This window comes from Aethalodelphis obliquidens, unplaced genomic scaffold, assembly GCF_003676395.1.
Source record: "Aethalodelphis obliquidens isolate GAN/ISIS:26980383/991018 unplaced genomic scaffold, ASM367639v1 scaffold92, whole genome shotgun sequence".
In the NCBI taxonomy this organism is placed as follows: Eukaryota; Metazoa; Chordata; class Mammalia; order Artiodactyla; family Delphinidae; genus Aethalodelphis; species Aethalodelphis obliquidens.
Window position 1 is genome coordinate 701,538 of NW_020838036.1, and position 144,179 is coordinate 845,716.

The following is a 144,179-nucleotide window of genomic DNA, read 5'->3' on the forward strand; positions in this document are numbered from 1 at the left end:
TGAGTTTTCACATTCCATAGTATAGACATCACTACAGTCAAAATATGGAATTGTTTCATAACCTAAAACGTTTGCCTTATGCTCTTTTGAAGTCAGCCCATTCCTTCATCCTCTAATAATTCCAATACTGTTTTGTTGAATATATGTATGGGTTTATTTCTACATACCCTGTTCTGTTCCACTGAGCCACGTGTCAGTCATTTTGCTGATACTGCATAATAAGTCTTGAAGTAAACCTTGAAAACAGGTGGTATGAGTGCTCCAGCTTTAACCTTTTTTTTTTCCTCAAATATTCTTGTTTCTTGGTTTTTCTACAACTGCCCTAAAAATCCTCTCTGCTCTGCCAGTTCATACTTCTCTCCCCTTTGGCATCTGGCAACCATTGATGTTTTTACTGTCTCCATGGTTTTGTCTATTCCAGAATCTTAGATATTGGAATCATACAATATGTAGCCTCTTCGTATTAACTTCTTTCACTTAATAATATGCATTTAAGGTTCCTGCTTATCTTTTCATGTATTGATAGCTCATTTCTTTTTAGCACTGAATAAGATTCCATTGTCTTATTCATTCATTCACTTACAAAGGGGCATCTTGGTTGCTTCCAAGTTTTGGCAATTAATGAATAAAACTGCTACAAATATCTGTGTGCAGGTTTTTGTGAGTATAAGTTTTCAACTCCTTTGGGTAAATACCAAGAAATGTGATTGCTGGATCATATTGTAAGAGTATGCTTAGTTTTGTAAAAGTCTACCAAACTGTTTTGCAAAGTGGCTGTATCATTTTGCATTCCCACTAGCAGTGAATGAAAGTTGCTGTTGCTCTACATCCTTGCTAGCATTTGGTGTTATCAGTGTTCTGGATTTTGATCATTCTAATAGGTATATAGTGGTTTTTCATCATTAATTTAATTTGCATTTCCCTAATGACAAATGATGTGGAACGTCTTTTTACATGCTTATTTGCCATCTGTATATCTTTGGTGAGGTGTGTCTGTTCGGGCATTTTGCCCATTTTTTAAATTGGGTTGTTTCCTTATTGTTGAGTTTTAAGCATATTTGTATGTTTTGGATGACAATCTTTTATCATATATGTCTTTTATAAATATTTTCCTTCAGTCTGTATCTTCTTTTTGTGACAGTGTCTTTTGCAGAGCAGAAGTTTTTAATTTTAATGATGTCCAACTTACCAATTATTTTTGCATGAATCTTACCTGTGGTATTGTATCTAGGAGGTCATCACCATACCCAAGATCATCTAGATTCTCTCGTATGTTATCTTCTAAGAATTTCATAGTTTTGTATTTTACATTTATGTCTGTGATCCATTTTGAGTTAATTTTTGTAAAGGGTGTAAAGTCTGTGTCTAGATTCATTTTATTGCATGTGGGTGTCCAATTGTTCCATCACCATTTGTTGATTAAGACTGCCTTTTTTTTTCCCTATTATATTGTCTTTGCTCCTTTGTCAAAGATCAGTTGACTGTATTTATGTGGGTCTGTTTCTGGGCTTATGCTCTGTATTCTGTTCTATTGACCTGTTTGTCTATTCTTTCATCAATAGTACAGTGTCTTGATTACTATAGCTTTATAGTAAGTCTTGAAGTCAGAGAGTATCAGTCCCATGATGTTGTTCTTCAGTATTGTGCTGGCTGTTCTGGATTTTTGCCTCTCCATATAAAACTTAGAATGGGTTTTTTGATATCCACAAAATAATTTGCTGGGATTTTGATTAGGATTGCATTGAGTCTATTGATTGAGTTTGGAAGAACTGACATGTTGACAGTATTTACTCTTCCTCTCCGTAAACATGGAATATATCTCTGCTTATTTAGTTATTTGATTTCTGTCATCAGAGTTTTGTAGTTTTCCTCATATAGATCTTGTACATATTTAGATTTATATCCTCATTTTGGGAGGTGCAAATGTAAATAGTATTATGTTTTTAACTTCAAATTCCACTTGTTTATTGCTGGTATATAGGAAAGCAGTTGACTTTTGTATATTTACCTTGTATCCTGCAACCTTGGTATAATTATTAGTTCCAAGTTTTTTTTGTTTTTGTTTTTGTTTTGGGGGGTCAATTCTTTAGGATTTTCTATAATGGATGGACATGTTATCTCTGAACAGAGACAGTTATATTTCTTCCTTCCCAATCTGTATTCCGTTTACTTCCTTTTCTTTATCTTTTCTTGCATTAACTAGGACTGTCAGTGCATTGTTGAAAAGGAATGGTGAGAGGAGCCATCTTTGCCGCCTTCTTGATCATTGTGTGAATTCTTCTAGTTTCTGACATTAACTATGTTAGTTGTATTCTTTTTGGTAGATGCTCTTTATCAAGTTGAGGAAGTTCCCCTATGTTCCTAGTTTGCTGAGAGTTTTTAGCATGAATGGGTTATTGGATTTTGTCAGATGCTTTTTCTGCATCTATTGATATGATCATGTGATTTTTCTTCTTTAGTTATTGATGCAGTGGTTAACATTTATTGATTTTCTAATGTTGAACTAGCCTTGCATACTTGGAATAAACCCCACTTTGTCATGGTGTATAATTTGTTTCTTATATTGTTGGATTCAGATTGCTAATTTGTTGAGGATTTGTGTATCTACGTTAATGAGAGGTATTGGTGTATAGTTTTCTTGTAATGTCTTTGGTTTTGGTATCAGGGTAATGTTGGCCTCATAGAATTGAGGAAGTACTCCCTCTGCTTCTGTCTTCTGGAAAATATTGTAGAGAATTGTTAAAATATCTTAAATGTTTGCTAGAATTCACTAGTGAACCCATCTGTGCTTGGTGCTTTCTGTTTTGGAAGATTATTAATTATTGATTCCATTTCTTTGATAGCTATAGTTCTAATGAGATTGTCTGTTTCTCCTTGTATGAGTTTTGGTAAATTGTTTCTTTCAAGAAATTGATCTATTTCATCTAGATTATCAAGTTTGTAGGCATAGTTACTCATAGTATTCCTTTATTATCCTTTTAATGTCCATGGAATCTATAGTGCCCCCTCATTCATTTCTGATATTAGTAATTTGTGTCTTCTCTTTGTTTAATTCATAGTTATCCTTGCTAGAGGCTTATTGATTTTATTGCTATTTTGAAAGAATCTGCTTTAGATTTTACTGATTTTGTGTATTTGCTGTTTTTAATTTGACTTCTGCTGTGGTTTTATTATTTACTTTTTTCAGCTTAATTTGGATTTAATTTGCTCTTCTTTTCTAGTTTCCTAAGGTGGAAGCTTAAGTTTTTGATTTTAGACTTTTATTCTCTTCTAATATATGCGTTCAATGTATAAATTTCCCTTTAAGCACTGCTTTCATTGTGTCCTGCAACTTTTGGCAAGTTGTATTTTCATTTAGCTCAAAATTTATTTTAAATTCTCTTGAGATTTCGTCTTTGATCCATGTGCTAGTTAGAAGTGTGTTATTTAAAATGCAAGTATTTCAGAATTTCCCAGTTATCTTTTTGTTGTTGATCTAGTTTAATTCCACTGTAATCTGAGAACATACAGACCTCAGGAGGGCTCTTCTATCTGTCTCTTTCTCTGGTCTCTGGTAAACTTCTAACTGGTGTTCCTTTAGTTTGTTGCTCTCGTGTAGTTACCAGTGTCCTCTTAATTGTTTACCACCAAAATTTCTGTTCTTTTTGGGAGTAGTTTTAGGATTGAACTTTCCCCAGTGTGTTCCAAATTAAGTTGGTTCCCTTGGGGATACCTCTGAGCTCTCTGTTATTACAGCCTACCTCTGCCCCTTGGCAAAACCTCTGCACTGCTGATCTGGAGCTGAGGGTAGAGGAAGTGGCTTGCGTTTCTCAGAGTGACACCGCTTCTTAGTGAGCAGGGTTGCTGACCTAGGGTAGTAGCCTCTGGTTTTCCTAAATGACTATGTCACCCTCAGGTTAAGGCTTCCCTTTGTGCTGTATCTCTGGAGAAGCTCTCTTCCCATTTTATTGTCCCACTCTTATTTGCAAAAATATCTTCTAAAAATCCACAAAAAGAGGTTGCTGAGATTTTGATTGGGATGACTTTGAATCTATAGATGAGATTGGGGAGATTTAATATCTTACTGAATCTTCTGATTCATAGACATGGTATTTTTCCTATTTAGATTTTCTTTGGTTATTTCATTAATATTTTGTTGTTTCTAGCATATAGATGCTGCTTTGTTAGATTTATATATAAGAGCTTAATTTTGGGGGATGTTATTATAAATTGAATTATTTTTATTGTTTAATTTCAAGCTCCAATTATTTGTAACTCTGTATAAGAATATGGTTGACTTTTGTTTATTGACCTTATATTCTGCAACCTTGCTAAACTCACTTTTTAGTTATAAGGGTTTTTTTTTTTTTTTTGGTAGATTGAGATTTTCCAGATGGACAATTATGTTTTCTGCAAATAAAGGCCTTTAAAATTTATTTCTTCCCAACATGTGTGCCTTATAATTTTTTTCTTGCTTTATTGAACTGGTAGGCCTTCCAATACAGTGTTGAGTAGGGTAGAGAGGGAGGGCATACTTTCCTTCTTTCCAGTATCTGTTACCTATAGGTCTTATATAGATGCTCTGTATTAGGTTAAGCACTTCCCATTCTGTTTATAGTTTTGTGAGAGTTTTTACCATGAAAGTATGAATTTTTCAAGTTCCTTTTTCTAAATCTATTGAGATGACTGTGTGGTCTTTCTTATTTAAATTGTTGATATGGAATTTCATTGATTTTTGAATGTGGAACTAACCTTATATTCCTTAGATGAACTTGACTGTAATACAGTTTTTTAAATATTACTGGATTTGATTTGCTAACATTTTGTGACAATTTTTACATCTATTATATTCATTAGATGTATTGATTTGTAATGTTCTGGTAGTGTTTCTCTCTGGATTTGTGAGCAGGATAATACTGGTTTCACATTTGGACCATGTTCACTACTTTTCTTTTTAATGGAATTGATTGTATAGAATTGGTATTATTTCTTCCTTGATTGTTTGGTAGAATTTACCAGTGGAACCATCTAGGCTTGAAGTTTTCAGCTTTAGTAGGTTAGTAACATCCCAATCCAATTTATTTAAAAGATATAGGGCTATTTGGGTTTTCTTGAGCAAGTTTTGGTAGTTAGTCTACGTCTTTTAAATAATTATTCCATTTCATGTAATTTATCAAGTTCATAAGCATAAAGTTGTTTGTAGTATTCCTTCATTTTCCTCTTAAAGTCTTTGGCATTATTTGTGATACTGATGATTTATAGTTTCTTTCTCTTCTGTGGGTTTTTGTTGTTGTTTGTTTGCTTTGGTCAGCCAACTCTAGGCACAGTTGAAAATCCATGTATAACTAACTTATAGACGGGCTGTCTATATCCACAGGTCCTCCGTACCTGTGGATTCAACCAACCGTGGATCATGTAGTATTGTAGTATTTACTATTGAGAAAAAAAAAAAAAAACTTTGTATAAGTGGAGCCATGCAGTTCAAAACTGTGTTGTTCAGTGTTTTCAATGAACCAAGTTTTGGTTTTATTGATTTTCTTGGTATTTTTTTTGTTTTGATCTCTGTTCTAGATCTTCTTATTTCCTTCCTTTTGCTTGCTTTATTTGCTCTTCTTTCTCTAGTTTCTTTAATGCAAGCTTTGGTTACTGATTTTAGGTCTTTATTATTTTCCAGTATAGTTATTTTAGTGCTATAAATTTCCCCATTAGCACTGCTTTAGCTGTATCCCACAGATTTTGATGTATTATATTTTCTTTGTCTTTTAGTTCAGTGTCTTTAATTTTAATTTCCCTTTAGACTTTCTCTTTGATCTCTGTTATTTAGACATTTGTTGTTTAATTTTCAGTTATTTGGGAATTTTCCAGATATCTCTGTTATTGATTTCTAGTTTAATTTTATATTTTAGAGTGCACTTTATATTATTATTATTTAAACTCAGTGAGATTTGTTTTATAGACCAGAACATGATCTATCTTGGTAGTGTTACACATGTGTATTTTAGAAGAATATGTATTTTATTGTTATTGTTTGGTGTGTTCTATAATTATATCAAGTTGGTTGATAGTGTTGTTCATGCCTTCCATATTTGTTCTGGTTTTCTGACTGTATTATTAACTTTTTAGAGAGCAGTGTTGAAATCTCGAACTACTTTTGAATTTGCCTATATATCCTTTCACATCTATGATTTATTTATTTCACATCTATATATCCTTTCACACCTATGATTTATTATTAACTTTTTAGAGAGCAGTGTTGAAATCTCGAACTATTTTTTAATTTGCCTATATGTCTTTTCACATCTATGATTTATTGTCTTCTGTATTTTGAGAATCTGTTGTTAGGTGCATATGCATATGGGATTATTATATCTTTTGGGGGCTGTCACCCCTTTATCTTTTCATAATGTTCCTCTTTATTCTCTGATAATACTTCTTGTTCTGTTGTTTGATTCAAATTAGTATAGATTCTCATCTTTTTTCTTTGGTTAGTATTTCATGCTATGTCTTTCTTCATGTTTTACTTTTAATCTTTTTGTATATGTAAAGTTTGTGTGGGTGTGTGTTTCACAGTAAGTAGGTTGGTGGTTGGGTTTTTAGGTCAGATAATTAGAGTAAATAGATAGGTGGGTTGGCTTGTGTTTTATCCCATATGACAATGTCTGTCTGTCTTCTTTTGGTGGTGTTTAGACCATTCCAATTTTAAAAATCAACTGTTTTTCAGATAAAACTTACATACCGTTTAACTTGCTCATTTAAAGTATACAATTAAATAATTTTTAGTAAATTTAATGAGCTCTGCAACCATTACCATAATCACGTTTTATAACATTTTCACCATTCCAGTAACATCCCTCATAGTAGTTTACATTTAATCTCCGTTTCCACCTTTAACCCCAGGCAAACACTAATCTACTTTTGCTTCTACAGATTTGCCTTTTCTGGGTCTTTCATACAATTGGAATCATATAACTTGTAGTCTTTGTGTTTGATTTCTTTTACATAGGTTAATTATTTTGAAGTATTTCATTCAGTATCTCATTTGTTTGCACATAATGTTCAGTTGTACGAGTATACCAGTTTTTGTTTCTGTATTAAACACTTGAGAGTTTGGGTTGTTTCTGTTTTGTTGGCTATTATAAATTATGCTTCTGTGAACATTCACATGGAAATCTTTGTGTGAGTATCTTTTCATTTCTCTTATGTGTAAATTGTAGGATCATTTGGTAATTTATGTTTAACTTTCTAAGAAATTTCCAAATTCTCTTTCAAAGTAACTTTAGCATACTATATTCCCACCAGCAATGTAGGAGGGTTAATGATTTTTACATTTCTGTCTACATGTTACTGCATTCTATTGGAGTAAAATTGCATCTCATTGTGGTTTCAATTTGCATTTCCTTAATGACTAATGAATTAGGGAATTTTTCCTGTTTTTTTTTTTTTTTTTTTTGGCTGCGCCCTGTGGCTTGCAGGATATTAGTTCCCGGATCAGGGATTGAACCCACACACTCAGCAGTGAAAGCGTGGAGTCCTAACCACTGCACCGCCAGGAAATTCCCTCCATGTTTTTTTATTAGCTTTTCATATATCTGTTTTGATGAAATGTCTATTTAAATATTTTGTCTGATTTTTAAGTGGATGTTTGCCTTCTCATTATTGAGTTATAACAGCTCTTGGTGTATTCTGGACACTAGTCTCTTACCAGATACATGATTGGCAAGTACAGTTGACCCTTAAACAGTGCAAGAGTTAGGAGCACCAATCCTCCAGGCAGTCAAAAATCCACATATTAAATTTTTGACTCCTCAAGAACTTAACCAGAAGATTTACCAATAAAATAAATAGTTGATTAATACATGTCTTATGTGATATATGTATTATATACTGTATTTTTATAATAAAGTAAGCTAGAGAAAAGAAAATGTTACTAGGAAAATCATAAGAAAAATACATTTACAGTACTCTACTGTATTTATCGAGATCATAAGCTTATGTCATCTGTTTACTAGATGTCTATCAGTACCTCCATCAGTATTATATGATACAAAGCATGTAGATGTTATACATATTACTAACACTAGATACCAAAAATGAAAAGATAATGTGAAAAAAGAAATTAACATATAGTTACAGGTGTAATCATTTATGCATTGACAATGAAGAAGCAGCAATATGATTGCTTTATGGTAGCCTAGTGTAATCAATATGATAGCCTATACAATACTGAATGAAGTGTTATAAAAATTTTATGGCATACAGTCATATTCATTATACAGTATTTTTTTCATAATACAGTATTGGAAACATCGTTCCATTAAAAAAAACACCTGTGATGACAAACTGATGCACAGTTTCTCTAATTACGAGAGAGAGGTATTCTGTACGGTGATGTAGTTCTTTAAAAGCAGAGTTAGAAAACAGTAAGAAAAGTAACCCCAAAATCTAGAACTAATAAGCAAGGATAAGAAGGATGCAGGATACATTTAGACTATACAAAAGTCAATTATTTTCTTTTTTCTCTTTATTCCTTTAAATCTTTTTTGTTTTGTTTTTTTAATTCTATTTTTTTAATATATAGCATGTTCTTATTAGTTATTTTATATATATTAGTGTGTATGTGTCAATCCCAAGCTCCCAATTCATCCCACCACCACCATCACCACCCCTGCTTTTCCCCCTTGGTGTCCATACATTTGTTCTCTACATCTGTCTCTCTAGCCTTGTAAACCAGTTGATCTGTACCATTTTTCTAGATTCCATATACATGCATTAATATAAGATATTTGTTTTACTCTTTCTGACTTACTTCACTCTGTATGGCAGTCTCTAGGTCCATCCACTTCTCTACAAATGACCCAATTTTGTTCTTTTTTATGGCTGAGTAATATTCCATTGTATATATATACCACATCTTCTTTATCCATTCATCTGTCAATGGGCATTTAGGTTGCTTCCATGACCTGGCTATTGTAAATAGTGCTGCAGTGAACATTGGGGTGCATGTGTCTTTTTGAATTATGGCTTTCTCTGGGTATATGCCCAGGAGTGGGATTGCTGGGTCATATGGTAATTCTATTTTTAGTTTTTTAAGAAACCTCCATACTGTTCTCCATAGTGGCTGTATCAATTTACATTCCCCCCAACAGTGCAAGAGGGTTCCCTATTCTCCACATGCTCTCCAGCATTTGTTGTTTGTAGATTTTCTGATGATGCCCATTCTAACTGGTGTGAGGTGATACCTCATTGTAGTTTTGATTTGCATTTCTCTAATAATTAGTTATGTTGAGCAGCTTTTCATGTGCCTCTTACAATTATTTTCTTATATACCAGCAATGAACAATTGGAATTTGTAATAAAAAAAAAATACCATTTCCAGTTGCACCAAAGGAAAATGAAGTACTTAGGTGTAAATTTAACAAAATAAGTACAGGGTCTGTTGATGAAAAATATGTACAGGGTCTGTTGAGGTCAAAGAAGATCTAAATAAATGGAGAGATACTTTCTGTTCATGGATTGGAAAGCTCAAGATTGTTAAAATGTCAAATTTTCCTACCTTGAGCTGTAGATTCAATTCAATTTACATAAAAATTCCACCAGAATATTTTGTTGATATTCATAAGCTGATTCTAAACCTTTTATGGAAAGGCAAATTATCTATAACAAGTAACATAGTGCAGAAGAAGCACAGAGTTGGAGGGCTTATACCACTTGGTTTCAAGACTTACTGTAAAGCTATAGTTATGACAACAGCATGCTACTGGTAAAAGGATAGGCATATAGATCAATGGAACAGAATAGAGTTGAGAAACAACCCATACAAATATAGCAAACTAACCTTTGACAAAGGCAGAAAGGCTGTACAATGGTAAAAGGATAGTCTTTTCAACAAATGGTGCTAGAACAATTGTATGTCCACAGGTTAAAAAGTGAACCTATTTTGAGGCCCTCACCCTTCACAAAAATGAACTGAAAGTGGAACACAGACCTAAGTAGAAAATGGAAAACTGTAAGACTTCTAAAAGAAAATACAGGAGAATATGTGAGTTCGGGTTTGGTGATGAGTTTTAGATATGACATCAAAAAAGAAATTGATAAGTAGGACTTTATTAAAATTAAAAATGTTTGCTCTGGAATTCCCTGGTGGTCCAGTGGTTAGGACTTGCACTTCCACTGCAGGGGGCCTGGGTTCGATCCCTGGTCAGGGAACTAAGATCCCATAAGCCGCGCAGCGTGTCCCAAAAATTTAAAAAAATGTTTGCGCTCATAAAACACTGTCAAGAGAATGAAAAGACAAAAACCATAGACTAGGAGAAAATTTTGCAAACCCCATATCTAATAAAGGACTTTAATATACAAAGAGCTCTTAAAACTCAACAATAAGGAAACAAAAAAACCAATTAAAAATTGGCCAGAAGATCTGGACAAACACCTCACCAAAGAAAATACAGATACGGCAAATGAGCAAATGAAAAGATGCTCATTTGCAATTACAGAAATTCAATGAAAAAAAAAGATATCCCTATACCCATAATAGAATGATTAAAAAAATTTTAAACCTATAAATACCAATTGCTGGCAAGAGGAAACTCATTTGTAGTGTATTTTTTAGTTTATTTTAAAATTGTTGCTCAAGAGATTATAATATGCATATTAACTTGAAATCATCTACTTTAGATTAATACTAAGTTATGTCCAACATTGTATGGAATCTTCCAATAATTCTTTTTTTGCACCCTCTCTCCTTTGTGCTGTAGCCATACAAATGAGGCCTTTACATGTTGTAACCCAACAATGCTGTTTTATACTTGTTTTGTATTTGTATCTTTTATGCACTTCTCATTTTTTTTTTAGCATCTTTATTGGAGTATAGTTGCTCCACAATGGTGTGTTAGTTTCTGCTTTATAACAAAGTGAATCAGTTATACATATACATATGTTCCTGTATCTCTTCCCTCTTGTGTCTCCCTCCCTCCCACCCTCCTTATCCCACCCCTCTGGGTGGTCACAAAGCACTGAGCTGATCTCCTTGTATGCATTTCTCTTTTAAATCATTTTAGAAGAAAAGGGTAAAAAATATATTCTATCATTTATATTTACCCATGTAATAAGTTTTCCTGGCCCTGTTTATTTCTTTGTATGGATTTGAGTTAGTCATTTTTTTAAACAGACTTTACCTTTTTAGTGGAGTTTTAGGTTCATAACAAAATTGAAAACAAGGTACAGAGATTTCCCATATACCCCTTCCCCTACACATGCAATGTTGCCCCCATTATCAACATTTCCCACCAAAGTGGTACTTTTGCTACAACTGATAAACCTACATTAACACATCATCATCCAGGGACTTCCCTGGTCACACAGTGGTTAAGAATCTGCCTGCCAACGCAGGAGACACAGGTTCAGGCCCTGGTCTGGGAAGATCCCACGTGCCATGGAGCAACTAAGCCCGTGCACACAACTACTGAGCCTGTGCTCTGGAGTCTGTGAGCCACAACTATTGAGCTTACGTGCCACAAGTACTGAAGCCTGCGCATCTAGGGCCCATGCTCCACAACAAGAGAAACCTCCGCCATGAGAAGCCCGTGCACTGCAATGAAGAGTAGTAGCCCTCACTCGCCACTAGAGAAAGCCCGTGTGCAGCAACGAAGACTGAATGCAGCCAAAAATAAATAAATAATAAATTTATTAGGGAAAAAAACCACATCATCATCCAAATCCATAGTTTACATTGGGGTTCAGTGTACTGTTGTACATTATATGGGTTTGCACAAACTTATAATGACAATACATCCAAGATTAAACTGCTATACAGAATCTCTGCCCTAAAAATCCACTGTACTTTCCCTGTTTATCTCTCCCTCCATCCCCTAACCTCTGGCCACCACTGATCTTTTTACTGTCTCTATAGTTTTGTCTTGAATGATGGTTTTTTTCCCTTAGTTTTTCACCTTACTTTGGAGTTTCTGTCAACCTATGTTCGAGTTTCCTGATTAGTCATTTGTGTTGAGTCTACTTATGAGCCCATTAAAGGCATTCTTTGGGCTTCCCTGGTGGCTCAGTGGTTGAGAGTCCGCCTGCTGATGCAGGGGACATGGGTTTGTGCCCTGGTCCGGGAAGATCCCACATGCCACGGAGTGGCTGGGCCCGTGAGCCATGGCCGCTGAGCCTGCGTGTCCGGAGCCTGTGCGCCACAACGGAAGAGGCCACAACAGTGAGAGGCCCGTGTACCGCAAAAACAAACAAACAAAAACAAATAAGCAAAAGGCATTCTTCATTTCTGCGTTTTAAATTTCTACCATTTTCTGGGCTTCCCTGGTGGCGCAGTGGTTGAGAGTCCGCCTGCCGATGCAGGGGACACGGGTTCGTGCCCCGGTCCGGGAAGATCCCACATGCCGCGGAGCGGTTGGGCCGGTGAGCTATGGCCGCTGAGCCTGCGCGTCCGGAGCCTGTGCGTCCGGAGCCTGTGCTCCGCAACGGGAGAGGCCACAACAGTGAGAGGCCCGCGTACCCCAAAAAAAAAAAAAAAAAAAAAAAAAAATTTCTACCATTTTTATATGATTCCTTCTTATAGTTTCTACCTGTCTTCTGATATTACCTACGTGATCTCGTCTGTTGCCTACGTTTCAAACGTATTATCCTAGTTATTTAAAATTCTCTGTTAGTTCCCACATCTCATATCCGAGTCTGGTTTTGAAGATTGCACTTTTTCAGACTGTTTTTTATCACATTATTTTTGTTTACATTATAATTTTTGTTGATAGACGTTATATAAGATAGTAGATACTGAAGTATATATTTTTTATTCTTTGAGAAAAACATACCTTTCTTTTGTCTAGGCTATTAATGTGGAATTTTGTATCCAATTAGTGAGAATTGGGTTGGTTTTGAAGCTTGTTGCTATGGTTTCCCTCAGTGCACCAGAGATTTTGAACCACGTAATGATACTTTGTTTTCATGTCCCTGCTTGGCTTTGGGTTTCTTTCTTTGCAATGCTTCCCAGAGAGGGTCTGTCTCCTTCAGTTTTCCCCTGTGTATTATTTTAATTTTAAGCCGGCACTGTGATTCTGGGTCTTAGAGTATGGCCTTCACAAGTCTTCTTGCACCTTCATATTTAATGCTGTTCCCAGCTTGTATTCCTGTTCCTCCTCCAGGGCTAAAGCTTTGTTTTTTCTCCCTTACCCAGATGTAGTTGGTTTCCACCACTGGGTTTCCCCACGTTGTGCATTTAGGCTTTTGTTCCTTAGGGGAGATAGGCCTGGTATTAATTTTTGTCTGCCCTCTATTCCTCTACCCAGTTCTTCAGGCCACAAGTTTTAGTGATCTTACTTTGAGATTAAGTACTTTTTCTTTGGTAAGAGAGATAGGAGAGATGCTTCTGGGCAGGATTTCAGCCATAGTTGCTGCTCCCCTTCCCCCGATAGCACAGAGGGAATCTTTCTCTCTGATCTTCCTTGTGGCCATCTGTTGATAAAACTGCAGGCCAGTACAGCCTGACCCTTGTTTTTGAAACCTTGAGGGGCTTCTCCTTCTTGTGGAATCCCATACTTGGCCATTAGCAGTTTATTATAATTTTTAGTTTAATATTCCTACCTGCTTTTATATGACTTTCTGTGGCATTCGTTCCAGTAATCAATTGCTCATTCTATCTTTCCCTGTAGGCACCTTCCTTTCTCTAAATTTCTTTATAATTCTTTGCCACAATGGCTTAACTTCTGAGGTCAAGAAAATCAAGTTGTCAAGCTTTTGTCTTCTCTTAAGGAACATAGTGATGCTTTTTCTAACTTCCTACATGTCTGACCTTTGTTGTCTTTGTTAATTTTGTTTGTTGATGTTTTTCATTTTTTTCTTTTGCATTATTTGACCATTTTTTTTAGTATTGCATTTTAAAGTTCTTTTTTAAACTTTTGGTTGCATCTCTTAAATTTGCTTTGCTGTTGTGGTTGCTGTAGGGATTACACTATACATACCTAGCAATCACCTAACAGTTTGTATAGATTTTATGTTTTACCACTTCAAGTGAAACACAGAAGCCTTAACATTCATATAGATCTCTTTATACCCCCAGTGGTTTTTTTAATAGTTGCCATGTGTCTTACATTTATATATTTTGAAGGCCCACCAGACTGTGTTATGATTCCTTTCATATTTTAGAGTCTTACATATTTTAAAGAATTTAGGAGGAGAAAAATAATCTGTTAGTTATTTACCAGTTCCATTGTTCTTCCTTCATTCCTAAAGATCCTAGCTCCCTCTGGACATTATTTACCTTCAAGAGTAAATAGCTCTCTATCATTTCATCTCAATGCTGCTTGAGATGAATTCTCTTCATTTTCCTGCATCTAAGAATGTGTTCATTTCACCTTCATTCCTAAAGGACGTTTTCACTGGATAAAGAGGTGTTAGATAATGAAACCATTATTTACTTCTTCTTTCAGCACTTTAAATAAAGGTGTTTTTCTACTATGTCCTCCATCGTTTCTGAAGAGAAATTTGCAGTTGTTTGAATCATTGTTTCCCCTTAAGGAATGTGTTGTTTTTTGTAGCTGCTTGCAAATTTTTTCTTTATTTTTTAGCAGTTTGACTAATATTTTTGGGTGTGTTTTTCTTTCGGTTTATCTTGTTTGGGTTTGCTGAGGTGGTTGAATATGTGGATTTATCTTTCATCAAATTTGGGAAGTTTTTGGCTGATATTCCTATGAACATTATTTGCCTGCGCAATATTTATCTCTTTCTGGCATTCTGAAGACTTGTATGCTAGGCATTTTTATAGTGCCCTATAGGTCCTGAGTGTATGTTTTGTTTCAACCTTTTTTGTTGTTGTTCTGTTGCTCAGAACAGTGATTTCTGTTGATCTGTCTTCAAATTCAAATTCAGTGACTTTTTCTTCCTGTCTCTATTCTGCTATTGAGATCTCAAGTGAATTTTTTTTATTGTAGATGATGTATTTTTTAGTTAAAAATTTTCAATTTGGTTCTTTTTAAGCATTATTGAGGTATAATATCATACCATAAAAATTAGTCATTGCATTTACTTATTTTCAGTAAATTTGTATAGTGTGCAGCTGTCACCACAATCCAGCTTTAGGACATTTCACTATTTCAAAAAATTCCCTCAAGCCTGTTTATATTCAGTCCTGTTCCTGTCCTCAGCCCCAGGCTACTACTGATGTGTCTAAAATTAACCTTTTCTGGATATTTCATATAAGTGAAATCGTATAATATTTATTATACTGAGTTTGATCCCCCTTCACTTATTAAAATCTCTCTTCTTTTTTTTTGGCCGCCCTGCACAGCTTGCAAGATCTTAGTTCCCCAACACCAGGGATTGAACCTGGGACCATGACAGTGAAAGTGCCGAGTCCTAACCACTGGACCACCAGGGAGTTCCCAAAATCTTTCTGAGGTTTATCCTTGTGGTAGCATATATCAATATTTTAGTTCTTTTTTAGAGCTGAATATTATTCAATTTTATAAATATACTACATTTTTGTTTTTCCATTTAGCACTTGACAGAAAGTTAAATTGTTTCCCCTTTTTGTTTTTCTTTTGACTATTAATAAATGCTGCTGTGAACATTGATGTACATATTCTTGTATGTTTTCATTTCTCTTGTGTAGATTTTTTGGAGTGGATTACCTGGGTCATAGGGTAAGTATTTATTTAGCTTTTAAAGAAGCTGCCAAATTGTTTTCCACAGTGGCTGTGCTATTTTACATTCCCACCTATAATATATGAGAGTTCACATTTCTCCACATCCTCATCGTCACTTGTTGCTCCCCGTCTTTTTGGTTATAGCCATTTTAGTTTGTGTGAAGTGGTATTTTGTTTGTTTGTGGTTTTATTTTGCATTTCCTTAAACTCTAATGAGCTTGAGCATCTTTTCATTTGCTTATTGCTCATTCATATGTATTTGAAGGAATAACATTTAAATCTTTTCCATTTCTAATGTTTTTCTTATTGCATTGTAAGAGTTCTTTATATCTACAGAGTTTGGACACAAAGTTATCAAAAATATGATTTTCAAATATTTTCTCCCACTGGGTGGCTTGTCTTTTCATTTCCTATAGTGTCTATCTGAAGCACTAAAATTTTTAATTTTGATGAAGTCCAATATATCCGTTATTTTCTGTATCTAACCTTTTATCAGTGTTGTACTGTCTTGATTACTGTAAATTTAAAGTAAGTTTTAAAATCTGGTAATGAAAGACCTAATACTTTTGTTTTTCAAAATTGTTTCTGGTATTCTGCATTTTTTGCCTTTAGGATCATTTGCCATTTTCCACACACACACACACACACACAAAAGCCTGTTGGGATTTTGATATAGATTGCATTGACTTTATAGAGCAGTGTGGTGAGTGTTGTCTTCATAATAATATTGCATGTTCCAATCCATGAATGTAGATTTCCATAAATTTCTTTCCATTTATATATCTCAATTTCTCCAAGAAGTGTTTTGTAGTTTTTAATGTATAAATCTTTTCTTTTGTTAAATGTATTCCTAAATGTTTTATTCTTTTTGATGCTGTTCAGAATGGAGGTCTCTTAATTTCATTTTTGGATGGTTTATTGTAGTGTAGAAATACAATTGATTTTGGGGTTTAAATCCTGTATCTTATTGCTTCCTAAATTTCTTTGTTAGTTGTGTAGTTTTATTATGGATTCCTTAGGATTTTCTACATATAGGATTATTTCACCTGCAAATAAGGGCAGTTTTACTTCTTTCTTTCTAATCTCATCTTCTTTAATTTTTTCCCCTTATTTACTGCCTAGAACTTCCAATACAGTGTTGAATAGAAGTGGTAGGAATGGGCATTCAGTCTTTCACCATTAAGCATGGTAGTAACTATAGGTTTTTGTTTTGTAGATTTCCTTTATTAGGTTAAATCAGTTTCTTTTCATTCTTAGTTTTTTGAGTTTTAAAGTCTTGAATGAGCTTGGAATTTAGTCAAGTGCTATTTTTGTGTTCATTGAGATGATTATGTGGTTTTTCTTTTGGAATTCAGTGTATTTAACTACATTTATTTTTGAATTATGAAACAGGCTTGTATTTCTGGGATAAACCTTACTTTGTCAAGATACATTACTCTGTTTATATGTTGTTAGATAAGATTTGCTAAAATTTTGTTAATTGTTGCATTTACTTTCATGAGGGATATTAGTTTGTAGTTTTCTTATGTCTTTGTGAGGTTTTAGTATCAGCCTGATTGTGGCCTAATTCATTAAACTGAGTTGGAGTGTAATACTTCTTCAGTTTTCTGAAATAATGTTTGAAGAATCCATATTATTTCATCCTTACATGTTTAGTAGAATTCACCAGTGAATTCATCTTAGCCTGATGTTTTCTTTTGGGGAAGATTTTTAACATTTATTGTAATATCTTTAGGTTATATACATATATTTGAGTGAGCTTTGATAGTGTGCATCTTTTAAAGAATATGCCCATTTCACTTCAGTCATTGACTTTATTGACATGAAGTTCATAAAATTCACTTATCATTTTTTTATATCTATGTAACCGGGTGATGTCACCTTTCTCATTTGTGGTAATGCTGTCCTGCCTTCTCTTTTTCTCTCTGTTTTCTCATCAGCCTGGCTAGAGGTTTATCAATTTTATTAATCTTCTCAAAGATCTACATTTTGGTTTCATTTATTTTCTTTATTTTGTTATCAGTTCATTGATTTTTTTTTTTTAGGCTGATTTTTTTTTTCCTGCTTATTACCTCTAGTTTAATTTGCTCTTTTTCTAGTTTCTTAAGGTCAGGTCACTGAGTCAAGACTTTTCTCTCTCACATAGGGATTTTATGCTGTTTTCTCCTATGTACATCTTTGGTGACTTCCCACAAATTTTGATATAGTTTTAATTTTATGTTCAAAATACTTTCTAATTTCCATATTGATTTCTTCTTTGATCCATGAGTGTGCTATTTAGTTTGCATACATTTGGGGGATATTGGGGGATATTCCAGAGATCTTTCTGGATTATTATCTATTTTAATTCTCTTATAGTCAAAGAATATGCTTTATATGATTTGCATTATTTTAAATTTACTTAAGATTGTTTTATGGCCCTGGTTATGATTTATCTTAAAAATGCTCAGTGTGTGCTTAAAAAAGAATGTGTGTCCGCTGTTGGCTGAAGTGTTATATAAACATCAGCCAGGTCAAGTTAGTTGATTGAGTTGTTCAGTCTCTATCTTTACTGATTTTCTGTCCACTTTTTCTACCAATTATGGTGAGAAATATATTGAAATCTTTAAATATAATTGCAGTCAATCTGTTTCTCCTTGAAGTTCTATTAATTTTTGCTGAATTTATTTTGAGGCTCTGCATAGACTTTTGGCATTATGTCTTTCTTAACCCTTTTATCATTACGAGATGAACTTCATCTGTGGTAATATTCTTTGGTCAGAAATCTGCTTTGTCTGTCCCAAAAGGCCTTGGTTTCTAGCAAATTAAGCCATGAAGAAAAAAAAAAACTTGGAGAAAATGAGAATATGATCCAAATGATTGTTGACACTAAACTTGTTCAGGTGAGGTTAAGAGTGCAAGAAGTAGGAGAGTTGATGAAAATGTGAGGACTTTAAATTTTTTAATATCTCTGAAAATTCACTTTTTTTTCACTTGAGAAAATTACAGCCTCCAACTAAGGCAGAAACTTTTGAATTCTTTTTAAAGATAAATTTAAGTTTTAAAATAACTTTTATGGTAAAATACACCACAAACAGAATTTGAAAGAAAACTAATTTGTATTGCACGCAAAAGGTAAAGGGTTTCTATCTCTGCTATTCCAAAGAGTTAGTAAGAAAAATAGTAGATTAATGGATAAAAGATACGAATGGAAATGCCTATCCGAATCAATAATAAGCATAGAAAATATACTGAAGGAAATGCAAGTTATAAGTGCAATATCCTTTCTTATCTGCTAGATTGGTATAAAACTAAATAGACAACTACTATTGGCAGTGATGGGCAAAGGATACTTTTGTATGTTGGTTGTGGAACTGGAGCTGTGAATTGTCACTCTCTTTTTTTGGATCTGTAGGACCTTCCATACAGGAAGCCAAGCTCTTCTACTTTCTGGAGAGCACATTTCTTGCCTAGATATCACAGCAGTGGCTTTGAGTTCTGTCTTTGTTTCTGGTATCTGAGGAATTTCTTCTCTTCTCTTTGATCTTTCTTATGTACTTTTGTCAGTGTGTTCTATTTTATCCAGCATTTCTACTTCGAGTTGGGTGAGGGGAGGTTTCCCATAGCATTCTTAAGTTCACCATAGTGACTGGAATTCATCTAAAAAATTGTCACCAAATTTGTTACCATATCACTCAAAGAGAGAGGTTGTCTTTCAAGTATTAAGGAGACAGGCAGAAATAATTAAATATAAAATTACTCATGGAATTAGCATTCATGAACCTTTCTTGAAAAAGGTATTTAACAGTGAAATATAGTCAACCACGAAGTAAATAAAAATTCATATAAGGCAAGTCAAGGAAAATTTAAAACTAAAGCTTTTTCTCTGCCCTTTGGCCTCTTGTCTCCCCTCTATTGTGCATTGTGTATTTGCATTATGCATCGACCAAACCTCCCTGTTAGCAGAAATACCTGCTCAACCATAAAGAGCAACATTCTCCTAGCACCAACAAGACAACTCCTTAAAAGATAGCATTCCTTCTTAATCTTGTAAGGAGTCACAATGACCCACCATTTTGTACTTGCAGATCTGAATTGTGCAATCTATCTGTGGCATTTAATGTACAGCTTTCTGTCTCAAAAAAACTGCTTTGACCTCTAATGGGTGGAACAGTTCTCAGATCTTTCTGAGAGGCTGTTCCTCGGTTATAATCCTCAATTTGGCTCGAATAAAATTTTCCTTTTCTTTCAATAGATTGACTGTTGATTAATTTTTTGTCAATTACAGGAATAGAATTAACTGTTATAAAAGGGCTGGTGGTAAACATTGAATCCATGGTAAATGTTGAACTAGAGGAAAAACTGAGGGAGTAAGGTTACACAACAAAATGTGTTATAAGCCCTGAAAGTAGAAATACACCAGCCACAGAAATTTGTCATTTTATGAGTTGTAGAAGTAATTATCCTCATTCTTTTATTCTCATTCTTCATTGTATGGTGTCAATACTTTAAAATTAACATGTGGTAAGAATATATATAATGTTTTACATGCTAATGATTTTTCATCCAAAAAAAACATTAGGGTGTCATTTTGTAAGTTATATTTCTTGTGAAATAGCATGTGCAATTCAGCAAGTCCTTCACTGTCATTTTTCTTTCTCTCCTCTTTAAAACAAGTAAAATAAAATTGAACTATTTAAAATAAAAGCTCATATAATCCCATTTTAAAACTTTGAGGTATAGTTCACATATATTAAAATGCATTATCGGGAAGAAAGAAATTTTCCTCTATCCTTACAGGAAGCCTTTCCTCTATCCTTACTAGACCTCTGGCTGGTCTAGTAATTAGATTGACATGATTTACAGGAGATTAACAGAAGAAAAATCAAACAAAAGTTTAATAACATGTATACATGGGGCAGACCCAGGAATGTTGAGTAACTTGCCAAAATGGCTGAAGCCTTCACCTTAAATACCATCTTTAGCTAAAGACAAAAGAGGGTGTTGGGGGTAGTGGTTTGGGACTTCAAAGGGAAGGAAGGCAATTCACATGGAGATGGAAAAGCAAGGGTCTGGTATATAAATGCAGAGACAACCTGACACAGAGTGGACTCTTGATCTCTAGGCCCTGCTAAGTTTCCTCCCACCACAGCTAGTTCATATTATTTGCAGATATCTTTGGTGATAGCTCTATTCCAGGAACAGGCCCTTGATCTAAATTCTTTAGATAGTTTCAGGGTAAGTATAATGACAGTCTTCCAGAGTCTTCTGTTATTTAAAAATAATCAGCCTAAATTAATCCTCATGCCAAAGAGAAACATTTTGGGGTGGCAAATTTTGCACCCCTAAAGCATTGTAACCCTTCTATTTCCATCACCTGTGAAAGTTTCCTTGTGCCCCTTTCCAGTCAGTTCTGTAAGCAACGGCACCAAAAACGGAGGAGAGCTTAAACAAGCTTTATTTAGGAACGCTCCCGGGCGAGGTTCACTGGTCCGAGAGAAAGGGGCCAGAGAAGTCGCGCGCGGGTGCAGGCACGAACAAAATTTATAGGGGTGGACGCAGGGGAGGCGCTTGCTGTGTGAGGCAGCCCTTTTTTGGTAATCTCTCGGGTGTTGTGGCAATGTCAGGTGTCGGTTGCATCAGCCTCAGAGCCGTTGGTTCTGCCCCTTGGGGAGCGGGAAGACCGGGGCCGAGTAGGAAGTCCTGGGCCTGCAATGTCAGGTGTCGTCGGTTGTATCAGCCACTTTGGCGGGGGTTCCGTCTGGCTCCCTGGGCCCTTCCCTGGACCTGCTGGCCTTACAAGTTCACCACTCCTTAGCAGCCACTTTGTGATTTAATCCTAGGTTAATGAAATTGTTGGTAACTATGTTTTTAATCTACTTATATTTTTCTTTTTAATTTTATTTTTTGTACATTTTTATTTTAGTTTTATTGAGATATAATGGACATATAGCACTGTATAAATTTAAGGCATACAACATAATGATTAGACTTAACATGCATCATTAAATGATTACCACAATAAGTTTAGTGAATATCCATATTTCATATAGATGTAAAATTAAAGAAATAGAAAAAAAATTTTTTCTTGTGATGAGGACTCTTAGGATTTACTCTTAACAACTTCTATCCATAACATACATCACTGTTAATTTATCATGTTGTACATTACATCCCTAGTACTTATTTATCTTATAACGAGAAGTTTGTAACTTTTGACTGTCTTCATCCAAACCCCCCCCCCCCCACCCATCTCTCGTAACCACAAATCTGATGCATTTTTCTATGAGTTACTTTGTTTTTGAAGTATAATTGACCCACAGTACTATGTTAGTTCCTGTTGTACAACATACTGATTTGATATTTCTGTATATTTCAAAATGATCTTCACGATAAATCTAGTTACCATCTATCACCATTCAAAGGTATTACATAATTATTGGCTATATTTCCCACACTGTACATTTTATAGCAGTGACTCATTTATCGTGCAACTCTTAATCCCCCTCACTGATTTCTCTCCTCTCACTCCCTCCCCTCTGGCAACCATCTGTTCTCTGTATTTATGTTTCTGTATTACGTTTGTTCATTTGTTTTGGTTTTTAGATTTCACTTAGAATAATACTCTCTAGGTCAAGATTTCATTCTTTTTTTATGGCTAAGTAATATTCCACTGTGTGTGTGTGTGTGTGTGTGTGTGTGTGTGTGTGTGTGTGTATCCCACATCTTCTTTATCCATTCATCTATTGAAGAGCCCAGGGTGTCCCAAACCTGGTGTCAGCCAGCTGGTAAGCAGGCTGGATCCTAGGGCAGCTGACTGAGGGGTCCACAGTGTCTCAGAGCTGGTGTTGGCCTGCTGGTGGGCGGGGCCAGGTCCCAGGAATCCTGGGACTAGTGCCAGTCCATTGGTGGGCAGAGCTGGGTCCCAAGGTTTTTGACTGCAGGGCCCTGGGGAATCCTGGAGCTGATGTTAGCCCCTCTGGTGGATGGGGCTGGGACCTAGGGGGTCCCTGGGTTGACACCAGCCTCCTGGTAGGTGTGGTGGGTCTTGACACTGGTAGACCATGGGTCTGTGGTGGTCCTAGCGCTGGTGTCTGCCCACTGGTGGGCACCACCAGGGTCAAGGGGGTTCCGGGGTTGGTGCCCACCCACTGGTATGTGCAGCCAGGGCCCAGGGTGTCCTGGGGCTAATGCCAGCCTGCTGGTAGGCAGAGCCAGGTCCTGATGTCTCTGGCTGCAGGGCCCTGGGGGTCCCAGAGTTGGTGTCTGCCCACTGGTAGGCGGACTGGGTCTTAATGGCTGGCTGTAGGCCCTCAGAGGTCCCTGGGCTAGTGCTGGTGCATTGGTGGTAGCCCATGTCTGAGGGTGGCTGGTGCTCAAGGGGTCCTAAGGCAGCTGGTCTGCTGGTGGGTGGGTCTGTGTTCCCATGTGAGTAGCTGCTTGACCTAAAGCATCCCAGAACTGATGCCGACAGGCTGGTGGGTGGGGCCAGTTCCATCCCTAATAAGCTAGAGGGAAGATTCCAAAATGGCGTTTTCCAGCACCAGTATCCTCCTGATAGAATGAGCTCCCCAAAATGGCTGCTGCCAGCATCTGTGTCCTCAGGGTGAGCTCCAGTTGCCTCCTGCCTCTCGTAGAGCCTCTCCAAGATCAGCAGGAGGGTCTGATCCAGGCTTCTTTCAAATTACTGCTTCTTCCCAGGGTCTCAGAGTGTGTGAGATTTGGGGTGTGCCCTTTAAGAGTGGAGTCTCTTTTCTATCCTCTGGTTCTCCTGAAAGTAAGTCATCTAAATTTTTTAAATGAAATATTTCAAACGGAATATATTGGCAATGAGAAACTGAGTGCTTGTTACTACTACCCTGCTTTAACAGATCTTAAATGTTATATTTGTTTCAGATTTTTAAAAACTTTAAACAGTACAGTTGAAGCCCCCCTCTTCATCACATGCCACAAGTAAGTCCTATTCTGAAGTTGTATATCCTTACCATGTGTTTTTTTTAATACTTTTACTGCTTAGTTATATAGTAATGGTTTTTCCATGCTATTAAACTTTATTAAAATTCTATCATATTTTATGTATTCTACAGCTTTGGTTTTTTTCACTCATTTTTGAGATACGGGATATTCAGCCACTATGGAGTGGTATAGCCATAGTAGTTATTTACAATGTCTTTTCTGGTTGGTGCCATACTAGTTGTTAAGTATTTTTAATATCTTACCCTGGGATTTATCTATATTGATAAATATATTAATATAGCCAATTCATTTCAATTACTGTACCATAGTCCACTTGGTGAAAATACAATGGATCTGTTAGCCTATTGATGGATGTTTAGGTTGTTTCCAGTTATTTACTATTAAATACAAAGCTGCAGTAAAATCTTTAGAGGACTTCTTACGCACATATGAGAATTTCTTTAGTGTTTTTATTAAAGTGAAATTATGTGTATATAAAGTGAAATATGTGTTACTCTCCAGAGTGATTGTTCCAATTTACGCTCTCACCAAAGAGTATGAGAATATTTGTTTCTCAGTAACATTTTCTTTCCTCTCCTTATCCCTTTTCCCCCCTGCTTATGCTTTTCAGCACTTTTGTTATTATTTCTTTAAAAAATTTGCCAACATGATGGATATGAAATTATATCTTGTGCTTTAATTTGTGTTTCACTAATTATTGGTGATGTTGAAGATCTTTTCATAGGCTTATTAATGATTCTGGTTTCCTTTTCTTAAGTTTCTTTTCACATCATTTACTGTTATCTATTGGGTTGTTTTGTCTTTTAATTTTGTTAATTGATTTGCGACAGTATTGTTTTTAATATTCTGGATAAAAATTTACAGTAGTTTTTAAGAAATGTTATGGATGTCATTCCTTTTTTAAAAATTTTTCATTCAAAAATATTTTTAAACTTATGGAAACTTACCAAAATAATATAAGGAACACATGTATTCTCTTACCAAGATTTGTCTATTGTTTACATTTTCCACTACTAGTTTTACCTTTTGTGCTCCTCCCTCTTCACTCTGTATAAATAGTTTTTTTTTCTAGAACATTTGGCCCTTTCCCCCTAAATACTTCAGTGGATACTTTCTAAGAATAGGGTTGTTTTTGTTTTTTTTTTATAACCATAATACATTTGTCTACCTCATTTGTCTAAACTATCCTTCATATTTCATAACAATGTTCTTTATAGCATTTTTACCCCATGTAGTCCTGGATCCAGCCTAGAGATAAATATTATACTTAGGTGTGCCAGTTTATTTTCCTAGGAAGGGCTTATCCCACGTCACACATCATTTATTAAGATTCCCCCAACGTTGCTGCCACTCATTGATCCCTACCTTGCCTGAACTCTTACAACAGTCAGACTAAAAACTTTGTTTTAACGTTTAACTATACAAGGTAGTGCCATGAAGAAAGCATAGACTTTGCTGACAGCCAAGAGAATGCTGGAGTTCTCTCAGAGTAAATTGACCAGCTGAAGAAATCAGACCAGTATTTACAGTTGGGAATCTCCATTGAAATGACCCAACCATGTCATTCTACCACGAAGAACAAAGATTAACAAGCCCCACCTATATACCTAAAACTTCCAATCAGCTTTTCATTCCAGTCCCTTAGATATGAACAGACAACCATGGATCACTCCACATTTGAAGAAAATCTTTAAGCAGAAAGGCAGAGACCAAAATGAACAAACCAACAGCAAGGAATTAAAGACAAACAAACAATGCAGAGAACAGAAGAAAATGTTTTAATTATAATAAATTCCTTTAGAGAGATGAGAGAAAACTTTGCATCCATGAAACAATAAAATGCCAGGACTTCCAAGGTGGCGCAGTGGTTAAGAATCCACTTTCCCATGCAGGGGACACAGGTTTGATCCCTGGTCCGGGAAAATCCCACATGCCGCAGAGCAACTAAGCCCGTGTGCCGCAACTACTGAAGCCCACGCACTCTAGGGCCCTTGCTCCGCAACAAGCATAGCCACCGCAATGAGAAGCCCGTGCACTGCAACGAAGAGTAGCCCCCGCTCGCTGCAACTAGAGAAAGCGCGCACGCAGCAACAAAGACCCAGCTCAGCCAAAAAAAAAAAGCCATGTAAAGGAATATTTAAAGGACCAAAATGAGCTCTTAGAAATTAAAAACATGATAACATAAATGAAAAAGTCCATAAGTGGATTGAAAGATAAACCAAGGAAATGTCCCAGATAGTAGAACAAAAAGACAAAGCTATGAAAATAAGAGAGAAAAGTTAAGAAAATTAGTGGATTAGAACAGGATATCTAACATCCAAATAAAGGAGAGAGAGCAGAGAATGTGGGGGAAAGGAAAATATTAAAATAATTTTTAAAATTTTCTCAGAAATGTCAGATGTGTGTTTTCAAACTGTATCAGCGCACTAAGTGCCCAGCATAGTGGAAAAGAAAGACCAACAGCAAGGGACATAATTGTGACATTTCAGAACAATGGGAATCAAAAGAAGATCATAATAACTTGCATGGGGGGTGCAGGGGGGAACCATGTTGCATGAAAAGAACAAGAATAAATATATCTTTGAACTTGCCAGTAAAAACACTGGAAGCTGAAGGATAATGAAGTAAACAATTTGAAAATATTTTTAACCTAGAATGTTATACTCAACCAAATAATCAAGTGTGAGAGCAAAACAGCTCATTTTCAGACACACAAGTTCAAAAAAATTGTATCTCTTACACACCCTTTCTCAGAAAGCAAATGGAGGCTGTGTCACACCAAAACAAGGCAGTTAATTACAAGAGAGCAACGTGGAATCTCGAAAACAGGAAACAAACATGGGGGTATAATGCAAAACAGGACATTTCTGTTGGGAATGTGAAATGGTACAGCTACTGTAGAAAACTATATGGCAGTTCCTTAAAAAATTAAGCAGAATTGCCATATGATCCAGCAATTTCACTTCTAGATATAGTTTCAGAATAAGTGAAAGCAGAGACAGGTATTTGCACACCAATATTCATAGCAGCATTATTCACAATAGCCAAAAGGTTGAAACAACCTAAAAATTCATCAACAGGTGAATGGATAAAACAAAATATCATGTATACATACAATGGAATATTAGTCTTAAAAAGGAATGAAATTCTGATACATACTACAACATGGATAAACCTTGAAAATATTATGCTAAGTGAAACGAGCCAGCCACAAAATGGCAAATACTGTATGATTCTACTTATATGTGGTACGTAGAATAGTCAGATTTATAGATACAGAAGGTAGCATAGTGGTCTGGGGGTGGGGGGCTGGTGAGGGAGAATAAGAATCATTGTTTAATTGGTGCAGTGTTTCAGTTTGGGATGATGAGATGGATGGTGGTGATGGTTGGCCAAAAATGTGAATGTACTTAATGTCACTGAATTGTACATTTTTAAATGGCTGAAATAATAAATTTTATGTTATGTTTTTTATACCAAAAAATATATTATACTTAGTTGTCATGTCTTTGTAGCCTTCTTTAATCTGCAGCATTTCCACAACCTTGTAAAACTGTAGTACAGTATGGCAACCAGAATATTCACATTGTTGATGATTCCATCACAGTGTAGTGAGATATTTTGAGATCATGAAAATATCTTGCACCCTATCAAAATATCCCCCTGGACTTAGCCTTTATCCTTGCCCATTCTTTACTGTGAATGTTTTGCAACTCTAGTACTTCCTCCAGATTTACCAGTCAAGCCTCAGCATAATACTATAAGCACAAGACCTACCTTCTCTCTGATTTATTTATTATTATGAGGGATTGAAATTCTTAGCTTTTTTCAATGGTTAATAATTCATTTTGTTTCTTAATTATTTTTTTGCTCAAAATGTTCTAGACATGGCCCATGGGAGCCCCTTAAAACTGTTTCTTATGTGCTTGTAATATGTCCCCAACATTTATTTGAACATTTCCTTACTTTTGTCATCATAAGACTCATACCTATCCTGCCTCATCCTGCAATTGTCTCTTTCTTCTAGGAGCCTTGGCTCCTTTTAGTGGAGGAATAGTATTTACAAACCAAGATCTCGGTGCTTGGTTGCTCATTGCTCCTGAGCTCTTTTCTTGTTAGCCCTTCCTACAGAGCTAGGAAGTACATACATATATATACACAGATACACAGATATATATATACTAAACATATACATATTTTATTTCTTTGTGGGTTCATACTGTACCTTCAGTTCTAATCCATCCCTATAGTGTTCTTTCTTGATTTTCCCCATTCTATAATTATCTCTTCCTTCTATGCACAGTGGGAAAACTGGCTCCCAGTAACATCAAAAATATTTACGCAATTGTGCGGTCTTACAATGTATCTAAAGTATTTTCAAAATTGCTTCACCCAAAAGCCAATAAACAAACCCACTAAGAATAGTTAAGGGTTTATTTTCACTACTGCTCCTCGCCCCCTGACACCCCCGCATCCCCCAAGACTGAGGGTATACTGTCAGATATTGTGTTTATAAGATACTTGAATGCATCCTTTCTTCTTCCCTCCCTCCCTTCTTTCCATTCTTCCCCTTTCCTTGCCTATTTCCCTGCCCCTTCCTCTTTCTCTTTTTCCCATCCCATTTGCTTCCTTTTCTTCTCTCCATATGGTTATGGTGTAAACACAGAATGTAACTATGTTCATTTGTTTAGTTTTAGTTTTCCTTCCATCACGTTCTTACTGATATAATTTTATTTTTTGAATATTTAGAGTAGTAATATGCTTTAATAAGTTAAAAAGTGTACAAAAGATTACACTCAGAGAAGTGTCATTCTCTCCTATATCCGTTCTACCTCATTTGCTTCCCCATACCTTATTGATGACTCAGTTCATTGTTTTCTGGTTTATTCTGCTGACACAGATATATGTTTTCTTATTTTCCCTTCTCACACAATAGGTAGCATGATATATTTGTTCTTTAACATATTGTATTTTGAGTTTTCCTTTTAATACTACTTTTTGGAACCTACTCCATATCAATTCATAATATTCCTTTTTTATTTTTTGAATGTATGAAGCATCTGTAGTGATGTTCCTTATTTAATTCCTGATATTAGAAATTAGTTTTATTCCTTTCTTTATCAATCTATCTAATTTATCAGTTTTGAGATTTTTTTGTTTTCTCTATTTTTCAGTTTTTTATTTCAGTGATTTCTGCTCTTACCTTTATAATTTCCTTTTGCTTGCTTTGAGTTTAACTTGTCTTCCTTTCCTGCTTTCATAAGGTAGAAGTTTAGGTCAGGTGTAGGCAAAGTTTTTGTTAAAGGGCAGCATAGTATTTTAGCTTTATGGACCGTATGGCCTCTCACAATTGCTCAGTGCTGCTGTTGTGGCAGAAGTCGGCCATAGATAATTTAAGTGAATGGATGTGGCTGTGTTCTGGTAAAACATTATTTACAAAGACAACACAGGCCTGGGGGCTGTAAATCAGTGAACCCCCCCCCCCCCACTGGCTTAGGTCATTGATTTGAGACCTTCCTTCTTTTTTTTGGCTGCGTTGGGTCTTCATTGGTACACGTGGGCTTTCTCTAGTTGCAGCGAGTGGGGGTTACTCTTCATTGCAGTACGCTGGCTTCTCTTGTTGCAGAGCACAGGCTCTAGGCATGCAGGCTTTAGTAGTTGCCACATGCGGGCTCAGTAGTTGCCGCACATGGGCTCTAGGGTACGCGGGCATCAGCAGTATGGCACGCAGGCTCAGTAGTGGTGGCTCGTGGGCTTTAGAGCGCAGGCTCAGTAGTTGTGGTGCAATGGCTTAGTTGCTCTGCAGCATGTGGGATATCTTCCCAGACGAGGGATCAAACCCATGTCCCCTACATTGGCAGGCGGATTCTTTTTTTTTTTTTTAACATCTTTATTGGAGTATAATTGCTTTACAATGGGGTGTTAGTTTCTGCTTTATAACAAAGTGAATCAGCTATACATATACATATATCCCCATATCTCTTCCCTCTTGCGTTTCTCTCCCTCTCACCCTCCCTATCCCACCCCTCTAGGTGATCACAAAACACCGAGCTGATCTCCCTGTGCTATGCACCTGCTTCCCACTAGCTATTTTACGTTTGGTAGTGTATATATGTGCATGCCACCCTCTCACTTTGTCACAGCTTACCCTTCCCCTCTCACCGTATCCTCAAGTCCATTCTCTAGTAGGTCTGCGTCTTTATTGCCATCTTGCCCCTAGGCTTTTCATGACCATTTTTTGTTTGTTTTTTAGATTCCATATATATGTGTTAGTATACGGTATTTGTTTTTCTCTTTCTGACTTACTTCACTCTGTATGACAGACTCTAGGTCCATCCACCTCACTACAAATAACTCAATTTCGTTTCTTTTTATGGCTGAGTAATATTCCATTGTATATATGTGCCACATCTTCTTTATCCATTCACCAGTTTATGGACACTTAGGTTGCTTCCATGTCCTGGCTATTGTAAATAGAGCTGCAGTGAACATTGTGGTACATGACTCTTTTTGAATTATGGTTTTCTCAGGGTATATGGCAGGCAGATTCTTAACCACTGCACCACCAGAGAAGTCCCAAGACCTTCCTTCTTTTCTAACATAGACATTTAAAGTCATAAATTTCTCTATTTAGCTGCATCTCACAGATTTAAAACATATTTTCATTATTATTCAGTACAAAATGTCATCTGATCTTTCTTTTTTTGTTAGTAGTTTTTTGACTGAGTCAATGTGCATTTAAAGGAATGTTTAATTTCTAAGTATTTGGGGGCTTCCTAGTTACCTTATGGTTTGTGTTTAATTCTGTTGTGGTTAAAGAACATATTCTTTACAATCTTAATGTTTTAACTTGTTTTTTTTTAATTTAATTAATTTATTTTTGGCTGCATTAGGTCTTTGTTGCTGCACACGCAGGCTTCCTCTTGTTGCAGCGAGTGGGGGATTACTCTTCGTTGTGGTGCGTGGGCTTCTCATTGTGGTGGCTTCTCTTTGTTGCAGAGCATGGGCTCTAGGCCTGTGGGCTTCAGTAGTTGTGGCTTGCGGGCTCCAGAGCACAGGCTCAGTAGCTGTGGTGCACGGGCTTAGTTGCTCCATGGCATGTGGGATCTTCCCAGACCGGGGCTCAAACCCATGTCCCCAGCATTAGCAGGTGGATTCTTAACCACTGTGTCACCAGGGAAGCCAATCTTAATGTTTTTATTTATACTTGTACTGTATTATGGTCCAGCATATTGTCCCTCTTGGTAAACCTACCTTGTGCAATTGAAAATAATGTGTGTTATGTCATTTTTGTTGTATTATCTAACAGTATCAATTGAATCTAGGTGATTGATAACGTTGTTCATATCTTTTATGCATGTATGCATTCCTGAATTTTTTTTTTATGTCTGTGAATTGCTGACAGGTTTAAAATTAGCAACCATGAGTGTAGAATTACCTTTTATTTTGTCAGTCTTTAGTTCATGTATTCTGTTACTGAGTGCAAATACGTTTATGATTATTGTGTATTGTTGAATCAGTACTTTTTTTAGTCTTAGTCCTTCTTGATTTCCAGTAATAAGTTTTGTTTTTAAATCTGTTTTATCTACTATTAATGCAACTATTTTAGTGAACTTATGCTTATCATTTCCTTCTGATATTGTTTTTCCACCCATTTCAGTCTATTTGTGTTTTATATTTAAAGTTCACCTCTGTATTTCATATTTAGTTTATGTTAGTTTTTAAATTGATTTTTAACAGTCTCTGCCTTTTAAGTGGAGCATTTATTCCATTAACATTTATTGGAATTATTGCCGAGTCTCTGCTGGGGTCTGCCATTTTATTTTTTGGCTTTCTATTTGTTTCCTCCATTATTAGTTTCTTTGTTCCTCCTTTCTTGCTTTTCTGGGAGCAGTTGAATTGTTTTAGAATTTCATTTTAGTTTTCCTATTTACTATTTAGCTTATGTTTTGTACATTATTTTTATAGTGGTCTTCCTATGAATTACAATGTTCATTCTTATGAAGAACCGAATTCCAACTCTAAGGTAAACCAAAATTGTAAACTAGCATTTGAGAATTTTAAAGTGGGCATTTTTATTCTCAATGAAGTGAAACAACATATTTTCTTTTTTAAATATTTATTTATTTTTATTGGTGTATAGTTGCTTTACAATGTTGTGCTAGCTCCTGATGCACAGCGAAGTGAACCAGCCATATGTATACACATATCCCCCCCCTTTTGGATTTCCCTCCCATCCAGATTGCTACAGAGCACTGAGTAGATTTCCCTGTGCTATACAGCAGGTCCTTACTAGTTATCTGTTTCATACCTAGCAGCATATGTATGTCAATCCCAGTCTCCCAATTCATCCCAGCCCTCCTTCCCCCTGCCGTGTCCACACGTTGAAACAACATATTTTCAATGCATGAAAATCTCAGTAGAAAAATGGAAACTCTCCACAAGGAGCTCATGAAAAGGAAATAAATGGAAATGCTGGAAAACAACAATGTAATTTCTGAAGTGCAGAGTTCATTGAGGAGATTTAACTTCTGTATGTGTATAGACGTGACAGAAGAAAGAGTAAGTGAGCTTGGAGCCAGATCAATAAAAATTATCTTAGGTGAGGAAACGAGTAAAAAAAAGAATGAGAAAAACTGAACAGAGCCACGGAAACCTGTTAGATCACATCAGTCAAACATATGTGTAATTGGGATATCAGAAGAGATGAAAGAGACAAAGAGGGAAAAACATTTTTTAAATGAAAAATTCTCAAACTCCATTAAATGTAAAAATTTGCAGACAGAAAATGCTAAATATGAAGCATGATAAAGGTAAAGAAGGCCACCTTAGGCACATCATAATTAAAGTGTCTGAAGCCAAACAAAAAGTGTAAGCTTAGCAACACAAAAATGACATATACATGGGCATAATGATCATATTACTTTCTGACTTCTCATCAGAAACCATTTCAGCCAAACTGCATGGAACAGCACCTTTAAAGTTGTGAGCGAAAAAAAAAAAAAGAAACAAACCTGTCAATCCTTAATGTATTTCCAGTGAAAATACTCAAAAATGAAGATGGAATAAAGGCATTTTCAATAAAAGAAAACTAAGAGTATTTGTTACAAATGGATCTGTATTACACCACAAGATAAAGAAGTACTTAAGACAGAAGTAAATGAAACTTCTTGAAAACTTGGATCCTCAGAAAAGAATGAAGGGCATTAGAACTGCTAAATATCTGGGTAAATGCAAAGTTTGTTTTTTTTTTTTGGCCTTTTCTGTCTTCATAGCTTTATAAAGCAAATACCTTATTAAAAATTAAAATTGTAACATCGTTGTATTAGGTCTATAACATACATGTATGTATTATATATAAAAAAGTAAAATAAAGAACGGGACTATGAGCTTATAACATTGCAAGATATTGTGAAGCAATACATTATTAACTGCAAAAGGACTGTGATGTAGTAAGCTTTTACATATAGTTGGGTCTGTTTTCTGGACTTTTCTGTTCCTTTCCATTGACCTCTCTATTCAGGGGCTAGTACCACACTCCTGATTATATAGGCTTTATAGTATATTATAATAACTTGTCAGGTTAGTTCACTCATGGAGCTTTTTTTTTCTTCAGTGTTTTCCTAGAAATTTATGTGGGTTTATTTTTCCAGTTGAACTTCAGGATCAATTTGTGTAGCTCTGTAAAACTAATTTTTGGGGATTTTGGGGGGAGGATTTTATTAAATTTATAAAATTATGTTTATAAAATTTATAAACTTATAAGTGTTGTCTTGAAGATCTTGGGACATCCTAATCCAAAAACAAGGGATGTCTTTTTATTTATTTAAGGCTCTTTTTGAATTTTTAATGTGTATTTTATAGTTATCTTTATATATATTTTAAACAGTTTTTGACCTGCTTATTCATAATATTTTATCCTTTTTGTTGCTGTTGTATTTGGGGCTTTACCATAATGCCCTCTAACACAGGGGTCAGAAAGTTTAAGGACCAAATCGAAGGTGTTTTATGCTTTTCAAGTCCTGGTCTTTCACACTACTTAACTCTGCCATTGTAGCACAGAAGTCACCTTAGACAATTAATAAATGAATGAGTGTGACTGTTTTCCAGTAAAACTTTATTTATAAAAACAGGCACCAGGACTTCTGTTTCAGAAAGTGTGACATAGATACATTTCTCCCTGTTCCTCCACTCTTAAGTACACTGTAATCCCTGGAAATAACTTAAGAGGCAACCCAAGGAGAACTCTGAAAAGTGGAAAGAGGAGCTCTGTTAATATGTTGGTAAGGTATGTGGGGAGAGGAGTAGCATTTATATCCCTGTGATTAAGTCTCAGTCTTTTAGTGAGCCTGTGCCCCTTGTCTGTGACCTTACCAAGTGATTCTTGGGTTTTTCCCACTTGAGGTGAGACAGGAAGGCTAGAAAGGGCTGGATTTGGGTACTTCCCTTTTTTCTGTCAGAGGCTCAAAGGGACTGGAGTTGGGTATTTTCTTTCCTCTATGTCAAAGGCTGTAGGGAACAGAAGTTGGGATTTCCCTTACCCGAGGTCTGTTTGACTGTGATAAAATGTTTCCCTTGACAGTGTGCCTTTTTTAAGGAGAACAGAATGCTCTGGGTGTATTTGAAAATGGTCCGGTTCAGAACTGAAAGAGTAATTCAACATTTGGAAGTCAATCATGTAACTAAAAAAGAAAACATGTTATCTCAATATGTACAAAAAGAAAAAGCATTTGACATAATTTAAAACCTATTCATAACAAAAAAATGCTTAGCAAATTTGGAATAGAAGGCAACCTCATTAATGTGATAAATTGAATCTCCTAAACATTGATAGTAACATCAGTATCAACCATTAAAGACTTAATGGTTTCCCCTTCTATGAACAGGAAGTAGGCAAGTATGTTAGATTTCACCATGACTATTCAGTTTTGCACTGGAAGTTCAACCCAATACCATAAGGCAATAAAAAACAATAAAGGGCATGCATTTCAGTATACTAGCTGTGAATATTTGGAAATCAAAATTTAATTAACAGTACCATTTACAGTGGCACCCCACCCCCCAAAAAATCCCATGAAATATAGGCAAATCTTGCTTTACATAGTATTGTGGGACTGTAAAAATGACTGCTACCTGAAAGCAGTATTAATTAATGGAAAAATTACTGTTGCTCCATTACCTAAAAAGTTTTTTGTCAAAACATTAAAAATTCTTACTGTCAATCACAAATGTATAGGAAATTTAAAGCATTAGTTAAGCTAACAGTTATTTACTATATTTTAATATGAAATGTTAGAAACATTTAAAATTAGAGTGTTTTATTTCATTATAAAAATTATCAATAGTAGATTTAACAGTGCTTACTTTCTTCTCGTATAATTTGTATATTAGGAATGAGCATCTTTTCTATAGTTTGCTGAATTGTCATTCTTCTTTCTAAATATGGATTTCCATCCAGCATTTCATCTTTCATGCTTTCAATGTCATGAAATATTTCTGAAAGTTTCTTTAATATAAAATTTTTTGCTGGTATGTCATTCCCTATTGGACATCTTCATCCTTTTCAGCACAGTCACTGTTCTCATTTGTACTGGTAAGTTACTACAGGTGCATATCTAAACATCTCAAATGATATTGTCAGCATTTCCATGGTCAGCCAATTATGTTATAACTATGTTTACATTAATTTCAAATTTCCCGTCAGTATTAACACTTTTATTACTGCACTTCTATTTTTTTTTCTTGGCCATTTCCTTTTTTGATTATGTATTTTCGAAGATGTTGTATGGGTTCATCCCTGGAAGACAAGGAGGCAACATAACTACATTTTTGCATGTAAACTGAATACCTGATATGCAGTGACTGATCACTAGTAGACTTCAAAAGAAGTGAGGTTTCTAGTTCCACATGTAAGGAGCTTGGAGCCACTCCATCCAAAAGATAAGTAAAAAACTAAACAGACTGAAAAATCACCAGTGCTTCTTGTATCTGTAAAAGAGGAGAGGACACAGGGCAAACTATTGCCCACAAGATTGGAGAGAAGAGACAGGTGAATACAGGGAATCATGGCTTACTGTAGTAGAGGAGCAGAAACCACTGCAGGAACCAGTGCCAGGATAGGAAAACCTGAACTGTAAGTTAAATTGCTGGAGCCTCAGTGTGGACAAGTCTGAGAGGTAAAAACTCCTTGGGAACCCAGTCATAGAGGGATCTCCACAATATTGTGAGATTTACCTCCAGGAGTACATACAGGAGAAAAATACCCTTGTACTTCTGTCAGGGGGAGAGACAGGGGAATCATTTTGAAATAAGCCAGAGTACTCTGTTCTTAAGAAGACCTGACCTCAGAGGCAACTATTTAACCAGAGCCTAACCTGCTGGGGTATTATCATAGCCTAACTTAACCTGGGGAAGGGGAATACCCAACTCCAGCTTACTGTAGCCATCCTGTCCCACCCAAGGCAAGAAGAATAAAACTGAGAAGCTGTTGTGAAGTTACATAGTCCAGAGACTACGGTCACTGAGAGATCGAAATCTAATTATAGGACTGTAGAATGTTTCTCCTTCCCTCACGCTTCACCATCCCATTACTAAAGCCTTGTTATAGCAGTTCCTTTTACATTGTATGTCGTGTCCAGCTATCAAGAAAAAACTACAAGGCATACCTAAAGGCAAAAAAACCCAATTTGAAGATGCAGACCAAGGACCAGAACCAGAGATGGCAGGTATATTGGAGTTATCAGACCTGGAATTTAAAACAACTATGATTAATATTCTAGGGGCTCTAAATGGGTGAAGTAGACAGCATGCCAGAAGAGACGGACAGTGTAAGTAGAGAGATGAAAATCCTAAGAAAGAACCAAAAGAAGTGATAAATATAAAAAACACTGTAACAGAAATGAAGAATGGTTTTGATGGGCCCCTTAGTAGACTAAACAAGGCTGAGGAAAGAATCTCTGAGCTCAAGGATATAGTAATAGAATTCTTGAAAACCAAAAGCAAAGGGAACAAAAGACTGAAGAAAAAAGTAGAATATTGAAGAACTGTGGCACAACCACGAAGTGTAACATACATGTAATGGGAATACAAGAAGAAGAAGTAAAGGAACAGAAGTTATATTTGAAGTAATAGTGACTGAAATTTTCCCCCAAATTAATGTTAGACACCACAGCACAGATCCAGGAAGCTCAGAGAGCACCAAGATAAATGGGCCAAAAACTATACCTAGGAATATCATTTTAAAAAACTACAGAAAATTAAAGCTAAAAAAAAATCCTGAAAGAAGTGAGAGGACTATGTTAAGGACTCTAGTGGGTGACGTAGACAGCATGTAGGAACAGATGGGCAATGTAAGCAGAGAGATGGAAATCCTAAGAACCAAAAGAAATGTTAAATATCAAAAACACTATAAAAGAAATGAGGACACCTTTATAGAGGAATAAAAATAAGAATCACATCTGACTTCTCAGAAATGATAGCAAGAAAAGCATGGAGTGAAATATTTAAAGTGGTTAGAGAAAAAAACCTGGAAACTAGAGTTCTGTACTTTGCAAAGTTATCCTTCATAAGCGAAGAAGAAATAAAGACCTTCTCAGACAAACAAAAATTGAAGGTCCATTTTTTGCCAGTAGACCTTTCAGGAAACGTTAAAAGAAGTGCTTAGAGAGGAGGAAAGTGATAAAGATTAGAAACTCGGATCTACATAAAGTATCGAAGCGCCTTGAAGAAGGAATGAGTGAAGGTGAATAAAAACTTTTTTTCTTATTATTAATTGATCTAACAGGTAATAGTTTGTTAATAATAACACTGTATTCAATCATGTGTACTTTTATATATCATATGCATATATGTTTGTGCTTATGTTTACTTACATATAAGTGAAATTAGTGAAAGCAATGATATAAGGTACAGGAGGGAGGAATTAGGAGTATTTTGTTATTAAAAGGTACTCACACTACCGGGAAGTGATATAATGTTGTTTGAAAGCAGACCTGGATTAATTGTAAATGTATATTGCATTGTGGCAAGCACTAAAAAAAAGTTACAAAAGAAGTATTAGCTGATATGCTAATAAAGGGGAGAAAATGGAATCATATAAAATGCTCAGTTAAAACCACAAAAGGCCAAAAAAATTAAAAGACAAAAATAGGAACAGAGAAAAAGTGCAACAAATAGAAAACAGGAACAAATATAGTGGATATTAATCCAGCTATATCAATAATCACTTTCAACATCAGTGTTCTAATTGCACAAATTTGGGAGTGTTCAGAGTAGGTCAGATAACAAGAGCCAACTATATGCTTCCTAAAAGAAGTGAATTATAAAGACACATACAGATAAAAGTAAATGAGTGGGCTTCCCTTGTGGCACAGTGGTTGAGAGTCCTCCTGCTGATGCAGGGGACATGGGTTCGTGCCACAGTCCGGGAAGATCCCACATGCCGCGGAGCGGCTGGTCCCGTGAGCCATGGCTGCTGAGCCTGTGCGTCCAGAGCCTGTGCTCCACAGCAGGAGAGGCCACAGCAGTGAGAGTCCCGTGTACCGCAAAAAAAAAAAAAAAAAAAGTAAATGGGTGGAAAAGATATATCATGTTAACACTAGTGAAAAGAGAGTAGGAGTACCTCTATTAATTTCAGATGGAGGAGATTTCAAAGAAATTAAAGGTGTCAGGGATAAAGAAGGTCATTACATAACGATAAAGGGGTCAATTCTCCAAAAAGATACAACAGTCCTTCACGTGTATACACTTACCAACAGAACATCAAACTATTTGAGGCAAAACCTATGCAAACTACAAAGAGAAATAGATGAAACCATCTATTAGTTAGAGACTTCAACACCTCTCTTTCAGAAATGGACAAATCCAGCAGGCAGAAAATCAGTAAGGACATAGTTGAACTCAACACCACCATCAATCAGCTGGGTCTAATGAATATCTATAGACTACTTCATTGAACAACACTAAGATTACACATTCTTCTCAAGCTGACATGGAACATTCAGCAAAATGGAAAACATTTTGGGCCATAAAACACACCTTAACAAATTTAAAAGAATAAAATCAATATATGCTCTCAGACTGCAATGGAATAAGATTACAAATCAATAATTTTCCTGATTAGAAATATCTGGAAAATCTCAAATGTGTTGAGATTAAAAACACTTCTAAATAACACATGTGTTAAAGAAGCAGTATCAAGTGAAATTTTTAAATATTTTTAATTAAATGAAAATGAAAACTCTACTTACCAAAATTTGTAGAATGTAATGAAAGCAGTGCTCAGAGAATAATTTATAGCACCGGATATGTATTTATAGAAAACAAGAAACAACTAAACTCAATCTAAATTTCTACCTTAGGAAACTAGAAAAAAGCAAATTAATCTAAAGAAGAAAAATAACAGAGCAGAAATTAATAAAACTGAAAACAAGAAATACAAAAAGTAAATGAATCCAAAAGTTGGTTCTTTCAAAAGATCCATGAAATTCATAAGCCTCTAGACAGACTAAGAAAAATAAAACAGAGGACACAAATTACTCATATCAGAAATGAAAGATGGGACATCACTACAGATCCTGTGGACACTGAAATGATAATAAAGGAATACTATAAACAATTCTGTGCCCACATATTTGATAATCTAAATGAAATGGACCAATTCCTCAAAAGACACAGTTTACCAAAACTTACACAATAAAAATAGACAATCTCAGGAATTCCCTGGTGGTCCAGTGGTTGGGACTTGGTTCTCTCACTGCCAGGGGCCCAGGATCAATCCCTTGTCAGGGAACTAAGAACCTGCAAGGTGTGTGGTGCAGCCAAAAAAAGAAAAAAGATGAGTATAGAAAAAGTTACATTTAAAAAAGTAGACAAGCTCCTTAGTCCTATATCTATGAAGGAAATTGAATCAATATTTAATAACCTTTCAAAACAGAAAGCACCAGGCCCAGATGGGTTCACTAGTAAATTCTGTAAGACATTTAAGGAAGGAATCATCCCAGTACTCTACAATCGTTTTCAGAGGATAGAGGCAGAGAAAATGTTTCCTAACTTATTCTGTGAGGCCAACGTTACCCTAATAGGAAAATCAGACAAAGGCATTACAAGAAAACTGCAGACCAGTATCTTTCATGAACATAGATAAAAGTTCTCAACAAAATATTAGCAAATCAAATACAACAATGTATAAAGAATTATGCATCATGAATAAATGGAATATATAATTGGTATGCAAGGTTGTTTCAGCATTTGAAAATTAATTAATGGTCAGATGCCAGTCCCTGCCCCTGCTGTCCTGGGAGTGTGCACAGGCCACCAGACCTGCACACCCCATATCAAGGGGATAATGGCTAGCACACACTGAGGAAAGAGGCAGCAATCATCCAAACTAAAAGCAGCCCCTCCATTCTGGACAAGATGGCAGAGTAGAAGGACTTGTGCTCACCTCCTGTCATGAAAACACCAAAATCATGACTAACTGCTGAACAGCCATCAATAAAAAAGGCTGGAACCTATGAAAAAATATATTTTACATCCAGAGACAAAGAAGAATCCACAATGAGATGGTAGGAGGGGCACTTTCATGATATAATCAAATCCCATACCTGCCAGGTGGGCAACCCACAAACTGGAAAATATATCAGGTTCTCCCACAGGAGTGAGAGTTCTGAGCCCTACGTCAGGCTCCCCCAGCCTGAGGGTTTGACATTGGGAGGAGAAGCCCCCAGAGCATTTGGCTTTGAAGGCTAGCAGGGCATGAGTGCAGGAGCTGCATAGCAGTGGGGGAAACAGACTCCACTCTTAGAGGGCACACACAAGGCTTCATGTGCCCTGGGACTCAGCACAAAGCAGTGACTCCATAGGAACCTGGGCTAGACCTACTGGCGGGTCTTGGAGGGTCTCCTGGGGAGGCAGGTGTCGGCTGTGGCTCACTGTGGGGGCAAGGACATTGGTGGCAGAAGCCCCAGGAAATATTAATTGGTGTGAGCTCTCATGGAGGTCACCATTTTGGCACTGAGACATGGCCCCACCCAATGGCCTGCAGGCTCCAGTGCTGGGATGCCTCAGGCCAATCAACCAGCAGGCTGGGAACACAGCTCCACCCATCAGCAGACAGGCTGCCTAAAGTTGTACTGAGCTCACAGCCACCTCTAAACCCACCCCTTGAAATGGCAGGTACCAGTCCCTTCCACCAGGAAGACTGCACAAGCCCCTGGACCAACTTTACCCACCCGGGTGGCAGACACCAGAAGCAAGAGGAACTATGACCCTGCAGCCTGTGGAAAGGACATCACAAACACAGAAGGTTAGGACTTCCCTGGTGGTACAGTGGTTAAGAATCTCCTGCCAAGGCAGGGGACACAGGTTTGATCCCTGGTCTGGGAAGATCCCACATGCCACAGAACAGCTAAGTCTGTGTGCCACAACTACTGAGCCTGCACTCTAGAGCCCATGAGCCACAACTACTGAGCCCAAGTGCCACAATCACTGAAGCTGTGCACCTAGAGCCTGTGCTCCGCAGCAAGAGAAGCCATTGCAATGAGAAGCCCGCTCACAGTAGTGAAGAGTAGCCCCAGCTTGCCACAACTAGAGAAAACCTGCACACAGCAACGAAGACCCAATGCAGCCCCAAATAAAATTTTAAATAAATTTATATAAAAACACATGAGAAAAACCCACAGAAGGTTGGACAAAATGAGACGGTAGAGAAATGTAGTCCAGATGAAGGAACAAGATAAAACCCCAGAAGAACAGCTAAGTGAAGTGGAGATAGGCAATCTACCTGAAAAATAATTCATAGTAATGATAGTAAAGGTGATCCAGGATCTTGGAAAAAGAATGGAGGCACAGACCGAGAAGATGTAAGAAATGTTTAACAAAGATTTTTGTTTTGTTTTCAAATTTGCTTTATTATTATTTTTTAACATCCTTATTGGAATACAATTGCTTTACAATATTGTGTTAGTTTCTGCTATACAGCAAAGTGAATCAGCTTTATGTATATTTACATCCCCATATCCCCTCCCTCTAGAGCCTCCCTCCCACCCTCCCTATCCCACTCCTCTAGGTCATCACAAAGCATCGAGCTGATCTCCCTGGAGGTAGAGATTTAAAGAACAAACTGTTAAACAGAGATGAACAATACAGTAGCTGAAATGAAAAACACACTAGAAGGAATTAATGGCAGAATAAATGAGGCAGAACAGATAAGTGAGCTGGAAGACAGTGGTGGGAATCAGTGCCACAGGACAGAATAAAGAAAACGGAATGAAAAGAAATGAGGACAGTGTAAGAGACCTCTGGGACAACATTAAATGCACCAATATTCACATTGTAGGGGTCCCAGAAGGAGAAGGGAGAGAGAAAGGGCATGAGAACATATTTGAAGAGAAAATTAATTAATGTAAACTCTTATATCAACAGGCTAAAAAAAGAAAAATCACATGATCATAGCAATAGATGCAGGAAAAGCATTTGACAAAATCCAACACCCATTTGTGATTTAAAAAAACAAAAACCTTGCAATAAACTAGGAATGCAGGGGGAACTAACTCAGCCTGATAAAGATGATCTATCTACATAAAACCTACAGCTTGATACCTAATGGTGAGAAGCTAGCAGCTTTCACACCAAGATCAGATAAAAGGCAAAGATGTCCCCTGTCACCACTCCTTTTTTTTTTTTTTAACATCTTTATTGGGGTATAATTGCTTTACAATGGTGTGTTAGTTTCTGCTTTATAACAAAGTGAATCAGTCATACATAAACATATGTTCCCATATGTCTTCCCTCTTGCGTCTCCCTCCCTCCCACCCTCCCTATCCCACCCCTCCAGGCTGTCACAAAGCATCGGGCCAATATCCCTGTGCCATGCGGCTGCTTCCCACTAGCTATCTACCTTACTACGTTTGTTAGTGTGTATATGTCCATGACTCTCTCTCGCCCTGTCACAGCTCACCCTTCCCCCTCCCCATAACCTCAAGTCCATTCTCTAGGAGGTCTGCGTCTTTATTCCTGCCTTACCCCTAGGTTCTTCATGACATTTTTTTCCCTTAAATTCCATATATATGTGTTAGCATACGGTATTTGTCTTTTTCTTTCTGACTTACTTCACTCTGTATGACAGACTCTAAGTCTATCCATCTCATTACAAATAGCTCAGTTTCGTTTCTTTTTATGGCTGAGTAATATTCCATTGTATATATATGTGCCACCACTCCTTTTTAACATTGTACTGGATTCTAGCTAAAGCAAAGACAAGGAAATTAAAGGAATACATTTTGGATAGGAAAAAATATAACTGACTTTGGTTGGAAATGACATGTTTGTCTATGTAGAAAATATGAATTGACAAAACTAAAACCAAAAATACCTTCCCAGAACTGAAAAAATTATAGAAAGGATTCAGGATACAAGGTTTTTCAGTCACTTTCTTAGACAGCAGCAACAAGCAAGTGGAATTTGAAGTTAAAAACACAGGTCTGTTCACATTCATACTCTCCAAAATGAAACTGGTATAAATCTAACAAAATATGTACAAGATATATATGAGGAAAACTGTAAAATTCTGATAATAGAAATTACCTGATTTAATGGAGATAGTATCAATACATGTTCATGGATAAAGAAGACTCAATATATTCAAGATGTATGTTTTTCCCAATTTGATGAATAGCTTCAAGGTAGTCCTAATAAAAATTCCAGTAAGTTATTTTGTGGATATCAACAAACTGATTATAAAGTTTATATGGAGAGACAAAATACCCTGCATTACCAACATGTTATTTGAGAAGAGCAAAGTTGAAAGATTCACACTACTCTACTTCAAGACTTATTTTAAAGCTACAGACAGTAATCAAGATAGTGTTGTATTATTCCCCCCAATAGACAAATAGATTAATGAAACAGAATAGGTAGCCCAGAAATAGACCCAAGTGAAAATTGATATATATGACAAAAGAGCATATATATGATATATATGCCAGTATGGTACTGGCACAAAAACAGAAATATAGATCAATGGAACAGGATAGAAAGCCCAGAGATAAACCCACGCACATATGGTCACTTTATCTTTGACAAAGGAGGCAAGAAGATACAATGCAGAAAAGACAGCCTCTTTAGTAAGTGTGCTGGGAAAACTGGACAGCTAAATGTAAAAGAAGGAAATTAGCACACTCTCTAACATCATACACAAAAATAAACTCAGTGTTGATTAAAGACCTAAATGTAAGGCTGAATACTATAAAACTCTTAGAGAAATATATAGCAGAACACTCTTTGACATAAGTCACAGCAACATCTTTTTTGACCCACTGCCTAGAGTAATGAAAATAAAAACAAAAATAATGGGACCTAATTAAACTTAAAAGCTTTAGCGCAGCAAAGGAAACCATAAACAAAATGAAAAGACAACCCTCAGAATGGGAGAAAATATTTGCAAATGAAGCGACCCACAAGGGATTAATTTCCAAAATATGCAAACAGCTCATGCAGCTCAATATCAAAATAAAAAACAACAAACCCAATCATAAATGGGCAGATGATCTAAATAGACATATCTCCAAAGAAGACATACCGATGGCCATGAGACACATGAAAAGATGCTCAACATCACTAATTATTAGAGAAATGCTATCAAAATTACAATGAGGTATCACCTCACACCAGTCAGAATGGCCATCATCAAAAAATCTACAAACAGCAAATGCTGGAGAGAGTGTGGAGAAAAGGGAACCCTCTTGCACTGTTGGTGGGGATGTAAATTGGTACAGCCACTATGGAGAACAGTATGGAGGTTCCTTAAAAAACTAAAAATAGAGCTGCCATTTGATCTAGCAATCGCACTCCTGGGCGTATATCTGGAGAATACCATAATTTGAAAAGATACATGCACCCAATGTTCATTGCAGCACTATTTACAATAGCCAAGACATGGAAGCAACCTAAATGTCCATTGATGGATGAATGGATAAAGGTGTGGCACATGTATACAATGGAATATTACTCAGCCATAAAAAAGTACAAAATAATGCCATTTGCAGCAACATGGATGGACCTAGAGATTGTCATACTGAGTGAAGTAAGTGAAACAGACAAGTATCATATGATATTGCTTATATGTGGAATCTGTAAAAAAGGTTACAGATGAACTCATTTACAAAACAGAAGTAGAGTCACTGATGTAGAAAACAAACTTACAGTTACCAGGGGATAAAGGGGGGGAGGGATAAATTGGGAGATACACACTACTATATATAAAATAGATAACTAATTAGAACCTGCTGTATAGCACAGGGAACTCTGTACTCTGTAATGGCCTATATGGGAAAAGAATATAAGAAAAAAAGGAGTGGATATATGCATATGTATAACTCATTCACTTTGCTGTACACCTGAAACTAACACAACATTGTATTAATAAAAATAATTTTTAAATAATAAATAATAAAAAATTTTAAAAAACAACCCAATTTAAATAAATGGGTCAAAGATGTTAATAGACCCCTCACCAAAGAAAATATACAGATCAAAATAAACATATGATAAGACTTAATGTAAAAAATAAATGGAAATTTAACCATCACTGTGATACCTCTGCACACCTATTAGAATGGCCAACTTCTGAAACACTGACCATACCATATTTTGGCAAGGATGTGGGGCAACAGTAACTCTCCTTCATCGCTGGTGGGGATTCAAAATGTTGTAGCCACTTTAGAAGACAGTTGGCAATTTCTTAAAAAGTAAACATACTCTTACCATAAAATCCAGCAGTTGTGCACTTTGACATTTACCAGAAGAGTTGAAAACTTAAGTTCACACAGAAATCTGCACATGGATGTTTATAGCAGCTTTATTCATAATTGACCAAATGTGGAATAATTAGGATGTCTTTCAGTAGGTGAAGGAATAAATAAGCTGTGGTACATTCAGAGAATGGAATATTTAATTCTAAAATGAAATGATATATGAAGCCATGAAAAGACATGAATGATTCCTTCATATGTGCATATTATAAAGTGAAAGAAGCTAGTCTGAAAAGGCTATATAATGTATGATTCCAACTATATGACATTGTAGAAAAGAGAATACTATGGAGAACGTGAAAGGATCAGTGGTTCTCAGAGGTTGGGGTGGGGTGGAATGAAAAGTACAGCACAAAAGATTTTTAGGGCAATGAAAATACTCTGTATGATATGTTAATGATGAATATATGTCATTATACATTCTATGTACCCATAGAATATACAACACTGAGAGTGAACCGTAATGTAATCTGTGGATTTGGGTGATTAAGATATCTCTGCGTAGATTTGTCACTTGTAACAAATGTGCCATTCTGTTGGGGGACATTGATAATGAGGGAGGATATGCATGTGGTGCAGCTTGTATATGGGAAATCTCTACTCCTAAATTTTGCTGTGATCCTGAAACAGCTCAAAAAAATAAAATCAACCATAGGGGAAGAAACAAAAAGAAGAACAGAGAACTACAAAAACAAAAAGGAAACAAGTAATAAAATGACAATAAGTACATACCTATCAATAATTACTTTAAATGTCAACAGACTAAATGCCCCAATCAAAACACATAGGGTGGGACTTCCTTGGTGGTCCAGTGGTTAAGACTCTGTGCTTCCACTGCAGGGGATGTGGGTTTGATCCCTTGTTGGGGAACTAAGATCCCCCATGCCACGTGGCACGGCCAAGAATAAAAACACACATAGGGTGGCTGATTAGATATAAAAGCAGGACCTATCTACATGCTGCCTACAAAAGACTCACTTCAGAGCTAAAGACAGACACAGACTGAAAGTCAGGGGATGGAAAAAAGATATTTCATGCAAATAGAAACAAGAAAGTGAGGGTAATAATACTCATATCAGACAGAACTTTAAAGGGTATAACAAAAGACAAGGGCATGATAATATGATAAAGGGATCAGTACAAGAAATTATACTTGTTAACTATATGCACCCAATACAGGAGCATCTAAATATATAAAGCAAATATTAACAAACAAAAGGAGGAATTGGCAATAATTAAGGCAAAAGAAATAAAGCAAAAATAAACAAATGGGACCTAATTAAACTTAAACGCTTTTGCACAGGAAAGGAAACCATCAACAAAACAAAACGATGACCTACCGAGTGGGAGAAAATATTTGCAAATGATATGACCAACAAGGGGTTAGTATCCAAATTATATAAACAGGTCATACAACTCCATATCTAAAAAGCAACCCAATTTAAAAATGGGCAGAAGACCTGAACAGACATTTTTCCAGAGAAGATCTACAGATAGTTAATAGGCAGATGAAAAGATGCTCAACATTGTTAATTATTAGACAAAGGCGAATCAAAACAACGAGATACCACCTCACATCTATCAGAATGGCTAACCTCAAAATGTCTGCAAATAACAAACGTTGGCATGGATGTAGAGAAAAGGGAATACTAGTACACTGTTGGTGGGAATGTAAATTGGTGCAGCCACTGTGGAAAACAGTATGGAGGTTCCTCAAGAAACTAAAAATAGAACCACCATATGATTCAGCAATTCCAGTCTTGGGTGTATATCCAAAGAAAATGAAAACACTAATTCAAAAAGATACATGCACCCTAGTGTTCATAGCAGTACCATATACAATAGCCAAGATATGGAAGCAACCCAAGTGTCCATCAATAGATGAATGGATAAAGAAGAGGTATATATACATGTGTGTGTGTATATTATACACACACACATATGCATACCCACAATGGAATATTAGCCATAAAAAAGAATGAAATTCTACCATTTGCAGCAATGTGGATGGACATTATGCTTACTGAAATAAGTCAGACTGAGAAAGACAAATACTGTATGGAATCACTTATATGTGGAATCTAAAGATCAAAACAAATGTACATAGCAGAACAGAAACAAACTCATAGATGTCGAAAACAAACCAGTATATCGGTGCGGAAATGGAAGTGAGGAGGTGCAAGGTAGGGGTATGGGATTAAGAGATATGAACTCCTATGTATAAAATATAGAAGCAACAAGACATATTGTATAACAGTGTATATAGCCATTATTTGGTAATAACTTTTAATGGAATATAATTCATAAAAATACTGAATCACTTTGAAAATTTGAAGAGATCTATATAAATAAAGGGACTGAACAAGTAACCAAAATATAAAACCTCTCAGTAAAGACCTCTGTCATATGCCTGCACTGGTACATTCTACCAAATATTGGGTTGATAGTAATCACTCAGATTCTTTAAAAAAAAATGGAGGGGCTTCCCTGGTGGCACAGTGGTTGAGAGTCTGCCTGCCGATGCAGGGGGCACGGGTTTGTGCCCCAGTCCGGGAAGATCCCACATGCCGCGGAGTGGCTGGGCCCATGAGCCATGGCTGCTGAGCCTGTGCGTCCAGAGCCTGTGCTCTGCAACAGGAGAGGCCACAACAGTGAGAGGCCCACGTACTGCAAAAAAAAAAAAAAAAAAAAGGAAAGGAGGGAATACTTAGTTATTCTCTGTGTCCACATTACTCTGACACCAAAGCCAAGTAAAACCATCACAAGAAGAGAAAATTAATTACCAGTATGTCTTAGAATATAGATTCCAAATTTTTCCAAAAACTCTACAAGAAAGAAACCAACATTATATTATCAGAATTATACACCAAAAATAAGTAGAATTATTGCCAGTAATACAAGGATAATACATCACATTAATGTAATGAGGGAAAGAAACCAAAGGATCATCTCAGTTGATACAGAGCAAGAATTTGATAAAAACCAACAAACCTTTCATGATTTCAGAAAAGAAAAAAAAATGTGAATTAGGAAATTTCTGAACATGATAAATAGCATTTATGTAAAACACATAGCTAATATCAGTGTCAAATGACTGAATGCTTTTCTGCTAAGATCATCAGCAAGACGAATGTACCTGATTTCATCATTGCTGGTATATATTGTACTGGATATTGTAGCCACAGCAACTAGGCTGGAAGAAGGAATGGAAGGCATAGTAATTGGAAAGTAAGAATTAAAACTTTTTATACTCCTATTATGTAGAAAATTCCAAGGAATTCACAGAAAGTTTCTAGAGATAATAAGATCAGCAAAATTAAACCATCAGCACTCAAAATTATTTGTATTTCTGTAGCTAATTACAATCTGAAAAGGAAATTTTAAAATTATTTTTAAAATCCATGAACCGGGCTTCCCTGGTGGCGCAGTGGTTGAGAGTCCACCTGCCGATGCAGGGGACATGGGTTTGTGCCGCGGTTGGGGAGGATCCCACATGCCGCGGAACAACTGGGCCCGTGAGCCATGGCTGCTGAGCCTGCACGTCCGGAGCCTTGCTCTGCAACAGAAGAGGCCACAACAGTGAGAGGCCCACATACCACCAAAAAAAAAAAAAAAAAAAAAAAAAACCAAAAACCAAAAAAAAAAAAAAAAAAAAAAAAAAAAATCCATGTACCATAGTATTCAATAGAATAAAATGCCTAGGAATAAATTTAGCCTGGAGTTGAAGTATTTGTTCAGTGAAAACTGCAAAACTTTGCTGGAATAAATTAAGGAACATGTAAATAGATGGAAAGACATCCTGTGTAAATGTATTGTAATACAGTATTCTTAAGATGTCGTACAACCCATAGTGATCAACAGATTCAGTGCAATTCCTTTCAAAATATGTATAGCCTTTTATGCAGAAATGGAAAAGCTGGTCCTCAAATTCATACGTAATTGCTAAGGTTTGTGAGTAACCAAATCAGTCTTGAAAAAGAGCGAAGTCCGAAGACTTGAATTCTGATTTCAAAACTTACTGCATAGCTTCATTAATCAAAAAAGATACAGTCCTGGCATAAGTATATACATATTGACCAATGAAATAGAATCGAGTTTCTAGAAATAAACCCGTATACCTATACCCAGTTGCTTATTGATAGGTTTCCAAGATCATTTAGAGGAATGAGTAGTCCCTTCAACAAATGGTGCTTGACAGCTGGATTTCCACATGCAGAGGAATGAAGGTGAACCCCTACCAACAAATGGAGCTTGGACAAATGGACTCAGCAATGAAGATGTACCATATACAAAATTAACTCAATGTGCATCAACATCCCAAATGTAAGAGCTAATCTCTGTAACTTTTAGTAGAAAACATAGAAATAAATCTTCATGACCTTGGATTTGGCAATGGAATATTAGATGTGATATCTAAAGTCTAAGTAAATAAATAATAAATATATTAGATGCTATCAAAAATCAACACTTTTGTGCATGATAGAACATTACCAAGGAGGAAAAAGGCAACATGCAGAAGATGAGAAAATAGAGAGCATATGCCCAATACGGGTCGAGTATCAAGGATGTGTTATGTATTAAAAACAAAAAAACAAACTCTTACATCTCCACAAGTAGACAACCCAATTAAAGAATGGGCAAAAACTTGAAAAGACATTTCTTCAAAGAAAATGTATAAATGGACAAAAAGCACATGAAAGATGCTTCATAGTATTTGACATAAGTGAGGTAAAAGCAGAGCCATGAGATAATTTCATATCCACTAATGTGTTTGTAATTTTAAAAGCATGAAAAAAGTGTTGGCAAGAATATACATAATTGAATCTTGTCCACATAGCTGGTATTTAAAATGGTTCAGCTGCTGTGGAATACAGTGCAAATGTCCACAGAGACAATGAAATTTTGGTATATGCCTACAGTGGAGTATTATTAAGCCACAGAAGTCATGAGGCACTGACAAAATGATAAATTTGGATGAACCTACAAAGCATTATGCTAAGTGAGTGAAACCAGACACAAAAAGTCACATGTTATATGATTTTATACATATAGACATTACTTTGAGAAAGAATTTTGATTATTTGGTGCCAGGAACTAGGAATAGAGGGAATGTGGAGAAACCGCTTAATGACTATAGGGCTTTACTTTGTAGTGATGAAAATGTTTCCTACTAAACCATGTGAATGTGCTAAATGCCACTAATGTGTTCACTTTAAATTGTTATTTTTAAGTTATGTGAACGTCACCTCAGGAAATTATATTTTTTAAAATCTGCCAATAAAGAAGCCCAGTACTAAGTGGTTTCACTGGTGAATTCTTCCAGATGTTAAGGAAGAATTAATACCACTTTTCAGCCTCTCTCCAAAAATACAATTGAGGGAACGTTTTAAAATTCATTTTATGAGATAACATTTCAATGATACCAGTGTCAGACAAACACAAAGACAAATCTATGGGTCATTATACCTTATGAATATAAATGCCAAAACCCTTAAAGTACTAGTTAAAAATTGTGACAACATGCTAAAAGGGATTATACACCATGAGCAAAATGGGATTTTTTTTCCAGAATTGCAAAGATGACTCACCATACATAAATCAATGTTACATACCATATTAATAGTGGAAAGGAAAAAAATAACACGTGATAATTCATTTCAAAGAAAGCATTAGACAAAGTACATACCCGTTCGTGATATACAAAGCTCTACAAACTAGGAATAGAATTGAATTTCCTCAACATGATGAAAGGCATTTATGAATACCATGTAACATAGTTAAAGGGGAAAGATGGCTGTCTCCTTATGACCAGAAATAAAACTAGGATGCCTCTTGTATTCAACTTTGTACTAGAAGTTTCAGCCAGAACAATTAGCCAAGAAAAAGAATAAAATATATCAAAATTGGAAATGAAGATGTAAAATTGTCTATTCTCATGATATTGTTATACATACAGAAAATCTTAAAGAATACATGCAAAAAACTATTAGATCTTCTAAGAAATTCAGCAGTTTCAGAGTATACAGGAAAATCGGTTATATTTTTGTGTACTAGCAATGGACAATAAATAAAGGCAAATAAGCAATTCCATTTACAATATCATAAATAATAAAATATGTAGGGTACATTTATTCAAATAGATGTGAGACTTGTAAATTGAAATCTACACAACATTGCTGAAAGAAATTAAACAAATGGAAAGACATCCTGTGTTCATTTATTGGAAAGCATATTTAACATGCCATCAGCCCATAAAGCAATATACAGATTTAATGTGATCCTTATCAAAATCTCAACTGCCTTTTTTACAGAAATGGAAAAGTTGAACCTAAAATAGGTATGAAATTGCAAACAACCTGAATAGCCTAAACAATCTTGAAAACTATAAATTTGGATGATTTACACTTTTCTCAAACCATAACAAAGCAATAGTAATCTTGAACAGTATGGTATTTGTGTAAGGATAGACATATAAGCCAATGTCATAGAAATGAGATTTCAGAAATACAACTTATGGCTAATTGATTGTCCAGAAGATTGCCAAGACCATTCAATTATGAAAGAGTAGCGTTAGCAGATGGTCCTTTGACAAATGGAGATCAACATATAAAAGAATGTAATTGGACTTTTAACTCATAACCTTTACAGAAATTAACTCAAAATCTATCAAAAGCTAAATATACAAGCTAATACTGCAAAAATCCATAACTGAAAATGTATAGTAAAATTTTCTTGATCTTTAATTTGGTGATCAATTCTTAGATACGACACTGAAAGTAAAATCATCAAAAGAAATAATAAATTACAGTATACCTCATTGCAGTTGGTTTTACAGTATACCTCATTGCACTTTGGGTACATTGTGTTTCTTACAAATTTAAAGTTTGTAGCAACCCAACATTGAGCAAGTGTATTGATACCATTTTTCCAACAGCATTTCCTCACTTTATATCTCTGTGTCATATTTTGGTAATTCTTGCAATATTTCAAAAATTTTCATCATTATATTTGTTATGGTGATCTGTGATCAGTGATCTTTGATGTTACTATTGTAATTGTTTTAGAAAATCACATACCACATCCATATAAGATGGTGAGCTTAATCAATGTTGTATGTGTTCTGAATGCTCCACTGACATGCCATTTTCCTGTTTCTTTCCCTCTCCTCAGGCCTGTCTATTCCCTGAGAAACAACAACAATGAAGTTAGGCCAGTGGATATCCCTACAGTGGCCTCTAAGTGTTCAAGTGAAAGGAAGACTCGCACATCTCTCACTTTAAATCAAAAGCTAGAAATGATTAAGCTTAGTGGGGAAGGCATGTTGAATGCCTACACAGGCCAAAAACTAGGCCTTTTGTGCCAGTTAGCCAAATTGTGAATACAAAGGAAAAATTCTTGAAGGAAATGAAAAGTGCTTCTCCATTGAACACGTAAATGATAAGAAAGCAAAACAGCCTTATTGCTGATACTGAGACAGTTTTAGCAGTCTGGATAGACGAACAGACCAGCCTCAACATTCCCTTAAGCCAAAGCCTAATCCAGGGCAAGGCCCTAGCTCTCTTCAATTCTATGAAGGTTGACAGAGATGAGGAAGCTGCAGAAGAAAAGTTTGAAGCTAGCAGAGGTTCGTTCATGAAGTTTAAGGAAAGAAGCCATCTCCATAACATAAAAATGCAAGGTGAAGCAATAAGTGCTGATGTAGAAGCTGCAGCAAATTATTCAGAAGATCTGACTAAGATAATTAATGAAGGTGGCCACACTAAACAACAGATCTTCAATGTAGACAAAACAGCCTTCTATTGGAAGAAGTACATCTAGGATATTCATAGCTACAGAGGAGAAGCCAATTCCTGGCTTCAGAGGACAGGCTGACTCTCTTGTCAGGCTAATGCAACTGGTAACTTTGAGTTCAAGCCGGTTGTCATTTACCATTCTGAAAATCCTAGGGTTCTTAATAATTATGCTAAATCTACTCTGCCTGTGCTCCGCAAGTGGAACAACAAAGCCTGGATGAGAGCACAGCTGTTTACAACATGGTTTACTGAATATTTTCAGCCTACTGTTGATACCCACTGCTCAGCAAAAAGAGATTCCTTTCAAAATATTGCTGCTCATTGACAATGAACCTGGTCACTCAAGAGCCCTGGTGGAGATGTACAATGAAATTAATGTTTTTTTAATGCCTGCTAACATATCATCCATTCTGCATCCTGTCAGTTAAGGAGCAATTTCGACTTTAAATTTTTATTATTTAACAAGTACATTTTGTAAGACAATACCTGCCATAGATAGTGTTTTCTTTGATGTTTTGGGCAAAGTAAATTGAAAACCTTCTGGAATGGATTCACCATTCCAGATGTCATTAAGAACATTCGTGATTCATGGGAAGAGGTCAGAGTATCAACATTAACAGGAGTTTGCAGGACATTGATTCCAGCCCTCATGGATGACTTTGAGAGGTTCAAGACGTCAGTGGAGGAGGTAACTCCAAATGTGGAAATTGGAAGAGAACCAAAAATTAGGAGTGGAGCCCGAAGATGTGACTGAATTGCTGCAATCTCATCACAGAACTTTAATGGGTGAGGAGATGCTTCTTATGGATGAACTAAGAAAGTGATTTCTTGATATGGAGTCTACACCCATTAAAGATGCTTTTGAATATTGTCCAAATGACAAGAAAGGATTTAGAGTATTACACAAACTTAGTTGATAAAGTAGTGGAAGAGTTCGAGAGGACTGACTCCAATTTTAAAGTTCCACTGTGGGTAAAATGCTACCAAACAGCATTGCATGTTACAGCGAAGTTGTTCGTGAAAGGAAGAGTCAATTGATGTGGCAGACTTCACTGCTGTCTTATTTTAAGAAATTGCCATAGCCATCTCAATCTTTAGCAACCACCACCCTCATCAGTCAGCAGCCATCAACATCAAGGCAATATCCTCTACAAGCAGAAAGATAACTACTCACTGAAGGCTCAGGTGACAGTATTTTTTAGTTAAGGTATGTACATTGTTTTTTAGGCATAATGCCACTGCATACTTAATAGACTACAATGTAGAGTAAATATAACTTATTTTCACTGGGGAACCTAAAAATTCATTTGACTCAACTCACTTTACTGTGATATTTGCTGGAACAATACACTCACTATCTCAGAGGTATGCCCGTAGTTGGACTTTATCCAACTTACAAACGTGCACCATAGCACACTCTGAGGGAAGTGAAAAGACAGCTCACAGAATGGGAGAAAATACTTGGAAATTATGTATTTGAGAACTTACTAGCATGGAGAATATATAAAGAGCACTTCCAACTAAAAAACGGAAGAAAAGTACAATTTAGAAATGCACTAAGGATGTAAATATTTCTCAAAAGTTAATATACCAGGAGCCGTAGTACATGAAAAGAATTTTAATATTTTTACTTGAGAAATTCAATTCAAAATAATCATGAGATATCACTTCACATTTTGGGTATAAAATGAAAAATGAGAAATAATAAATGTTGCTAAGGATGTGGAGAAGTTGGGATTTTTGTTCTTTGCTATGGGGGGATGTCAAATAGTGAGGCTACTGTGCAAAACACTATGGTGGTCCCCCAACAATTTATAGAATCTCTGTGACCCACCAATTCCACACAAAGGTATATTTCTCAGTTAAAGGAATATTAATGTTCAAGTAGAAATTTTGTATGGAAATATGTAAAGGAATATTAATGTTCAAGTAGAAATTTTGTATAGAAATATGTATAGCCACACTACTTGCCATAGTCAAAGGGTGTGTAAATGGAATAAGACCCTTATGTGTCTGGTTTCTTTTACTTAGCACAATGATTAAGAAGAACATACATGTCATACTGTGTATCCATAATTCATTCCTGTTTATAGATGAATAATATTGCAGTATATGGACATACTACTTTCTTTACCCATCTGTCACCTCATGGTGATTGGCACAGAAAACATTTGAAGAAATAATAATATTGTTTGGTGAAAGACATATATGTGCAGATTTAATAAGCATTGTGACCTTGAAGAGAATAAACCCAAATGCATACTGATAACACAATGTAATCAAACTGATGAAAGCCAATGATGAAGAAAAAATTTTGAAAGTTCCTACCAAAAATCAGTTTATTATATATAGGGTAATGGTAATTTGAATAAATAATTGTATTTCTTACCAGATACTACAGAGTCCAGAAAATAGAACATCTTTAAAGTGCTGAAGGTAAAATTAACCCAGAAGTCTATAACTAGGAAAAATGTCCTTTTTAAATGAATTGAAGATTATTCTCAAATGAAGGTAAACGTAGATAATTTTTTATCACAAAACTGCTCTAAAAGAAATGATAATGGTTTTCTTCAGGTAGTGACACCAGAGAGAAACTTGGTACTTCAAAGGGATAAAGTTTGAGCAAGTAATGGTAAGTATCTGGGGATATACGATAACTGTTTTTCTCCTAAACTCTTTAAAAAGTACATGACTCTTGGAAACAAGATTATAGCATTGTCTGAGAGGAATTTCAATATATTTAGATGTTAAATTATGGTAACAACATGAAGTAGGTGTTGGTAGGTAATTTTAGCACAGGGCAGGTTTTTTGTTTTCTTTTTAGGTATTTTAAATTTGTTTTATTTTTATTTATTTTTGGCTGTGTTGGGTCTTTGTTGCTGCGTGTGGGCTTTCTCTAGTTGCGGCAAGTGGGGGCTGCTTTTCATTGTGGTGCATGGGCTTCTCATTGTGGTGGCTTCTCTTGTTGCAGAGCACGGGCTCTAGGCACGTGGGCTTCAGTAATTGCAGCGCATGGGCTTAGTTGTGGCACACGGGCTCAGTATTGGTGGTTCGCAGGCTCTAGGGTGCAGACTCAGTAGTTGTGGTGCACGGACTTAGTTGCTCTGCGGCATGTGGGATCTTCCTGGGCCAGGGCTCGAATCTGTGTCCCCTGCATTGGCAGGTGGATTCTTAACTGCTGTGCCACCAGGGAATCCCACAGGGCTGGTTTTTAAATTTATTGTTTTGCTCTATCCAAATGATAATGTTTCCTTCTGTCATGCCAGAGGTTGGCATGACACTTTGCAATCTCTTAAAACATTTGGAATATCCATTTTGAGAAAAAAGGCCCAACAAGCCTATTTGTCAGATGAAATTAGTATTTTTTAATAATACAGAAACATTAGCCCCAGGGTAATCTCATCTTCACTTTGAAATGTTGCAGCTTTCCCTCTCTGGGAATCTTTATCTCCTGCTCCACAACCTGAAGCAAAGCTTCAGTGAAAGCTGACTCCATGGGGTGCTTAATTCATTAAGGTTCCTCTACCTATTCCTTGAATGCAGTCAAGTCAGCTTCATCTCATTGGCCAGAGTTTGTTTTAAATTATAGAATTGCCCTAGAGTTACAACTTGCAAGCAAAGACAGAGCCTCTGCAATCACTAATACATCCTGTGGTACCTGGATTAATCCTTTGGGCCTATTGGAAAAGTTAATATACAGAGAATCCAAAATATTCAGGTTTCCTAAACTTGGGATTCCTTACCTCTGATGCAAACCCATTACATGGGCAGAATCCACCTAGACCATTTTTCATTGCTTCCTTGAAATAAGGTGGAAGGCTTGAAGAACCAGTGTGAACTCATGAAATCAATGTGAAGATGCTCATGCTGCTTACCATGTCATGAGTTATAAAATCTTCTGTCATTGAGGCATGATTTTCATGTCTTCTGCCAGAATTCATAAAGCTAACAGGCTTACTTTGAGCTTGTACGTATGACAAAATCACAGGACTATAGTTCATGACAAAGCAGATGGTAATGGGACCTATATGGTCCTAAGATTTATAGATTTTATTTAAAGTAGTAATATTTTAATGTTTAGTAGATGGGAAAATATCACCCATGTACATTTTAATCCTTAGGGAAACTTCTGAAATATATGAAAACCTACTAAAAATTATTAAATAAATTAAAATGGAATACTATAAAATATTCAAATCAAATGGAATAGAGGAAAGAAGGAAAAGTAGAATTTTATAAAGAGAGGAGAGACATAATAAAAAGATAGACATAAATGCATATAAATAAATATCTTAATTTTATATGGCCTAGGATTTTGGGCTCAAGATCAGGGGAATAGATGCACTTTCATATTTGCCAAAAACCCTGGATATTATATATAAAAGAAATATAAGAAGAATGAAAAGGATGGAGATCAGCAAGAGACACTGGCACCCAAGAAAAGACATTACATTGAGGTTTTTTTCTTTTGCCTAATATATCTCAGGTTAAGTGCTGAAGTATCTGGCAAATAGAAAGACCTGTGAGCACAGACCAAAAATCAAAACAGAACAAATCCCTAGGAAAAGGATTCTCTAGCCAGTAGCAACCCATCAAATAAGACAACTTTTAGAAAGTATTGCCCTACTACTTCCAAACCTAAGGGTAAAAATCACTGCTCCATCCACACCTTCATCAGCAAAGGCTGAGTGGCATCATAGCCTTCTCTGTTGCCAATCTACAATGAGACTCTTCAACCACCCTCAACCAATGTCAGGGTAGTATGAGAGAAAGCCTGTTGGGCAGCAAAGCCTTTACTGCACAGTGGCAGCACTAATCCCCATGGCATAAATAGAGGCCTTGTGGGCATCTTGGATTCATATCCACATCCTGCAGTAACAAAGAGCACTTCCCTCTCTATATGGGGCTTGTCAGATGAGGCCATGTGGTAAGCTAGTACTTCAATCACTCTCCAGCCCTATTGAGTGCTGTCCCAACCACCCATTCTGATATCTGTGGAGGACATGTGGTGAGGAGCATTGATATAATATGCTGTTCCCTCACACCTACATATGATCAGCAGTAATGAGCTTCCTCTCCCTCCTGGAGTTTAAAGAATGTCAAGGGGAGAACCTGTACATTCACTGTTACCTAGTACTTAGATGGCAGAATCTCCATCCCTCACCAGAGCTGACTCATAGGAGGTCTGTAAAAAGAAGATTCAAATGAATTCCAGAATCATATGCCCAAAATGTCTAGCATAAAAAAAAATCATAATCATGGGCCAGGAAATTTTCAACTTTAATGAGAAAAGACAATAAATAGCTGCCAACATAGAGATGACACAGATGTTGGAATTACCTATTGAAGACTATAAAGCAGCCCCCACAGGAATGTTTTAACAAGCAATTAAAAACACATTTGAAATAGAATATCAGAAAATCTCAGTAAGGAAAGAAGATATGAAGGACCAAGTGTTTAATTTCAGAACTGAAAAACATAAATGAAGTAACTAAACAGATGGTTTTAACAGCACAATGGAGATGACAGAGAAAAGACCCAGTGAACTGAAAGATAGAACAATTAAAATTATTCACAGCAAATAGACTAAACATTTTTTTAAGCCTCAAGGGTCTTTGGGACAATAACAGAAGTTCCACATGATTCCTGTCACTGGGGTCCCAGAAGAAGGTAAGAAAGAAGGTAAGTCCAAAATGTGTTTGACAATGACTGAAGACTCCTCCAATTTTTTAAAACACATAGATTTACAAAGCTTAATGAACCCCAAATAGTAGAAACCCAAAGAAATCCATTCTGAGGCACACAGTAGTCAAACTATTAAAAACAAAAGATACTCATGAAAGCAGCCAGAGGGGGCCAAAAAGAAACAAACAAAAACTATTGTAGAAAAAAACACAAATGATAGTAGACTTGTCCTCAGAAAATGTGGAGGCCAGAAAGAGGTGACTTTACATTTTTCAAGTCATAAAGGAACTGTCACCTAGATTTTTATAGTGGGCAAAGTTATCCTTTAGGAATGAAGAAGAAATAAACACATTTTCAAACAAATTAAACACAGGATAAATTGATGTTCCCAGACCTATTCTATAAGAATGGTTAAAGAACATTCTCCAAACAAGTGAAATGATAAATATTGGAACACTAGGAGGGACGAAAGAACAGTAGAAGGTGAAGACTGTTTAACACTGAGCATGGTTCTCAAAGCATGTGGTGAAAATATTTAAAACTATTATAAATAGGAGAGGGAAAAGAGACAGAAGTTCTCTACACTTATTACCAAGAGCAACTAAAAATCTCTAAGAAGAGATATACTCAAAAACACTAGATAAATCAATATGATATCCTAATATGCACTCAAGTAAAAATTAGTAAGGTAGGAAAGATAAACATAAATGAAAAACAAAAGGAGCAAGCAAACAGCAATATAAATTGTGGAGTTAACCCTACCATGTCAAAAGTTATAATGTAAATTTCTAATTATGGAACAATTATAATGTATATAATATACAATAATATATATAACATAAATTATAATATGGGTACAATTATAAGACAGTGGCATAGAGGACAAATTTACATGGCCAGTTATACATTGCTGTATATCAGTAAATCACTCAAAATATGGTGATATATATGCTTGGAAGTAGAAACATGGAAAAAGCTAACCATGCAAATATGAACCTGAAGAAATTAGGAGTTCCTGTAAATTTCACCACAAAAAATCACAAGGACCAGGAAGAGACAAAACATAATAAAAGAGTCAACTAAGAATATATAACAATCCTAAATTTTATGCATCAAACAGCAGAGGTTGAAAATACAAAAAGTGGTAATGGATACAAAAATAATAAATAGAGTTGGCAAACACTCCTCTCAATAGTGGATAGAATTAGACAGAAAATTAGTAAGGGTAGAGAATTGATCAAAACTATGAATTACCCAGACTTAATTGACAGAAGAAACAGGCCATCCATATAATACCAAAGTAAATGTTCTCTCCAAATGAACATTTGAAATAAACAAATGTAGAAATGATACCATATTTTGTGCCACAAAGCAAATCTGAATGTGTTTAAAAGCATTTCAACCATAGAGTGTTTTCTGACCACAATAGTATTAAAGTAGAAATGCATAAGTGAAAGGTAACAGGAAATTTTATGAACACTTGGAAACTAAAAAACATACTTTTTTTTGGGGGGGGGTGGGTACGCAGGCCTCTCACTGTTGTGGCCTCTCCCGTTGCGGAGCACAGGCTCTGGACGCACAGGCCCAGCGGCCATGGCTCACGGGCCTAGCCGCTCCATGGCATGTGGGATCTTCCCGGACCGGGGCATGAACCCACATCCCCTGCATCAGCAGGCGGACTCCCAACCACTGCACCACCAGGGAAGCCCAAAACATACTTTTAAATAACCCACTGATGAAAGAAAATGTCTTTCAAGAAATACAAATACCTAAAAATGACAAAAAATATTCAATATGTAAGGTACAGCTCAATCAGTGCTGCAAGAAACATATCATTGAATACACACATCAGAAAACACAAAAACCACAAAATCAGTAAACACCTTAAGAAACTAGGAAAAGAATGGCAAATTAAATACAAAACAAGAAGAAGGAAGAGAATAAGACCAGAAACTGATGAAACGATGCACAAAACAATAGAGAAAATGAAACATAAGCTGTTTCATTGAAAGGCTTGTTGAAATTAACAAACCTCTACCAAGACTGGGAAAAAAGTGAAGCCACAAATAGTTCAATAACACAAGAGAAACAAGATATAACAATAAACTATGAAGACCTTAAAGAAATGAGAAAATACGAATAACTTGCCATGCTTGAGTTAGACACATTAAATGAAATGGACCAATACCTTAAAGAACACAAATTACTGTTACTCGCTAAAAGAAGTAAAATGAATAGTCCAATAACAACTTATTTACATTTATAATTTTAAAACTCCTGGAAAAAAGATCTCCAGGCCCACTTTGTTTTACTGCAAAAACGAACTAAATATTTTCAGATTTATCACCAATTTGCATGTGATCTCTTTCAGAAAATAAAAAAGAAAAGCACTTCTTAACTCACTCTGTAAGACTAGGTTGTTGCCTTTATATCAAAGGCAAATGAACTTAAAAAATAAATAAAATACATAAATAAACTACAGACTAATATCAGTTTAATATAGATATACAATTCCTTAACAAATAGACAATTTTTTTTTTTTTGGGCAGTACGCGGACCTCTCACTGTTGTGGCTTCTCCCGCTGCAGAGCACAGGCTCAGCGGCCATGGCTCACGGGCCCAGCCGCTCCGCAACATGTGGGATCCTCCCGGACCGGGGCATGAACCCGTGTCCCCTGCATCAGCAGGTGGACTCTCAACCACTGCGCCACCAGGGAAGCCCAACAAATAGACAATTTGAATAAGCCCTTATGTATTACAGAAATTAAATCGATAAATAACAGCCTTCAATAAAGGAAAGCATAAGGCCTAGATGGATTCACTGGGGAATTCTATCAACAATTTATGGAAGAAACTATGTCAATACTCTGCAAAGTCTTCCAGAAGATAGAAGCAGTAGGAATATTTCCTAACTCATACAATTGGACCACAGTTACCATATATCAAAATCACAGACATTAAAAGAATACTACAAACCTGTATTTCATGAACACAGATGTAAAAATCCTTAACAAAATATTATATCAAATCCAAATATGAATTAAAATTTTTAAGCCGTGAACTTATGGAATTTACCCCATGTAAGCAACATGGTTTCAACATTCAAAAATCAGTTTCTGTAATCCATCACATCAACAGGCTAAAAAAAGAAAAATCATATGGTCATATAAATAGATGCAGTAAAAATCATTTGACAAAATCCAAAACCCATACATGATTTGTAAAAAAGAATAAAGAGTAACATCCTTAACCTGATAAAAACTTATTCAAAAAACCTACAGCTAATATCATTTTTTAAAATTGTATTTTAAAAATGTTTTATTGAAATATAGTTGATTTAAATGTGTGAGTTTCAGTTGTACAGCAAAGTGAGATATATATATATATATATATTTTTTAAGATTATTTTCCATTATAGGTTATTAAAAGATATTGACTATAGTTCCCTGTGCTATACAGTAGGTCCTTGTTGGTTATCTATTTTATATAGAGTACTGTGTATATTTTAATCCCAAACCCCTAATTTATTCCTCCCTCCCTCTTTCCCCTTTGGTAGCCATAAGGTTCTGTTCCGTGAGTCTATTTCTGTTTTGCAAATAAGTTCATTTGTATCATTTTTTAGATTCCACAAATAAGTGATATATATTTGTCTTCCTCTGTCTGGTATGACTCTGGTATGACTGCTTGGATTGCATGAGCCCCATTAGCACCAAATGCGCAGGGAAGCAGGCAGCCACGGGCGCAAGAGATATGGCCCTCTCTGGATTATTCTTAACTTAGGATGCAACTAACTATAGTTTTCAACATAAGTGAAACAAAAAGTGAAAAGAGATATAGAAAGATCCACAATTATTCTTGGAGAATTTAACTTTCCTCTCTCGTTATTCATCAATTATTATTATTAATTCATTATTTTATTCATATATGAAATCACGTAGACAGAAAATATCATGGATGTAGAAGTCTAAACACTATAAATCAACTTTATTTAGATGACATTTATGGAACACTCCACCTAACAACTGTAGATTGCAAGTTCACTTGAAACATTCAGCAGTATTCACCATATGCTCAGCCAAAAGGAAATTTGATCAAATGTACTATGATCATAATCATAGAAAGTGTTATTTGTCGCAATAATGGAATTAAACCAGAAATCAGTAACAGAAACATCTGATACGTCCTCTACTCTTTGGAAATTAAGCAACAACCTCTCCAAATCTAATTGGTATAAGAAATTAGATTTGTATAAGAATTAGATTAGAAAATATTTTGAACTGAATAAAACATACAGCATATCAAAACTGGGATGTTTCTACACAGAACTTGAAATTTTTAACGTTAAATTCTTACATTGGTATTCAAGAAAGGCTTTAAATCATTAAAAATTTCCCCTTGAAGCAGGGAGAAAAAGAACAAATTAAACTGAAAGCAAGCAGTAGTAATGAATAATAAATATGGGAGCTAAAATCAGTGAAATTGAAAAAAGAAAGTAAAATTAGCAAAAGCAAACCTTTCTAAAATCAATAAATATGATAAGCTACCTGCCGTAACCTCCAAGAAAAAAAGAGACATAACAAAATTATCATTATCATGAATAAAAGATGATATTATTACAAACCCTAAAGGCATTAAAAGATATTAAAACACCAACTACTATAATTACACCAAGAACAGATAATTTGAATAGGCCCATATTTATTAAAGAATTATATAATTTGTATTTAAATAACCTTTCAACTTCAAAGTTTTGGTGGAAGAAATCAATGACCTAAATTAATTGAGAGACATACTGTGTTCATGGGTTTGAAGACTCATCATAGTAAGGATGCCAATTCTCCTCAAATTTATCTGTAGAATTAACAATTTTCCAAACATGATCATAGCAGTTAGTAGTATACTGTCTACCTACTAAATAAATATTTTCAATAAATATTTTTATATGATCGAGTGATGAAATAAGTGACCAAAAAATACATTACAAATAAACTTTTTGTAGAACTTATTTTTCAGCTTGAGACTCTTCTGTATATCAGTTTTCCATTTGTCAAATTAGTGTAACAATTGTGGGATCTTAGTTTTTTAAAATGATTCAGTGCAAGGTGTATGGATAGAAAATATATTTAATTGAACTCAGTATGATGAATTACATCATGATATTTCCTATATTTTAAAACATTTCATATATGATATTCTGTTATACATTTTCTTATTTGGTTCCCCAGAACTTTTGTATTTCTCCATATTCCTACTTTTTGCATATTTTTTTATTTTTTTATTTATTTATTTATTATTTTTTTAAATTTTTTATTTTTTAACATCTTTATTGGGGTATAATTGCTTTACAATGGTGTGTTAGTTTCTGCTTTATAACAAAGTGAATCAGTTATACATATACATATGTTCCCATATCTCTTCCCTCTTGCGTCTCCCTCCCTATCCCACCCCTCCAGGCTGTTACAAAGCACCAAGCCAATATCCCTGTGCCATGCAGCTGCTTCCAACTAGCTATCTACCTTACTACGTTTGTTAGTGTGTATATGTCCATGACTCTCTCTAGCCCTGTCACAGCTCACCCTTCCCCCTCCCCATAACCTCAAGTCCGTTCTCTAGGAGGTCTGCGTCTTTATTCCTGCCTTACCCCTAGGTTCTTCATGACATTTTTTTTTCTTAAATTCCATATATATGTGTTAGCATACGGTATTTGTCTTTTTCTTTCTGACTTACTTCACTGTGTATGACAGACTCTAGGTCTATCCACCTCATTACAAATAGCTCAATTTCGTTTCTTTTTATGGCTGAGTAATATTCCATTGTATATATGTGCCACATCTTCTTTATCCATTCATCTGATGATGGGCACTTAGGTTGTTTCCATCTCCGGGCTATTGTAAATAGAGCTGCAATGAACATTTTGGTACATGACTCTTTGAATTTCGGTTTTCTCAGGGTATATGCCCAGTAGTGGGATTGCTGGGTCATATTGTAGTTCTATTTGTAGCTTTTTAAGGAACCTCCATACTGTTCTCCATAGTGGCTGAACCAATTCACATTCCCACCAGCAGTGCAAGAGTGTTCCCTTTTCTCCACACCCTCTCCAGCATTTATTGTTTCTAGATTTTTTGATGATGGCCATTCTGACTGGTGTGAGATGATATCTCATTGTAGTTTTGATTTGCATTTCTCTAATGATTAATGATGTTGAGCATTCTTTCATGTGTTTGTTGGCAGTCTGTATATCTTCTTTGGAGAAATGTCTGTTTAGGTCTTCTGCCCATTTTTGGATTGGGTTGTTTGTTTTTTTGTTATTGAGCTGCATGAGCTGCTTGTAAATTTTGGAGATTAATGGAAAATGGATGAGAAGTAGTATTATGTAGTTGACTACTGTGAGGATTAATTTTATGTGTTGTTGAGAATTTAAACTCCATAATATTGCTGCCTTGGCATCCATTTTGTATGTTTAAGTACCCTGCAGGGGCCTTAAGTTGACACTAGCCCCTTCAAAGAATGCATGCCCTATATAACAGCAGGGGCACAAATGTAAATGTAGGGTCCTGATATGACTCCCCAAACTGCCCTTGTAGTAAGCATTCTCATCCAAAGCCTCCCCCTTGTGCACCTTTTATATTAGACTCAAGAAGCTTTCCAAAGTCCGATTCTTTTTGGTTTGAATTGACCAATTCAGCCCTAGCCTGGGATCTCTTGCGGTCTTTTGTTGAACTGTGACTCGCCATCTGACATCCTGAGGCTCTACTTGACAAACGATAATTTAACAAGTCACAACATGTGTCAGTTTGACTGCACTAAGTGATGCCCCAGATAGCCGGTAAAGAATTATTTCTGGGTGTATCTGTGAGAGTCTATCCAGAAGATTTGTATTTGAATCAGTAGACTGAGTAAAGAATATCCACCCTCACCAATGTGCCAGAATAGAACAAAAAGGCAAAGGAAGAGTAAATTCTTTCCTGCTGTCAGACATTGGAGCTCCTGGTTCTCAGGCTTTCAGACTCCAGGATTTACACCACCACCTCTCTTCTCCCCTAAAGTTTCAGTCTTGGAATGGGAGTTACATCATTGGTTCCCCTGTCTCCCAGGACTTCAGACTTGGACTGAATTATACCACCAGCTTTCCTGAGCCTCCAGCTTGCTGACAGCAGATCATGGGACTTCTCATCCTGTGTTGCCACATGGGCCAATTCCTATAATAAATCTCTTCATATATTTGTTTTATATCCTTCTGGTTCTGTTTCTAAGGGGAACCCTGACTAATATAACTAGTTTATATGAATGTGTAAAGTGAAGGAGTAGAAAAAACACTTTGAAATTTAAATCTCAGAATTAGGATGCTCAAATTAATTTTTAAAGACATACTTTCAAGTATTAGATTTAAAATTCTCATGTCTATTTCATAATATCTTCAAAAGTTAACCTTAGGGGCTTCCTTGGTGGCGCAGTGGTTGAGAATCCGCCTGCCGATGCAGGGGACATGGGTTCGTGCCCTGGTCCGGGAAGATCCCACATGCCGCAGAGCGGCTAGGCCCGTGAGCCATGGCCGCTTAGCCTGAGCGTCCGGAGCCTGTGCTCCGCAGTGGGAGAGGCCACAACAGTGAGAGGCCCATGTACTGCAAAAAAAAAAAAAAAAAAAAAAAAAAAAAGTTAACCTTAAAATGTTAGAGCAATTATAATTAGAAAAATATACCAGTAGAGCAATTATACCTCAGTATGGGAAATTTATTTGAGAACCATTATAACCACTTGTCAGCGTTTTTAAGCTGAGCCATATTCATGATAACTTATTCCAAAAATAATATATTTTCAAATGTATTTACAAGTGTCTGTCATCAAGATTTTTGTAGACTATTAGAACTAAAGTTAATGTTTTGGTTTTTACTGTAACAGTGTTAAACATGCCAATTATAGAAGAGTAAATTGCAGGCATTAATAAAAATATTGAAAAGTAAGTAAAGATAAAACTATTATACATATATATGTAGTAGTTGGGTATCTTCTTAGGTCTGGGAAATATCAATTCTAAATAACAACTCTTGGTCCTGTTTTTAAAATAGGTTTGTGGCAGACAAACCATAAGGTAACCCCCAATATTTTCTTGTCTACTAGTGTTTACACCTTTGTCTATTCCCCTCCCCTTCTGTGCACACAGTACCTGTGACTTCCAACCAATAGCAAACTCTAAACAATGGCAGAGGTGATGGAATGTCATTCACTTGATTAGGTTATGTTATGTGACCAAAAGTCACTTCTATGATTATATCATGTTATATAAGACTCTATCCTATATCAGACTGGAGGAAGAAACTCATTGCTGGTTTCACAATGTAAGCAGTTATGTTGGGGAGACACATGGGAAACAGGAACTGTGTGCATCATTTAGGACCTGAGGGCAGTCTCCTGCTGGCAGGCAGCAAAATGTCTGAAAATTTGGTTATATAGCCACAAGAACATGAATTATGCCAACAACCTGAATGAACTTGGAAGTATATTCTTTTCCTAACTATTCCTACAGATGAGAACCCAGCCCAGCCAACACCTTGATTACAGTCTTGTGAGACCCTAAGCAGAGGAGGCAGCTAAGCTGTCCCAGATCCTTGGCCAACACATAACACGATATAAAAAATGTGTGTTATTTAAAGCTGTTAACTTCATGGTAATTTTTAGCCAGGAATAGAAAATGAATATAAAGTTTAATGTGAAGTTGTCTATGTCTACAATCTATTTGAATAGTCTTTAACCTGTTCTTCTACAAATATATTTTTTGATTAGCTTTGGAAAGGATTATCATCTAGTATATTTTTCAGGATTGCTCCTAAAATTTTAAAACTTTTGTTTTCTTTACAAGTAGGTTTATGAGCTATCTACTGTTGTGTAAAAAATTGGCCCATAATATGAAGGCTTAAAACTACAAACATTAATTACCTCACAGTTTGTAGGAATTAGAAATTCAGGTATAGCTTAGCTAATAGTTCTGGCACAGCATTTCTCAGAATATTGGAGCCAGGGAGTCTGTTGAGACTGGAACCATCTGAAGGTTTGACTGGGTTGTGGGATTCACTTATAAGATTGCTCAGTCACATTGCTTTTGGTAGGAATATTTCATTCCTTCTATGCGGGCCTCAGCATATAGCAGTTGGCTTTTCCCAGAGTGAACAATCCAAGAGAGAGCAAGGAAGAAGCCTCCAATGCCTTTTGTGATATAGTCCTCCTGAGTCGTGTACCATCACTTGTATTTTGTAGCCACCTCCTATTGCTATTGTGGTGAGAGCAAGTGTTGGGAGGATCTGCTTGAAACACTGTGTGATGTTAATCATCTTTGTGTGAGTGGTTTGTCCCCAGTAAATTGCATAACAGTAAAAAGTGATTTCTGCTTGTTTTTGTGTTTGTTTGCGGTACACGGGCCTCTCCCGCTGAGGAGCACAGGCTCCGGACGCACAGGCTTAGCGGCCATGGCTCATGGGCCCAGCCGCTCCGCGGCATGTGGGGTCCTCCCAGACCAGGGCACGAACCCATGTCCCCTGCATTGGCAGGTGGCCTCTCAACCACTGCGCCACCAGGGAAGCCCTGTTTTTGTGTATTTTTCATGTTTAGTGCAATACAGTAAACCTTGTATAACATCATGGGACCCATTCAAAGTGCCACTAGTGATGCTGGAAGTGCTCCCAAGAAGCAGAAAAAAGTTGTGACATTACAAGAAAAAGTTGAATTGCTTGACATGCACCTGCCATTTCAAGATAAATCCAGTATAAGGATTATTGTAAGAAAAGGAAAGAAAACGAAATTCATAACGTCCTTGCTGTGGCTAGCAACAGACCTAAAAACCTTGCACTTTTTGTGAAATAACTTTTTATCTCCTATTGAAAATGCAGCTTCTATGTGGGTGCAGGATTGGTATAAGAAAGTCATGCCTATAGACTCTAATATGATTCAAGATAAAGCTATGTCAGTATATGGCAAAGCAAAAGGAAGGTGAAGGATCTAAAGCTGGAGAATTTAATGCCAGAAAAGGATGGTTTGATCATTTTAGAAAGAGGTTTGGCTTAAAAAATGTCACGATAACAAGAGAACCAACTTCTGCTAATGAAGAGGCAGCAGACAAGTTCCCAGATACCATTAAGAAAATCACTGAGGAGAAAGGATGTCTTTTTAAAAAATATGTATTTTATTGATTTTTAACTAATTTTATTGGAGTATAGTTGCTTTACAATGTTGTGTTAGTTCCTGCTGTACAGCAAAGTGAATCAGTTATACGTATACATATATGCCCTCTTTTTTAGATTTCATTCCCACTTAGGTCACCACACAGCACTGAGTACTACTGTGCTATACAGTAGGTTCTCATTAGTTATCTATTTTATTCACAATAGTGTAGATATGTCAGTCCCAATCTCCCAATTCATCCCACCCCCATTCCCCCCTTGGTATCCATAAGTTCTTTACATCTGTGTCTCTATTTCTGCTTTGCATGTAAGTTCATCTGTACCATTTTCTTTTTTTTTTTTCATCTGTACCATTTTCTAGATTTCCACGTATAAGTGATATTATATGATATTTGTTTTTCTCTTTCTGACTTCATTCTGTATGACAGTCTCTAGGTCCATCCACGTCTCTGCAAATGATCCAATTTCGTTCCTTTTAATGGCTGAGTAATATTACATTGTATATATGTACCACATCTTTATCCATTCCTCGGTTGATGGATGTTTAGATTGCTTCCACGTCCTGTCTATTGTAAATAGTGCTGCAATGAACATCTGGGTGCATGCATCATTTCAAATTATGGTTTTCTCTGGGTATATGCCCGGTAATGAGATTGCTGTGTCATATGGTAGTTCTATTTTTAGTTTTTTTAGGAACCTCCATACTGTTCTCCATAGTGGCTGTACCAATTTACATTCCCACCAACAGAGTAGGAGGGTTCCCTTTTCTCCACATCCTTTCCAGCATTTATGGTTTGTAGATTTTTTTGATGATGGCCGTTCTGACTGGTGTGAGGTGATATTTCATTGTAGTTTTGATTTACATCTCTCTAGTCCTTAGTGATGTTGATCTTCTTTTCATGGGTTTGTTGGTCATTGCGACAGTCAGGTATGGGCCCAACTCTCCAGCGTCATCCATTTTCAGGGCTAGTTAATTTGGCAGGTGAGTTGTTACACACTCCTTAGCAGATTCCAACATCCATGGCCACTGTCCTGCTGAAAGGGTATCTTCTTGAACAGGTTTTTAATGCAGACAAAAGTGCCTTATTCTGGGCGGAAAATGCCACAAAGGACTTCTATTAGTAAGGAAGAGAAGCAACCATCAGAATTTAAGGCAGGAAGGGGTAGGATAACTCTACTGTTTTGTGCAAATGGAGTCGGGTTTATGAACAGGACTGCCTTTACCTATAGAGCAGCTAACCCCCGAGCCTTGAAGGGAAAAGGTAAACACCAACTGCCAGTCTTTTGGTTGTACAGCAAGAAGGACTGGACGACAACCCTTTTTTCTGGATTGGTTCCATTAATGCTTTGTCCCTGAAGTCAGGAAATACTTTGCCAGTAAGGGATGGCCTTCTGAGGTTCTTTTGATATTGGACAATGCCCCTGGCCATCCAGAACCCCATGAGTCCAATACTGAGGGCGTCAAAGTGGTTTATGCCCCCAAATACACGTCTGTAATTCAGCCTCTAGGTCAGAGGGTCATAAGGATCTTTAAGGCTCATTACACACAGTACTGTATGGGAAAGATTGTCAATGCTATAGAAGAGAACCACGATAGAGAGAACATCATGAAAGTCTGGAAGGAGTACACCATTGAAGATGCCATCATTGTTATAGAAAAAGCCATGAAAGGCATCAAGCCCAAAACAATAAATTCCTGCTGGAAAAAAACTGTCCAGATGTTGTGCATGACTTCACAGGATTTAGGACAGAGCCATCAAAGAAATCATGAAATAGATTGTGGATATGGCCAAAAAGATGGGGAGAATGAGTGATTCAAGATATGGATCTATTGAGAAATTCAAGAGTTAACAGACACCATACCAGAGGAATTAACAGATGACAACTTGATGGAGATGAGTGCTTCTGAACCAGTGCCAGACGACAAGTAAGAAGACTTAGAAACAGCACCAGAAAACAAATTGACGTTAGACAATCTAGCAGTGAGACTGCAAGACCAAACCCTCCTCATCCTCCTCAGTCTAGTCAATATGAAGATGATGAAGATGAAGAATTTACGATGATCCACTTCCACTTAACAGTAGCAAATAATCATCATGCCCTATAGTTTAGAAACTTATCTATTGTGTATGTCTGTGAATGTCTTCATATGAAAATCTAATAAACTTACAGCAAAAACTCTATGGGACCTTTTTTGTCACCATTGTCATCATCATCCCCTAAGTATTCATTGTATATCACATCCTGTACAAGACTTGTATTGAGCTGGGTAACCTATCCTTACACAGGCATAATGTGAATGACATTTAATATAAAATTAGTAGTGGGTTAGTTTTCTTACTGTTTTATAACTTTACTTTCAAAGAATTACATTACAGTATGCCTCTCGTTATTAGAGAAACTGTGCATCAGCCTTATCATCACAGGTAAGTGGTTTTTTAAAAGTGTAATAACATTTCCAATACTGTATTAAGAATGTGACTGTAATATTGCATACCATAAAATTTTTATAACATTTCATTCATTAGTGTATAGGCTATCATATTGATTACACTAGGCTACCATAAAGCAATCTTTCTTATCAATGCATGAATCATTATACCTGTAAATAAATATTAATTTCTTTTTTCACATTGTTTCATTTTTGATGTCTAGTGTTAATAATATGTATAACATCTAAAGTGTTTTGTATCATATAAGACTGTTGTGGGTACTCACAGATGATTCATCTTGTAAACAGATGATGTAAACTTATGGTATCAATTAATATATTACAGTACTGTAAATGTATTTTCTCTTATGATTTTCTTAACATTTTCTTTTCTCTAGCTTACTTTATGGTAAGAATGTAATATATAATACATATAGCATACAAATATGTGTTAATTGACTGTTTATGTTATCAGTAAGACTTCTGGTCAACAGTTGGCTATTAGTAAAGTTTTTAGGGAGTCAAAAGTTATATGCAGGTATTTGACTGAATGAGGGTTTGGTGCCCCTAGCCCCCACATTGTTCAAGAGTCAACTGCATTTATGTAATAATGAGACCTCTATAAAAAGAAATGTGTAAAATGAAAGGAATATTGAAATAATTATGCAGCTATGCAAGTAACTACTCTGTCTCTTTTCCCTTTCTCACACACACACACACACACACACACACACACACACACACACACACACTCATGCCCTTATTCAGTTTTGCTAGTATATTTTTAGTGGTTATTTATATTATTATTTTAAACTCAACAAACTGTGGGATAATAGTTTTAATTGATGAGAAAGAATAGCATGCTTGGTGTAAATTTAAAAAACATCTCATTATTTATTTAAGTGGTATGCAAGGTTATAGCTTAGTTAGGTAATTGAGTAACTTGGTCATTCTAATGTTTTTTCCATTCCAGCTTCAGTTAAAAAGTTTGGAGATTAATAGCAGACTTGTTATAAGTAACAGCTTACCACATACATTAGTAATGTGGTTTGTAAACTCATTAAAAGATTGTGGTAGCTGAAGTAAAACAGTCATGTTGCTATACAGAGTGGTGTTTTATCTTCTTTCTCTAAGCATCTCAGCTTTGAGTCATTCCTGAAGAAGGGTTTAATCACGTTCCAGCAAGTCTCTTCATCTTTGACATCCATCTGCACTGCTGAGCTCTGTGGACCTGGTCTTATACTTGGTTTGGTTTCTGTAGCATCTTTATTAAGCTATAAAAAAGGAGAATGAATATTAACAAATCCATTAAAATATTATAGAGGGTTGATAAAAATACAAGTAGACTAAAATGCAAGGACAGAATCCTTCAGGAAAGAACCATGCATGTTAATATCTATGAAGTAAAAGAACCACAAGTAGATAGATTCAAATGACTGTTGAGAGGAACTGGGGGAAATACAACAATAATGCAGAAAATGGCTTAAGGACAGTGATCTAAAAACATATTCACTTTCATGTGATTTAGTAAGAAGAAACAACATTATTAAGAAAGCTTAAATTAACTAAGTGAAGTAATTTAGGAAGAGAAAGACAAATACCATATGATATCACTTATATGTGGAATCTAAAATATGACACAAATGAACATATCTATGAAACAGAAACAGACTCACAGACATAGAGAACAGACTTGTGATTGCCAATGAGGAGGGGAGTAGGGGAGGGAAGTATTGGGAGTTTGGGATTAGCAGATGTAAACTATTATGTATAGGATGGATAAACAACAAGGTCCTACTGTATAGCACAGGGAACTATATTCAGTATATTGTGATAAACCATAATGGAAAAGAATATGAAAAAGAACATATATATATGTATAACTGAGTCACTTTGCTGTACAGCAGAAATTAACACAACATTGTAAATTAACTATACTTCAATAAAATTTCAGAGAAAAAGAATGCTTGTATTAAAAGGCTACCATTTAAAATGAATTTGAGGATTTTTTTTCAAAAAAAAAAAAGTCACCAAAAGATCAGTAGGCAGCATTAATAAAAAAATCCTGGGGAGAGGTGAGAATCTAATTTCTATAGCTGCCATATTATAATATGGACATCCTCAAAATGTCCACTTTTCAAGAAAAATCTAACAGACATTTTAATAAAAGAAAATATGGGACTTCCCTGGTGGCACAGTGGTTAAGAATCTGCCTGCCAATGCAGGGGACATGGGTTTGAGCCCTAGTCCAGGAAGATCCCACATGCCATGCAGCAACTAAGCCCATGTGCCACAACTACTGAGCCTGTGCTTTAGAGCCTGCAGGCCACAACTACTGAGCCTGTGTGCCACAACTACTGAAACCTGCACACCTACAGCCCATGCTCCACAACAAAGAGAAGCCACCTCAATGAGAAGCCCACACACCGCAATGAAGAGTAGCCCCTGCTCACCACAACTAGAGAAAGCCCGCCTGCAGCAATGAAGACCCAATGCAGCCAAAGATAAATTTATATAAAAAAAGAAAATATGGCATATTAACAAGAGAAAAATCAATGCAAACATGCTTGAGGAAGCACAAATGATGTATTTCTAGACAAAGACTTTAAGTTGGTTGTTTTAAATGAGTTTAATAGAATGAGTTTTGAAGTGTTCAAAGAGCTAAAGGAAACTATTATCTAACAAACTAAAGAAAAGTATGAGAAAATGTCTCACCAAAGTGAGAATATCAATAAAAAAATGGAAATTATATAAAGAGCAACTAAATAGAATATTTAAACTTGAAAAGTATAGTAACTTGAATTCCTTTTATTTCTTTTTCTTGTCTGATTGCTATGACTAGGACTTCTGATACTATGGTGAATAAAAGTGGTGAGAGTGGGTGTCCTTGTCTTGTTCCCAGTCTTAGAGGAAATGCTTTCAAATTTTCACTGTTGAGTATGATGTCTGCTGTAGGTTTCTCATAAATGGCCTTTATTATGTTGAGGTATGTTCCTTGTATGCCCACATTCTGGATAGTTTTTATCCTAAATGGATGTTGAATTTTGTTAAAAGCTTTTTTTGCATCAATTGATATAATCATATGGATTTTTTGTTTTGTTTTGTTTTCTGTTTTTTCTTGCAGTATGCGGGCTTCTCACTGCTCTGGCCTCTCCCGTTGTGGAGCACAGGCTCTGGACACGCAGGCTCAGCAGCCATGGCTCATGGGCCCAGCCGCTCCACAGCATGTGGGATCCTCCCAGACCGGGGCACGAACCCGTGTCCCCTGCATCGGCAGGCAGACTCTCAACCACTGCGCCACCAGGGAAGCCCAATCATATGGTTTTTATTCTTCAATTTGTTAATGTGGTGTATCACATTGATTGATTTGTGGATGTTGAAAAATCCTTGCATCCCTGGGATAAATCCCACTTGGTCATGGTGTGTGATCCTTGTAATGTATTGTTGGATTCGGTTTGCTAATATTTTGTTGAGGATTTTTACATCTATGTCTGTTAGTTATATTTGTCTGTAATTTTCTTTTTCTTGTGATACCTTTGTCTCGTTTTGGTATCAGGGTGATGCTGGCTTCATAGAATGAGTTTTGAAGTGTTCCTTCATCTGCAGTTTTTTGGAATACTTTAAGAAGTGTAGGTGTTAACACTTAGTTAACTGTTTGGTAGAATTCACCTGTGCAGCCATCTGGTCCTGGACTTTTGTTTGTTGTGAGTTTTTAAATTACTGATTCAGTTTCATTACTGCTAACTGGTCTGTTCATATTTTGTATTTCTTACTGGTTCAGTCTTGGAAGATTGTATATTTCTAAGAATTTGTCCATTTCTTCTTGGTTGTTCATTTTATTGGCATATAGTTGTTTGTAGTAGTCTCTTTTGATCCTTGGTGTTTCTGTGGTGTCGGTTGTAACTTCTCCTTTTTCATTTCTTACTTTATTGATTTGGACCCTCTTCCTTTTTTTCTTGATGAGTCTGGCTAAAGGTTTATCAATTTTGTTTATCTTAAAAAAAAACAGCTTTTAGTTTCATTGATCTTTTCTATTTTTTTAGTCTCTATTTCATTTATTTCTGCTCTGATCTTTATGATTTCTTTACTTTTTTTTTTAAACATCTTTACTGGAGTATAATTGCTTTACAATGGTATGTTAGTTTCTGCTTTATAACAAAGTGAATCAGCTATACATATACATATATCCCCATATCTTCTCCATCTTGCGTCTCCCTCCCAACCCCCCATCCCACCCCTCTAGGTGGTCACAAAGCACCAAGCTGATCTCCCTGTGCTATGCAGCTGCTTCCCACTAGCTATCTATTTTATATTTGGTAGTATATATTAGTCCATGCCACTCTCTCACTTCGTCCCAGCTTACCTTTCCTCCTCCCAGTGTCCTCAAGTCCATTGTCTTCATCTGCGTCTTTATTCCTGTCCTGCTCCTAGGTTCTTCATAACCTTTTTTTTTGGTTTGTTTTTAGACTCCATATATATGTGTTAGCATATGATATTTGTTTTTCTCTTTCTGACTTCACTCTGTACGACAGACTCTAGGTCCATCCACCTCACTACAAATAACTCAATTTCGTTTCTTTTTCTGACTGAGTAATATTCCATTGTATATATGTGCCACATCTTCTTTATCCATTCATCTGTCAGTGGACACTTAGGTTGCTTCCATGTCCTGGCTATTGTAAATAGAGCTGCAATGAACATTGTGGTACATGGCTCTTTTTGAATTATGGTTTTCTCAGGGTATATGCCCAGTAGTGGGATTGCTGGGTCACATGGTAGTTCTATTTTTATTTTTTTAAGGAACCTCCATACTGTTCTCCGTAGTGGCTGTATCAATTTACATTCCTACCAACAGTGCAAGAGGGTTCACTGTTCTCCACACCCTCTCCAGAATTTATTGTTTCTAGTTTTTTTGATGATGGCCACTCTGACTGGTGTGAGGTGATACCTCATACTTCTTTTTTTTAATTAGTTAATTTTTGGCTGCATTGGTTCTTTGTTGCTGCATGTGGGCTTTCTCTAGGTTCAGTGAGTGCGGGCTACTCTTCATTGTGGTGTGCAGGCTTCTCATTGCAGTGGCTTCTCTTGTTGTGGAGCTTGGGCTCTAGGCACGTGGGCTACAGTAGTTGTGGCATGCGGGCTCAGTAGTTGTGGCTCACAGGCTCTAGAATGCAGGCTCAGTAGTTGTGGCACATGGGCTTAGTTGCTGCATGGCATGTGGGATCTTCCCTGACCAGTGATCAAGCCCATGTCCCCTGCATTGGCAGGTAGATTCCCAGCCACTGCTCCACCAGGGAAGTCCCGATTTCTTTACTTCTAATTTTGGGTTTTATTTGTTTTTCTTTCTCTAGTTCCTTTAGGTATAATTTTATGTTGTTTGATATTTTTCTTGTTTCCTGAGGTAAGCTTGTGTCACTATAAACTTCTCTCTTAAAACTGCTTTTGTTGTATCCCATAGGTTTTGGACTGTTGTGTTTTCATTTTCATTTTTCTGTAGGTAGTTTTTTAAATTTCCATTTTGATTTCTTCAGTGATCCATTGGTTGTTTAGTCCATATAGTTTTGCCTTCACATGTTTGTGCTTTTTGCAGTTTTTTTCTTGTAGTTGATGTCTAGTCTCATAGCATTGTGGTCGGAAAAGACGCTTGATATGATTCCAATTTTCTTAAATTTACTGAGGCTTGTTTTGTGGCCTATCATGTGATCTATCCTGGAGAATGTTCCATGCACACTTGAAAAGAATGTGTATTCTGCTGCTTTCGGATGGAATGCTTTATATATATATATCAATTAAGTACAACTTGTCTAATATGTCATTTAAGCCCAGTATTTTATTGTTTATTTTTTGTCTGGATTATCTATCCATTTATGTAAGGGGGTTGTTAAAGTCCCCCACTTTTATTGTGTTACTGTCAATAAGAAAAATGAACACAAGCATACTACTAAAGGAAATCATCAAACGAAATGGAGAGAAACTAAAAGAAGAAGAAAAGAACAGGGAAAACTGACAAAAATAATCAGAAAACAGGTATAAGTACATACCTATCAATAATTACTTTAAATGTTAGTGGACTAAATGCTCCAATCAAAAGATATAGGGTGGCTGGATAAAAAAAACAAGACCCATCTATATGACGCTTACAAGAGACTCACTTCAGAACTAAACACACATGCATACTGAAAATGAAGGGATGGAAAAAGATATTTTATGCAGATGGAAATGATAAGAAAGGGGTGGTACCAATAATATCAGGAAAAATCTTTAAAGCAAAGTCTCAACAACAGACAAAGAAGGGCATTATATTATGATAAAGGGATGAATACAAGAAGTGTATATTTTACTTTTTAACATTTATGGATCCAATGTAGGAGTACCTAAGTATATAAAGCAAATACAGATATAAAGGGGAAATTTGACAATACAATAATGGCAGGGTACTTTAGCACCCCAATTTCATCAAAGGACAGATCATCAAACTCTAAAGACTTTACCAAAAAACTATTATAAATAAGAGATGGATTCAGTAAAGTTGCAGAACAGAAAATTAATACACAGAAATCTGTTAAATTTCTATACAGTAATAATGAGCTGTCAGAAAGAGAAGTGAAGAAAACTATCCCATTTACAGTTGTATCAAAAAGAATAATACACCCAGGAACAAATTTAACGAGGTGAAATACCTGGACTCTGAAGAGTAGAAGATATTGTTGAAGAAGACACAAATAAATGGAAAGATATTTCCTGCTCATTGATTGGAAGAATTCACATTGTTTAAATGTCCATATTATTTAAAAGAATCTATGCATTCAGTGCAATTCCTGTCTGAATCTTAAGGACATTTTTCATAGAAATAGAACAAAAAAATTCTAAAATTTATGTGGAACCACAAAATACCCCAAATAGTCAAAGCAACCCTGAGAAAAAAGATCAAATCTGGAGGTGTAACACTCTTTAGTTTCAAAGTATATTACAAAGGTATAGTAATCAAAACAGCATGGTATTGGCAGAAACTCAGACATATGTGGGCAATTAATTTATGATAAAGTAGCAAAGAACATACAATGGAGAAACAATACTCTTTTCAGTAAATGATGTTGGGGAAACTTGACAGTCACATGCAAAGCAAAAAGAAAAATGAAACTAGATCGATCACCTTGTTTCACCATAAAGAAAAATCACCTGAAAATGGATTGTATGTAAGCTTTGAATGTAAGAACTGGAACCATAAAACTAGAATAAAACATAGGCAGTATGCTCTTTGAAATCAGTCGCAGCATTATCTTTCTGGATATGTCTCCTCAGGCATGGGGACCAAAACAAAAACAAATGAGACTACATTAAACTAAATAGTTTCTGCCTATCAAAGGAAATCATCAACAAAACAAAAAGAGAACCTACTGAATGGGAGAAGATATTTGCAAATCATATATCCAATAAGGGGTTAATATCCAAAATATATAAAGAATTCATAGAACTCAAAAACAAAAGCAAACAACCTGATTAAAAAGGGGGGCAGAGGAAATGAATAGACATTTTCCAAAGAAGACATACAGATAGCCAACAGGCACATGAAAAAATATTCAACATCGGTAATTATTAGTGAAATAAATATCTGGTAAAGATAAATACATGGGAAATTGTGTAATGCCAATTTTTATTTTCTACATGATTGAAAAGATAAATGCATTAGAATTATCATTCTATTTATTGGGCACACAATTTATAACTATGTAGTCTATGTCATCAATGATAGAAAGAGGGAAGGACAGAGCTCTACTGGAGCAGGGGTTTTGTATGATATTGAAGTTAAGGTGGTATACATTCTTTTTTGTTTTTTAATTGAAGTGTAACTGATTTACAATGTTGCGCCAGTCTCTGCTGTACAGCAAAGTGACTCAGTTATACACATATAGACATTCTTTTTTTAAATATTTTTTTCCATTTTGTTTTATCCTAGGACATTGGATATAGTACCCCTTGCTATACAGTAGGACCGTTTTGTTTATCCATTCTAAATGTAAGTTTGCATCTACCAACCCCAAACTTCCAGTCCATCCCTCTCCCTCCCCCCAACCCCCTTGGCAACCACAAGTCTGATCTCTAGGTCTGTGAGTGTGTTTCTGTTTTGTAGATAGGTTCATTTGTGCTGTATTTCAGATTCCACATATAAGTGATATCATATGGTATTTTTCTATTTTTGACTTGCTTCACTTAGTATGATAATATCTGTTTGCATCCAGGTTGCCATAAATGGCATTACTTTGTTCTTTTTTATGGCTGAGTAGTTTATATGTTGTTTATATGTACCTCATCCTCTTTATCCATTTTCTGTCAATAGACATTTAGGTTGTTTTGATATTTTGGCTATTGTTAATAGTGCTGCTGTGAACATTGGGGTGCATGTATCTTTTTGAATTATAGTTTTGTCCGGTTATATGCCCAGGAGTGGGATTGCTGGATCATATGGTAATTCTATTTTTAGTTTTCTGAGGAACCGCCATACTCTTTTCCATAGTGGCTGCACCAACTTACATTCAAGGGTGGTATACATTCTAATTAGACTGTTATAACTTTAAGGTGCTAAATGTAATGGTCAGTGTACCCACAAAGTACCTATGTATAGAATATACACTAAAAGTAATAAGAAGGGAATCAAAATGTTTCACTAGAAAAAAAATCATCCAAACACAAAAGATGTCAGTAAAATGGTAGGAAATGAGTTACAAAAATGCCATAAGGCATATAGTAAACAAATAGCAAAATGGCAGAAGAAGTACCTCCTGATTGATAACTACTTGGAATGTAAAAAATCTTTAATCAAAAGACATAGGTTGGCAGAATAGATGAAACATGATCAAACTATATTGTATCTAAAAGAGACTCATGGGGACTTCCCTGGTGGCACAATGGTTAAGAATCCACCTGCCAATGCAGGGGACACGGTTCGATCCCTGGTCCAGGAAGATCCCACATGCTGCAGAGCAACTGGGCCCATGCGCCACAACTACTGAGCCCGCGCTCTAGAGCCCGCGCGCCACAACTGCTGAAGCCTGCATGCCTAGAGCCTGCGCTCTGCAGCAAGAGAAGCCACCGCAATAAGAAACACACACACCGCAGGGAAGAGTAGCCCCCATTCGCCGCAACTAGAGAAAGCCCACGCACAGCAATGAAGACCCAATGCAGCCAAAAATAAATAAATAAATTTGTTAAAAAAATTTTTTAAAACAGACATATTTTAGATCTAACACACAAATATATTGACAGTGAAGAAGACTCCATGCAAATAGTAACTGAAAGTGATCAGGCGTGTCTATACTAATATGAAATAAAGTAGATTTTAAATCAAGAAGTTTATAGTAGGTGGAGGAATTATATATTAATAAAATATTCAATTCAACAAGAAGACATAACAATTGTAAACATTTACAAACCTAATAACAGATCCTCAAAATATAAGAAGGAAACTGGACAGAATTGAAGGAAGAAATAGGTAGTTCTTCATAAGAGTGAGAGGCTTCAATACTTCTCTTTCTATAATGGAAATAGCAACCAAACAGAAAATAAGTAAGGAATTAGAGGACTTGAACAACTCTGAACCAAATACACCTAACAGACATATATAAAGTACATTCTACACAACAACAGCAGATTACACATTCTCTCACATGCACATGGAACTTTCTCCAGGACAGAGTATATTTTAAGCTACAAAACAAGTCTCAATAGATGTAAAAAGATGGTTATCGTACAAAGTATCTTCACTGACCACAACAGGATGAAGTTAGATATCAACAACAGAAGGAACTAATAAAATCACAAATATATTAAAATTAAACAACACACTCAAACAGCCAATTGGTCAAAGAAGAAATTGTAATGGAAATTAGAAAATACTTAGAGACAAGTGCAAATAAAAACACATTAAAATTATACTATGCAGTGAAAACAGTTGTTAGAGGAAAATGTATATCTGTAATTATGTAGATCTAAAAAGAATAAAGGTCTCAGATCAGTAACCTAACTTCACACCTGAAGGAACCAGAAAAAGAAGAAGAAACTATCCCAAAGGTAACAGAAAGAAGGAAATAATAAAGATCAAAGTAGTGATAAAATAGAGACTAAGCAAACAATAGAGAAAATTAATTAAATCAGAAGACGGTTCCTTGGAAAGATAAACAAAATCACCAAATGTTTAGTAAGACTAAGAAAAAACAGGGAGAGAGAGTACATACAAATAACTAAGATGAGAAATGTAAGTGGTGACACAACAACTGACCTTAACAAAATTAAATTAATTGTAAGAAAATAGTATGAAAAATTGTACAGCAAATTAGATAACTTAGAAGAAATGGATAAATTCCTTGAAATACACAATTCACCTAAACTGACTCAAGAAGAAATAGAAAATCTCAACAGACCTAACAAGTAAAGAGAATGAATCACTAACATAACACCTGACAACAAAATTAAGTCCTGAATTAATTTTGGTGATTTCCGCCAAACATTTAAACAAGAGATAAAAACAATACTTTTAGTACTCTTTCAAAAAATTAAAGTACTTCCTAACTCATTCGATGAGAACAGCATTGCTCTGATACAAAACCAAATAAAGACATAACAAGGAAGAAAATTATAGATCAATATCCCTTATTAATATAGATGCAAAAGTTCTCAACAAAATATTAGAAAACCAAATCCAGTTGCATATTAAATGGATTACTCACCATGTCCAAGTCAAATTTATTCCAGGAATGCAAGGGTGGTTCAACATAAGGAAAGCAATCAGTGTAATACATGATGTGAATAGAGCAAAGGGAAAAAACCCTCATGATCATCTCAATTTATGCAGGAAAGGCATTTGACAAAATCCAACATCCTTTCTTGATAAATACTCTGAAAACTGGGAATATAGGGAAAATTCTGCGACATGATACAGGACATTTATGAAAAACCCACAGTTAACATCATACTCATTGATGAAAGACTGCAAATTTTACCCCTAAGATCACTAACAAGGCAAGGATACCCACTTTCATCATTTGCCATTCATGTCTTACTGGAAGTACTAGCAATAGCTATTATACAAGAAAAGGGGCATCCTCATTGGAAATGAAGGGGTAAAGCTACCTCTATTCACAGATTATGTGATCTAATCTTTAGAAAATCCAAAGGAATCTGCAAGAAAGCTAGTAGAACTAAAAAGCGAGTTCTTCATAATTGCAGGGTACAAATGAAAACAAAAATCAGATGTATTTCTGTACACCACCAACAATCTAAAAATGAAATTAAGAATGGAATTCCATTTATAATAATATCTAAGAGTTTAAATCCAAGGAGAGAAAGGAAATCTTGGGAAGCTGCCGTCTGCACCTCCATGACCAGCACAGCCATGCCAGAGTCAACAGGAGACCCAGGCCATCACCCCATCACTGCTGCTTCTATCCACCTGCTTCCACGTCCTTGGATTCCTTCCAACAGCTAGCTAAAACATGATGGATTACTATGAAGTTCTATGCATGCAGAGACATGCTTCAGCCAAGGATATTAAAAAGGCTTATTGGGGGCTTCCCTGGTGGCGCAGTGGTTGAGAGTCCACCTGCCGATGCAGGGGACACGGGTTCGTGCCCTGGTCCAGGAAGATCCCACATGCCGCAGAGCGGCTAGGCCCATAAGCCATGGCCGCTGAGCCAGCATGTCCGGAGCCTGTGCTCCGCAACGAGAGAGGCCACGACAGTGAGAGGCTCACATAACGCAAAAAAAAAAAAAAAAAAGGCTTATTGGAAACTGGCATCAGCATAGCAACCAGATAAAAATCTTGACAAGAAAAAGGGAGAGAAAATTCAAATAGCCAAGGTATATGAGGTGTTTGAGGTGTTATCACATATTAAAAAAATGGGACATCTATGACAGATATGCTAAAAAACAATTAAATGATGGAGGTGGAAGTCATTTTGACAGGCCATTTGAGTTTGGCTTCAGATTCCTTAATCCAGATGTCTTCAGGGAATATTTTGGTGGAAGAGACTTTTTTTATTTGACCTCTTTGAAGACCCACTTGAGAACATATTTGGTCATTGCAGGGGCCCCATGGAAACAAAAGCTGGGGCACAGGGTCATTTTTCTCTGCCTTAAGTGGATTTCCGTCTTTTGGAGGTGGATTTTCTTCTTTTGACCCAAATTTACATTGTTCAGTTCACTACGTCATGGGGGCCTCACTTCATTCTCTTCCATGTCATTTGGTGGTAGTGGGATGGGCAACTTCAAATCTATGTCAACTTCTACTAAATTAATTAATGACAGAAAAATCACTACAAAGAGAATTGTCAAGAATGGTGAAGAAAGATTAGAAGTTGAAAAAGATGGCCAGTTAAAGTCCTTAACAATAAAATGCAAGGAGCAGCAGCTATGCTTGGATAAGGAGTAATTGCATGCATTTAACTGAAATGTTAAACTATAAATATAGGAACATTTGTTGAAGATTTGAAATGAATTCAACTTCTAGTATAACTGTACCTAATGTAAAGTATTTATAAACAGTTCACTGGAGCCCCTATTTGTCATATGCTTTCGAGTTTATTGTTGGGACCACATAACAGTTCCATATTTTTTTGTCTTTAAAATTGTTGTAAATCTGTATATGCACATTGCTTTTCTATTAAATGTAATCTAAGGTGGCTTTGATTCTTTTGTACACTAACAGCTGCAAAGACCTTCTTTTGCATTGTGTTTGAAACATGAGCCAAGTAGTGTCAGTCAGCTGTAAAGTCAGTATTGCCAGGATGAATCTTACACACACACACACACACACACACACACACACATACACAAATTCAATTTTTTTCAGTATTTAATAGTGAAAGACATTAATGGTAACACACTTTTGATTTAATATAAATTGAGGATGTTTTCTACTTGTGCATGAATGCTGGCAACTTAGTACATTTTGACAATTGTTTAAACATGTAATTATAAGCTTAGGTTTAAAAAAGTAAAGCTGGTAAGCTGGGTCTTTGTCATTTGGTTTAAAAAAAGAATGGAAATGTGAATGTGTTTAATGCATTCCTTCCTGAGTGGGACCTGTAAAAACTTAATTAATTTAATTAATTTGTGAATTAAATTCTCAGTAATAAATTTAGGCAAAAGGCTAGTACACCAAAAATTACAAAACATTTTGCTGAGAGAATCCTTGTGCATTTCTGGTGGGAATGTAAAAAGGTGTAATTGCTATGAAAAACAGTTTGGCAATTTTTCAAAAGGTTCAGTATAGAACTACCAAATGACACAGCAATTCCACTCCTAGGTTTATATCCGAAAGAACTCAAAACAGGAACTCAGATATTTGTAACAAGTTTCATAGCAGCATTATTCACAATAACCAAAAGGTGGAAACAACCGAAGTGTCAATCAACAGGTGAATGGATAAACTATATGTGGTATATTCATACAATGGATTATCATTCTGTCATAAAAAGGAATTACATTTTGATATAGGATATACCATGGGTAAACCTTGAAAACATTATGCTTAGTGAAATAAGCCAGATACAGATGAAAATATAATATTGTATCCTTTCACTTTTATGACATGCCTAGAATAGGCAAATTCATAGAGACAGAAAGTAGAACAGAGATTACCAGAGGCTGGGGGCAAGGGATGGGGTTAGAAGCTCAGGTTTTTGTTTAATGTGTATGGGGGTTTGGTTGGGATGATGAAAACGTTTTGGGTATTGATTTAGTAGTGATGTTTACAAAACATTGTATATTTAATGCCACTTACAAATGATTAAAATGATAAAAAATTATGTATATTTTACCACAATAAAAATGAAAAAGAAATTAAGGCATTTCCAGATCTACAAAAACTGAGGGTTTTTTTTTACTAGCAGACCTGTCCTTCAATGAATGCTAAAGAGAGTCCTTTAGTTTGAAATATATGGATACTAGACAGTAACTCAACTCGACATGAAGAAATAAAGAACAGCAGGAAAGGTAACTAAATAGGTAAGTGTAAAAGCCAGTATTATTGTATTTTTGGCTTATAACTCCTTTTTCCCTATATGATTTAAAAGACAGTTGCAAAACGCAGTAATTATAAATCTGCATTAATGGGAACACAGCATGTAAAGATGTATTCTGTGGCAATAGAAGCATACAGATTGGGAGAGGAATGGAGATATATAGAAGCAAAATGTATACTATTGAAATTATGTCAGTGTTACTCTGAACTAGATTGTTATAAATTAAGATGTTAATTGTAATCCTAAGGCAACCAGTAAGATAATGACTAAAAGATATAGTAAAAGAAATGATAAGGGAATGAAAATAATACACTAGAAAATATCTATTTAATACTAAAAAAGGAAATAAAATAAGTATGGAGAAACCAAAAAGACATAAGATATGGAACATTAATATCCAAATGCTACAAATAAGTCCTTCCTTATCCATAATTACATTAGATGTAAGTGGATTAACCTCTCGAATTAAAAGGCAGAGATTGGCAGAATGGATTTTTTAAAAAATGATCCAACTAAATGCTGTCTACAGATACTTTAGTTTTAATGACACAAATTGTTTGAAAGTAAAAATATAGTGTATGGAAACAGTACTCACAAGAGAGCTGAAGTTCATATGCTAATATCAGACAAAATAGACTTTGAAATAAAATTGTCACTAGAGAGAAAGGACATTTTTTTTGGCTGCATTGGGTCTTCATTGCTGCATGCGGGCTTTCTCTAGTTGCGGTGAGCGGGGACTACTCTTCATTGTGGGGCATGGGCTTCTCATTGCGGTGGCTTCTCTTGTTGCAGAGCACGGGCTCTAGGTTCACGGGCTTCAGTAGTTGCAGCACTCAGGCCCTAGAGTGCACAGGCTTCAGTAGTTGCAGCACGTGGGCTCAGTAGTTGTGGTGCGTGGGCTCTAGGGCACACAGGCTTCAGTAGTTCTGGCGTGCAGGCTCCATAGTTGTGGCTCACAGGCTAGTTGCTCCATGGCATGTGGAATCTTCCGGGACCAGGGTTCGAACCTATGTCCCCTGCATTGGTAGGCGGATTCTTAAACACCGCACCACCAGGGAATCCTGAGAAAGGACATTGTATAATGATGAAATCATCAATCCCTGGAAAAAATATAATAATTTAAGCACCTCACAACAGAGCACCTCACAACAGAGCTCCAAAATATATAAAGTAAAAATGGAGAGAATGGAAGGGAGAAATAGGTAATTTAATCATAAGAGTTGGATATGTCAATACCCTACTTTCAATAATAGAAAAAGTAGATGGAAGATCAGCAAGGAAATGGAAGACTTGAACATCCCTAATTACCAAGCAGACCTAATAGTTACCTATAGAACACTTCACCCAATTTCATCAGAATATTATTCTCAAGGGAACCTGGAACATTGTGCATGATAGATTGTATCTTAAGCCATTAACATGTGTTAATAAATTTTAAAAGGATTTAAATCATACAAAGTAAGTGTTGTAATTAAAGTAAAATGAAATATGAAATTAGTAACAGAAGGAAATTTAGAAAAACCACAAAATGTGGAAATCAAACAACACACTACCAAATAAGGAATGGGTTAAAAAGGAAATCATAAGGGAATGTAAAATGGTGCGTTTGCTGTGGAAAATAAGTTTGGCAGTTGCTCAAAAAGATAAAATAAAGTTACTTTATGACACAGCAATTCCTCTCCTAGGTATATACCCAAGAGAAATGAAAACATATGTCCATACAATACTTGTACATGACTGGTTATAAGAGCATTATTCATAATAGCCAAAAAAATGAAAATAACCCAAATGTATTCAATACATTAAATGTTGGATGGACAAATAAAATGGATGTGGACAAATAAAATGTGGCATAACCATCCAAAGGAATATTATACAGAAATAAAATGAAATGAACTGATATATGCTGCAAGATGGATAAACATTGAAAATATGCTAAGTGAAAGAAGCCATATACAAGAGGCTACATATTCTATGATTCCATTTATATGAAGTAATCAGAATAGACAAATCTGTAGAGACAAATCTATAGAGATAGAAATCTGTAGAGTAGTTATTGCTATCACATGGGAGGAAAGACAAACTAGGACTAACTACTAATAGGTATGGCTTGGTTTTGGGGGTGGGGGTATCAATAGAAATAGTCTGGAATTAGATAGTGGAGATGGTTGCAGAACCTAATGAATGTCCCCAAAACCACAGAAGTGTACCCTTTAAAGTGGTGAATTTTACCTCATGTAAAGTACATGTGAATTTTAAAACCCTATAGGTCCCCCATGTGGCCACAAATTATTTACAATCCTCCCACATGCAAAATACACTTACCCACTACAAAGGCCCACAAAAGTCTCATCTCACTATACCATCAGCTCAAAGTCCGTGAAATCATCTAAATCAGATCCATGCACAGATGAAGTTTTCTCAGGTATACTTTCTTAAGTAAATCACCTCAAGTATAGTTCTTGATCTGAGTTATGTGCACTCCATTTGCCCAACATACAGGGTCGAGACTGATAAAACCCCTATGGGTATTCCTATTCAAATAGGGAGAAAATGTGAAGCACAAAGAAGTACATAGAAATTCTGAAATCCAGACAGGAAAATTTTGGAAGTTTCTTCATTAAGGACTCAGCCCCATTCCTGCCCAGGAATGGCTCAGTCCTTACTCATTGTTCTTGGTTCCACACTTTGAGTCATCCTTCCTTTGATTTGCTAGGTAAGCTATATTTTCAACTGCGTAGCTTTTGTGGTTTGCTCCCTGCTAGTAGGTTTCGGAGGTTCAAAGTCCTTTTTTCCTTTTTGTAGTGTTTTTGTCCCTGTCAGTGAAAGTTGGTGGTATGTCTGGAAATGTAATTCTTTTAAAATCATTTTGGTCTCCTATGAATAAACACCACACCCTGAATTTCTTCCAATTAAACCCTTCTTCACCCTGGTCTTATGTCAGGAGGGTTGTATAATAAAGTTTTTATGTTTCTTAGATACTCTTGTTTGATGAAGATACTCTTAGGTACACCCTTAAACTCTAAAGTGCTATTTTTGTCCAACTTAATATTCTAAAGCAGAACACTGTATCTTTTTGATGCCTTAACAAAGGATTTTAGAGCTATAACTTCAGCTTCACCTTGAGAGCATACAGTATTTTTCTGGCAGGACCCTGGGTTTGATTGTTACTTGGAAGCCATTTCTTAACTTCAACATAGTTTGCCTTTAGGAGAGAATGAGAATTTTCCAAACCGTTAGGTCTAAACTTGTTCATGTTTAATACTCCTTCTTTTTTTTTTTTAGTTTTTTAAGGAACCTCCATACGGTTCTCCATAGTGACTGTATCAGTTTACATTCCCACCAACAGTGCAAGAGGGTTCCCTTTTCTCCACACCCTCTCCAGCATTTATTATTTGTAGATTTTTTTGATGATGGCCATTTGGATCGGTGTGAGGTGATATCTCACTGTAGTTTTGATTTGTGTTTCTCTAATGATTAATGATGTTGAGCATTCTTTCATGTGTTTGTTGGCAATCTGTATATCTTCTTTGGAGAAATGACTATTTAGGTCTTCTGCCCAGTTTTGGATTGGGTTGTTTGTTTTTTAGATACTGAGCTGCATGAGCTGCTTGTAAATTTTGGAGATTAATGCTTTGTCAGTTGCTACATTTGCAAATATTTTCTCCCATTCTGAGGGTTGTCTTTTGGTCTTGTTTATGGTTTCCTTTGCTGTGCAAAAGCTTTTAAGTTTCATTAGGTCCCAATTGTTTATTTTTGTTTTTATTTCCATTTCTCTAGGAGCTGGGTCAAAAAGGATCTTGCTGTGATTTATATCATAGAGTGTTTTACCTATGTTTTCCTCTAAGAGTTGGATATTGTCTGGCCTTACACTTAGGTCTTTTATCCATTTTGAGCTTATTTTTGTGTATGGTGTTAGGGAGTGTTCTAATTTCATACTTTTACATGTAGGTGTCCAGTTTTCCCAGCACCACTTATTGAACAGGCTGTCTTTTCTCCACTGTATATTCTTGCCTCTTTTATCAAAGATAAGGTGATCATATGTGCATGGGTTTATCTCAGGGCTTTCTATCCTGTTCCATTGATCTATATTTCTGTTTTTGTACCAGTACCATACTGTCTTGATAACTGTAGCTTTGTAGTATAGTCTGAAGTCAGGGAACCTGATTCCTCCAGCTCTGTTTTTCATTCTCAAGATTGCTTTGGCTATTCGGAGTCTTATGTGTTTCCATACAAATTGTGAAATTTTTTGTTCTAGTATGACCCAGCAATCCCACTACTGGGCATATACCCTGAGAAAACCATAATTCAAAGAGTCATGTACCAAAATGTTCATTGCAGCTCTATTTACAATAGCCAGGACATGGAAGCAACCTAAGTGTCCATCAACAGATGAATGGATAAAGAAGATGTGGCACACATATACAATGGAATATTACTCAGCCATAAAAAGAAACGAAATTGAGTTATTTGTAGTGAGGTGGATGGACCTAGAGTCTGTCATACAGAGTGAAGTAAGTCAGAAAGAGAAAAACAAATATCTTATGCTAACACATATATATGGAATCTAAGGGGGAAAAAAAGGTCATGAAGAACCTATGGGTAAGACAGGAATAAAAACACAGACCTACTAGAGCATGGACTTGAGGATATGGGGAGGGGGAGGGGGAGGCTGTGATGAGGTGAGAGAGTGGTATGGACATATATACACTACCAAGCGTAAAGTGGATAGCTAGTGGGAAGCAGCCGCGTAGCACAGGGAGATCAGCTAGGTGGTTTGTGACTGCCTAGCGGGGTGAGAGAGGGAGGGTGGGAGACGCAGGAGGGAAGAGATATGGGAACATGTGTATATGTATAACTGATTCACTTTGTTATAAAGCAGAAACTAACACACCGTTGTAAAGTAATTATACTCCAATAAAGATGTTAATAAATAAATAAATAAATATATAAAATGCTAAATAGGACCACAAAGCACAGTTTAGACAGAGCAACTAAGATTAACCTTTGCCTCCAATTCTTGAGGTGCCTCTTTCACTATAAATTCTGTAACAGCTATTCTTAAAATTGTTTAAAATTTAAACTAAGCTAAATACAGGTACATGATTTATCTAACTAACCCTATTGCACAAGATTCTAGAAAATTTCTTTAGATCTATTATTTTGAATAATTTATTCCTATTGAATTATAATTTGTTTTAAATAATTGTATGAATTTCTTGTGGGGCTGGAGCTGTGGGGAATGGAAATTGGGTAAAACGGAATTTTTTATAGGACTTATAAAATTTTAGTTTGTAATACAATCTGACACGATACTTTCTTCTTAGATGAAAGTACTGAGGCTTGGGCTACATTCAAACGGAAATAAAGATTTGAAACAGTCAAAAAAAAAAGATGTGGCACATATATACATTGGAATATTACTCAGCCATAAAAAGAAACAAAATTGAGTTATTTGTAGTGAGGTAGATGGACCTAGAGTCTGTCATACAGAGTGAAGTAAGTCAGAAAGAGAAAAATAAATACCGTATGCTAACACATATATATGGAATCTAAGAAAAAATATGGTCATGAAGAACCTAGGGGCAAGACGGGAATAAAGACACAGACCTACTAGAGAATGGACTTGAGCATATGGGGAGGGAGAAGGGTAAGCTGTGACAAAGTGAGAGAGTGGCATCGACATATATACACTACCAGATGTAAAATAGATAGTGGGAAGCAGCCGCATAGCACAGGGAGATCAGCTTGGTGCTTTGTGACCACCTAGAGGGGTGGGATAGGGAGGGTGGGAGGGAGGGAGACGCAGGAGGGAAGAGATATGGGGACATATGCATATGTATAACTGATTCACTTTGTTATGAAGCAGAAACTAACACACCATTGTAAAGCAATTATACTCCAATAAAGGTGTTTTTAAAAATACAAAAAAAAAAAGAATGATGTTGGCTGTAGTGGATTTTTAAATTTTTTTTAATCAAATTGAGGAAGTCCTTCTCTATTCCTAGCTTTCTGAGAGTTTCTTTCATGAATGGCTGGTGGATTTTTTCAAGTGTTTTCTTCTGCATCTATTGATATAATCATATGATTTTTCTTCTCTACTCTGTTAATGTGAGAGTTTACATTATTTGACTTTCGAATGTTGAACTAGCCTTACATAGATGGAAGAAATCTCACTTGGTCATGCTGTATATCCTTTTTATATATTTTTGAATTCTGTTTACTAATATATTGTTGAATACTTTTGCATATACATTTATGAGGGATGTCATTCTCTGCTTTTTGTTTCTTATCATAGTTTGGGCAATTTTTAATGCTGCATCTTCAGTTCATAAATTTTTTACCTGTTCTCTCCAATCTCTTGAGCCCACCTATTGAGCTTTTAAATTTTTACTGACTCTATGCTTTACTTCTAAAATTTCATTTGGTCTTTTTTATTTCTTCTATTTCCTTGCTGGTGCTTTCTAAATGCTTAATGAGACTTTCTGTTTTTGTTTCAGTTGTGTTTGTAATTCCTCACTGATGCTTTTTTATAAAAGTTGATTGAAAATCATTTTCAAATAATTTTATCATCTGTATCATCTCAGTGTTGACACACTTCGATTTTCTTTTTTCATTCAGTTTAAGATCCTTCTTGTTCTTGGTATAAGTGACTTCCAGTTGAAACCTGAAAATTTTAATATGTTATTAGACTCTGGGTGTTATTTAAATCTTCTGCTTCATCTGGTTTTCTCTGACAGTGCTTTGGCAGGGTAAAGAGTATCACCACCTTGTTACTTCCAGGTGTAAGTAGAATTCTAGATTCCCCACTTGACCTCATTACCACCTAAGGATGGGAGCTTATTTGCTTATTTTTACTGCTGGGCAAGAATCAGAATTCTGGCTTCCCTCACAGTCTCCAGTGATGCTGCAATGGGGGTGCTTTGGTACCATTAGGTGATAGTGAAGTTCCTTACTCTCCACTTCTCCTTTGATATTTCCCCAGTAGGTAAAAAAATGTTGTGCTGCATGGGGCTGAAGTCTACAGTTTCTACGTGGTCTCCACTGATATCGTGGGGATGAATGGTTTCATTGCTGACAAAGGGGGATGAGAGTCCAAGTTATCTACTTGGACCTCTTGAACATAACCCACACATGAATGTTGTGATGCTCTGCTACAACCTCATGGGAATTCTGTGGTACCCACCTGGATTTTTCTGGTATGGTTAGGGGTGAGGAGCCACAGTTCTTTTCTGTAATGTTTGACTAGAGTACAGCCATTATTATGTAAAAGTTTTCTGCCTTGTTAAGATGCTCCTTTCCTGATCTGTTGCTAGGGAAACCAGGATTTATTGGGCCTTTTACAGCAGTAATTGGCAATTTGAGGTTTCTACCTTCTTCAGTTCCAAGTCTGGGATATATTAGGCAAAGAGAAACCCCACAGAACTCATAAACATCTCTTCCTTTTGGTCCCAAGGACCCTAGCTGTCTGCCTTCTCTCCACCTTTCATATTCTTATTTTATATATAGTGTCCAGGGTTCTTATTTGCAAGAATGAATAGTAAGAAGATATAGGGAAAAGTATGTCTACTTCATCTTACCAGAAGCTTCTTTTTCGGGAAGGAATCTTCTCTCTACATCAAGTTCTTAAGTATTTATTCGGTTTGTTTTATATGTTTATGTGTGTGCATGTTAAACCAACATGGAGCAAACCATTTAACATACCGAGATTTAGTCTCTTTGAGTAAGTACATAAAGCTTTATTCAACTGCTTTGCTAATAGAGAAGAAAGAGAACACTATTAAATAAACTGATGAGTATAAGCATTATGGTTTTGCTTCCCCTCAACTTCATTTTCAAACTTTCTCAAGGGCAGCTAATAAAGAACAGAATTTGCTTATTTGAATTATACCTTGTTCCTTTAGTTGCCTAACTGCTGTTATTAATACAATGAAATTTCTAAATGATAAGTTGGGAGTGGAAGAAAGGCTCAAATTATATTCCAGGCAGATAATCAGCCCCTTTATACTTGAGACTTAGTTATACTTATAAGCATTATTCATTCTAAAATAAAGGAGTAATATTAAAAATGCTTGTATTAATAAGATACAGATACAGATTCATAATTTGAGGGAAAAGTATTTTCCCCTTAATCTTAATATAGTACCAAGTAACTCATATTTTTAAAAAGGTTTTCTCCCTTTCAAAGCCCTTTTCTATATTAATTAGTTTGGCAACATCAGCTATTGAAATGTCATTTTAAAGAGACTTTTTTTCCCTTCATTATTTATTTTAATTTTTTATTTGTTTTTATTTTTTTTTTGGTTGTGCCACGTGGCATGTGGGATCTTAGTTCCCCAACCAGGGATCAAACCTGCGCCCCCTGCATTGGAAGCGCAGGGTCTTAACCACTGGACCGCCAGGAAAGTCCCAAAGATACTTTATTTTCGTTGTCCATAGTGAGAAAATGTCTTAGCATACATGATCCAACTGTAGAACAAGAGACAAATTTTTATTTGGGTTTGGATATTTTCTTGACAAATAACTTAAAATTTTATTACAGAATAAAATAAAACCCTCTTTGGAAATGGTTATATTACACTCAAACTTGCTGTGAGCTCATCTCCAGACTCTTACAAAGTAACCAGCTACAGCCTTAAAAAATAATGTGTTGATGAAAAATTAATCAATAGTGAATCTATGAAAGAGATGGAAAATTGTATTAGAGCCAACCTGAGGATTATAACCCAGGAGACAGATTATAACCCAGAGAGCCCTGAGAACTGTTCTGCCCATTAGAGGTCAAAGCACAGTTATATACATTTTTGAGACAGAAGGTTATATATCACAGTATGTATTGACAGTGTACACAATCTAGAATTGCACTTACAAAGTAATGGGTCATCCTGACCCCTTGCAGGATTAAGAAGGAATGTTATCTCCTAAGGAATTATCTTGCTAGCACTGGGAGTATATTGCTCTATATGGTGGAGCAGGTATTTCTGCCATGGGGGAGGTCTGGTCAATGCATAATGCAAATACACAATGCACAGCAGAAGGGAGAGAGGAGGCCAAAGGGCAGAGAAACTTTTTATGTTTAAATTTTTAGAGAGTTGCCTTAAATTATGAATTTTTATTTCATCAATCTCCCCCTTCTTATCATAAATCTTTTGATAAAAAGCATAAGGTGATCAATTATTTCATCCCTCCATGCAGGTTGCTTACCTGCCCTGGGTTCATCATGTCCCTTGATGGCTGGGACCTAGTAGCCTGGTTCTCTATTTTTGGGAAGGGGGTTGGTTATACTAATAGGATGTTCGGCAAGGACTGAAGGTCAATTCCAGGTTGTCCAATGAGATTTATGCCAGTTTTGCCTCGCATATGCATTGTGCATGTCCATTATTTTATAAAGAACTATAGATGTAATCAATAATTTCAAGTTGTTTAGACATGATTATCTTAGTAGGAGTAGGTAATATATGGCATGAAAGGCAAGAAACTATCACCTTACAAGTTAGACAAACTGTAATTAAAATTGCCAGGTGGAGTAAACAACATTATTAGTAAAGTTTTAAGCCAAGATCCTCCTAAACCAAACCATTTTCCTAGTATTTCCCCTAAACTGGGAAGAGGATTATTCAGACCAGAAATTTGAGTCTTCATAGGTATTAAGAATGAGTTACATTAGAAGACTTGCCAGGTATAAAGACACAGCATTCAGTATGTATTATAGCACAATTCCCCCTTGAGAAGCAGTTAGAATATCAAGGGCTATGCAATTCTGTAGGACCACTTTTCTCATCATGGAGACTTCTGAATTGAGCAAGCTAATGGCTTAATTACTATCATTCAAAGCTTGCTGAGTAATTTTTAGTAAAGCTTCTATGTGAGTAATGATATCTTCTATTCCATGCGCAGGAACAAATATCACGACCAAATGATCATATCACTGAAAAACTAATCAAACCCAGTGTGCCCACATTAAAGGCAGATTGGCAGGGGCTATTTCCAAGGTTACCGGTAAGTGACCTTGAACCCAAGGGAAAACAATTGTGCATCTCCCTAACCAACCTGAGGAAAACCAAGGCCACAAACTTGTTCCACAAATCCATTGGATCCCATTAGAAGCTACACAGTATATCCCTGGTCCTCTTAACCAATTAGTTCCAAACCAATCACTGGTCCTCAAAGTTATAGTATACTGACAACTTTCAGGTGGCATCCAACATAACTTATAAGTATTGCTAGGTTGATTATCTTTGGTATGATTGGTTTGTCCCCATCAGAGAGGGTCCCTCATATTCAGGTTGCCATAGGCTGGCATCAGATAAATTTATCCCATAACTGGGGAATAATGCCACCAAAAAGACAGGTTGTTACATTTTTAGGTTTAGCCTTAGCATGCTGCTCTGGTTGGGATTGGGTAACATCCAGTGAAAAGGAGTATTTATGGCCAGGTTCAGAACAGATGTCATTAATTAACCAGGTAAGAGGGTCCCACTTAGTGATATCATTGGTGGCTTGCATGGTACTAGAATTTCTTTCTTCTAAGATAAAATGCCTAAGGTCTAGCCAGTCTGAACCGTGAAGAGGTTAAACCCGCCAGTGTAATCCAGAAGTGCTGGACATGGTAATTGGCCACAAACCCAGCAATTGGATTGATTTTTCAAATTTTCAAGTGATTGAGCCCAAGAAATAAATACATTTGGTTCATAAGCAAACGTGAGCGATTATCAAGACCTGGTCCAGCATCTTGGGTCATCTGTTTACTTCGGATTTCATCTTCTCCTCCTGGTCTGGTAGTGCTGGTTTTAGTTAGTCAAAGCTGGGTGTCAGAAACAGGAGTTGCAGTCCATTTAGGAGAGGAGGCTTTTTGAGGTGAGCAGTGTGAATCCAAGAGCTTACTCCTTTAAGTTTTGCAGCACAGATTTGTTAGTAATATCTGATATGGCCTCTTCCAATTTGGTTGTTAAGAGTCCTTTATTTGATATCTTGTCCAATAGACAAAATCTCCAGGCTGTAACCCGTGGTCCTTAGAGTCTTTGTCTCCCAGGAGCTCGCTGTGAAAGGAATTAGTAACTTTTCATTTTCTTTAAGTGCTTTAATAAGTCCTTGGCAATAATATGATACGGCACCCTTAAGTAATGCTGGTTCTTACATGCCTTCATCTAAGCACATAGGTCACCCAGTGATTATTTCAAAAGGAAACAGTTGATGTTTACCAAAAGGGATAGACCTGAGGTTGAGAAGCACCAATGGGAAAGGTTTTCACCATGAAAGACTAAAAGCCTCTGAGAATTTTGCCAATTGAGTTTTGCTGTTGTTGTTGTTATCTTCATGATCTTATGATTTTTTTTGTTTTTTTGAATTTATGAATTTTATTATGTTTATTTTTTATACAGCAAGCTCTTATTAGTTATACATTTTATATGTCAATCCCAATCTCCCAATTCAACACACCACCACCACCACCACCCCCGCCGCTTTCCCCCCTTGGTGTCCATACGTTTGCTCTCTACATCTGTGTCTCAATTTCTGCCCTGCAAGCCGGTTCATCTGTACCATTTGTCAAGGTCCCACATATATGCGTTAATATATGATAATGTTACTCTCTTTCTGACTTACTTCACTCTGTATGACAGTCTCTAGATTCATCCACATCTCTACAAATGACCCAAATTCGTTCCTTTTTATGGCTGAGTAATATTCCATTGTATATATGTACCACATCTCCTTTATCCATTCATCTGTCGATGAGAATTTAGGTTGCTTCCATGACCTGGCTATTGTAAATAGTGCTGCAATGAACATTGGGGTGCATGTGTCTTTTTGAATTATGGTTTTCTCTGGGTATATGCCCAGTAGTGGGATTGCTGGATCATATGGTAATTCTATTTTTCGTTTTTTAAGGAACCACCATATTGTTCTCCATAGAGGCTGTATCAATTTATGTTCCCACCAAAAGAGCAAGAGGGTTCCCTTTTCTCCACACCCTCTCCAGCATTTGTTATTTGTAGATTTTCTGATGATGCCCCTTGTAACTGGTGTAGGTGATACCTCATTGTAGTTTTGATTTCCATTTCTCTAATAATTAATGATGTTCAGCAGCTTTTCATGTGTTTCTTGGCCATCTGTATTTCTTCTTTGGAGAAATGTCTATTTCGGTCTTCTGCCCATTTTTTGATTGGGTTGTTTGTTTTATAAATATTGAGCTGCATGAGCTGTTTATATATTTTGGAGATTAATTCTTTGTCCATTGATTCATTTGCAAATATTTTCTCCCATTCTGAGGATTGTTTTCTCGTCTTGTTTGTAGTTTCCTTTGCTTTGCAAAAGCTTTTAAGTTTCATTAGGTCCCATTTGTTTATTTTTGTTTTTATTTCCATTACTTGAGGAGGCGGATAAAAAAGATCTTGCTGCGATTTATATCAAAGAGTGTTCTGCCTATGTTTTGCTCTAAGAGTTTTATAGTGTCTGGACTTACATTTAGGTCTCTAATCCATTTTGAGTTTATTTTTGTGTATGGTGTTAGGGAGTGTTCTAATTTCATTCTTTTACATGTAGCTGTCCAGTTTTCCCAGCACCACTTATTGAAGAGACTGTCTTTTCTCCATTGTATATTCTTGCCTCCTTTGTCATAGAATAGTTAACCATAGGTGCATGGGTTTATCTCTGGGCTTTCTATCCTTTTCCATTGATCTATGTTTATGTTTTTGTACCAGTACCATATTATCTTGATTACTGTAGCTTTGTAGTATAGGCTGAAGTCAGGGAGTCTAATTTCTCCAACTCAGTTTTTTTCCCCTCAAGACTGATTTGGCTATTTGGGGTCTTTTGTGTCTCCATACAAATTTTAAGATTTTTTGTCCTAGTTTTGTGAAAAATGCCAGTGGTAGTTTAATAGGGATTGCATTGAATCTGTAGATTGCTTTGTGTAGTATAGTCATTTTCACAATATTGATTCTTCCAATCCAAAAACATGGTATATGTCTCCATCTGTTTGTATCATATTTAATTTCTTTCATCAGTGTCTTATAGTTTTCTGCATACAGATCTTTTGTTTCCCTAGGTAGGTTTATTCCTAGGTATTTTATTCTTTTTGTTGCAATGGTAAATGGAAGTGTTTCCTTAATTTCTCTTTCAGATTTTTCATCATTAGTGTATAGGAATGCAAGAGATTTCTGTGCATTAATTTTGTATCCTACAAATTTACCAAGTTCATTGATTAGCTCTAGTAGTTTTCTTGTGGCATCTTTAGGATTCTCTATGTATAGTGTCATGTCATCTGCAAACAGTGACCATTTTACTTCTCCTTTTCCAATTTGTATTCCTTTTATTTATTTTTCTTTTCTGATTGCCGTGGCTAGGATTTCCATAACTATGTTGAATAATAGTGGTGAGAGTGGACATCCTTGTCTTGTTACTGGTCTTAGAGGATATGCTTTCAGTTTTTCACCATTGAGAATGATGTTTGCTGTGGATTTGTCGTATATGGCCTTTATTATATTGAGGTAGGTTCCCTCTATGCCCACTTTCTGGAGAGTTTTTTTCATAAATTGGTGTTGAATTTTGTCAAAAGCTTTTTCTGCATCTATTGAGATGATCATATGGTTTTTATTCTTCAGTTTGTTAATATGGTGTATCACATTGATTGACTTGCAAATATTGAAGAATCCTTGCATCCCTGGGATAAATCCCACTTGATCATGGTGTATGATCCTTTTAATGTGTTGTTGGATTCTGTTTGCTAGTGTTTTGTTGAGGATTTTTGCATCTATGTTTATCAGTGATATTGGTCTGTTGTTTTCTTTTTTGTGACATCTTTGTCTGGTTTTGGTATCAGGGTGATGGTGGCCTCATAGAATGAGTTTGGGAGTGTTCCTCCCTCTGCTATATTTTGGAAGAGTTTGAGAAGGATGGGTGTTAGCTCTTCTCTAAATGTTTGATAGAATTCGCCAGTGAAACCATCTGGTCCTGGACTTTGTTTGTTGGAAGACCTTTAATCACAGTTTCTATTTCATTACTTGTGATTGGCCTGTTCATATTTTCTGTTTCTTCCTGGTTCACTCTTGGAAGGTTATACCTTTCTAAGAATTTGTTCATTTCTTCCAGCTTGTCCACTTTATTGGCGTAGAGCTGCTTGTACTAGTCTCTTAGGATGCTTTGTATTTCTGTGATGTCTGTTGTAACTTCTCCTTTTTTATTTCTAATTTTATTGTTTGAGTCCTATCCCTCTTTTTCTTGATGAGTCTGGCTAATGGTTTATCAATATTGTTTATCTTCTCAAAGAACCAGCTTTTAGTTTTATTGATCTTTGCTATTGTTTTCTTTGTTTCTGTTTCATTTATTTCTGCTCTGATCTTTATGATTTCTTTCCTTCTACTGACTTTGGGTTATTTGTTCTTCTTTTTCTAGTTCCTTTAGGTGTAAGTTTAGATTGTTTATTTGAGATTTTTCTTGTCTTGAGGTAGGCTTGTATTGCTATAAACTTCCCTCTTAGAACTGCTTTTGCTGCATCCCACAGGTTTTGGATTGTCGTGTTTTCATTGTAATTTGGCTCTAGGTATTTTTTGATTTCCTATTTGATTTCTTCAGTGATCTCCTGGTTATTTAGTAACATACTGTTTAGCCTCCTTGTGTTTGTGTTTTTTTATGTTTCTTTCCCCTGTAATTGATTTCTAATCTCATAGCATTGTAGACAGAAAAGATGCTTGATATGATTTCAGTTTTCTTAAATTTACTGAGGCTTGATTTGTGACCCAAGATGTGATCTATCCTGGAGAATGTTCCATGCGCACTTGAGAAGAAAGTGTAATCTGCTGTTTTTGGATGGAATGTCCTATAAATATCAATTAAATCTATCTGGTCTACTGTGTCATTTAACGCTTGTGTTTCCTTATTAATTTTCTGTTTGGATGATCTGTCCATTGATGTAAGCGAGGCATTAACGTCCCCCGCTATTATTGTGTTACTGTCGATTTCCTCTTTCATAGCTGTTAGCACTTGACTTCTGTAGTGAGGTGCTCCTTTGTTGGATGCATATATATTTATAATTGTTATATCTTCTTCTTGGATCGATCCCTTGATCATTATGTAGTGTCCTACTTTGTCTCTTGTAACATTCTTTATTTTAAAGTCTATTTTATCTGATATGAGTATTGCTACTCCAGTTTTCTTTTTTTTTTTTCTTACATCTTTATTGGAGTATAATGGCTTGACAATGGTGTGTTAGTTTCTGCTTTATAACAAAGTGAATCAGTTATACATATACATATGTTCCCATATCTCTTCCCTCTTGCGTCTCCCTCCCTCCCACCCTCCCTATCCCACCCCTCTAGGTGGTCACAAAGCACCGAGCTGATCTCCCTGTGCTGTGCGGCTGCTTCCCACTAGCTATCTACCTTACATTGGGTAGTGTATCTATGTCCATGCCTCTCTCTCGCTTTGTCACAGCTTACCCTTCCCCCTCCCCATATCCCCAAGTCCATTCTCTAGTACGTCTGTGTCTTTATTCCAATCTTACCCCTAGGTTCTTCATGACATTTTTTCTCTTAACTTCCATATATATGTTTTAGCATACAGTATTTGTCCTTCTCTTTCTGACTTACTTCATTCTGTATGAAAGACTCTAGGTCTATCCACCTCATTACAAATAGCTCAATTTCGTTTCTTTTTATGGCTGAGTAATATTCCATTGTATATATGTGCCACATCTTCTTTATCCATTCATCCGATGATGGACACTTAGGTTGTTTTCATCTCCGGGCTATTGTAAATAGAGCTGCAATGAACATTTTGGTACATGACTCTTTTTGAATTATGGTTTTCTCGGGGTATATGCCCAGTAGTGAGATTGCTGGGTCATATGGTAGTTCTATTTGTAGTTTTTTAAGGAACCTCCATACTGTTCTCCATAGTGGCTGTACCAATTCACATTCCCACCAGCATTGCAAGAGTATTCCCTTTTCTCCACACCCTCTCCAGCATTTATTGTTTCTATATTTTTAGATGATGGCCATTCTGACTGGTGTGAGATGATATATCATTGTAGTTTTGATTTGCATTTCTCTAATGATTAATGATGTTGAGCATTCTTTCATGTGTTTGTTGGCAGTCTGTATATCTTCTTTGGAGAAATGTCTATTTAGGTCTTCTGCCTATTTTTGGATTGGGTTGTTTGTTTTTTTGTTATTGAGCTGCATGAGCTGCTTATAAATTTTAGAGATTAATCCTTTGTCAGTTGCTTCATTTTTAAATATCTTCTCCCATTCTGAGGGTTGTCTTTTGGTCTTGTTTATGGTTTCCTTTGCTGTGCAAAAGCTTTGAAGTTTCATTAGGTCCCATTTGTTTATTTTTTTTATTTCCATTTCTCTAGGAGGTGGGTCAAAAAGGATCTTGCTGTGATTTATGTCATAGAGTGTTCTACCTATGTTTTCCTCTAAGAATTTGATAGTTTCTGGCCTTACATTTAGGTCTTTAATCCATTTTGAGCTTATTTTTGTGTATGGTGTTAGGGAGTGTTCTAATTTCATACTTTTACATGTACCTGTCCAGTTTTCCCAGCACCACTTATTGAAGAGGCTGTCCTTTCTCCACTGTACATTCCTCCCTCTTTTATCAATGATAAGGTGACCATATGTGCATGGGTTTATCTCTGGGCTATCTATCCTGTTCCGTTGATCTATATTTCTGGTTTTGTGCCAGTACCATACTGTCTTGATTACTGTCCAGCTTTCTTTTGATTCCCATTTGCATGGAGTATCTTTTTCCATCCCCTCACTTTCAGTCTGTATGTGTCCCTAGGTCTGAAGTGGGTCTCTTGTAGTCAGCATATATATGGGTCTTGTTTGTTTGTCCATTGTGCAAACCCGTTTCTTTTGGTTGGAGCATTTAATCCATTCACGTTTAAGGTAATTATCGATATGTATGTTCCTATTACCATTTTCTTAATTGTTTTGGGTTTGTTTTTGTAGGCCCTTTTCTTCTCATGTGTTTCCTGCCTAGAGAAGTTCCTTTAGCATTTTTTGTAGAGCTGGTTCGGTGGGACTGAATTCTCTTTGCTTTTGCTTGTCTGTAAAGCTTTTGATTTTTTTTGAATCTGAATGAGATCCTTGCCAGGTAGAGTAATCTTCATTTTAAGTTCTTCCCTTTCATCACTTTAAATATGTCATGCCACTCCCTTCTGGCTTGTAGAGTTTCTGCTGAGAAATCAGCTCTTAACCTGATGGGAGTTCCCTTGTATGTTATTTGTCATTTTTCCCTTGCTGCTTTCAGTAATTTTTCTTTGTCTTTAATTTTTACCAATTTGATTACTATGTGTCTTGGCATGTTTCTCCTTGGGTTTATCCTGTATGGGACTCTCTGCACTTCCTGGACTTGGGTCGCTATTTCCTTTCCCACGTTAGGGACGTTTTCAAGTATAATCTTTTCAGATATTTTCTCGGGTCCTGTCTTTCTCTGTTCTCCTTCTGGGACCCCTGTAATGTGAATGTTTTTGCATTTCTTATTGTTCCCCTGGTCTCTTAGGCTGTCTTCATTTCTTTTCATTCTTCTTTTATTCTGTTCCACAGCAGTGAATTCCACCATTCTGTCTTACATGTCACCTATCCGTTCTTCTGCCTCAGTTATTCTGCTATTGATTCCTTCTAGTGTAGTTTTCATTTCAGTTACTGTATTGTTCATCTCTGTTTGTTTGTTCTTTAATTCTTCTAGATCTTTGTTAAACATTTCTTGCATCTTCTCCATCTTTGCCTCCATTGTTTTTCCTAAGTCCTGGATCATCTTCACTCTCATTATTCTGAATTCTGGAAGGTTGCCCATCTCCACTTCATTTAGGTGTTTTTCTGTTGTTTTATCTTGTTCCTTCATCTGGTACATAGCCCTCTGCCTTTTCATCTTTTCTATCTTTCTGTGAATATGGTTTTTGTTCCACAGGCTGCAGGATTGTAGTTCTTCTTGCTTCTGCTGTCTGCCCTCTGGTAGATGAGGCTATCTGTCAATTGAGTTTTGATAATACTGTTTATTCTTTCTACCAATCCTGAAGATTGGAGGTGGTAAGCGCACTATTGGCCAAATATGGATTTTATTATTTTCCCAGTAAAGTGAGTCCCCTGGTCGTGGTGCAACTCGAAAGGGATCCTCCAAACAGGAGTTATTCTTTCCAATAGTAATTTACCTACTGTTAAAGCTGTTGCTGTTCTGCACGGAAAAGCTTCAACCCAGTGTGAAATCATACAGATCATTACCAAAATATATTCATATCCTTGAGATTGTGGCATTTTGATGAAGCCCAATTGCCATACCTCAAAGGGTCCCCTAGGAATGGGAAAGTGACCTTGTGACCAATGCAGTGGTTTTCTGGGATTATATTTAAGGCAAATAATACATCCAGTATATGCCTTTTTGGCTACCATTGAGGAGCGCTTTGAAATATACTCTTTTCTCCATAGAGTTATTTTTTCAGGAGCCTATTGGGTCAGGGAATGCATGTGCTGGAGTAAGGGTAACTGAGCCCCCATGGGCACTATAAGCCTCTTATTATTTTCCAAATTGTATTCGTGAGGTGGGATCAAAGAATCTTGTTTTCTTCTTCCATATTTCTTTTTCATCTTTTGGGGCTAATTCTTGAACCTGTAGGGGAAATTTCTTAACAGCTAAATTGGTGTCAAGTATAAGTAGTGGACATTCTCAGAGCTGGACAGAAATAGAACTTAAGCAGCTTGTTTAGCTGCCAAGTCTGTGAATTGATTCCGTTTAGCCTCTATTGAATAAGATTTGGAATGTCCAGGTATTTTGATAATGGCCAATTGTTTGGGTAATTATGGAGTCTAGTAATTCTGAGACTAGTTTCCCATTTTTTTATGAGCTTCCCTGAGGAAGTAAGAAATCCTCTTTCAGGGCTTCTCTGGTGGCGCAGTGGTTGAGCGTCCGCCTGCTGATGCAGGGGACACGGGTTCGTGCCCCGGTTCGGGAAGGCCCCACATGCCGCGGAGCGGCTGGGCCCATGAGCCATGGCCGCTGAGCCTGCGCTTCCGGAAGCTGTGCTTCACAACGGGAGAGGCCACAACAGTGAGAGGCCCGTGTACCGCAAAAAAAAAAAGAAGGAAATCGTCTTTCCTTCCAGAACATTCCAAAATCATGAGCCACTCCAAAATCATAGCGACTATCAGTATAAATATTTGCTATTTGATCCTTGGCTAGCTGAGAAGCCCTGATTAGAGCAATTAATTCAGCTTGTTGTGCCAACTTTGGTTCTGGTAAGTAAGAAGTTTCAATTATGTCCACAGTGGATGTTATTGCATTTTCAGCTCAGTAATGTCCGTGTTCATCTTTTAAGTAAGATCCATCTGTAAACCAACTTAAGTCAGCATTATCAATAGGATTTCTTGTAAATCATTCCTAGGAGTAAGAAGATAATCCATTAGTGAAATACGGATGTGGCTGTTTTCTTCCTGTGGTACTGGAAGCAAAATTGTGGGGTTAAGATTATCACATTGAGCCAAAGTATAATAATATTAGACAAAGAAAGCAACAATGCCTTGTAAGAAGTGAGTCTACTCACAGAATAGTGCTGAGTATAATGAGAATTTAAAAGAGATTCCACTGAATGTGAAACATAGACAGTCAAAGGAGACCCCATTATGAGCTCTTCAGTAACTTTGAACAAGAGAGCTGCTGTTGAAACAACCTTCATATAGGGTGGGATTCCTTTTGCCACTGAATCTAGGTGGTGGCTATACTATCCTATGGGTTGATGCTGGTCACCACGCTTCTGAGTTAACACACCCCTAGGGCATTTCCTTTATCTTCATGCACAAAGAGAAAAAATGGTAATTTATAATTAGGATGGCCTAATGCCAGAGCCTGAGTCAATGAAGATTTTTAAGGCATCTGTAGCCTTTTCTCCTTTTATTGTCCATTCAATTGGGCCTGATCAGTCGTACTTAAGTAACACATAGAGGAGTTGGGAAATTAGGGGAAAAGTAGGTACTTAATTCCTACAGTATTCAGTCAAACCTAGGAATCCTCTTAGCTATTTCTTTGTTTTGGGTAGCAAGAAAGCCAGGATTCCCTTAATTCTTTCAGAATCAATTAACAATCCTTCCTTGGATATCAAATGACCCAAATATTTCACAATTGGTAAACAGAATTGCAGTCTGTTTTTAGACACTGTATGTCCCTTAGAGGCTAATTGTTGTTACAGACAGATAGTGTCTGTTTGAAAGTCCTGTTTGGGGACTTCCCTGGTGGTCCAGTGGTTAACACTCCATGCTCCCGATGCAGGGGGCCTGGGTTCACTCCCTGGCCAGGGAACTAGATCCCACATGCATGCCACAACTAAGAGCCCACATGCTGCAACTATAAGATCCTGCATGCCAAAACAAAGGGACCATGTGCCTCAACTAAGACCCAGCACAGCCAAATAAGTAAATAAATATAAAATAAAGAAAGTCTTGTCCAGTTCTTGAATACAAAAGCAAATCAGCTACATATTGAATCAAAACAGAGCCATTAAGGAAGTGAACAGCTAAATCAGCTTTAAGTATTTGAGAAAAATAAGTGAGTCCTTCAGTATAGTCTTGCAGCATAACTCTCCAAGTATACTGATGATCTTCCCACATAAAGGCAAAGAGGTATTGGTTTTCATCTTCCACTGGAATACTAAAAAATGTACTACATAGGTCTATTACTGAGAAATAACAGGTGTCTGCTGGAACGGCTGAGAGCAGGGTGTGAGGATTAGGAACCACAGTGTAGCAAGGGATCACAATGGTATTTATACCTCTCAGGTCCTGAACAAACCTTCAGTCTTCCTCATTTAACTTTCTTACTGGTAAAATAGGGCTATTACAAGGACTGGTACAAGGAATTATAAGTCCTTTATTGAGGAATTCCTGAATAATAGGAATTCCATTTAATACCTCTGATCTAAGTGGATATTGTCAAATATTGGATAGAGGCTTGGAATTATCAATAGTTACTTTAATGGGAGTAGCTGACTTGATTTTCCCAATGTCTGAGGAGGAGGATGACCATAATTCCTCAGGCACCTGTAACAGTAGTTAACTTCCTCTCCATCTGTCCAAACTCTTGTTTTCATTACCATCAATTTCTTGGTAATTATGTTCTTGTCTGCATCTAAGTTTTATAAATCTAAAATAATTTCACCCTTTGGTGGAAAGATAATATGGCTGTTGTATGCCTATGAAAGTCTCATCCTATTAAATGAATTGGAGCACATTTTACCAAAAGGAAAACATGTCTTCCAATGATAGTTCCTAGCTGAAAATTTATTGGTGCTGGTTTAAAAACTTGTATAGGTAAATTAGAAACCCCTATCATTTGAATCGACTGTTTACTCTGAGGGAGAGGGCAATGAATAAGGGTAGGGTTAAGAACAGATAATGTAGCCCCTGTGTCTACAAGGGCCTTAGAAGTTTTCCCTCTGATTTTTATTTCAATTTCCCCGAAGATAGTGAGAAGGAGGGGGAATGCCTTCTCATAATCCTCAGAGCACCCGTATTCCTTGTTAATCCTACCTTGTTCTAAATCTCATTTAAATTTGTGGCAGTCTCTTTCAAAATGCCCAGGTTTTCTGCAATAAAGGTGTTACTGAAGTCAGGTCTGGCCGCTTGCCACTCAAAAATCAATATCAAGAGGCAATTGTTGGTAGAAAGGAAAGTTGCTTTTAATCAGAATGCTGGCAATCTGGGGAGAAGGTGGACTCATGTCCCTCAAAAACTAACTCCCAAGATTCTGCTTTGCCATGAAAGGTTTTAAAGGGAAAAGGACAAGTAATTTCAGTTAATCATTGAGATAGGGCGTCTGAGTCATTGCCATCTCCCACTGCATGCAGGCTTGTTGACTCCTCGTGGTCTTTCTTTAGATGCTATTTTGTTCACGCAGTTTGTTCACAAAGTTTATTTGAAAGATTACTGAAGGGGAAGCTAGGGAAACAGTCTGGTCATCTGTTAATTACTTTTTCTTCATTTCTATTTCTTTGATCTATGGAAAGAACCAACAGGTTAGGCAAGGTACTGTGTAATCAAAAGATATGAAATGTGTGCTACGGCCAGAAATGAGGAGAGCATGGGGGTGCCTGGTTATATTAGTTACAATATAGCTTTCCTAAAGTGACAAAACAAAGAAGCCTCCTGCAGAGAGCTCTTTTCTGCAAAGAGCTCTTTCCTGCCAAAAGCTGCTTACAAATCCCCACTTGTCAGAATATCATTCCATGTCTGTGGGATTATGAGTGAAGGTCCATCTTCTGTAACTTCTTCCTGCTGACATAGGGTGCCATATTCTTAGAGTGGAAGATGTCAACGTAGTTCTGTAGTATCTCTTTGCTGACAGTTTTAGTTGCCTATTTACATACATGGGCAGAACAAGCTACAATTATTTTGATGCCCACATAGATATAGATTATTATGAGCAATAGTGTTTTTTCTTTTGATTTTCCTTACCTATTTTAATTGAAGTACAATTAATTTACTATATATATATATATATATATTCTTTTTCAGATTGTTTTCCATTATAGATTATTACAAGATATTGAGTATAGTTCCCTGTGCTATATACTAGGTCCTTGCTGTCTACCTATTTTATATATAGTAGTGTGTATATGCTAATCCCAAACTCCTAATTTGTCTTCCCCCCCACCTTTCCCCTTTGGTAACCATAAGTTTATTTTCTATGTCTGTGAGTCTGTTTCTGTTTTGTAAATAAGTTCATTTATATCATTTTTTTAGATTCCACATATAATGATATCATATGATATTTGTCTTTGTCTGCCGTACTTCACTTAGAATGATCATCTCTAGGTCCATCCATATTGCTGCAAATGGCATTATTTCATTTTGTTTTTATGGCTGAGTAATATGCCATTGTATATATATATCACATCTTCTTTATTCATCTGTTGATGGACATTTAGGTTGCTTCCATGTCTTGGCTATTGTGAATAGTGCTGCTATGAACATTGAGGTTCATGTATCTTTTCGAATTAGAGTTTTCTCTGGATATATGCCCAGCAGTGGGATTGCAGGATCATATGGTAGTTCTACTTTTAGTTTCTAAAGGAACCTCCATACTGTTCTCCATAATGGGTGCACTAGTTTACATTCCCACCAACAGTGTAGGAGGGTTCTTTTTTCTCCACACCCTCTTCAGCATTTATTTGTAGACTTTTTACTGATGGCCATTCTGACTGGTGTGAGGTGATACCTATGAGCAATAGTGTTAATCCCACTCTCTTAAGGATGGTTCTTGGAATTGTGCTAATCATAGATTCAGCACTGCTCAAGATGGAGCAGCTTATGTCATGGCTGCAATCTGGCCATCATGCAGTTAGCTTTCTCCCTCTGGTGGCAGTTATAGTATCTGTAAAACAACTCAGAAATGTGCATCAGATACTGAATCTGTGACTTTATCGTTCTAATCATTAACTGCTTGAGTCTGCTCTTTTGTGACTCACGGAGGGCTGGGAGATTTCAGCTTTTCTACAAACAAGAGGCAGGGAACATGGAGGGGGCCTTTATACTTGGAAGGGGGGCCCACAGGGTTCCAAAGGCAGGTGTGGTTGCTTCAAGACTGATTGAAATTTGGGCCAGGTAGTCTCAATGGACTGCTGAGCAGTTGTAACTGCATATTCATAACCTTGGCAGCTTTTTCCTTTTCTCTTTTCTGTAAGGTTTTGGAGAGTTTGTCAGCAATAGTGAAAAGTGTATTAGTATACATAGTAGCCCAATCAAGTTCATATCTTTTTACCAGTCATGCCAATTCACCTATTCCTTCTAGGAAAATATAATTTAATATTGGATCATTCTGATGGTTCAGGAAACTCTTTGGGTCAGTGCCAGAGTGATATTTGACTATATTTTCAAATATTTTGAAATAATCAAAAAAAGTCTCTTCTGGCTTTTGTTTGCATTGATGGATTTTTGCCCAATCTATTTTCTTTGGAAAGATCTTTGGAATAGCTTAATAAAGGTTGTGGGCAATTTCTCTGCATTTCTGGCAATCTGCAGCCTTGTTTAAGAAAATCTTCCATAGGTGTCTTCTAATCTATCTCCTGGAGCCATTCTTTTGCTTTATTTTCAGAGAGTAGTAATTGTACAAGCTGGTACAAAGCTGAATATCCAGGCTTGTGAGTTGTTACTGTAAGGTCAAATTATTTAGCAAAACCCAAAGGATCCTGTAAAGGATCTGGAAAATCCTTAGTTAAGTTCTTAAGTTCTGTCTTAGTCCAAGGGGTATAGGCAAGAGCAAGCTCCCCTCTACTTGTGGGTTTCTCCTTAAAGGGAGCACCTGTTATTTTAGAGCTGTCTTTATCCTTTCCCTTAGACTCAATAAGTTCTTTCTTTGAAATTGAAAGTAGAAGAGCAGGAAGGTCAGGACAGGGAAGCACAAAAAGAAGAGGATATGAAGAAGCTGAAGGAGGAGGAAAGAGGGGGAGAATAAGCAATGGTTTCTGAGGTCTTTTCTAATTAAGCCACTGTTTCTAATAATTTTCAGTTTGTCTCTTACAATGAAGCCACTTTATCATTCTCTTGCTTTGAGGCTTCCAGGTACCAATTAAAATATGCCTTCCATTCTGGCTGTTTGATCTTATAGCTGGATATTTTTCTAATTGAGCCTGTGAGTAAACCAACTTAGTTTAAAATCAAAAGTGCCCCATTTTGGCCATCTCAGGCACAAATTATATTTGGTCAGACCTTACCATTTAGTTAAATACTTGCAAGTGTCAGTTCCATAGATGTTATACATAAACCCAGATGGGTTTCCCAGAGGTGGCTGTTCATCTGGGAGCTTTTTGGCCTTTGAGGCACAATTTCCCTTTATTAATTTGGTAGCCTAATTCAGATATGAGATATGATCTGAACAACTTTCTGAGGATGGTGTGTTTGATTGGATGGGTGCTGCTTCTGAGTATAGCTCCCCAAAGAATTACCCTTGGGTCAGTTCAACTCTTTTATGTGTCTTGGTTTCTCCCTCTTACAATCTAAAACTTCCATGGGTGCTCTGATCACTAGGTGATCAGCCTCTGTCACATTTCCCAGAAGAGCAGTATTTACTTAATGGTTGTAGTGGGGCCCCCTTTGGGACCACTACACATCACAAGGATTAATCCTCAAACACTTCTGCTAGGTTCTTAGCCACCTGAGGATGCCTTGTGGCTGGAAGGAGCAAAAGTCCCTTGCGCCTTGGAGCTGAATAATTCAGTCTCTCATTTCACTAGCAAACGGTTTGTTCAGGCCATATATCAACTTGTTTTTTCTAAAGTTAAGCCAAATTTAACAAAAACCAGCCACCTATGGTTCCCTGGACCTCCTACCCAGATCCCCATACATGCCTGCCTAGGAAAATGCACCAATGCCCCTTAAGACTCCAAGTCCTAAGTAAAAACAGCTCAAATAAAATTTTTAGGATCGTCACTCAAACAATGAGATCCAACTATCAGGAGAACTCGAGGAGTCAAGATGGCAGAATAGGAGGATGTGGAATTCACCTTTCCTCACAAGTACATCAAGAATACAAACAATCTACGAATGGAACAGTTCTCACAGAGCACTTGCTGAACACTAGTAGAAGACCTTGGATACATAAAAGGACAAGAAAAATCCCCACACAACTGGGTAGGATGAAAGAAAGAAAATAAGAAATGGAAAGGGACCAGCACTGCTGGCAGAGAGCTAAAAGTGAGGAGAGGTTCCCACATGCAGAAAGCCCCCTCAAGGTGGGAAGATTAGTTGGGGCAGAAAGAGGCCTTTGGGGGATCAGAGTGGAATGCAACAACCAGTCTGTGGAAGGACGAAGTAAGAACTGCATGCATGATCCATGCCACAGCCCTGCACACCTGAGTTGTGTGTCTCCTGGTGTGGAGAGGGGCTGGGTGCTGGAAAGTGGGATTTGGAGAGTGGATCCAGGGAGGGGACAGCTGTTGGCTGTGAAGAGACAGCCTGAAGGGACAGGAGTAAAGAGCTCCACAACCAGGAAAGTTTGTGGAAGAAACCCAGGACACTATAGAAGCAAGGCGTCATTGTTGAGTGGTGTGCAAGGGGTGGGATCGCCATTGCAACCCCCTTTCTCACCCATTGGCTCCTGCCTCCATGGGCACTGGGAGGGGCACCCATCTGAGCAGGCTCACCCACCCTTCAAGCCAAAGCTTCCTCCACCCATGCAGGCTCTGGGGTCATGAGCACCACCACCACCAAAGCCTCCTTTGGCTGCACAGGCCCCAGCGGGCCCACACGTGCCACCCATGCCAAAGCCTCCTTGGGAATCAGCCCTGGGTGCCCCAGCCTGAGATGGGAATCCGCCAATGCTGGTGGGGGCTGAGTGCTAAGCATGGGGTTAGGAGAGCGGATTTGGGGAAAGGACCACTCTTGGCTGTGTGGAGACAACCTAACGGGATGGGAGTGAAGGGCTCCAGCAGCTGGGAATGCTCCTAGAGGAAGGGTGGTCTGCCTTGGAAAGGAGGCACCATTGTCGTGTGGTGTGCAAGGGGCGGAGCCACAGTCACAGACTCTCTTCCAACATGCCAGCCCCTGCCTCCACGGGCACTGGGAGGGACTCCTGCCAGAGCAAGCACAGCCCAATCTGTTGCAACTTCCTGCTGGTCTCTGCTGCTGCAGGCACTTCACACATGCCCCAGTTGCGACCGCCTTATCCCTCCCCAGCCTAAGTAAGTGTGCCCCAATCAGCCACTGCTTTTGTCCCCTCTTGCCTGGGTGGGAGTCAGAGGCCTGAGGTTGCCCTACACACAGAGGTGGGGCCAAAACCAAAGCTGGGCCCCAGGGGATGTGTGACAAAGGAAGAGGAATGGAAATCTCTCCATGCAGCTGCACAAGCCATGGATTAAATCCCTGCAATCAGCTTGGTAAACCCTGCATGTGTGGACTATCTGAATGAACAAGGAGTGCTCCCACAACTGAGACCAGTCTAGCTTTAGCAGCTGTGGACTTTGGGGGCAAGTACATGTGGGAGTTGGCCCCAGGAAAACTGTTGTTAGTATTAAATTTTTTGTTACATTTTGTTCTGTTGCTGTTTTTTTAAATTTATTTTTTCTTTTCTTTTCAAAAATATTTTAATGTATTTCTTATTTTTCCATTTTTACTTTACTGTTCTTTTTATTTTTTTTTCTGTTCTTTTGTTTTGTTTGGAACTTTGATCATTTTTGTGTGTTTGTTTTATGTTTTCTTTGCTTTTTTTCAGTTTGCTTCCTGTTTTTGTTCTGTTTTCTTGTTTTTAGTAGTCTTGTTTTTACTGTTTGTTTTCATTTTCGGGTTCTTTTGTTTGTTTCATTGTTCTCTTGTTTTTTGTTTTCTTTGTATCTTTATTTTTTTCTCTGTTTTTGGTTTTCATTTTATTTTTTTGGTTTTGCTTTTATCGTTTGTCTTCGGTTTTGTTTGTTTTCTTTTATTTTTTTATGTTGTTGATGTTTCTTTCTGCTTCTGTTATTTGTCTTGGGTTTTGTCTCTATCCTTTTTTTAAATTTTTTTAAAATTTTATTTATTTATTTATTTTGGTTTCACCAGGACTTAGTTGCAGCAGGCGGGCTCCTTAGTTGTGGCTCATGGGCTGCTTAGTTGCAGCTCACCTGCTCCTTAGTTGCGGCAGATAGGCTCCTTAGTTGCAGCTAACAGCCTCCTTCAGTTGCAGCTGGCCAGCTCCTTAGTTGTGGCATGTGAACTCTTAGTTGCAGCATGCATGTGAGGTCTAGTGCCCTGACCAGGGATCGAACTGGGGCCCCCCTGCATTGGGAGCTTGGAGTCTTAACCACTGTGCCGCCAGGGAAGTCCCCTGTCTATTTGCTTTTCCTTTTTTTCCCTTCTTTTTTGGCCATGCTTCACAGCTTGCAGGGTCTTCGATCCCAGGCCAGGGGTCAGGTCCGAGCATCTGGGATGGGCATGCTGAGCCCAGGATGCTGGAACACCAGAGAATTCCCAGCCCCAGGGAATATTAATCAGCGTGAGCTCTCATGGAGGTCTCCATCTCAACACCAAGACCCTGCCCAACCCAACTGCCTACACGCTACAGGCTCCAGTGCTGGACATCTCATGCCAAACAACCAGCAAGACAGTAACACAGCCCCACCCATCAGCACACAGGCTGCCTAAAGTCATACTAAGCTCACAGACAACCCAAAACACTCCCCCTGACATGGCACTGCCCATCAGGGGACAAGACTCAGCTCCACCCACCAGAGTACAGGCCCCAGTCCCTTCCACCAGGAAGCTTACACAAGACCCTGGACTAACTTCGCTCACCACAGGGCAGACACTAGAAGCAAGAGGAGCTACAACCCTGCAGCCTGCAGAAAGGAGACCACCAACACAGTAAGTTAGACAAAATGAGATGACAAATATGTTGCAGATGGAGTAAGTTAAAAAACCCACAAGACCAAATAAATGAAGAGGAAATAGGAAATCTACCTGAAAAAGAATTCAGAGTAATGATAGAATAGATGATCAAAGATCTTGGAATAGAATGGAGGCACGAAATGAGAGGTTACAAGAAATGTTTAACAAGGAACTAGAAGAACTAAAGAACAAACAGTGATGAAAAACACAATACCAGAAATGGAAATACACTAGAAGGAATCAATAGCAGAATAACTGAGACAGACACACAGATAAGTGAGCTGGAAGACAGAATGGTGGAAATAACTGCCATGGAGCAGAGTAAAGAAAAAAGAATGAAAAGAAATGAGGACAGTCTCACAGAACTCTGGGACAAACATTAAATGCAACAACATTTGAATTATAGGGGTCCCAGAAAAAGAACAGAAAGAGAAAGAGTCTGAGAAAATATTTGAAGAGATTATAGTTGAAAACTTCCCTAACATAGGAAAGGAAATAATCACCCAAGTACAGAAAGTGCAAAGAGTCCCATACAGGATAAACCCAAGGAGAAACATGCCACAACACATATTAATCAAACTAACAAAAATTAAGTACAAAGAAAAAATATTAAAAGCAGCAAGGGAAACAGCAACAAATAACATACAAGGGAATCCCCACAAAGTTATCATGTGATTTTTCAGCAGAAACTCTGCAGGCCAAAAGGGAGTGGCATGATATATTTAAAGTGATGAAAGGGAAAATCCTACAACCAAGATTACTCTACCCAGCAAGGGTCTCATTCAGATTTGACAGAGAAATCAGAAGCTTCACAGAAAAGCAAAACTAAGGGAATTCAGCAGCACCAAACCAGCTTTACAACAAATGCTAAAGGAACTTCTCTAAGCAGGAAACACAAGACAAGAAGAAGACCTGCAGAAACAAATCCAAAACAATTAACAAAATGGCAATAGCAACATACATATCGATAATTAACTTAAATGTAAATGGATTAAGTGCTCCAACCAAAAGATACAGACTGGCTGAATGGATAGAAAAACAAGACCCCTATATATACTGTATACAAGAGACGCACTTCAGACCTAGGGACACATACAGACTGAAAGTGAGGGGATGGAAAAGATACTCCATGTGAATGGAAATCAAAAGAAAGCTGGAGTAGCAATTCTCATATCAGACAAAATCAACTTTAGAATAAAGATTGTTACAAGAGACAAGAAAGGACACTACATAATGATCAGGGATCAATCCAAGAAGAAGTTATAACAGTTGTAAATATTTATGCACCCAACATAGGAGCACCTCAATACATAAGGCAAATGCTAACAGCCATAAAATGGGAAATCAACAGTAACACAAACACAGTGGGGACTTTAACACTCCACTTACACCAATGGATAGATCACCCAGACAGAAAATTAATAAGGAAACACAAGCCTTAAATGACACATTAGACCAGATAGACTTAATTGATATTTATAGGACATTCCATCCAAAAGTAGCAGAATGCACTTTCTTCTCAAGTGCACACAGAACATTCTCCAGGATAGACCACACCTTCAATCACAAATCAAGCCTTGGTAAATTTAAGAAAATTGAAATCGTATCTAGCTTCTTTTCAAACCACAAAGCTATGAGACTAGAAATCAATTACAGGAAAAAAAACTGTAAAAAAGAAACACAAACACATGGAGGCTAAACAATATGCTATTAAATAACCAATGGATTACTGAAGAAATCAAACAGGAAATCAAAAAATACCTGTAAAAAATGACAGCGAAAACACGAAGACCCAAAACCTATGGGATGCAGCAAAAGCAGTTCTAAGAGGGAAGTTTATAGCAATACAATCTTACATCAAGGAACAAGAAAAATCTCAAATAAACAGCCTAACTTTACACCTAAAGCAACTAGAGAAAGAACAAATAAAACCCAAAGTTAGTAAAAGGAAAGAAATCGTAAAGATCAGAGCAGAAATAAATGAAATAGAGATGAAGAAAACAATTCAAAAGATCAATGACACTAAAATTTGGTTCTTTGAGAAGATAAATAAAATTGATATACCTTTAGCCAGACTCAACAAGAAAAAAAGGGAGAGGACTCATCCTTAAAATTAGAAAAGAAAAAGAAGTTACAACTGACACCACAGAAATACAAAGGATCAAAAGAGACTCTTACAGGCAACTATATGCCAATAAAATGGACAACCTGGAAGAAACGGACAAATTCTTAGAAAAGTACAACCTTCCAATACTGAACCAGGAAGAAATAGAAAATATGAACAGACCAGTCACAAGTAACGAAATTGAAACTGTGATTAAAAATATTCCAACAAACAAAAGTCCAAGACCAGATGGCTTCACAGGCCAATTCTATCAAAGAAAAGCTGACAGCCATCCTCCTCAAACTCTTCCTGAAAATTCCAGAAAAGGAAGACCCCAAGCTCATTCTACGAGTCCACATTTACCCTGATACCAAAACCAGACAAAAATATCACAGAAAAAGAAAATTACAGGCCAATATCACTGATGAACATAGACACAAAAATACTCAACAAAATACTAACAAGTCGAATCCAACAACACATTAAAAGCATCATACACCATGATCAAGTGGGATTTATCCCAGGGATGCAAGGATTCTTCAATATACACAAATCAATCAGTGTGATACACCACATCAACAAATTGAAGAATAAAAACCTTATGATCATTGAAATAGATGCAGAAAAAGCTTTTGACAAAATTCAGCACGCATTTATGATAAAAACTCTCCAGAAGGTGGGCAGAGGGAACCTACCTCAATATAATAAAGCCATATACAACAAACCCTCAGCAAATATCATTTTCAGTGGGGAAAAACTGAAAGCATTTCCTCTAAGATCAGGAACAAAACAAGGATGTCCACTCTCGCCACTATTATTCAACATAGTTTTGGAAGTCCTAGCCACGGCAATCAGAGAAGAAAAAGAAATAAAAGGAATCCAGATAGGAAAAGAAGAAGGAAAACTGTCTCTGTTAGCAGATGACATTATACTATGCATAGAAAATCCTAAAGATGCCACCAGAAAACTACTAGAGCTCATCAGTGAATTTGGTAAAGTTGCAGGATACAAAATGAATACACAGAATTCTCTGGCATTCCTATAAACTAACAACAAAAGATCAGAAAGAGAAATTAAGGAAACAACCCCATTTACCATCACATCAAAAAGAATAAAATACCTAGTAATAAACCTTCTTAAGGAGGCAAAAGACCTGTACAGAGAAAACTATAAGATACTGATGAAAGAAATCAAAGATGACACAAATAGATGCAGAGATATCCCATGTTCTTGGATTGGAAGAATCAATATTGTGAAAATGACTATACTACCCAAAGCAATCTACAGATTCAATGCAATCCCCATCAAATTACCAGTGGCATTTTTCACAGAATTAAAACAAAAAAACTTACAATTTGTATGGAAACACAAAAGACCCTGAATAGCCAAAGCAATCTTGGGAAAGCAAAATGGAGCTGGAGGAATCAGGCTCCCTAACTTCAGATTATGCTACAAAGCCACAGTAATCAAGACAGTATGGTACTGGCACAAAAACAGAAGTATATATCAATGGAACAAGATAGAAAGCCCAGAGATAAACCCATGCACCTATGGTCACCTAATCTATGACAAAGGAGGCCAGAATATACAATGGAGAAAAGACTGTCTCTTCAATAAGTGGTGCTGGGAAAATTGGACAGCTACATGTTGAAGAATAAAATTAGACACTCCCTAACACCATACTCAAAAATAAACTCAAAATTGACTAAAGACCTAAATGTAAAGCTAGACACTATAAAACTCTTAGAGGAAAACATAGAACACTCTTTACTATAAATCACAGCCAGATCTTTTTTCACCCACCTCCTACAGTAATGAAAATAAAAACAAAAATATACGAGTGGGATCTAATGAAACTTAAAAGCTTTTACACAGCAAAGGAAACCATAAACAAGATGAAAAGATAACCCTCAGAATGGGAGAAAATATTTGCAAACAAAGAAACTGACAGGGGATTAATCTCCAAAATATACAAACAGCTCATGCAGCTCAATATCAAGAAAACAAACAACCCAATCAAAAAATGGGCAGAAGATCTAAATAGACATTTCTCCAAAGGAGACATACAGGTCGCCAACAGACACATGAGAAGATACTCAACATCACTAATTATTAGAGAAATGCAAATCAAAACTACAGTGAGTTATCACCTCACACCTGTCAGAATGGCCATCATCAAAAAATCTACAAACAATAAATGCTGGAGAAGGTGTGGAGAAAATGGAACCCTCTTATACTGTTGGTGGGAATGTAAGTTGGTATAGCCACTATGGAGAACCGTATGGAGGTTCCTAAAAACTGAAAATAGAAATACCATATGACCCAGCAATCCCACTCCTCATCATATACCCAGAGAAAACCATAATTCCAAAAGATACATGCACCCAATGTTCATTGCAGCACTGTTTAACAATAGCCACGATATAAAAGCAACCTAAATTTCCAACAGAGGAATGGATAAAAAAGATGTGGTACATATATACAAGGGAATATTACTCAACCATAAAAAGGTATGAAATTGTGCCATTTGCAGAGACATGGATGGACTTAGAGACTGTCATACAGAGTGAAGTAAGTCAGAAAGAGAAAAACAAATATCGTATAATATCCCTTATATGTGGAATCTAGAAAAATGATACAGATGAACTTATATGCGAAGCAGAAATAGAGACACAGACATAGAGAACAAATGTATGGATACCAACAGGGAACAGGGATGGGATTAATTGGGAGATTGGGATCGACATATATATACTACTATGTATAAAATAGATAACTAATGAGAAAGTACTGTATAGCACAGGGAACTCTACTCTGTGCTCTTTGGTGATCTAAATGGGGAGGAAATCCAAAAAAAGAGGGGATATATGTATACGTATAGCTGATTCACTGTGCTGTACCGCAGAAAGTAACACAACATTGTAAAGCAACTATACTCCAAAAAAGAAAAAGTAAGAGAAAACAAATATCAGGAGAACTTATCAGAACATCTGAGAGATAATGAGAAGCTAGTGAATCTCAAAGCGCCCATGTTGGTACCAAGGGCCAGTTCGGGATGTCCTGCAGGTGTCCTCTAGTGGGTGTTTCTGATATCCTGCCAGGTATGCCATGCAAATGTCAATGAAAAATTAATTAATAGTCAATCTATGAGGGAAATGAAAAATTTTATTGAAGCCACCCTGAACAGTGTAACGTAGGAGATAGTCTTTCAGAGAGCTCTGAGAACTGTTCCGCCTATTAAAATGTCAAAGCACAGTTATATACATTTTTGAGACAGGGTTATACATCATATGATGTACTGACAGTTTACACAATCCAGATCTGCATGTACAAAATAGTGGGTCATCAAGACCCCTTATAGGGTTAGGAAGAAATATTATCTCCTAAAGAGTCATCTTGCTGACATTAGGAGAGTATTGCTCTATGTGGTTGAGCAGGTATTTCTGTCTTTGGGGAGGTCTGGTCAATGCATAATGCAGATATATGATGTACACCAGAGGGAAGGAAAGAGACCAAAGGGCAGAGAAAAATTTCATGTTTAAATTTTCCTTGATTTGCTTTAAAATATGAATTTTAATTTCATCAAAGCTAACTAAACAGGCAAACAATACCAGGTCAGCAATTATCTAGGTCATTCCCTCCACAAGCTTTTCACCCTTCTCCTCTGGGTCCAAAGCACAAGACACTGCACTGCCTTAGTCTGCTGCTGTGAATCTGAGGTTTAAAATGGCCATTCTGTGTTCATCTGAACAGAACCTAGGGTGAGGCATTTGCTGTCCCACCCAATTTTTCACACCCCCCCACATTCTGTCACTTGGAGGCAGAGGGATTTAGAAGCCCCTTTGTTCCATAGAGGCCTCCTGAGACTCAGCCATTTCCAGCCCAAGGGCTTCTTCCTCTCCCTCAAGCAAAAGTAAATCAAGAGACCCTGGGGTGGTTATGAATTCTGATATAAATTCAGGATAGCTGGGGGGGGAGAAGGGATGGAACCAAGGAAACTTCAAAAACTTCAGCAGTGTTGTCCAGGGGTGAAATGTAACCCTGTTACTACTAATTAAACATTAATAGCGCTTATTAAGTGCTTTGTTTTAATCCTCACAAAAACGAGATGTCATAGATAGGTACTATTATTATTACTCCTGTTTTTCACACGAGGAGAGAGAGGTTCAAGGCAATTACTTGCTCATGATCACACAGCTGGAGCACATATATGCCTTATTACACTTGTTAGGGGCAGAGGATATGGGTGCCAATGCTTTTCAAAAACTTGTGCCTCCTGGCTAACTGATGCCTCCAGAGCTCCATCCTATGTGCTCAAATCATTCCTTGGCCTGGGAAAATATGGCTTCTGTCTCCAAGAGATCAGATGCATTAGAAAAAGCACTGGACTGGAAGTCCAGAAAATGAGTTGCCAGGTAGAAAGTGTCTCTTGTTAGAGCAATGACCCTAATCACCCATCTCACTTCCCCTAGAACCCTAATGAACCCAACCCCATATAGAGCAAGAGTCAAAGCTCACAGAGTGATTGACTATCCACTTGAGAAAATACATTTCAGAAAATTTTTACCAAACATTCAGAAGTCTGGCACCAGAGACCCCCTTTTTGCCACAATATTTAGGTCAAGGAGAGTGTGATGCATTAGATAGGCCTTGCTGGTGAGAGGTGCTGCTCTCCTGGAACTTCCTGAAAAACCAAGATATTGAAGATCCTTGGCTTTCAAATACTCTTCTCTGGGAAAACTCGGAATAATGTCATTGCCTACCCTCAACTTTTTGGTTATTAACCCTCCCCTCCTAGAAAAAAGCAATTCCTCTCCACTTTTATCAAACTCTAGCACACCTGATATTTATCATCTGTGAATTTGCATATCAGCTTGGGGTCCAGCTTTCTGCTCAGTATTCCTGCTCATTTGTCAGGAGTACAAACCTTCAGACTCTGAACCTTTAACTTATGAATGTCAAAGCTCCAAGACTCCTTATGCACTGCTCAGTCCAACCTCATTATTGCCAAGAGGAAGACCCCATCTCTAGGAGACATGACACAGTTTGTCCATAGTATGCAGAGCTGTGGTGTACTGGAATGACTCTTAAGGACTCAGGAAATCAGATTGTGTGCATTTATTCCCAACTCCACCTTTAGTGGCGTAAGTCTGTATCTTGAAGTTGGTCATGGTTAGAGTATACACACCGTGGAAATCAGCAATATACATGCCAGAAAGTTTTCAGAGTGCTGGTTGTTAAGTCAGCACACCACTGGGGCTGGCTCATATATTGCCTGGGTGCTCTCTTTTTCTTTGTAGATCCTTCTCAAACTGATTGCTTAAGTCCACATCTCCTCTCCAAAACCCCACCCTCAAGTTCTTAAAAATCACCAGGCCTGCGGCTTGCCACACACAACAGGAGGGAGGTGAGGAACAATTGAATCTCCAGGATCAAGTAAAGTGAACTTTCCCAAAGGTGATTTTATTAGACATATTACAAGCTGCACTCTGCTTGAGGCCCTGGCATAGTCCTGGCAAACTCCAGGATCATCACAGACCTCTAGCAAAGTGAAATAAAGAGATGGAAAACAAAAATCAAACCAGTCATTCATTAGAAAAATAAAGGTGCCAAAGTGATAAGACAAAAAGCAGAATGGCAAATAGAAAAGTGGATGAGGTTTGATAAAGTTTAAAACTTTGTGAATTCTTATTTATTTATTTATTAGTGATTCACAAATTTTAAAGGCTATATTCCATTTATAGTTATTATAAAATATTTGCTATATTCCCTGTGTTGTACAATATATCCTTGTAGCTTATTTTATATCTAATTTAAAACTTTATGAATTTTTCAATAGTATATGCACCATAGAGTTTCAGAGCTTTTAAATGAGCCAGCTGCGGGGAGGGGATGGGGCTACGTCACCTTCTTTGAAAATACATATTATAATGTCTGCATTCAAACCTCTGCATTCAAATGTCTGCTATGAAACCTTACCAACACAGACACATAGAAAGACAATGACAGCTATACAGACTCTAGAATCTCATTAAGTAGGCCAATTTTCCAGACAAAGTGCTCACTGCCACTCTGTGGGCTGGCCTTCAATGGCCTGCAAGGTGGTAAGTGAAAACAGCTTTCCTTGGGAAAGAGAAAGTTGCAGGCACACTCTTGGCGTCCCTTAAAATGACCTCTGTGTTCTCAAGGTCATGAAATTGATGCTTTTAGCTATAACTTTGTGGTAGAGGTGTGGGCAGTATGGCACAGCCCCTTCTCACCCTCACCAGGCCCCCCCACCCTTCTCAACCTCGAGGTTTAATACTATTGCATTCAGTGAGGTTACAGAGTGGCCAGAATAGAAATGAAAACTAGAAATGTAAAGGGTACTTCATTTCTATGGCAAAAAGTGTGAGATGAGAGACAAAAGGGAAGGGGGAGACTGTGAGGAGAGGAGGTTGCCTGATAAGGCTGAGACTTGCAGAGGTTGGTAGAAGGTTATGTATTCAGTAGATGTCTGTGTATAGTTACGGGTAGGGCTGGTGTGAAGGGAAAGGTAGTCAAACTAAGAATGTTTTTTCTTCCCTGCTTTCTCATTTACTTTCTGCCTTTTCAGCTTGCTTCTCTCCCCTCCCACTTCCCACTTCCTCCTTGAGCCCTGGGCCAGTAGGGGATCTCCATTAAGGATTCCTGATACATTCATGGAGCAGGGGAGGAAAAGCTGAAAGATTCATTCAGGAGGTTTTTTCCACTGTTTTATTTGCTCCGAAAAAGAACACCCTCTGGAAGAGGATGGAAGGCAGTCCTGGGAATCTGATCTTGCCCCTTCTTAGGGACTCCAAGAAGGAGCAAATCTTTCAAAGTACTTGGGCAGAAATTTGGATGTAGAGGAAGACAAGTCAGTTCTGAGGTAGCTATTCAGCAGCTTGAAGCCTTTCTTGGCACAGACTGGGATATCTGGGAATGGCTCCCGCCTGTGTCCTCACCCACACCACCATGCTTCAGTCCATCTCTTCCCAGCTGTGAGCTTTTCATTCTGGCTGATGCTGAAAGAGGACACTAGATAAAACTGAAAGTGAGAGCATAAAACCAATAAATACAGTTCCTCTTAAACACTGGAAAAAGAAGGGGGAAAAGGGATAAAAGAATACCACTCTTTGCCCTGTACCCCCCACCCCAGGAATCCCCCAATCATGGAGGCATTCATGTATACACATACACACCCAAACAGCATTTACAATAGGCACAAATACACAGAGACAGAAGTAAATAGAGGATAAGAAGCCAACTGGGGCCTTCTCCAAAGCTGTTTTTCTGGACCCAGAGAACAAGAAAGTGAAGGAGCAACATGCTTGAAGAGGAGAGATTCTATCATCTGGAATGTCTCCTTCGCTTCTGCCCAAGAAGATGACTTCTTCCCCCCTACTTCCTTTGCATTACCCTTCCCCCTTCCACCTCATACTCTATTACTCTCTCCTCCTCCTTCTATCCTAGCACTGGTCTCCAGGGACTTTGCCACAGCCTCCTCTCTCACACAGGAGGTGGCTCTGCAGCACGACCCTAATAGCCTGTGTCCCAACCATCTTTGGATTCCAGAATTTATCCCAGGCAACCCCTCAACACATTCTGATTTGATGGAGCCCCCAGAAAAATGATTTCTTGATACCACAAGCCCACCCAGGAACTCTGCATAAAAGGATGTACAGGTAGATGTAGAAGTAGCTATTGAATGACTGTCCTCTGGATTTCTGCATTTTGAAATCTGTAGGTGATGGGAATGATGACTGAATGGAAAGTAGTTGTCAGGGCCATAGAGGTGTTGGGAAGCCAGGGATATGAGGCATCTCTGATGAGCAGGACATGTCCATCCAGTAAACAGGCCCAGTACCAGGGAGACAGTGGTGATGCACTTGAGGTTTCAGATGAAGCCACTCTGGCTTGGGCTGTCCTGAACCTGACCTAGATCCTGACACTGGCACAGGATCTCCTAGGCTTGGTGATGGAAGGAGTAGGAGATCTGAATATGGAGTTGATGCATAAGAATAAAGACAGTCAAGAAGTACACAACCAAGTATTGTCTTTTCTCAAACAAATGGACACACTGCAGGAATCAGGGTGGTCTAGACAATTCCAGCCCATTACTGGAAACAAAGAGCCACTCAGATAACTATACCCTGCTTAATATTCCTAAGGTATGGGGCATGGTGCAAATCACTTGGTAGGTAAAAGTATTGTGCAGAGGTATATAGAGGTCAACAGTGATGGCCAAGATCCCACTAAACAAGGAGGAGAAAGTCATCTGTTAGAAACATACTTGACATAACCAGCACTGATAGCTGGTTTTTCAATATGGATGTAGTCACTTGAGCACTTAATGATCATCAGCCCAATGTGTCCCAGGAGGTCAGCAATGGCAAGATTCCCTCTAAGGAAAAAAGTGGGAGAGTATAGGGTAGGGAACAGGCACACTGCATTCAGTACCAGGGCATTTTCAACCTTGTACCAAAGTGCAGAGTTCCACATATCACTTGGTCATTTTCACAAATTAGCTCTAGACCACTGCAGGGTAAGAAAGTACCTATGAGAGAGTCATGGTGTGGTTGTATAACTGCTGTGTGTTGTTCAAGAACAGTGAAGGAGGCAACAGCTGGCCTTTCCCAGGGGAAGGTGATAAGTTTTTTACATTAGTGGGGAGAAAGGATAAAAGAGAAGGGGGGAGATTGAGAAAGAAGGAAATGGAAAGATTGATACAAGTCATAGAGCATGACCTGGTTATTCCAGAGGTGCAAGTTATCACTTTCTTGCTGTGCCCCAGAGGTTCAGCCTCTGCTATCTCTGTTTGTGTCAGGCTTTTCAAAAACTGGGACTTCATATTCCCTAGTCCCTGCTAGATATATGTCTCTCAGAGTATAGACATCTCTTCACGCTCTTGGGAGCAATCGGGAGTGCCAGTCCTTGACACTATTTGGTTTTATGTCTTCCTTGTTGATGCATTAGAATAACGGATGCCATGACTGCAACAAAACCCCCTAAGTCCAGTTTTCTAAGGGATTTTGACAGCAAAGCCCAGGTCAATGCAGCTTGTCCTGCCTTGCTTGGTCTCCCACTTGTGATACCTCTCCCAACTACCCCTCAGGTCCTCTCTCCACCACCCTCTCCCATCCCCAGTTGCCAGCTCTCACTATTTCTCTGACCTTCTCTTTCCATTATCCCTCCTTCCCCCAGCCTCCACCTCAACTTGATCCCAATCATTGTACATCTGCACTCATACCCGCTTCATACCCGATTGTGCTACCTCTCAGACCCCAAACCAGCCCCAACATCTATTCAAGATACTTCTCTGTTCCTCACTCGTGCTTCCTCTCCAAAACGGCCTCCAATTCCAATTTACCCCTCCTCAGCCCCAGCATTACTTCTCTCACTCACCAGGAACCGACTCCTCTCTGGTCAGTGCTACCTCCAGGCTACACACCCCATCCATCCACCGTTCTGTAGCTACTCCTGGGGCTACATCTCTGCTAAGCTCCTGCCGAGATCCCAGCTTGCACTTTCTCTCCAGCCCTGGCTGGCACTACTTCTCGGTTCTGATTCCCTATACCTGCTTCTGCTAGCTCTCAACTACTATTAGCCTCGTCCTGGTTTGCACCACCTCTTAGCTCCCCAACCCACTTCGAACTCCACTTGCACTACTTCTCTCCTCTGGCCCTCCCTCCAGTTCTTGCTAGTGCTGTCTCTTTCTTCTCCCTTCAGACTTCCATTCCTGCAGCCTCTACAGATCTCTGCTCAGATCAAGGTTACACTACCTTTCTATACTCACTTTCCACCTGCTCTAAATCCCCTGTCCCTGCTCACACTACCTTTCCAGCTCCTCACTTACTCCAAACCCCTCTTGTGCTACCTCTCTGTATGATGCTTTGGAACCCAGAACTCCAATTGCTCAACTCAGGCCAAGAGAACAATTCCCATAGGCCATGATGATCAACCTTAGAGATCCAAGTACCTTTTTCCTTAAGGCAAAGTGTAGCCTGTACTGCCTTGTCTGTCTCATTGATCCAAATACAGCAAGAAGTATTAGTGATGGCACATGACTACCCCAAAAGAAATCTAGAGTAATGAGATTGTCACTACTCAAGCCAAAATGAGACTAACCTGTATTCTACCTGGGGCAGAGGTGGTATTAATAACTTCTGCCAAAGTTAGTGGTAAGTGTCTCACAGTTTTTTCTATTTGTGTGATTTCCATTACTGGGTATACTGCTCTGATTATTCACATAAACAATGATTCAGTAATTCCCTCAGGTAGAATACTTGAATAATCAAGGGTGACCTCATTTTGAAGTTCACATCTGAGTCAGAATTTCAGCCTTGCAGATGTATAGAATTAGGGTCTTTTTGTACAGACAAGTCTCAGAATACTCTTCCTAAGGTGCATGAGATGTTAGTCTGAGACAAACAAGACCAAGTGTCCTAGCCACAAAGAAGTAATATCTGTTAGAAGCACATGGAAATCCAGGAAAAAGGAATTGTTCATGACATAAGGTCTGGAAAAGGCCTTACATTAGCTAGGTTACATATATAAATTTCTTTCTTTTTTTACATTTAAACAATTTGTTTAAACTAAAAAAAAAGTGAATTTCTATTAATTAATTCCAGGTGATAAGCATTTGGCACATTGTCCTACAAAGATTGTTAAATTCAAATTCATGATTCCCAGGATCTGATCAAAGGTTCTAATAAGTGGTTCCTTTTTCTGGGACACAAGCAAAGTCACAGGTCATTTGTTTAAGGTCACTTGTCCATGTAGACACAAGTGTAAATGCCATTGGCTGTAGTTCCCTATGGTCTCATTTGATGACTCTGAAATTGCCCATAAGATTTTTTTTTAGTTCATGGGAGTCATATCCAATAATAGGTAAAACTGAGGGTAGTGACTACTGTTTGATATAATCTTATGACATACCTAGCAATTATCATAAAGAGGAAGAAAAGGGACAATTAGGAGTGGATGAAAACCAGGGGTCTATAGAAAATGAGAAGAATGCTTAAAAGCAAGCAGATTAAAGACAAAACAGGAGGAATTAGAAAAGGATCTTTGTCTGACATCTTTGGGACAAACTGTCCACTGTCCAAGGTCATTTTTGTGTTCCAGAGGTCTGGGTCAGTTGTCCATTTCTGAAAATTGGCTGCTTCTCATAGATTTCTGAGAATCCACAGTTTGAAGTTACCTATTGGAGTAGCCTTCCAATAGGAATTCTGATTTGCTTCTTTAGTTGTGAGACACGAATCCACGGATTGACTCCCTGGAGTTTCACTACTATGTTTGTTGTCAACAGTACATGAAAATGCCCCTTCTATCAAAGTTCAAGAATAGTTTTTCTCTAGAGAGTGATGTCATCAAAACGTCAGTATAGGAGTTTTCTACCATCTTCCCCCCAAAGAACACAAGTTTTGACAATTACCCTTGGACAAGAGGGCCTCTTTGGAAGTCCAGGAATATAGCATAGAAGTTTCAGCACACTGTTGGACAAAAAAATCTGAGATTGGACTCATTGAAGAAGGTAAGAGGAACAGTTTATTTTAACTCACATCACCCCTCCCCCAAGGTGGCACAGGTCAGCATTAAGAGAGAACTTTTTAGCCTGTGATTTCTTCCATGGGAGAAAATGAAAGTGTGTGAGTGAGCATCTGGCCTCCCCAGCTGTGCAGCACACTGCCAAAAAGGACCATTTCTTTCTCACCTCATCCAGAATATTGAATCATGAAGTGCATGACTGGAGGGCAAATGAATGGCTGGGAGAACAGCAGCCAGGGATTAGAACAGAATGCAATGTTATCAAAGGGATATAGATCTTACTAACCACTTCATGACTCCATCAGGAAGTTTGCCCACAAGCTGCTGGGAATGCCTCACCTACGAATCACCCCACCAGCCTATAGGCACCACAGAATTGCATGCGTCTCACCAACACACACCCCTACCTCATCTCTAGCTCTTTGTGCACACCCTTGAAAGTGGTGTGTGTGAGCCTTTGCTGATGGCTAGTGAGCACACATAGAATGCTGGCCTGACTGAGAAAGCACACAAACTTTAGTATTCAACACTGCCATAGGGAAGGCAAACGGGACTCTGTCAGCACCCAGCTTGGCTTTGCAGGATTCAGAGAAGGTTTTAAAATCTCAAGAATTCCCCCCACCCCAAGAGAGAACTAGAATTGTGGAACAGATGTAACCATAGAAAAGGTCTGAGAATCCTCAGAACCCCTAACAGGGCAGATGGAAGATATTTCTCTCCAAAAGCCAGTCAGTAAAGATCAGAGGAGGTGATACTTCTTCAATTGTGGAGACAGTAATGCAAGCCTTAAAGGAACAAGAAAAATCAAGGAAACATGGCACCACCAAAGGAAAACAATAATTTTCCAGGAAATGACTCCAAATTAATGGAAATCTGTGATTTGTCCAACAAAGAATTCAAAATGGTTGTTTTAAGGAAGCTCAATGAGGTGCAAGAAAACACACAAAGTCAAATCAATGAAATCAGGAAAACAATACAAGAAAAAAATGAGAAGTTTAACAGAGAGATAAAAATCATTAAAAAGAAGCAAATAAGACTTCCCTGGTGGCACAATGGTTAAGAATCTGCCTGCCAATGCAGAGGACATGGGTTTGATCCCTGGTCTGGAAAGATCCCACATACCACAGAGCAACTAAGCCCATGCACCACAACTACTGAGCCTGCACTCTAGGGCCCATGAGCCACAATGACAGAGCCCGTGCACCACAAATACTGAAGCCCACACACCTTAGAGTCCATGTGCTACAACTACTGAGTCCATGTGCCACAACTACTGAAGCCCGTGCACCTAGAGCCTGTGCTCTACAAGAGAAGCCACCACAATGAGAAGCCCACACACTGCAATGAAGACTAGCCCCTGCTCACCACAACTAAAGAAAGCCTGCATGCAGCAACAAAGACCCAACGCAGCCAAAGAATTTTTTTAAAAAAAAGAACCAAACAGAAATTCTGGAGCTGAAGAATACAATAAATAAAATGAAAAATGCAATGGAGAACATAAACAGAAGACTGGATCAAGCAGGAGAAAGAATCTGTAAAGTAGAAAACAGATCATTTGAAATTATCCAGGCAGAGAAGAGGAAAGAAGGAAGGAAGGAAGAGAAGGAAAGAAAGAAAGAAAGAAAAGAAAGAAAGAAAGAAAGAAAGAAAGAAAGAAAGAAAAAGAAAAAAAAAGAAAGGTTGTGAGGAAAGCCTACATGAACTGTGGGATACTATTATAAGAAACAATCTATGCATTACTGGAGTCCAAGAAGGAGAAGACAAGGAAAAAGTGGCAGAAAGCTTATTTAAAGAAATAATGGCTGAGAATATCCCAAATCTGGAGAAAGGTTTGGACATCAAAGTTTGTTTGATTCATAAGTACCCCATCCCCCACATCTCAACCCCAAACAATCTTCTCCAAGATATATATATATTTTTTAATTGTCTAAATCAAAGACAGAGAGAATTTTAAATGGAATAAGAGAAAAGAAACCTCCTCATATGAAGGGAATGCCTATGTAGAGAGTGGAATGATATATGCAAATTGCTGGAAGAAAAAAATGTCAATGAATACTTTACCCAGCCAAAGTTGTCCTTCAGAAATAAAGGAGTGACAAAGACTTTCCCTAATACACAAAAGCTGAGGGAGTTCATCATAATTAGACCTACTTTACAAGAAATGCTGAAAGGAACTCTTCAAGATGAAATGAAAGGACACTAATTGGTAACATGAAAACATGAAAATATAACAAACTAGGGTAATGGTAAGTATAGATTGAAATTCAGAATATACTAATACTGTAATATGGTGGTATATTAATTGATTAACTCTAATGCAAAGGTTAAAGGACAAAAGTATTAAAATAACAATAGCCACAATTATTGATGAATACACAATATAAAAAGAGGTAAATTATGACATCAAAAGCATAAACTATGTGGCAGGGAGTAAAAAGGTAGAGTTTTTGTATGTGATCAAAGTTAAGTTGTTATCAACTTAAAATATTCTGTTATATCAATAAGATGTACAATAAGGAAACATTGGATTTTAATTATACTTTAGACCAAGTGGACCTAACAGACATACATAGAATATTCCATGCAACAGCAGCATATACACATTCTCAAATGCACATGGAACATTCTCTAGGGTAGATCATAAGTTAGGTCACAGAACAATTACAAAATTTAAGAAGGTTGAAATCATACCAAATATATTTTCTGATCACAATGTTATGCAATTAGCAAAAAGTAAAAAGAGGAAAGCTGGAAAATTCAAAAATATGTGGAAATTAAACACCACACTTCTGAACACCCAATGAATCAAAGAAGAAATCAAAAGGGAAATTTAAAAAAATCTTGAGACCAATTAGGATGGAAAACAATATACCAAAACTTATAGGATGCAGAAAAAGCAGTACTAAGAGGGAAATCTATAGTGATAAACACCTAAACACCTACACTCAGAAAAAAGGAAGTTTTCAAATAAACAACCTTGAGGTGTACCTCAAAGAACTAGGGAAAAAAACAGCTAAACCCAAAGTTAGCAGAAGGAAGGAAATAACAAAAATCAGAGTAGAATTAAATGAGATGGGAACTAGAAAAACAATAGGAAAAAAATCAACAAAACTGAGCTGTTTTTTTGAAAAGATCAATGAAAGTGGCAAATGTTTAGCTAGTATAACTAAGAAAAAAAAGGAAATACTCAAATAAGTAGAATCAGAAATCAGAGGGGACATTATTACCGATACTACATAAATACAAAGAATCATAGAATACTATGAAAAATTATATGCCCAAAATTGGATAAGCTAGAAGAAATGGATAAATTCCTAGAAACATACAACCTACCAAGATTGAAATGAAGAAATAGAACATCTGAACTGACAAATAATGAGTAAGGAGACTGAATCAGTATACAAAAATCTCCCAATAAAGAAGTACCCAGGATCAGATGGTTTCAGACCAGATGGTTTCACTGGTGAATTCTACCAAATATTTAAAGACTTAATGCCAATCCTTCTCAAACTCTTCCAAAGAGTTAAAGAAGAGGAAACACTCCTAATCTAATTTTATGAGGCCAGCATTATCCTGATAACAAAGTCAGATAAAGACACTACAAGAAAAGAAAACTATAGGCTAATATCCCCAATGATAGATGCAAAAACTCTCAATAAAATACTAGCAAGATGAATTCAACAACACATTAAAAGGATCATACACCATGATCAAGTGGGATTTATCTCTGGGATTCAAGGTTAGTTCAACATACACAAATCAATACATGTGATTCACCACATTAATAGAATTAAAAATAAACCATGTGATCATCTCAATAGATACAGTGGGAAAATGTCAAAATTCAATATTCTTTCATGATAAAAACCCTCAACAAATTGGGTATAGAAGGAATAGACTTCAACATAATAAAAGACGTAAATGACAAGCCCACAACTAACATAGTAGTCAATGGTGAAATGCTCCTTCTAAGATCAGGAGCAAGACATGTGTTCCCACTCTCACCACTCCTATCCAACATAGTATTGGAATTCCTTGCCAAAGCAATCAGGCAATAAAACAAAATAAGAGGGCTTCCCTGGTGGCACAGTGGTTGAGAGTCTGCCTGCCGATGCAGGGGACACGGGTTCATGCCCCAGTCTGGGAAGATCCCACATGCCATGGAGCAGCTGGGCCCGTGAGCCATGGCCGCTGAGCCTGTGCATCCAGAGCCTGTGCTCCACAATGGGAGAGGCCACAACAGTGAGAGGCCCACGTACCACAAAAAAATAATAATAATAATAAGAGGCATCCAAGTCATAAAGAAAAAAGCAAAATTGTCTAGGTTTGCAGATGATATGATTTTTTATATAGAAAATCCTAAAAACTCCGCCACAAAACTGTTGGAACTTATAAACAAATTCAGTAAATTTACAGGATACAAAATTGGCATACAAAATTCATTGTATTTCTATACATTAATAACAAACTATCTGAAAAAGAAATAAAGAAGACAATCCCATGTATGATAGCATCAAAGACAGTAAAATACTTAGGAATAAATTTAACCAAGAAGGTGAAAGATCTGTACACTGAAAACTATAAAACAATGATGAAAGAAATTGAAGATGTAAATAAATGGAAAGATATTCTGTGTTCTTGGATTGGAATAATTAATATTATTAAAATGTCCACAGAACCCAAAGTGGTCTATAGATACAATGCAATCCTATTAAAATTTCAATGGCATTTTTCACAGAAATAGAAATAACCTAAAATTTGTATGGAACCACAAAAAAACCTTGAGTAGCTAAAGCAATCCTGAGAAAGAACAAAGATGGAGGTGTCACACTTCCTGATTTCAAACTATATTACAAAGCTATAGTAATCAACACAGTATGGTACTGGCATAAAAACAGACACCTAAACCAATGGAACAGAATCAAGAGACCAGGAATAAACTCATGCATATATGGTCAACTGATACTTGACATGATAGCCAAGAATATTCAATGGGGAAAGAATAATCTCCTTAATAAATGGTGTTGGGAAAACTAGATATTCACATGTGAAAGAGTGCACTTTGTCCCTTATATTACACTACTCACAAAGAATAGCTCAAAATGGATTAAAGACTTAAATTTAAGGCCTGACACTATAAAAACTCCTGGCAGAAAACATAGGGGAAAATCCTCTTGAAATTAATGTTAGCAATGATTTTTTGGATATGCATCCAAAAGTATAGGCAACAAAAGCTAAAATAAACAGGTAGAAATACATCAAACTAAAAAGCTTCTGCACAACAAAGAAAACCGTCAACAAAATGAAAAGGCAACCTAGAGAATGGGAGTAAATATTTGCAAATCTTATGTCTTAAGATATTAATATAAAAATATGTAAGGAATTCTTACAACTCAGTAACAACAACAAAAATTAAAACAACCCAAATAATCCAATTAACAATGGACAAAGGACCTGAACACACATTTTCTGAAGGGAGACATACATATGGCCAACAAGTACATGAAAACCTGCTCAACATTACTAATGATCAGAGAAACGCATATCAAAACTACAATGAGATATCACCAAGCTCCTGTTGGAATGATCATTATCAAAAAGACAAGAGGTAAATGTTGGTGAGGATTTGAAGAAAAGGGAATCCTTGTGCACAGTTGTTGGGAATTTAAATTTGTAGAACCACTATGGAAAACAGTGTGGAGGTTCCTCAAAAAATTGATAATAGAACTACCATATGATTCAGAAATCTCACTTCTGGGTATATACTCAATGTAAGTAAAATCACTACCTCAAAGAAATATCTGCACTCCCATGTTCATTCCAGCATTATTCATAATAACCAAGACATGAAAACAACTTATGTGTCTATCAATTGAATAATGAATAAAGAACATTCCACACATAATGGAATATTACTCAGCCATGAAAAATAAGAAAATCCTGCCACTTGCAACCATATGGATGAATATTGAGGGCATTATGCTAAGTGAAATAAGCCAGACATAGAAAGACAAATACCATGATCTCACTTATATGTGGAATCTGAAAAAAGCAAAGTTATAGAAATATTGGTAGAATGGTTGCTAGAGTCTGGGGTATGTGGGAAATGGGGCAATGTTGGTCAAAGGGTACAAACTTCCAGGTATAAGATGAATAAGTTTGGGTGATCTAATGTATAGCATAGTGACTATAGTTAACAATACTATCTTATATACTTGGAAATTACTATAGGAGTAGATCTTAAATGTTCTTGCCACAAGAAAGGTGGTAATTATGTGAGGTGATTGTGATGTATTACTAACCTTATTGTGGTCATCCTGTCACAATATATATGTGTATCAAATCATCACACTGTATGCCTTAAACTTACACGGTGTTATATGTAAATTATATCTCATTAAAATTGGATTACAAAAGAACAGTTCTTCTCTGGTATCTCTTCCAGTAGGTAAACCTCTTGGTTGAATATCATGAAGAGACATTTAGGACTGTTTAGGAAGATGTGTGACCTGCTGGTTATAGCACTGAGTACAGTATATGAGTCCCATAGAATATTTTGCCGTATATTCATGCAGCAGGAAAGAGAAGTAGTATCAGAAATGAAATTCCTAAATACGTATACCTTCCATTTCATAAGGGGATAATCAATGTGTCCCTGAAGGAGTGGGCCATATGGTTATGTGAGTACATTTGGCTAAGGAAGTTCAATGGTTTCTGAAATTTTTGCAAATTTTAAGGATTCTTCTGGTTATTTCAACCTTACCAGGGGATTTTGGGTGGAAAAAGAATAGTTTTTTAAGAAAAAGTATCACTTTACAGAGCTCTTTTATAATGGTTTCTGTAAAATGTGTGTCCTGGTCACTTGATATAAAAGTTTGCATACCCTAGGTTGAAAACACAAAATTAAGAGGTTTTCCAGCAACCGTAAAGTCTGTAACTTTCCAGTAAGGAAATGATTCAACCCATATAGAAAGGACACACATGATAACTAAAACATTTAAATCCCATGGAGCGTATAAGCTAGATCAAATCCTTCTAATGTCTTCAAAGAGCCCTTGAGGCTTGGTTCCTGGCCATGTTCCACTTTTACCATTTTTCCAGGATTATGGGGTTTTTTTTCTATGTCTTCTTTTTTTTAAGTTGAAGTATAGTTAATTTACAATGTTGTGTTAGTTTCAAGTGTACAGCCAAGTGATTCCGTTTTACATATACATTCTTTTTCAGATTCTTTTCAATTATAGAATATTACAAGATATCAAGTATAGTTCCTGTGCTATACAGTATGTTCTTGTTGTTTATCTATTTTATATATAGTAGTGTGTATATGTTAATCCTAAGATCCTAATTTATCCACCACTACCACCCCTGCCGCTATCCCCTTTGGTAACTATAAGTTTGCTTCCTATGTCTGTGAGTCTATTTCTGCTTTGTAAATAAGTTCACTTATATCATGTTTTTAGATTCCACATATAAGTGATATCATATGTTATTTGTCTTCCTCTGTCTGACTTACTTCACTTAATATGATAATCTCTAGGTCCATCCATATTGCTGCAAATGGCAGGATTATGTTTTTGACAGGGTACAAATGACCCCGAGTAAACTCAGCTGTCTTTTTAAAGTTTCCCCACCAACATTGATTTTAAAATAGTAGCCAATTTGTACCATAATGAGTAGTTTCATGGAGAAATTTTATTAATATCCATTTGAATTCATTTCATGCCACCATGTGATTTTCTTGGAAACACCACATTATCTCATTCAAGGATACAAATAGATTTTTAAAAATATTTCTTTTCCAAATCAGGGACTAAATAAATATTGATATTTTATATTATTTATTTGAATCACTCCAGAAATTTATCCTTTGAGGGTTTAGTTGAAATAATAAATTTGGCTAAGGCTACTTGTTTGGCATAATGATCTGTTAGTGCATTTCTTTTAGTTCCATATTACCTCGCTTTGTATGGGACTCAATCTTTATAATAGCCACCTCTCTAGGAAGTAAGAGTACATATAAGAATTCTTCAACTTGTTTTTAGTTTTTGATGGGGGCTCTATCAGAGATGAGAAACTCCTTTGCTTTCGAAGAATTCCAAAGGTATTCACTGCTCCAAAAGCAACCTTCATTGTGTATATCTTTTTACACTCTGGTCTTCGGTTAGTTGACAAGCTCTAGTAAATACACGTTCTGCTATCTGTGTTGTTTTTGCCTCCAGTAGAAGACTGTATTTCAAAGGAAAGCTTAAATTAATGACAACATATGCTGCTTGATAACCGCCAGCTTTCATTTTCAAGTATGATACATCAACACATAATATTAGGTCAGGTTCTCGTGAGATTTTTTTTTATTGAAATATAGATGATTTAACAGACTGTGTTAGTTCCAGGTGTACAGCAAAGTGATTCAGTTATATATACATGTTTTTTTCAGATTATTTTTCATTATACATTATGATAAGAAAGTGAATATTTTTCCCTGTGCTATACAGTAAATCCTTGTTGCTTATCTATTTTTGTATCTTTTAATCTCATACTCCTAATTTATCCATTGCCCCCTCCCTTTCCCCTTTGGTAACCATAAGTTTGTCTTCTATGTCTGTGAGCCTGTTTCTGTTTTGCATACAGATCCATTTGTATTATTTTTTAGATTCTACATATAAGTGATATCATATAATGTTTGTCTTTCTCTGACTTAATTCACTATGTATAATATTCTCTATGTCCATCCATGTTGTTGCAAATGGAAATTTCATCCTTTTTATGGCTGAGTAGTATTCCATTGTATGTATATATCACATCTTCTTAAGCGAATCATTTATTTTGGGGCACTTGGGTCATTGCCATGTCTTGGCTATTTTAAATACTGCTGCTATAAACATTGGGGTGCATGTATCTTTTTGAATTATAGTTTTTGTCTTTTCCAGATATATGCCTAGGAGGGGGATTGCTGGGTCATATGGTACTTCTATTTTTAGTTTTTAAAGGAACCTCCATACTATTTTCCATAGTGGCTGCACCAATGTACATTCCCTCCAACAGTGTACAAGTATTCCCTTTTCTCCACACCCTCTCCAGCATTTATTATTTGTAGACTTTTTGATGATAGCCTTTCTGACTCTTATGAGGTGATACTTCACTGTGGTTTTGGTTTGTATTTCTTCAGTAATTAGTGATGTTGAGCATCTTTTCATGTGCCTATTGACCATCTGTCTATTTCGGTCTTCTGCCCATTTTTTGACTAGGTTGGTTGTTTCTTTGATATTGAGTTGTATGAGCTGTTTATATAGTTCAGATATTAACCCCTTGTTGGTCACATCATTTGCAAATATATTCTGCATTTCCATAGGCTGTCTTTTCATTTTGTTGAAGGTTTCCTTTGTTGTGCAAAATCTTGTAAGTTGAATTAGGTCCCATTTGTTTATTTATCTATTTATTTGACCATGCTGCGTGGCTTGTGGGATCTCAGTTCCCCAACCGGGGATTAAACCTGGGCCATGGCAGTGAAAGCCCAGAATCCTAACCATTAGACCACCAGGGAAATCCCCCATTTGTTTGTTTTTGCTTTTATTTCTTTTGCCTTGGAAGGCTGATATAAGAAAATATGGCTACGATTTATGTCAGAGAATGTTTTGCCTATGATCTCTTCCAGGAGTTTTATGGTGTCACGTCTTAGGTTTAAGTCTTTAAGCATTTCAAGTTTTTTTTAATTAATTAATTTATTTATTTATTTTTGGCTCTGTTGGGTCTTTGTTGCTGCATGTGGGCTTTCTCTAGTTGTGGCGAGTGGGGGCTACTCTTCATTGCTGCACATGGGCTTCTCATTGCTGTGGCTTCTCGTGTTGTGGAGCACAGGCTCTAGGCATGCGGGCTTCAGTAGTTGTGGTTGGGGCTCGTGGGCTGTAGAGCACAGGCTCACTAGTTGTGATGCACAGGCTTAGTGGCTCCATGGCATGTGGCATCTTCCCAGAGCAGGGATCAAACCCATGTCCCCTGCATTGGCAGGTGGATATTTAACCACTGCACCACCAGGGAAATCCCTCAAGTTTATTTTTGTGTATGGTGTGAAGATTATTCTAATTTCATTGATTTATATGCAACTGTCCAACTTTCCCAGCACCACTTGTTAAAGAGACTGTCTTTCTCCATTGTATATTCTTACCTCCTTTGTCATAGATTAATTGACTGTAGGTGTGTGGATTTATTTCTACGCTCTCTGTTCTGACCCACTGAAATGTATGTCTGTTTTTGTGCCAGTACTGTGCTGTTTGATTACTGTAGCTTCGTATTATAATCTGAAGTCTGGAAGGGTTATGCCTCCAGCTTTGTTCTTTTTTCCTCAGGATTGCTTCAGCAATTCTGGGTCTTTTGTGGTTCCATATAAACTTTAGGATTATTTGTTCTAGTTCTGTGAAAAATGTCGTGGATATTTTGATAGGGGTTGTATTAAATCTGTACATTGCTTTGGGTAGTATATCCATTTTAACAATATTAATTCTTTCAATTGAAGAGCATGGGCTATCTTTCCATTTCTTTAAATCATCTTCAATTTCCTTTACCAATGTTTTATAGTTTTTATCATATAGGTCTTTTACCCTCTTGGTTAAGTTTCTTCCTAGGTATTTTATTCTTTTTGATGCAATTTTAAATGGGATTAAAAAAACTTTCTCTTTCTGATATCTCATTGTTAGTGCAAAGAAATGCAACAGGGCCGCTGGGCAGTGGGGGCGGGAGGAGGTGGGGAGCATGGAGGGGGAAGGAGGGAGGGGAGAACAGTACCAGTGGCTGCACCAGGCTGTGTGCTTCTTATCACTGGAGGAAGATGAGGCTGAAGATCCAGCTCCTCTTATGCAGTTTGCTGGTGGTGGGCAGCTTCCTGGGACTGGAGGTCCTCTGGTACTTCCTGTCCCTGTGGCTGGACAAGCCAAGCCCACTGAGCAGGATGAGGAAATTTATTCAGTTTAAGATTATGTTTTCTGGGGGCTTCCCTGGTGGCGCAATGGTTGAGAGTCCGCCTGCTGATGCAGGGGACATGGGTTCGTGACCCGGTCTGGGAAGATCCCACATGCTGCGGAGCAGCTAGGCCCGTGAGCCATGGCCGCTGGGCCTGCGCGTCCGGAGCCTGTGTTCCACAATGGGAGAGGCCACAACAGTGAGAGGCCTGCATACCGCAAAAAAAAAAAAAAAAAAAGATTATGTTTTCTGGAGGTGGAGTCAAGATGATGGAGGAATAGGAGGATGTGCAGTTCATCTCTCCCCACAAACGCATCAAGAATGCATCTACAAATGGAACAATTCTCACAGAGCACATGCTGAACATTAACAGAGGACCTCAGACACCTAAAAGGACAAGAAGGATCCCTGCGTAACTGGGTAGGACGAAAGAAACAAGGAAAAGTAAGAGGAGAGGAAGCGGGTCAGGACCTGCACCCCTGGTGGGGACTTGAAGGAAAGGAGAGATTCCTGCATCCAGGGAAGCCCCCTCACTGGTGGTGAGATCAGCTGGGACAGAAGGGGAGCTTTGGGGGCTCAGAGGAGAGCACAGCAACCCGTCTGTGGCAGGCAGGACAGAGTGAGACCTACACAGATGGTCTGTGCCACAGCCCTGCATGCCCCAGCCTGAGAAAGGTGTCCACCGTTGTGCACAGGGGTTGGGTGCTGGAACATGGGATTTGGAGAGCAGATTCAGGGAAGGGATTGCTGTTTGCTGTGGGGAGACAGCCTGAGGGGACAGGAATGAGGAGTCTGCAACTAGGAATGCTCATGGAGGAAGCCCAGACTGCCATAGTAGCAAAGCACCATTGTTCAGTGACATGCAAAGGGTGGAGACACCATTGCAGCCTCTCTGCCCATGTGCTGGCCCCTGCCTCCATGAGCACTAAGGAGGGCTCCCGCTGGAATGGGTTTGTGCAACACTGGCCATTACCTCCTCTGCCCCTTCCCTGCCTGGGCAGCCTGCTCCCCCCAATCGCTGCCTCTCCCACCCCCCATCCCCTGCCTGACAGGCCTGTGTGCTCCAGCATCCTTGGAAGCATTTGCCAGTTGGTGGCCTGCACACAGAGGTGGGGCTGAAACCAGAGCTGAACCCCAGGGGCCGTATGGCTAAGGATGAAGAGCTGAAATCTCTCCTCACAGCTGCATGAACTGCAGAGTTACACCTTTGCTGATGGCTTCATAAATTCAGCACCTGTGGAACATTTGAATGGACAATGAAGTGCTTCCACAGCTGAGATGGCACTGGCTTTAGCAGCTGTGGGCTTTGTGGGCATGTACATGTGGTGATTGGGCAAGACCAGAGTCTGAGCTGCCTCCATATCTCCCACAGTGGGTCCAGGTGCATGACTACTGCAGTCCTGGGACCTGAATTCAGTGGATCTGAACCAGTGGTCTGGTGAAAACACTGCCTGAGAGTCACTAGGGCCAAGTGCCAACATACCCACGGTTAAGGTGGGACCAAAAGCAGTGCCAAAAACAGTGTACTTTGTGAGCCCACACAATGGACAAAATATGACACAGCAGAGTACACTCACAGGTGAACAGCTCCAGAGGAGGAATACTCAGTGACTTCCCTCCCAGTAGGAGTGCTCCAGTCCCGCCTACCTTGCACTGCAGATCAGAAACACAGCTAAGAAATAGATCTGGGAGCCTCTACTCCAACAACTAGAGAGTAGACCCTCCCCTGACAGGGCAGTGACAACCACAGAGCCAAGGGGAGGCTCCACTCAATATCCAGGGCAGGCTCTGGTCACCACAACACCAGTCAAACCCTCTATCAAGGGGATAATGGCCAGCATATACTGAGGAAAGGGGTGGAAGACATCCATACAGAAAACAGCCCTCACACCAAAAAAATAAAATAAAAAACATATTTAACCCACACAGTCTACACAGGGACCTTCCCACATAAAAATAGCCCTCCAAGACAGTCTTAGGGCCTGGCAATGAGAGGGAAAACCCCCAGAAGAGTTAGCCTTGAAGGCCAGCGGGGCTTGAGGGCAGAAGCACCACAGGCCTGGGGGAAACAGAGACTCCACTCTTGAAGGGTGCACACAAGGTCTCAGGTGCACTGGAACCCAGCACAAAGTAGTACCTCCATAGGAACCTGGGCTAGAACTACCGAGGGTTCTTGGAAGGTCTCCTGGGGAGGCAGCGGTTTGCTGTAGCTCACTTTGGGTGCAAGGACACTGGTAGTAGAGGCACCAGGGACTATTAATCAGTGTGAGCTCTCCCAGAGTTCCCCATATCGGCAACAAGACCCAGCCCACCCAACAGCCTGCAGACTCCAGTACTGGAATGCCTCAGGCCAAACAACCAGCAAAACAGGCACAGAGACCAACCCATTAGAAGATAGGCTGTCTAAAGTCATACTAAACTCACAGCCAACCCAAAACACACCATGTGACACGTCCCTGCCCACCAGAGGGAAAAGATCCAGCTCCACCCACCAAAGGACAGGCATCAGTCCCTCCCACCAGGAAACCTGCACAAGGCCCAGAACCAACCTTACCCACCAGGGGACAGACATCAGAAGCAAGGGGAAATACAGTCCTGCAGCCTGCAGAAAGGAGATCACAAACACAGTAAGTTAGACAAAATGAGATGACAAAGAAATATGTTGCAGATGAAGGAGCAAGATAAAAAACCTACAAGAGTAACTAAATGAAGAGGAGATAGGCAATCTACCTGAAAAAGAAATAAGAGTAATGATAGCAAAGATGATCCAAAATCTCGGAAAAAATGGAGGCACAGAACAAGAAGATACAAGGAATGTTTAAAAAAGAGATAGAAGATTTAAAGAACAAACAGAGATGAGCAACACAGTAACTGAAATGAAAAATACACTAAGAAAGAATCAATAGCAGAATAACTGGTACAGAAGAACTAATAAGTGAGCTGGAAGACAGAGTGGTGGAACTCACTGCCATAGAACAGAGAAAACAAAAAAGGGTGAAAAGAAATGAGGAGAGTATCAGAAACCTCTGGGACAGCATGAAACACTCCACCATTCACATTATAGGGGTCCCAGAAGAAGAGAAAGAGAAAGGGCCTAAGAAAATATTTTGAAGAGATTATAGTTGAAAGCTTCCCTAACATGGGAAAGGAAATAGTCAACTAAGTCCAAGAAGCACAGAGAGTCCCATACAGGATAAACCTAAGGAGAAACATGCCAAGACACATATTAATCAAATTAACAAAAATTAGGTACAAAGAAAAACATTAAAAGCAACAAGGGAAAAGAAATAAATTACAGACAAGGGAATCCCCATAAGGTTATCAGTTGATTTTTCAGCAGAAACTCTGCAGGCCAGAAGGAAGTGGCATGATATATTTAAAGTGATGAAAGGGAAAAACCTACAACCAAGGAAGGCTCTCATTCAGATTTGATGGAGAAATCAAAAGATTTACAGACAAGCAAAAGCTAACAAAATTCAGCATCACCAAACAAGCTTTGAATCAAATGCTGAAGGAACTTCTCTAGGCCGGGGATTGCAGGGTGTGTGGTGGGGAGAGACGCCAAAAGTAGGAACAAGAAAATCACAAATGGGAAAGTTCACTGGTAAAGGCAAACATACAGTAAAAGTAGGAAATCATCCACACACAAATATGATATCAACACCAGCAACCGTAAGGAGAGTACAAATGCAGGAAATGGGAATTACATTTGAAATTAAGAGACCCAGCAACTTAAAAGAACCTTATATCTATAGAGACTGCTATATCAAAACCTCATGGGTAATGCAAACTACAAAAATACAATAAATACACACATAAAAAAGAGAAATCAGGGGCTTCCCTGGTGGCACAGTGGTTAAGAATCTGCCTGCCAATGCAGGGGACACGGGTTCAAGCCCTGGTCTGGGAATATCCCACATGCTGTGGAGCAACTAAGCCCATGTGCCACAACTACTGAGCCTGTGCTCTAGAGCCTGCGAGCCACAACTACTGAGCCCACGTGCCACATCTACTGAAGCCTGCACACTCTAGAGCCCGTGCTCTGCAACAAGAGAAGCCACCGCAGTGAGAAGCCCATGCACCGCAACAAAGAGTAGCCCCTGCTCGTGGCAACTAGAGAAAGCCCACGCACAGCAACAAAGACCCAACACAGCCAAAACTGATAAATAAATAGACAAAAATAATAAATAAAATAAATAAATATTTTACAAAAAGAGAAAGCACCACAACACTAAACATGGTCATGAAATCACAAGAGAAGACAACAAAAATGAAAGGAGGAAAAAAGACATATGCATACAAACTCAAAACAATCAAGAAAATGGGAATAAGAACATACATGTTGATAAATACCTTAAATAAATGGATTAAATACTCCAACTGAAAGACATAGACTGACTGAATGGATACAAAAACAAGACCTATAAACATGCTGTCGAAAAGAGACCCACTTCAGACTTAGGGTCACATGCAGATTGAAAGTGAGGGGATGGGACTCTCTCTTGCGAGAGCACCAGAATCACAACTAACTGCTGAACAATCATCAACAGTAAGACACTGGAACTCACCAAAAAAGATACCCCATATCCAAAGACAAAGGAGAAGCTGCAATGAGATGGTAGGAGGGGCACAATCATAATAAAATCAAATCCCATAAATACTGGGTGGGTGACTCACAAACTGGAAAATAGTTATACCACAGAAGTCCACCCACTGGAGTGAAGGTTCTGAGCACCACGTCAGACTTCCCAACCTGGGGGTCCGGCAATGGGAGGAGGAATTCCCAGAGAATCAGACTTTGAAGGCTAGAAGGATTAGATTGCAGAACTTCAACGGGACTCAGGGAAACAGAGACTCCACTCTTGGAGGGCACACACAAAGTACTGTGCACCTGAGGACACAGGGGGAAGGAGCAGTGACCCCATAGGAGACTGAACCAGACCTACCTGCTAGTGTTGGAGGGTCTCCTGCAGAGGCGGTGGTGGCTGTGGCTCACTGGGGGACAAAGACACTGGCAGCAGAAGTTCTGGGAAGTATTCCTTGCCATGAGCCCTCCCAGAGTCCACCATTAACCCCACCAAAGAGCCTATAGCCTCCAGTGCTGGGTAACCTCAGGCCAAACAACCAACTGGGAGGGAAATCAGCCCACCCATCAGCAGACAAATGGATTAAAGTTTTACTGAGCTCTCCCCACCAGAGCAACACCCAGCTCTACCCACAACCAGTCCCTCCCATCAGGAAGCTTGCACAAGCTTCTTAGATGGCCTCATCCACCAGAGGGAAGACAGCAGAAGCAAGAAGAACTACAATCCTGCAGCCTCTGGAATGAAAACCACATTCACAGAAAGATAGACAAATGAAAAGGCAGAGGACTATGTACCAGAGGAAGGAACAAGGTAAATCCCCAGGAAAACAATTAAATGAAGTGGAGTTAGGAAACCTTCCAGAAAAAGAACTCAGAATAATGAGAGCGAGATGATCCAGGCATGGGAAAAAGAATGGAGGCAAAGTTCAAGAAGATGCAAGAAATGTTTAATAAAGACCTAGAAGAATTAAAGAACAAACACCTAGAAGAATTAAAGAACAAACAGAGATGAACAATACAATAACTGAAATGAAAAATACACTAGAAGGAACCAGTAGCAGAATAACTGAGGCAGAAAAACGGATAAGTGACCTGGAAGACAGAATGGTGGAATTCACTGCTGAGGAACAGAATAAAGCAAAAAGAATGAA

At 37.4% G+C, this 144,179-nt stretch overlaps 2 pseudogenes; both read left to right on the forward strand.

The window, feature by feature from the left end:
* The first annotated feature begins 22,258 nt into the window (after positions 1-22,258).
* On the forward strand, positions 22,259-112,504 carry LOC113614259 (tigger transposable element-derived protein 1-like; annotated as a pseudogene).
* On the forward strand, positions 80,616-84,149 carry LOC113614260 (dnaJ homolog subfamily B member 6-like; annotated as a pseudogene).
* Positions 112,505-144,179: the final 31,675 nt, after the last annotated feature.